This window comes from Triticum aestivum, chromosome 7B, assembly GCF_018294505.1.
Source record: "Triticum aestivum cultivar Chinese Spring chromosome 7B, IWGSC CS RefSeq v2.1, whole genome shotgun sequence".
Classification (NCBI taxonomy): Eukaryota; Viridiplantae; Streptophyta; class Magnoliopsida; order Poales; family Poaceae; genus Triticum; species Triticum aestivum.
The window spans coordinates 5,502,444-5,646,622 of NC_057813.1; the positions used below are offsets into that span (position 1 = coordinate 5,502,444).

The following is a 144,179-nucleotide window of genomic DNA, read 5'->3' on the forward strand; positions in this document are numbered from 1 at the left end:
GTGTTTCCGCCCAGCCCTACGGCGCCCCCGTGGTACGGCGCCCCTGCACCAACCTACGGTGTCGTGCCACCGGCGCCCCCTGCCTGGTCGGCGCCGCCGCACCCGCACCCGCACTCCTACGGCGCTGCCTCACCTTATGAGGCCCAGCTGCCGTACCCGCACTCCTACGGGGCGGCTTACGGTGATGTGTCCGCCGTGCCCTCGGGGGCCCCGATCGGTTCGGCCGATGCTCTGGCTGCCCCTGGCTGCGAGACGTCCTTGGCGCTCGCCCCTCACGCCGATGCAGATCCAATGATGGGGTTTCACGCGCCGCCGACACAGGCTCATGCGGGTTATGCTGCGGCGTGCATCCCCGAGTTTCGCCTCCGCTAATGTCGCGACCCGCGGCAAACCACAGAAGCCGTCGCTACCTCCCAAGCCAGCAGCTTCACCTCGGTAGACTTCGCGGAGCACAGCGCTATCCATCACTGGCGGGTCTCGGCCAGTGGCTTGCTGCCCTTGCTGCGTCGCTCAGCAGGCATGCCAACTGTGTGGCATTGAGCGTCACATAGCCTCCCGTTGTCATCGTCGCTACAAGCAAGACTTCCTTGGCCTAGGCAACAACTGCAAAGGGAATGAAAAGCAGGCGGCTGCTGCGGTGATGAGTCATGAGCATGGACGCACTCCATCCTACTCTATTGATCCTACATGGTACATGGACACGGGAGCTACGAACCACCTCACCAGCGAGATGGGAAAGCTCTCCACTCAGGAGCCATATCACGGCCATGATCAGGTGCACACCACCAATGGAGCAGGTATGCACATCTCCCATGTTGGTCAGGCCTCACTTCTTGCACACAATTTTTGAAAACTGTATCTTTCTAATGTGCTTCGAGTTCCCACTGCTACACGTAGTTTGTTGTCTGTTCCTCAACTTACTCGTGATAATAATGTCTTTGCTGAGTTTCACCCTTTTCGTTTCTTTATCAAGGATAGGGACATGAGGGTCGTTCTGCTTAGTGGCCGTCTTTGCCATGGTTTATATGCACTTGACGCGCCGCCCACATCTCCTTTGCGGTCTTCTCCTCAGGCGTTCAACGGTGTTCGTGTGTCACCTACACATTGGCATGCGCGCCTTGGTCACCCTGCTGCTCCTATAGTTCGTCATGTGCTACATCGTCATGAACTACCAGTTGTGTCCAATAAAACTACATCGTCAGTTTCATTGATGCTTATAGCCGGTTTACTTGGCTTTATCTTATTAAGCAAAAATCTGATGTGTTCGATGTCTTTATTCAGTTTCAAGTACATGTTGAGCGTCTCCTTAAGCAAAAAATTATTCATGTTCAATCCGACTGGGGAGTGAGTATCACAACCTCAACATATTTTTTAACAAGCTTGGGATTTCGCACCATGTGTCTTGTCCTCATACACATCAGCAAAATGAGACCGTTAAGCGTAAGCATCGTCATCTTGTAAAAACTGACCTTACCTTGCTAGCTCATGCCTCCGTGCCGTTTCGGTTTTGGAGTGATGCTTTCTCCACCGTGTGTTTCTTGATAAACAGGCTACCCTCACGACTTCTAAATACGAAAACTCGTCTTGAACTCTTACTCAATGAAATCCCAGATTACACTTTTCTAAAAGTGTTTGAGTGTGCATGTTGGCCCCATTTGCGTCCATACAACAAACGTAAGTTAGAGTTTCGGTCTAAAAGTGTGTTTTCCTTGGGTATAGTTCCCTTCACAAAGGGTACAAATGCCTACACGTTCCCACCAATCGCGTCTACATCTCTCGTGACGTTGTTTTTTATGAGAATGTGTTCCCTTTTCATGCACTTCCGACCAACTCTGCAACTCCTATGCCACATTTCCACTCTACCATACCTTCGCCTGACCAATTTGTGAATGTTGCAAATGCTCCTGTGTTGCTCCCTAATCATGCTGCAGGTATTGGACGTGGTGCTTGACTCAAGCTACTTGATGAACAGGTGCCGGATGTTATTCCAGCTCGGGACGTGGCTCTGGAGCGGGACGTGGATCCACTGCATGGGGCATGCATAACAGGCGCGGCCGCCCCGCGGGTGCCGCCCTCGCCCGGCTCTGTGGTAGCCACCCCACGGGCGACGCCCTCGCTCGCCTCGGTGGAAGCCGCCTCGCGGGCGTCGCTCTCGCCCGGCCTGGTGGCTGGGCCATCTGCCATCTCATCCGGCCCAGCAGACGCCTCGCCTGCGCCGGATGGGCCGGTCTCACCTGGCCCGACGCCACCGCTCTCCCCGCGGGGTGGCTCGCAAGCCGCCTCGCCTCTGAGTTTGGCCTCGCCGGGACAGCCGGCTGCTGATGTTCTCCGTCCTTGCACACGCAGCCAGAACGGTGTTTTCCAGCCAAAGCAACGCACTGACGGGACTATTGCGTGGCTCGCTGCCTGCATGGCTCACATTACTGCGGATCCCACTGCTGAGCCTCGTCATTTTCAGTCTGCACTGGCTATTCCTCATTGGCGTGTAGCGATGGAACAGGAGTTTCAGGCTCTGCTTCAGAATGACACTTGGCGCCTTGTTCTCCCACAGTCTGGTGTTAACATTATTGATTCCAAGTGGGTTTTTAAAGTCAAGAGGCATGCTGATGGTTCTATTGAGCGCTACAAGGCACAACTCGTTGCTAAGGGTTTCAAACAGAGGTATGGTCTTGATTATGAAGACACGTTCAGTCCAGTTATCAAGCCCACTACCATTCGCTTGCTGTTGTCTTTGGTTGTACTCGAGGATGGTTCTTTCGTCAGCTTGATGTGGAGAATGCTTTCTTGCATGGAGTCTTGGAGGAGGAGGTTTATATGCGTCAGCCGCCAGGGTTTGTGGATCCGGCATGTCCTCACCATCTCTGTCGTCTTGTTAAGGCGCTCTATAGGCAAAAGCAGGATCCCCGTGCATGGCATGCACGCCTCGGCTCTGTTCTCCGGGCGCTTGGGTTTATTCCCTCCACTGCTGACACGTCCCTGTTTCTTCTTCAGCGTCCTGAGGTTATGATATATTTGCTGGTTTATGTTGATGATATCATCCTCATCAGTTCCTCAGATGCTGCTGCAGATCGTCTTGTGGCTGCCTTGAGTGGTGATTTTGCTGTCAAGGATCTAGGTGCTATGCACTTCTTCCTTGGTCTGGAGGTTTCACGGTCTTCTGCTGGGTTAACTCTTACTCAAAAGAAGTACTCTCTGGATTTGTTGCGTCGTGCTGGAATGCTGAAGTGTAAACCTGCCAGCACTCCGATGGCGGCCACTGATCGGTTGTCTGCTCTTGATGGAGATCCTCTCTCATCTGATGATGCTACTGAGTACCGCAGTCTTGTTGGTGGTCTCCAGTATCTTACTATCACCAGACGAGACGTCTCTTATGCAGTTAACCATGTCTGTCAGTTTCTCTATGCACCCAGGACATCTCATTGGTCAGCCGTGAAGCGTATCCTTCGTTATGTCTGCCTCACTTCTTCTTGCGGTTTGCTTCTGCAGCTTGCGCCATCTTGTGAGATCTCAGCTTTTTCAGATGCAGACTGGGCTGGTAGTCCTGACGACCGGCGATCCACGGGGGCATATGCAGTGTTCCTTGGGTCTAACTTGATCGCCTGGAATGCTCACAAGCAGGCTACGGTGTCTCACAGTAGTACAAAAGCTGAGTACAAGACAGTTGCTGATGCGACGGCGGAGATCATTTGGGTTCAGTCTTTGTTGAGAGAGTTGAGAGTCTCTTTAGCTCATCCTCCAGTGCTTTGGTGTGATAACATTGGTGCTACATATCTATCATCGAATCCGGTGTTTCATGCTCGAACGAAACATATTGAGGTTGACTATCACTTCGTTCGAGAGCGTGTTGCACAGAAGCTACTTAGCATCAAGTTTATCTCGTCAAAGGATCAACTTGCTGACATCTTCACGAAGTCTCTTCCACAACCACAGTTTGTAGGCTGCAGGCGCAATTTTAACTTAGTTTGTAGTTCAAGCCACAGTTAAGATTGAGGGAGGGTGTTAGAATGTATATGTATACATAGACTTATTTATACGTAGACTTGTGTATATATACCTTGTATTTGTATCCTTTGATACTTATATATAATGAGATAGCCGCACCCTTGGTGTCGAGCAGTTGCCCACAATCAGGAAGTGAACACGCAGAGAATATATATAGCTTTGATTTCTCATCTCTGATTATGTGCTGCATATTTTGGACTTGTATATAGCTACCCAAGACATATGGTTCGTGTGTATATTGCTCATTTCTTCTAATCGTCTTCTTTGCACAATTATTCGCGTGGATTACACCGTCCAAGATGGGGTCGTTCACGGCGGCAACATGTGACGTGAAGACATACGTACATGGGGCATCTCCTCCGCCTTATCCAGCCCGAGACGGAGGCGGACCCTCCACGGACAGGACGTCCATGTGATCCATCCACCCATGCGATGACACAGCATGAAGGGAGAAAACCACAAAGCCGAAACCTCCGGGTCCCGGCCCCGACCAAGAACTGGAGATAGACATAGATATATTGGGTTTCGTCATTCCCCAGTTGCTACCTGCTGCGTGCACAACTTCCGATCATAGGCCAGAAGCACGCACGCACGTTGTGGATAGTATCAACGCGCCGGGCGCTTTCGTGGACGGACACCATCGGCTCGTCCGCGAGTGGTGGTGGCGGGGGTCGATCGGATGGAGGTGCGGCGTCAGGTCTCGCCGTCGCCGCACAGTGCCGAGTCCTTTTCCTTGTCTCTGCGGTGGTTGTAGTTGCCGCGTGGCACTATGGCAGGAAGATGAGGAGCCGACCAGCCTCCAGCTTCCTCTTTTCTTTCTTCCTTTCTCACAGGTGTGTGACCCATACATAGTCAGTCTCGTTGCCTGTGGTTTAAGCAACTAGTGGCATTGGACAGAAAGGGGCTGGGTGGAGCTCAAAAGGTTCACTGTGGCGCTTTTAAAAAACTTTTATTACATTGTATTTCATCTCATGTTATGTAGTTGTGCCATTATAAGTTATTTCGCTAGATCTCGCGAAGTCATGATTTCCATGCAAGTTTGAATTTGTCACCGAAACTTTGCATCCGTCCTAGAATTGCAAATTATCCCAGAATTCGATGGGACTCATGCCTGCAACCTGTCTTTTACCTGCACCTTTTGGGATCTCAAGGGCATTTCCACCTCTTATATTTCCTCTAGACGCCCTGGTACCCAACTCTACATGTGAACTTCACGTGTTAATGACTTCTTCTTACCCTGTTGAGTGCCAGGTCTTCGTGGAAGCCAAGCTGGTGACCTACCTGCAGGGACAAGAAGAAACGTCACGAAGAGTCATTGTCTTGCTGGCAGCCGCACGTTACAGTGCTCTAGTGATTGCACGGTTCCGCCTCCCTTTTGTCGTGCGGTTTATGCCACACGCTACAGGACCTTGTTTGCAAGCCAAAGAAACATGGTGGTCTGGGTGTGCTCAATCGGCTCTTAGGCTTCGGTGGCTCTGGTTTGAATGGAGAGAGCCCACAAAACCATGGATTAGTATGGGTAAGCCCTGTACGGACGAGGACAGAGATTTGTTTGCGGCTGCAATGGGCGTACCGCCAGATTCTAGAACTCCTCTTGGTTGAATGGTTTGCACCCGCGTGATATTGCGCCTGACATCTTTGTTCTATCTAAAAAGAAAAACTGCTCGGTCCAGCAAGCTTTATCTAACAACACTTGGATCTCTCACATTGACATCTCCAATGGCCTACCCCTCGACCACGTCCAACAGTTCGCCCACCTTTAGGAAAAGGTTGCTCAGGTCACACTTGCTAAGGATATGGAGGATTCCATTATTTGGAAGTTCACCAAGGACGGTATGTATTCTTCCTGCTCGGCTTATAAGGCGCAATTCGAGGGCCTTACTACGTCGGACATGGTCCATTCGGTGTGGAAGGTGTGGGCTCCTTCGAGGTGCAAATTTTTCGCTTGGTCAAAATAGGATTTGGACATCAGATTGCCTTCTTCGTTATGGATGGCCCAACTGCGGTCTTTGCCCACTTTGCAAGCAAAGTCAGGAATCAGCGGCCCACCTTCTGTTCCAATGTCGTTTTACCCTTTGCGTGTGGAATGATATCCTCCAGTGGCCTGGCATGCATCACATCAATACCGCTGCTTGGATGACGAGGGGCTCGGTGAAGGAATGGTGGACCGGAAACGTTCATATCCGTAGCGAATCCCCCAAGGCGCTTGCTTCGCTGATGATGCTCATCTCCTGGGAGATTTGGTCGGAGCGCAATGCTAGAATCTTCCGCAACACGGCCTCTCCTTCGGTGGTCCTTATTAACAGGATTAAAGAGGAGTTGTCTCTTTGGGCTTTAGCGGGCGCCAAGCATTGGGGTATTGTAATGACGCGAGAGTAGTTCTTTATTTTCTTGCCGCTATGTGGCATTGTCTAAACCTTCTTCCTTAATCAATGAACCAAACCTCAAAAGCAGCCGCAGATTCCCAATTCTCCATCGGTCGAAACATATTATGCAACTGCCAACTGCAAGTGCCTGCTGAGAAGTGATTCCGAGGTCAGATCGCCGATGGATGGATGCTTGATCGAGCCTGTGTGTGGGATTATCATCAGTGGGTTTTGGACGATGCGGTTCCTGCGAGCAAAAGCGCAAAAGAGCAGAGGATGAGATACGTACGAGGCGGCCGGAGGATTGGTGGTCGTCGCCGCGTGCGGTACGGAGACGGGTAGCGAAGTCAAGCATGCATGTGCAAGCTGTGTATGCATGCATCTTGCTCGGAAAGTGTAGAAAGGGAAAAGCGTTTGCTTTGCTAGGTGGTAGTGCTAGTGCTGCTGCTACCGGTAGCTGCTAGCTTTGGCTGGCTTCATTGGTTTTCTGGAAGTGTTATCCTCAGCCTGATTTGAATTATATAGTTGGTTGGATTGGATCGCTTTTGGGACGCTTCCAAAATATTTTGGACCGTTCACATTTCATTTTGGTCCAAGGTCCAGGATAGACTAGCTTGCCTTTCCTTTAGAATTTTCTTTTACTCGCGTCATATTGTTGATTCCATGAAGGAAAAGAAAATACCGATTATACGCTTAGAGCTCAGGTATTCCTACCCAATTTCTATGTTAATTAAGTACATGGAACATGGCGAACAGAGCGTTGCTCAAATGGTTAGGTCATGTTCATGTCGGCTTCGAGGCACTTGTGTTGATTTTATCAATTTTAAGATGTGATGTCTCGAAGATGCTCATAGAAATACATGAATTTACAGGGACGACTGTATATGTGTGTGTACGAGTGTGTTTATACTTTATGTTGTGTTTCTAGAAAAAAAAAAGTAGAAGTGCATGGAACATGATTTGGAACACGCAGGCATGTTGGAATTTTATTTATTTTTTTTAACTGAAAACCGTTGAACAATCGTTCTACGGTAATTTTCATTCAAAGTATAATAAAGTTATTTACAAACAAGTAAAGAAAATACAACCGGAGCCATCTAACCAATACCAGCTCTAGGAAAGTCCATGATCAATTAATTTAGATTATCTGTAATCCATCCACTAAAAGCTTCCCTGTGTTTCTCTTTGGTTCTCAGAATCAACAACTTCAGATCATCTTTGAGTAGCTTTCTCCATCCTTGAACTGATGGGTTTTGTGCTCTGAAATTTTTGGAGTTTCTCTGCATCCAAACGTGCCAGCAAACCATGGTGATGATGCTCATTGCAAACTGCTTGGGCAGATGGATTGAGAGCAAGTTGATCTCATAAAAAACATTTATACCTCTGACTTTGGAAGGAACAATTGAATCCCAGCATTGCAGAGCAAAAGGACAGTCCCAGATGAGATGGAGACTGGTTTGTTCACAAGAACAGTTACAGAGTTCACAGTTGTAATTTGGCAGATGAAAGTGCTTTCTGGCAAGAAGATTTCTGACATTCACTCTATCATGCAGCAGTAACCAAAGAAATATCTTATATCTTAACATGGCAGCACTTTTCCAGATCTTCTTAAAGAGTGGAGATGCTACTTCTTGGTCTTGCATGTGGTAGTACATTTTGATAGCTGAAAAAACATTCACTCTTGTTCCATGGAAGGCACCAGGTGTCCAGAGTATCATTCAATTGGGTAGCCTGCAAGAGGGCTAATATATTGGAGCTAATCTTGCTCATTACTTTTATGGTTCTTTGGAAGAGCTGGGTACTTTCAATAATCAATCGCCAACGTGATTAGTGATTAGATCAGTCTTTTTGACGTAAAATGTAATATCCAGATGACAAATGTGGATTCTACGTCACCCGATCGTCAACTGTCCTTCCTGATAGTGGAGCACAGCTTACAGTGGCTAGGATCTGACTTCTATTATCATATGGATAAGGGAGGCTAAACATGTCGTGTTTGGTCACTTAGTGGAAAATGACATTCTTCTAGTATTGAGAATGTGATACTCTACAGAAAGGTTCTTGAATCAACTTGTGATTGGATGGTTAAAAGGACAGCGGTGTCTCCTCACCATTCAATGCTAGACGTAAAACATAAAATCAATGCATGCATGCATGGTGGAGGACTTATGTCGACTTAGAGCATCTTCAACAGGCGCACAAAAGTTTTAGTGCGTTACTGTAGCACTTTTAGCGCGCAGAACCCAACATTGATTTACCAAATGCCCAAAAACGGGCGCCCAAAAATACATGCAGTGCAAATTGTGAAGCGCGTGCAATCCGACGCCCCAAATTTGCAACATGTGATAGCGCTTTTTAGCACGTGTCCAACAATTTTTTGTACGTGCACTAGTTTACAGCTTCTGCTGAAGCAGTTTGACGCCCAAAAAATGTGAACTGGCGCCTGTCGGAGATGCTCTTAGTCTTCGTGCGCGTCCCGATAGCCGGTGACGCCACCATACTACGTGCTTGTGCTGGTACCCCTGTGACGGATCGACACAGGCGCATGCATGCAGCCCGGCCCCAGCTGTGGACTGTGGTGTATGCACTGTCCTTGGCTATTCTGCCACGCAGAATTTCCACTCTGCGGATGTCGCCGTTTTTACCCCGTTTTCATCTACAGAAGTAGCTAGGTTCCACCCGGACATCTGCTGATCTGTCGATCGATCCATTGTCTAGCTAGCTCAACCACGGCAAATGCAGCGGCCTGGCCGGACCACCTCATCCACGACGACAGCGACGGTAGCCAGGACTCGGCCGGGGACGGACGTGGCGCGCGAGCCCCACCTCAGTGCCGATAAGATGGTGACCAGCCGGGCTCCCGGCCCCGTACGTCGCCCTCTCTCGCTCCATGCGATGTGGCCTTCTGGAACGTCGAAACCCGTCGGGGCGATCTTTTCCACAGCGCCAAGCCACGAGGATCGATCGGCATCGACCAGCGTCCAGCGCGCGTCGCCGTCGCGGCCAGGATGAGGCCACGGGATCGATCGATGCGAGCAGGAGATCGGCCCCTTGCTCGCTCCAATCACGGCACGCTTCGTTATCCACACACAGGGAAAGGAATAGGCCGGCCAGGGAATCGCGGAGAGCGACGGCGTGCGGATGGCCGGGATGGTTCACGCGCGTTCGAGCAGTCGCTTGCGCCGCCGGCAGGCACGCATGGGTGCGTGGCGCACCTTTCAATTTCAGGGAGCCTTTGCTTTCACCGAAGGTCGGCAAAGGAGAAGGGCTGGGGCAGGGGCCAAGCTAAGCCAATGCAAGATCCCAAAGGTGTAGCTAGTAGCTACTAGTATAGAAAGGAGTATCAACTTAAACAGGAGTGCTATTTCTATCTGCAACTCACGATTCCAGGATCGAACAAAACAAACGAAAAGTTACCGCGGTGTTTGTTCGTAAGTTATCATGTCTGTTGTTTGCACATTACCATGCTATTTGCACTGGAGTTATCAGAGGGTATGTTTTTCAACAACTTCTTTCTTCGGGGCTAAAAAGTTACTGTGATGTTTGTACATAAATTATCACTTCTGCTGTGTGCATATTACCGCTATTTGCACAAAAGTTAATGGGGTGTATGTTTTCCAACAACTTTTCTCCCGGATCAAAAAGTTACCGTCATATTTATACGTAGGTTATCAACTCTGTTGTGAGTGTATTACCATGTTATTTATACAAACGCTATCGGGAGTAGGTTTTGAACAAAAAAATTCTAGCTCAAACTATCACTGTGTTTGTATTTAAAGTTACCAGGTTTTCTTTCTATATATTACTGTGTTATTTGCACAGGACTTACTGGGGTAAATAGTTCAGAGAAAAAAATGCTTTAGAACTAGTGATATCCTAAACAGCGTGCAGCAAAAGAGATGGAAGTTCAAAATAAAATGTCGATGTGTTCTTGTTCTCTATCGGCAGTAGCAAAAAAACCATAATCTAAAACAAATGTAGGCCTACATGGAACATCAAGACGTGCCGGAGTGTCCCATCTTGAGTACCTGCTTCATGTGAGATAGGTTCAAATGAGGTTCAGAAGAATGTTGAGATTCTGATGCAAGAAAAAAAATTAGTTGTAAGCGGGGTAGTAGCTTTTTTTTGCATCAACGGTGAAGTGCATCAGTAGGCAATGCCCAAATTTCACATGAGAGAGAGAAAGAGAGATGGTGATGGAGATAGAGCAGCAACCTGCATTGGTTTGAAGACGACGTCCACATCAACATGCGTCTGTCAGCAAGCAGCACTTGAACTTTTATCCCGATTTTCCTCTGAAACTTCAACCTACTACAATCACCAGCAGTGCATCTTCTTCTCCACCGATGAGGGGCAAGCCTGGTTGATGTCTCTCAGTTGACATGTCGAAAAAAAAAATCTAGTAGCAGGTGTGTGTAGTGTTGGAACGAACCACCCGATGGACCGGAGTGAATGCGGATTGAGTGACCAAATTTAGCTGGTGTGGAACCTACGACCAGGCTTCCAAACCAGTAGTATGCGTGTTGTGATATGAAAACATCCTCCCGGAGATTGAGACAGGCCGAGCTCAAACATGTCAACCGAGAAGAAGTATGTTTCAGTTTATAGGATGAGCTCAACCCTCTCTCAATTAACATGTTAAACACGGGGGAAAATCCAGGGCAACAATGGAGAGGCCGAGCTCCCTGAGGTTGGGGAGGGTGGTGGAGCATGGGACAGTGACTATGCTCGGGAGCGTCCAGGCGCTGAGGAAGAAGTGGGTGAGGCGTGTAGCAGAAGAGCATGACCGACAGCGCACGTTGGAGAGCAGGAGAGGGCGGCGATGGGAGTCCTCGACGAAGAAGCACTGGGGCAGGCTGCGTTGGTGAAGAGTGGAGGCCATGCAAGCCTGCACAGTCGCCGGAGTTGAGGAGCCGGGTGGGACGGTGCTGGAAGCTCTGCCGATGGCGTCAACCCATGGGCATCCACTTCCCAGGAGCAGGCGATGCTGACGCGGGGGTCGGCGAAGCCTGGGAGGGGCGGCGCGAGGCAGGCGGTGGCAGTGTACAGCGGTGTGACGACGGTGGCCGATGGAGAGCCGGCGGCGCGCGTGAGGTAGTGCGGCGGCGGCGCGGAGTATCTAAGGACAGGTCAGGAGGTTGAGGAAGGGCCTCACTTTTCTCAGGTGCGGGGACGGCCCGGTCCTGCGGGGTGAGGATGTGAATGAGCTTCACGGGACGAAGAAAAAAAGGTGCCGTGCGACGCGGACCGAACGTCGAATGAACCGTGTGGCAGTTTTGGAAAAACAATTACGGTTGCCATATAAATATTTCAAAAAGAAAAAACCAAGGACAAACGCATCATCGCCGGCCCATGCACAGGCTACCTAGGAATTGTACATGCTTGGCATATGATGAACCGGGTCGCATCAACCATTTATCCATCTATCCACCTGACTTTCCCTACTACCCCGTCGACCCATCCATGCGACGTACGACAGCATGGAGGTGGAGGGGGTCCCGGCCCCGACCGAGAACTGGAGATGGACATGGATATATACTTTGCGCCTTTGCGTGTGGCATGCACGGTCCATAATCCATCTAGCTGACTTGACCAGCAGGAACAGCCACGTACTACGTGCGTACCTACCTAACAAAAATCCCAATCCGAGTTGTCACCTGCTACTGCGTGCACACTTTCGATCATATCATATGCCAGAAACTGCACGTTGTGGATAGGATCGACATCGACATGGACTAGCTAGCTAGCTTACGTGGATAGACCACCGGGAAAAATAGCACGCTATAGCGTCGCTAATAGCATGCTCTATCGTATGGAAAGTTGTTTCATTAAATATATCGGTATACAATGTCTCGCTAATAGCACGCTATAGCGCGACATAGCAATACTAATTACATATTTTAAGGTCGACGCTATTTTGCTGTATCGTCCTATTTTTTTTATTGGGATGGACATCACACCATGGGCTTGTCCGGGAGAGCTAGTGGAACATGCATGGTGGTGGTGGGTGCGTGCCCATCCCGACTCCGGAGTAGATGAACGTGGATCGGTCAGATGCAAGTGCGGCGCCAGGTCTTGGCGTCGCGGCACAGTGCTGGCCGGGTCCTTTCTCCTTTTCTTTGCGGGTGCATACTGCATAGCAGGACAAGGATGAGTGGAGTGGAGGCCATGCATGAACGAGCTGGATGGCAGCTTCCAGCGGCGAACAAAGGGCCACGTAGAGTGGAGGCCTATTCTTCCCTTTTCGTCGTTGCTAGAACAAACGAACAGCACACGGTTCTGGATGGTCACCCGTCACCCTGACTGACTGGATGGAACTAATTTTGTTCGGGAACGCTGGTGGTTGTGGGGAAACCGTGTGCTCGCACCGTCGCGCGCCCGTTACTCTTCTCGACCATCCTGTTGCCGATTACAAAGGCAACGGTGCTACCTCTAGTGTCAATCCAAACCAAACCAATGGCTGATTGGTTGCCACCCAGCTATTCTGCTTGTGGATAGTACCGACGCGGCTTTCGTCAATGGACGTGACGTGCCCCATCGAGCCGATATTGAGCCCAAATATATAGGGGGTTGTTAATGGGAGGAGGATTTTTGGTCTATGGGGACATATGCAACCTATATGGGAAAAAATTTAGTAATTCAACAAAAAGTGGAAAATTCCTGGAAATATTTTTGAAATAAACTTGACCTTCTATTGTACTCGTGAAAAAAAGAGTCCGCAAAAAAATATATCCCTTTGACTTCTTTTCAAAAAAGACAAATTTTTGGCTAATATAGTGTGAATAGTGACCTATAATAGCAAATAAATTTTGTCTTTTTTACTGTGAGGTCAACTTTTGTTTTTTTTTCGTTGAGATTTATATACTAGTGCAAAAGTAAGTCAAGTGTTTTGTCAAAATAGTTCTTACCTATTTTGACTTTTTATTAAAATATTTTAAAAAAAATTCCCATATAGGGTACATATACAACCAGGAACCGAAGTGTATTTCCCGTTGTTAATGGGCTCGAACTGACGATAAGTTGCAATAGTATCAAATCGTTAACGGGCTTTTGACGGGCCGAATTGGCACATCTCGTATGGGCCGTGGGCTTAAATGGACCTGACACAAGTAGGCCTTATATGGGCCGGCCTGCTTTTTTACCTGGCCACCTTTTTCACCGGAATGGGTCACTGTTGGCCCGTGCCACGTGTCGACCTATCATAGGCGCCTCATGTCCAATGAATGGATGACATCTGACCCAACGGTGAGCCAACACGTGTTTCCTTCGGCCAACACGAGTTAAGTTCAAAGGCCTAGCCCATCAGCTTGGACTTTTGGAACGATCTCAACAAGCTATACCTTAGTTAGGGTTTCTTTTTCCCCCTCACAACTGCGGTGGCTAGGGGAGGGCACTCATCCCCTTTATGTTTTGCCGGCGAGCCCGTGCATCCACATGTCCTCTAGCTGCCGCCCAGGTGGCGATGGAAAGAAGGGGGATCCTAATACCTTGGCTTCGGCCAGTAGTACAGGACATCCTCTCTCTCTCTCTCTCTCTCTCTCTCTCTCTCTCTCTCTCTCTCTCTCTCTCTCTCTCTCTCTCTCTCTCTCTCTCTCTCTCTTAGAGGCGGTATTTTGGCGATTGGCGGAACTTAATCTTCAAGTTGGTTTTAGGGGCTCCAATCCTTGTCGAGTCTGTTCATCGGGACAGAGTCTGTGAAGCTCTGATGTAGATTCCCGCCGTGTCCTTGGGGCAGTGAGAGGTTACGGTTTCTCCTCGTGTGCGATTATGTGGTAGGCTATTCAGATCGATCCAACAGTTCAATGGAGACGACTAATATTCTGGGATGCTAGTCCTTAGGGGCATGTGCACGAAGTTCCTGGTTTTCATCGACCATTTCAAGGTGGCTTCGGTAGGGAAGCGGCGACAAAGGATCGTTCTGATGGTGGCACTGGCTGTTCAATGATGTGGGGGCCTTGATCTAATTTTATTATGTTTGGGCGCTCTGTACTTCTCATGAGCCTTTATAACATATTTGGGTCCTTTTCGTGAGAAAAGGATCATACTTTTGAATGGCCTGGTGAAACAATGAAAGGACGAAATGGGAACATATATATATTTGGCTTTACTAAATTAAATTTGGGAAAACCAAGAAATAACTAAGATTCATAAGTATAAAGACATAAGAAAATATTTACCAAACAACTGTGAATATCGATAGAGAAATACTTGCTTATACGTTGACTAAAATGTTTTTTTAGTCTTGATTGTCCGAATTTAGAAAGCAACATAAATTTATTTGAGATTATGACATGACTTTGTCAAATTCAAATGTTCACCCAACTAGGTGTCTGATGGAGGTTCAACTTTCTGACCAACCCGATGAATTACGCTGGAAGTTGACTAGGTCTGGAGTATTTACAGTTAAATCAATGTATATTGATGTTATTAATACGAGCTCCATTCCAACTTCCAAGAATGTCTGGGATGTCAAAGTTCCTTTGAAAATAAAAGTGTTTATGTGGTTTATCCATAAACAAGTTATTTTAACATAGGACAACTTGATAAAGCGTAATTGGACAGAACCTACTAGGTGTAGTTTCTGTGATCAGGATGAGACGATTAAGCACCTCTTTTTTGATTGCCCGTTGGCCAAAGTCCTTTGGCGGACGGTCCACATTGCTTTTAATATTACTCCACCGACTTCTGTCAACGCATTATTTGGGACTTGGCTTAATGGGATCGAGCCTGACTTAGCAAGACATATTCGGGTTGGAGTTTGCGCTTTGTTGTGGACTATCTGGAATTGCAGAAATGATTTGGTTTTTAATAGAACATCACGGATTCTTTTTTGCAGGTTATTTTCCGAGATACGGCAGTGATCCGTTCGTGGTCGCTACTCACTTCGATGGAGGCCAGGGAGCATTTGGTTATTGGATCTATCCATTGGGAGATGGTAGTTCGGGATATCTTTAACCGGTTTGGATGGCGGTCATGTAATAGGATAGACAATTAGTTTACCTATCTATTTTTAGCCAGCCGGTTGTGGCGTCTTTTCCTGACTAGTTTGTGTATCTAGCCTTTTAGGCTCTGTGTGAGCTGCCTTTTCTTTGTTTCAGTTGGAGACTTTGAAAACTTGTTGGCACATTTTGTTATTTGATTAATAAGATGGCCGTATGCATCACTCTGATGCAGAGGCCGGGGAGCCCCCCTTTTTGAAAAAAAAAACCCAACTAGGTGTTACGCTCAACCAACCCAACCCAAGATATAGTCAGAGAGTAAGATGTGCCAAACGAGTTTTTTTTAGTAGTGTTTCCGCTCACGAGGCCCTTCAATTGGTGATGCTTTTCTTGTTTCTCTTCTTTGGTCTGTCCATCTTACCTTCTGGCGCAACACTCCGATCATCAAACGACTAGAATATGATATGGTCTCGAATTTTTGTACCATTCTGATCGCCTATTAGTTTCTCGCATCTTGGCGGTTGTTTTGGCATTGAACCTAGATTACTAAAAGCTTTGCGTCCAATTTGGCATTGTCATTACAGATGAGGCGGAGACGAGTCGAATGAGGGTTCCTGGTTCCATTTTCATCTGTGCGATGATCCTTTCAACACTGCAGTGGATCTAGTAGTCTTTATGTGTGGCAGATCAAGGTCTCCATACCAAACGAAGACATTCAGATGGTTCTCCCGGTACTTCTGTCTTCTCTATTTTCTTTTCATTGACGCCTTCAGTCTTGATTTTTGGACACATACGGGACATATCCGCTCTCTTTTTTGGTCGGAGATCAGAGCCATGAGCTATGGTGCGCTATTGACCCATCTCGTGCTTAGTGAGGTTTCTACATCAGTGCAAATCGAATCGCCCGTTGCATATTCCTAGAGTGGAGTGGAGCCGGCAATCTCCTTCTTTTGGATGACCGATTACTTCTCCCCATGGAAAGACTTCAAAACAAAAGTGAAGCAAGACGCTGTATGTTCTTTTTAAATGAAACTTTTGCAATTCAACGGTACACATACTTCCCTTTCATTTTTTTCATAGATCAAGTGACATCCGAATGTCCCTGAAATTTGTTTTTTCTGAACTAGGAATGTGCCTGGAATTTATCTTTTCTGAACTAGGAATGTGCCTGGAATACATACAGCATCTCTGAACTAGGAATTTATTTTGTGCTTATGCAGGATTGAACACCACAAAGTTCTTTCGTTTCCACCAAATGTCCACCGGTAGGGGCTGTCCCACATCGCGTGCATCCATGGAAGCATCCAACAGCAAGCAAGGACCAGAACATCTCATTGTCCTCATGTCCTGGTTCATGGTATCATGGCAAGGTGACAACCATACATTCTAGTCCCACCATAGCAGTTCATAAAGTTAGGATGAGCTGCATATCAGAAACACATCAATTCCCCCGCACCTCTTTCTCAAGAGTTTAATTTCATTGTTACTTGCTACATATTTCCTTTTGACCTGGCCTGGATTTTTGGCTTGATTGGTATGAAAATAGAATTCAGAACAACCCCCTTGCTCATTGATGGTAGTGCTATTGCCAGCTGATCTCTTTGGTTTACCTTTTCCTGGATTTTAAAATGCACCCTAACTTTTATATGTGAACTTTGATGAGTAAATTGCAATGCATACATCTGTACTTAACTGTCCAAACTCAAAATACACACCCGTATTTGTAAAAAAAAGGTTAAAGCTTTGAAAAATGCTAAAGGTATATTTATGTTTGACACAGTTTACTCAACAACGCTTTAGTCAAGCTATACTTAGTGGCGTTTTTAATGATGATTTTCCCTTGTTCTTCTTTGAATATAGCCCCAGTGACTGGACATACGGGAAGCAGTGCTGAAAAAGAGGCTAGGTGATAATTTGTTCATCTATGGTATGTGTGTACTTGAACTCTACATTCATATAGTGAACTTCCAAGTCTAATATCACCAACTACTACCTCCTCATCCGTTTTTGGTTCTGAGATATAATGATTTTAGGAACGCAATGTACATAGATGGAATTGGATGGACACACACACACAAAAACACACAAATTGTAGTTAAGAGATGAAATTGGCACCCACTGCATTACTGCAGCATGCAGCTTTGCAGTTGAGAAAAGAAATTGTCAGCCATAAAAGGGCAAACAATTTCTTTGGAGCTAGTTCATCAAACATCTACACGAAAACTTTCGATGGGATCGATGTAGCTGGAAGAAGGTTAGTGAAAGAAGTATGTGGTAGAGACTAATCTCTGTTGTTCACGTATTGACTGCTTAGGAAGCTTCCATAATAATGCCCTATGGAAAGAAGGTCTTGGACGTGGTTCAGAAGATGCCCGGCTTGAAAAAGATTTCCTTCATAGTACATTCTTTGGGTGTTCTGTTTGCTAGATATGCTATTTCTATACTATATTCACTGCAAGCAAAAGAAACTGGAAGCGGTGTTGGTGCCATGCCGACAGTTGGAGGATCTATCATACACTTCAGGATTAGGTGACATTGCTGGGTTGGAGCCACCTAATTTTATTTTTTGAGTTTACCTTACAAAATCCTTAATAGGTTTTGGTACGAACTAGTGATATACCACAATGTGTTTGAGTCTACCTTACACAATCCTTAATATGTTATGAACTTGTCCAACTGCTCCCTTTGCTCGACCTAATGTCCAGTGGTGCATTGACAGGTTCTAATATGTTTTATCCTTTCTATAAGTGGTGCAATGCAATAAGGTACTTATTCAATATTAATATATTACAGTTCACCTATGTCGGAGTACTAATCCAATTTCCATTGTATTATAGAGAAGCAAAACATCAAACAATAGTCATCTAATATATCCCCATAATTCCAACACTAAGGTCATTGTTTATAGTTTATACTAGCACATAGTCCTAGACTAGCAAAGTAGCAAGATGATTCAGGCTAACCAGAAAAAGAAGAAAGGTCGAGAGGCTTTAGTTATTACTCATTAGCTCCCAGAGTACTACTCCCTCCGTCCCATAATATAAAAGCGTTTTTGACACTAGTGTAGTGTAAAAAATGCTCTTATATTATGGGACCAAGGGAGTAATATCTAACTGAAGTATGTATGAGGCCGAGGCAGAAAATAAATGAAACAGGATGTACTCGAGGAATTAGATGAAATGAGATATTAGAGAGAAGAATTTCCATAGCCAAACAATAATCTAATTACATAAGCGAACTTATCCTACAAAGTGGGAATGAGAAGGTTTTACTTTCATATTGAAATAACTAATAAGTGCCTGGCAGTGCTCCTCCGATAAAGCTTGATTTGAGCGAGTAATTTGATGCAGATTCGTGTCCATCAATTCATATGCAATGTAAGCATCATTGAGTGCAGTCCTTTGTGCAGGAGGTATAATATCCCCTATTACAACAATCTGCATAAGAAATGGACTCGTGTAAGAAACATATTATTCGAAAAAGGCAATAACTATGGTAAGCAGCAACAGGGCCACATCCTGTGATAATGTTTAGTTTTCACATCTTGCAGAAAAAACTCGTACACTAAGACATAATGTATATATCATTAAAAATCAATTTGATATATCTATACGTTCTTTCGATGGCTTGAGTCAGCTTTATCTTTCATCTTGAATGATTTGAACAGGTCATGGAAAGCTGAAGATCACATACACTTCATTTAACTTATGTTTGCTATCGTTACAGCTGACATATCTGTACGTTTTTCCGATGGCTCGAGTCAACTTTATGTTTCATCTTGAATGCATTGAAATAATCAACAAGTTGTGGAAAGCTGACAAACACATACACTTAATTTATGTTGGCTGTCGGTTACAGCTGAACTAAGTTGCATCGAAACTTGTATCAAGTGGCATTACCTCAGACTTGTTTTTGGACACTACAAACCTAACATTTGTTAGAGGTGAGATGACACCTAGTGACATTTTGATGAGGTGTTGCCTTGTTATTTTAGGTTAAAACAAAATATAGTCGTTCTACTGAACAACAGCATGAGAGAAATAAATTGGCATGATATTATTAACACAATCATAGCATTATTTTCGCCCAAAAGATAACAGTATTATGATGTCCAAAATATGAGTTAAATGAATAATGATTAATACTGAAAATACCGAAAACGACTTTCGCCCAGCTTTATATATAAAGCAACGATCAACATACAAACTGCAAATCACCCGACACCACACACACACCCAAGGCAGATAAAAGGGGGCTGAACGGACAGCAACACTACTCCAAATGCCCCAAATCAGGCAACTAGTAGACAGATAGAGCATAGCTAAGGATCTAAGGAGCTCTCCTCCGTGAACGAGTCATAGCGAGGAGACGAAGCCAAAACTCGACAAACCAGGGCCTCCAAATCGGTGCTTCTAGGAAAGAAATGACACCGTAGAGCCACCACCACCTGATACACTGAACCAAGGTTTTCACCAGGGGTAACACGAAGGGCCCAGGGCCACTGCCATGTAACCTTCAAGAAGGGAACGACACATGGACGCCGCTGCCATTGGTCTGACCAGAGCCAGACGAGGTTTTCACCCCGGCCACCACCCTCCGCCTCCTCCTGGCGAATGGTCCTACACGAGAGCGCCGGCCGCACCACCATCGTAGATTGTTGAGAGCCCGCCCTCATGCCGCCCACGCGACCATGACAAGAGACAAGGTTTTCACCCCGGACACCACCCTCTGCCTCCTCCTGGCGAACGGTCCTACACGAGAGCGCCGGCCGCACCACCATCATAGGTCTTCGAGAGCCCGCCCTCATGCCGCCCACGTGACCAAGACAGCGAGCCATCCGCACCCGAGCCACGAGCTCCGCCCACGAGCCCGCAGCTCCTGCCATCAAGGCCTCCGCCCTGCATCCAGACACTCCGAAGATCAATGAAGGAACACGTTTTGATTCGACCGGCAGACCCCAAGCACCAACAGTGCTGCCGGTGTCCGGGGTGCCGCCGGTGACGGCCCCTCCCCGGACACCGGCCTGTAGCCAGGAGGCACTTGGCCTGGAAAAGGGGAGGGGGAGCGGAGCTCGTCCGGACCGGCGCACCCCTGCGTCGGTGACAAGTAGTCGGTCTACCTGTCCCTCCAGCAGCCTCCCCCGCGTCACCCCTGACGCCTTAGCATGACCACTGGACAAACCCATGCGAGGCAGATGCAGCCGCCCATCCGCCCGCAAGGGCCACCAGATCGGTCGCACCGGCTGTCGAAGAAGTAGGGGCCATCGTCCTGGCCCGCACCACCGTCGTGGCGCCAGAACGCCTCGTCGCCGGAGCCACCCCTTGTTGCGCTGCCCCCCACTTGTCGTAGGGCATGGTAGGGCGGCCGCCTGCAGCCTATGCCGCCATGGCCCTCTCCACCCATCGCTGGTGCTGGCCGCACCACCGCCACCAATGGAGATGGACAGCCTAACCAGCGGTGAGAACCACCACCTTGACATCCGCCGCACCGCCGCCAAGAGCTCATCGTCGACCACCTTCACAACATGTTGCACCGCCGCACCCGCCAACCAGTCTGGCGCCCAGGCCTGGCGGATGTTGCCCACGCCTGATCACCCGCGCGAGGGATGAAGGAAGCCCCCCCTCCCCGCCGCCTGCGTCGATCGGGCTTCGCCCGCCCGGCCACACCCTCCGGCGGCGGCGAGGGAGGAGTAGGGAGGGGGAGGGGCCGAGCGGAGGAGATTGGGGCGCCCTCCCCGGCCGCCTCGCGGGTGGAGGCATGGGAGGGATAGGGTTCGCGGGCGAGGAGGAAGGGAAGCCTCAGCCTTTCAGCCTCGATTAGAACATCTACAGTCGGACCTCTCAGAGCCACCTCATACACCCAGGCGGGCTGCCCGGTCAGGTTTTTTCGACCTAGACGGATTCCTCAAACGGGCCTCAAACGCCCGGACTGACCGGCACCCCCCATATCTAGCCCAAATATGGGGCAGATATGGGGTGGCCCAGGCACGCCCGGGCGCGTCCGCCTGACAAGCCCGACCCACTACCGACCCCACGGATGTCGCACAAAAAACCCCATCAGCATTGTTAGTCCGAAACCCTAGCTCACTCACTCTCCTCTCTCGCTCTGTCCTTTCCTCTTCCCTTACCGATTCTGATTGAATTTGGCGCAATGTCAAGCCCCGGCAGTCGCTCCGACGACGAGGTGGATCCAGAGTATGAGCTTGCCCTCCGCATGTCCTTGGAGCGGTCCAAGGTGGACACCGGGTGCAGCTCCGGATCTGCAGCCTTGCCACAGCCGCCGGCGCATCTCGGACGCCGGCGCTGGCCCCTCCCGGCCCATGGGCAGCTCCGACAGGCGGCCAGCACAATCGGCGCCTCCTGCACGCTGTGTCATCGCCCCACCGACTGCTGCTTACCCATGTTGTCCCCTTGCCCCACCGGTTGCTGCTCTCCCTTGTGGGCAGCGGTGGGTGCTTGTGTACACCCCGTCGGCCCGGACGCGCACACCGGAGTCGGAGGCGCGCGTCGCCCGCCACGAGAGGCAACGGGCAAGAGAGAAAGAGGTTGTGGAGAGCTCTGTCCGCCGACGGCGTGAGTTACCGGTGGAGCCCGACGAGGACCAACGGCTCCTCGCGTGGGTCTACCGTCGGTCGCTTACGACGGCAGAGATGGACACTCGGCGGCTCTGCCGAAAGAATGCCAAGGCTCTTCGGCTTGCCATCGAGCAGTCCGAGCGGTAGGGCTTGTAGAAGGCGAAGGAGGCGGCTCGGCTGGCCAAGCTCAGGCGCCAGCAGGACTGGGCCGTCCAGCGCCTGAAGGGCCTCATCAGTATCGACGGCTCCTCCTCCGACGAATCGGACAATCCTCCACCAGCCGACGACGGGTACAACTACGCCGGCCACCAGAAGGGGAAAGGGCCGGCCCGGAAGTGGTGAAGTTGATTTTAATTTCAAGTTTTAGATGTAGTGTATAGTAGTCCGTCGATTGTGTGAACTTTGGTGGATCTTTTGGAGAACTATTGTGCAATTTCTATGTCCAGAGCTGATCTACGTAGTTTGATTGATGTTGCATGCTATAGTATAGATATAGGGATTTGGATATGAGAGACACGGATGTGAACGACACGATTTGAGGAGTGTCCAGTCACTGTCAGCGGACGCGTCCGTCCGTGTCCACGGGCGTTTGAGTGCCCGGATTTGCCAAGTTCGGCTGTAGATGCTCTTACTGCTGAGAATCCGTGGCTAGTAGTACTTCGGACAGCACCATATGAAATGTGATTCAAAGATGAAGGTGGATGTAATCTTGCACATTTCCGGCTGTTTTTTGTAGTAGTGCAAATACCATAAATTTTATGCATTCAAAATTTCAAACAGAAGAAGACATAAACTACTTTGTATAAATATTATCCTCAGCATCGCCTGCTTGATTCTTTCTCGCCCTGAGTTCCACCCGTCACGTCCCTCAGCCTTTGCAATTACAATTGACTGTTCCTTCGCTGCTCGTCAATGGTATGTACTATGTAGCACTCCCTCTAATATTTTATAGGATGTTTTTAGACACTGTCATAGACTTTAACAACGCCTTGTAAAAGTTACAGAGGGAGTAGCAGCGACAGGGTTGTTAGTGTCTTTCAATGGTAATGAATCATCGAAGGGGTTTCCTGGCGTAGTGGTTTCACGAAAGCAAATGCATTGGATTCGTCAGACAGAGCATAGCTTACTCTCTCTCTCTCTCTCTCTCTCTCTCTCTCTCTCTCTCTCTCTCTCAAAAAGCCCACTCTCTCTCAAACCTCAAAAGAAACTCAAAAGGCTTTACTCTCTCTCTCTCTCTCAAACCTCAAAAAAACCTCAAAAAGCTCACTCTCTCTCAAAAAACCTCAAAAGAAACTCAAAAGGCTTACTCTCTCTCTCTCGATAAGAACAATGTGTCTCTCTTTTTTATCACATTTCGTACTCCCTCCGGTCCTTTTTAGATTGCGCATACGAACGCTAAGGCCAGATACCAAGGAGGGGCAGCGATGCAAAAACCTGGACACTTTTACCCCTGCGACAACATGCCCAGATTTCCCGCTGTGTGATAACTGCACCCCTTTGATTGGCCGTTCTACTTTGACTCCTCGTGGAGCACGTCCCTGCATGCACTTCCTGCATGCCAATTGGTCATTGATACGGACTAATTAAGTGACCCAAAGGAAAGGCAATGGCATAGATGGAAAGGTTGGCTCTGGAGGCCTAGTACGCAGACTATTCAGGGAAAATTTGGAAAAATTTATACGCAAACTATTGAGGACCGGAGGGAGTACTTGTGTACTCTAATCCGGAGTAGTTTATGCATATGTAATTGCGTTACATAGATCGATGATGCGACCAGATCCCTTCTTACTGCCGACCGTGAGTCGTCAGTGGACTGATTTACAGGTTAACTAATGCCTAGTGACGGGTGATGCATAGTGAATCGGGTTAAAAACTCAAAAGTAGTTCGGACAAGCGCTGCAAGCCCCAATGCCTGCTTGCACGTTACTAGATTCTTGATTCCCATGAACCTTTTGGGAGCAACGCGCGCGATGAAGCCAAGCACGCGCGCGCCTATACACCCAGACGAGTATATAGAGTAAAAATGTACGTATATACTCCTGGCCGGGCACGCCTAACCACGTACGTGCACGTGATGGGCTGTACAACTTTTGACCCGATGCATGCATGGGCGCGTATGGCATCACGTGCATCCATGTACTGTATGTTTGAAATCACCCAGACGAGTAGATCAGTGTGTTGAATGACTGGAAACGGCATGGACACATAGACGAGACGACCACAAATCACTCCGGCCGGTCGTATCCACACTGCTAGTGCTACTTGCTGCTTCTTTCCTTGGTCTCTCGCTCTCTGCGGGCGACTACGGTGGTCTCCTCCCAATCTGCGGCGGCGACGGCGCCAACGGTACTCTTCTACCCGTCTCCTCCTCGTCTGCTGTTCAATACATTTAACTTGCTTCAGCCTCCTGAATTTGTTCTAGTTTTGATGCAGATCCATGATGTGCAAAGTTTAGTCAAGACGCTCTTCTTCAACTTGTGCTAGCTCTCGATTGAGCCAAGCGAGGTGATGCTTTTGCTCCATCTGTTCCTCCCTCCATAATCTCTTGTTGCTATTCCATCCATTTGAATGATGATGCATCCGTGAGCCGTTGCTTTCACGAACTAAAAAATGTCGAGCTTCCTCTTGATATGAAAAAAATTAGTAGATAATCATCAAGAGCTCCTGGTTGAGCCAAGCCAGGTGATGCATTTTGGCTCATCCTGAAAACGGTTGTGTTTCCGTTACAGCCGTGTGAGCGTAGATCGGGAGCAAGGATAGTGCGTAGGTCCACCAGCTTTTGCTCCATCTGTTACCCCTCGATCGATAATATCTTGTTGCTATTCCATTCATTTGAATGATAGTGCATTCATGAGCTGTTGCTTTCACGGACTGAAGATGTCCAGCTTTTGCCCATCCAGTGGTTCTCTGAAAACTAGTATTACTAGTATCTCCTAGCTGTCTCCTCCTCCTCCTCCTCTGTACAACCTTCTTTTTTTGATATTTGCTGGTTCTGATGATGTGAATTTATGATGTGCAGAACTGGATCTATTCTCCACTAGTTCATCTTTGGTAGCCATTGGAAAGGACTCCGCAAATTGGATCTGAAGAGCTGCTATTCAGGGTACCATTCTGCTCCTTCTGCTTTGTCGGATAGCTACAGGACGCACTGCATTTGTGCCTTCTATGTACCGTTACATTCACCAACCAACAAAGTTCAGGTTTTGCTGTGTCCTTCTTCTAAAAACCATTATGTTCGCATTGCAGAGTTTCAACCCAAGGGCAATGCTATAGCGTTGTGTCGATCGAGAGCAAAGACAAATAAAGGTCGAGATATGGAGGTTGCTGCTGGGGCAATGGGCCCTGTCATCCGTAAGCTCGGGGAGCTGCTCGTCCGAGAATGCAGCCTGAAGAAGCGAGTAAAGACAGGTGTTCAATCACTCCTTACCGAGCTGGAGCTGATGCATGCCGTACTTCGTAAGGTTGGCGAGGTGCCACCGGACCAGCTCGAGGAGCCTGTCCGGATTTGGGCCGGCAAGGTGAGAGACCTCTCTTGCGACATGGAAGACGCTGTTGACGACTTCCTGGTCCGTGTGGATGAGGGTTCAAGTAGCAAGCCAACGGACATGAGGAGTCGAGTCAAAAAGTTCCTCAAGAAGACCACCACATTGTTTGGCAAGGGCAAAGCACTTCATCAAATCTGTCATGCCATCAAAGAAGCTCAAGATCTTGCCAAGGATTTGGCAGACCTGCGTAACAAGTACAAGCTTGACATGTGTAGCACTAGCAATGGTGCTACCATTGACCCTCGTGTGTTAGCTCTGCACAAACATGTAGGGGAGCTTGTTGGCATTGAACGCACAAGGGATGAGCTTGTCAAAACAATTATTTGTGAGGACGGGAGTTCCGAGGAGCAACTGAGGACAAGATCTATTGTTGGTGTTGGTGGGCTGGGCAAGACAACCCTGACCAAAGCAGTTTATGAGAAGATCAAAGGACAATTTGATTGTGCAGCTTTTGTCCCCGTGGGTCAGAACCCAGACATGCGGAAAGTTTTCAAGGACGTACTCTATGGCCTTGACGAAGAGAAGTTCAAGGACATACATAATACAACAAGATGTGAAAAGCTACTCATCGAGCAAATAAGTAAATTCCTTGTGGATAAGAGGTATTCCTCACGTAGTGCTTGTCTTTTTGTGTACATTTCCAAAATGTCTGAAGTAGTCAGATAAATACTAAATTTCATATCAAATTCAACTTATTTCTTTTTTGTGCATGCATCTTATTTTAGTTAGTCTTGTAGACTTTTAAGCATTTTTTTGTTGCATTCCTTAATATTTATGCATGCATATCCTAAATGGTTATATAACTCATGTGGTTTGTTTTAGTACTTACAGTTTATCCTTGTTACAAAATTCAGTTGTATGTATATTTGACTTGCCAACTAATGCTACCAAATAATTCGCATAGGTACCTCATTGTAATCGATGATATATGGGAAAAAGACATATGGAAATATATAGATTGTGCTCTGTATAAAAATGAGCTCCAAAGTCGGGTAATCACAACAACCCGTAATGTGAGTGTGTCTGAAGCATGTCTGTCTTCCACTAATGGCACAATTCATAGAATGAAACCTCTTTCTGATGAAGACTCGCAAATACTCTTCCATAGAAGAATATTTCAAAGCAAGGAGAAATGTCCAGAAAATTTGAAGTTAGTATCAAGAGATATATTGAAGAAATGTGGTGGTGTACCATTAGCCATCATTACAATAGCTAGCCTCCTGGTTAGTAATCAGCAGGTAAAGCCAAACCATGAGTGGATGGATGTGTACAATTCGATGGGCCGTGGAGTTACACAAAGTGATATCGCGAAGGACATGAAGAGGATATTATCACTCAGCTATTATGATTTGCCATCGCATCTGAAGCCTTGTTTATTATATCTAAGCATCTTTCCTGAAGACTTTGAGATTCAGAGAGATTTGTTGATATGGAGGTGGCTTGCTGAAGGGTTTATCCAATGTGACAAAGAAGAAACCAGACTGTTTGAGATAGGAGAGAGCTACTTCAACGAGCTTATGAACAGGAGCTTGATCCAGCCAGCAAAAATCAATGAGGAAGGGACGGTAGTAACTTGCCGTATACATGATATGGTGCTTGACCTTATATGCTCACTGTCAAGTGAGGAGAATTTTATCTCCATATTGGATAATGATGAGTGGTATGCACCTAATTTGTATAGGAAATTTCGTAGGTTATCACTTCATAATATCAAGGCAAATGTTCAGAACCATCAATCTGATAGCACTAGCCTGTCAAAAGTGAGGACCTTTGCTTTTTTTTCTCGGGTTACTTGTGATTGGTTGCCATCTCTCTCAAGCTTCCAATTTTTACGTGTGCTGGATCTTGGAAATTGTGGCAGACGTGAACGTTGCTCTGGTATCAACCTCAAGTATGTAGGGAGTTTAATTCACCTAAGGTACCTAGGGCTCAGGAATGCAGATGTTCACGAACTCCCAATTGACATAGGCAAGTTAAAGTTTTTGCAGACACTAGACATACATGGAAGTGGAATAAAAGAATTACCTGCAAGTTTTGTGCAGCTAAGAAATTTGATATGCCTATATGCATATATGCATAGTGGCTTGAGGCTGCCAAAAGGAATGGGGAACTTGACATGCCTCGAAGTGTTGGAGGAAGTAAATGTAATCTCATCTCCTCACATTGTGAAAGAGTTGAGCCATCTGACAGAGCTTAGGACGCTCAGTGTGGGCTTTACTGAACAGGATGAGGATCTTTTCAGTATATTAATCAAATCTTTAGGCAACCTGCAGAAATTGCAAAATCTGTCTATTTGGTCTAATTGCAGATTGATAGATCACATGCGTGAAGGATGGGTGCCCCCTCCACACCTCCGCAGTTTTGAGCCACCGCTCAGCCGATATGGGTTCTTCTTGACACTTCCAAAGTGGGTTAATTCGACGTCCCTTCCCCACCTCTCCAGCCTGTTAATACTTGTGGAAGAACTGCAAGGGGATGATATTCAGATCATTGGGATGTTGCCTTCTCTTCGGTTTCTGCAGTTGTTTGCATATGATGTGATGGGACCATTGGTTGTGAGGGCCGATGCATTCCCATCTGCGAGATGCTGCAAGTTCGACGGGTTTCTGACGGCACCGTGCCTTTTTCCAGCTGGAGCTATGCAAGGGTTCAGTGCCTTGAGTTCGAGGTATGTGTGCAGCCTATCGCGAGTGGTGAGGTTGACTGCAGCATGGGCCACCTCCCTTCTCTCGAGTATGTCAATGTTGAACTGAATCATGAGAATTCCAGCGATGAAGAGATTGAGACAGCCAAGGCTTGGCTGACACGCGCAGCAGAAGCCCATCCAAAACGTCCCACCATTCAAATCACAGTCAGATGTGTATCTTCTTTCCCTTTCCCTGGAGGGATTTGGTGAACCCCATTACCATTTTGTTTGATTTATCCCTCTTGGTTTCCAAATTTCAGGCCTTCAATAAAATCCTGAAGTCAGGCACTAGTAATTCCATCGGTTGTTGCGGATACTGCTCCTAAACTTCGATAGGCAATGGACAACTCGCCGTGCCACTGCATGCACCAGCATTTTGTTTGATTCGTGTACCGCTGCAGCTCCCTGTAATGAACTGCTCTCCCCAGTATGCAGGGATTCTGTCTTTTGCTAGACAGAGGCTTCCGCATGTTGATCATGATGAACTGTTTTCTTTTCCTGCATATGATTTCAGTAATCCAGTGCGGCAGGCTGTTCCTGCCTTCATTTGTTCCCCGTTGCACTGCCTTTTATTCAACCAAGACTCGAACAATAAAAGGTCGTATTCGGTCGGTACTACTGTATTCCTCGGCCCCTCTTCTATTTGTAATGCTACCTCTACGTTTTACTTTCTTCATTTGCTTGTTCACATGCAGCATTATTTTGTTTTACTTACTGGCTAAATGAAGAGTACGTGTTTTGAACTCCTGTTGTAGCTTCAGATTTGCTTCATGTTATGTTTTCTCTTCTTACTGCAACTGGGTTTATCTCTATCTACTGAACTGCTGTTTCGAGCTCGTAAAATTCTCGTGATAGAGCCTCCAAGGAGGTAAGGAATGCTTCTCCACCGGGGCGTCTGAGCAAGAAAATCAATGATGACACGGTTGTGAAGGCAGCGCTCACAAGAGGAGAGTGCAGGGAATTCGAGAGCAACATATATGGCTGTGCTGCTTTCGCATCCAACTGGAACTGGTAGTAAGTATGTTCATTCGGATCGAGTTAGAGCCGGTTGTCGCACAACCCAGGGGGGGAGGATCTGCCCTTGTTTGTTGCAGAGCAGCCCAAGCCCCCATCCCCATGGTCACCCCCTTCTCCAACCAGTTTTACAACAGAGTTGAGGAGCACGTGAGAACTAGTTCTGAATCTGTGCTATCACGTCACTGGGTTCCTTTGGAGTTGATTCAGTTTCAGGTTGCTACTTTACAATAGCAGCTACTCGTGTATAGCTTCTCAACATACTTAACCATTTTGGGTTTCTCAACCATATACTGGAAGAGATGTTCTAGCAGCCAAGGAGTCCTCTTTGTTGGTGGTTGGAGTTCTGTGTGGAGTTCTCTACAAGCTGTCGAAAACAAGCCTTTTCAAGCTGTAGCCGCCTTCAAGCCGAGTGCGTTTCAAGGAGATGGGAATGTTAGGACTGTCTCCTGACCGTTTACACTCTGGCTCTGCATCCCGATCCACTCTCATGCCTCCCAACTACAACGGCCATGTGTTAATCCCTGCGTGATTGAGTGAACCGGGTAGTGGGTTGCTAGCAGGGTTCTCCAAGATGATGACGCCTAATTCACCATCCAGCTCAGGGATTTTACAGAGGAATATATGAACCCCTAAATCCTCATCGAGGTGTGAGATCGACAACTGCTCCAGATCGCTTCATTTTTTTCACTTCCACGTATTTCTTTTTCACAGATGATTGCCTCGACTTGTGTTGGAAGCAAATGTGATTGCGTTCATGGTGATGGTGGATGATTACCACCATTCCTCATCGTGCTGATATTGTTGATGGCGGACGAATTTTATAGTGTGTTGGAAGCCTGTTCATGTTGGTGTCCCGCTTTTCTTGCTAATCCCAACATGAATGAGCATATGGTGGTATTGAGAATGAACATATATGGTGGGTACTAAGAGCATCTCCAGCCGTTCGGCCCCCCCGACGGCGAAAAAAAACCGCATGGGGGCGAACCGGCGCTAGTTTGGCGCTAGCGGGCGACTCAGTTTCCAGTCGTCGTCCACCAGGTCGCCGCGAGTTCGGCGAAATTACGTACAAACTTATACAAACTCGGCGATCTGGTATGAACTCAGCGAAATTTCATTAAAATTCGTAAAAAAAGGAAAAACATATAAACTATGCCAAACTACGCTAGCCACTACGCCGCGTCCACCGCCCGCCATCAACATGCCCAGAAGCCTGTAGAAGTGGGTGTAGTCGCCGCCGCCGCCGTCGTCATCACACGCCCTGCCGGAGCCACCCCGTCCCTGCTGCACCCCTGCCCAGGGTCGCCGACGCGCGGCGGCGCACTGGACGGCCCGGCCTCGCCCTCATCGTCGCTGTCGAGGACAATGACGCCACCCTCTTCGCGGCCGCGTCGCCTGGCCGCGCGCCGGGCCTGGAGCTCTGCGTACGCCTGGCGCTAGAGGCGCACCTGCTCGCGGACGTAGTCCTCCTTCGCCCATTTCAGGGCGGCCTCGTCATCAGGGGCGACCATGTCGACGTGCTCCGGCTTCACGGGGAGCAGGCCCGGCTCGGGCTTCGGCCGGACCAGGCGAAGGGAGCGCGGGGAGGGGCGGGCACCCTCGTTGACGACGAGGGCACCGCTGCGGGTGCGGCGCCGCTGCGGTGTCTCCTCCGGCTCGGGCTTGACGGGACGGAGAGCCGGAGGAGAGCGAGCCAAATCCCGACGACGAGGACGTCGGCTCCATTCGCCGCGGCGTCCTAGAACTGTGGCGGCGCGAGAGAAAGATGGCCGCGTCGGGTACTCGAGGCGCGGCACATTGCCGGTCTCAATGTGGTCGAGGATGGCCTCGAGGGTGCGGCCTGGGACGCCCCACCACTCGCGCCGTCCTTCGGCGTAGAGGCGGCCACGGGGAATGACGCCGTTGACGGAAGCGATCTGCTCTTCACGGCGGCGCTCGAAGTACATCGTCCACAGCGTTTCGCTGTCGGGTGCGTACCTCGGCTCGTTCCGCTGTTCCTCCGTCAGGGACGAGCGGATGCAGGCGATCTCCGCCCGTCGTGCTGCCCCTTCGGGCACCGGTGGCACCGGGACGCCGCCGACGCTCAGCCTCCACGCCCCTGGCACGCGCATGTCAGGGGGCACCGGGTACTCAACCTCGTAGAGGAGGCACGCCTCCGGCTCCTGGAGATGGCGGCGGCCGAAGCCGTTCGCCGCCGCACCATTGCCTGGGAACCTCTCGGCCATCTTAACTCATCGGCGGGAAGTGGGAGGGGAGAGGACTGCTTTTGCGAGGTGGATGCGAGGGAGGGTGTGGCGTTCACCGGCGGGGAGGGGTCGCCTTTTGTAGCCGAGCGGGGCAGTGGGGAGGCTGTTGGGGAACGTAGTAATTTCAAAAAAATTCCTACGCACACGCAAGATCATGGTGATGTATAGCAATGAGAGGGGAGAGTGTCGTCCACGTACCCTCATAGACCGTAAGCGGAAGCATTATGAGAACGTGGTTGATGTAGTCGTACGTCTTCACGATCGACCGATCCAAGTACCGAACGTACGACACCTCCGCGATATGCATACGTTCAGCTCGGTGACGTCCCACGAACTCACGATCCAGTAGAGCTTCGAGGGAGAGTTCCGTCAACACGACGGCATGATGATGGTGTTGATGAAGCTACCGACGCAGGGCTTCGCCTAAGCACTGTTATGATATGACCGAGGTGGATTATGGTGGAGGGGGCACCGCACACGGCTAAAGATCAATGATCAACTTGTGTGTTGGGGTGCCCCCCACCCCCATATATAAAGGAGCTAGGGGGAGGCGGCCGGCCAAGGAGGAGGGCGCGCCAGGGGGGGTCCTACTCCCATCGGGAGTAGGACTCCTCCTTTCCTAGTAGGAGTAGGAGAAGGGGGAAGGAGGAGAGAGGGGGGAAGGAAAGGGGGGCGCCCCCTCCTTGTCCAATTCGGACTAGAGGGGGAGGGGGCGCGCGGCCCAGCCTTGGCCACCCCTCCTCTTCTCCACTAAGGCCCATATGGCCCATTATACTCCCCGGGAGGTTCCGATAACCCTCCGGTACTCCGGTATATGCCCGAACTTGCCTGGAACACTTCCGAAGTCCAAACATAGTCATCCGATATATCGATCTTTATGTCTCGACCATTTAGAGACTCTTCGTCATGTCTGTTATCATATCCGGGACTCCGAACTATCTTTGGTACATCAAAACACATAAACTCATAATACCGATCGTCACCGAACGTTAAGCGTGCGGACCCTACGGGTTCGAGAACTATGTAGACATGACCGAGACACGTCTCCGGTCAATAACCAATAGCGGAACCTGGATGCTCATATTGGCTCCTACATATTCTACAAAGATCTTTATCGGTTAAACGCATAACAACATACGTTGTTCCCTTTGTCATCGGTATGTTACTTACCCGAGATTCGATCGTCAGTATCTCAATACCTAGTTCAATCTCGTTACCGGCAAGTCTCTTTACTCGTTCTGTAATGCATCATCCCGCAACTAACTCATTACTCACATTGCTTGCAAGGCTTATAGTGATGTGCATTACCGAGAGGGCCTAGAGATACCTCTCCGACAATCGGAGTGACAAATTCTAATCTCGATCTATGCCAACTCTACCATCGGAGACACCTGTAGAGCACCTTTATAATCACCCAGTTACGGTGTGACATTTGGTAGCACACAAAGTGTTCCTCCGGTAATCGGGAGTTGCATAATCTCATAGTCATAGGAACATGTATAAGTCATGAAGAAAGCAATAGCAGTAAACTAAAACGATCAAGTGCTAAGCTAACAGAATGGTCAAGTCAATCACATCATTCTCCTAATGATGTGATCCCGTTTATCAAATGACAACTCATGTCTATGGTTAGGAAACCTTAACCATCTTTGATCAACGAGCTAGTCAAGTAGAGGCATACTAGTGACACTTTATTGTCTATGTATTCACACATGTATTATGTTTCCGGTTAATACAATTCTAGCATGAATAATAAACATTTATCATGAAATAAGGAAATAAATAACAACTTTATTATTGCCTCTAGGGCATATTTCCTTCAGTCTCCCACTTGCACTAGGTCAATAATCTAGTTCACAAGACTATGTGATTTAACATCAATATTCACATTTGTATGTGATTAACACCCATAGTTCACATCGTCATGTGATCAACACCCGAAGGGTTTACTAGAGTCACTAATCTAGTTCACATCGCTATGTGATTAACACCCAAAGAGTACTAAGGTGTGATCATGTTTTGCTTGTGAGAGAAGTTTAGTCAACAGATCTGTCGTATTCAGAGCCGTATGTATTTTGCAAATATTCTATGTCTACAATGCTCTGCACGGAGCTACTCTAGCTAATTGCTCCCACTTTCAGTATGTATCCAAATTGAGACTTAGAGTCATCTGGATCGGTGTAAAAGCTTGCACCGATGTAACTCTTTACGACGAACTCTTTTATCACCTCCATATTCGAGAAACATTTCCTTAGTCCTCACTAAGGATATTCTTGACCGCCGTCCAGTGATCTACTCCTAGATCAAAATTATACTCCCTTGCCTAACTCAGAGCAAGGTATACAATAGGTCTAGTGCACAACATAGCATACTTTATAGAACCTATGACTGAGGCATAGGGAATGACTTTTCATTCTCTTTCTATTTTCTGCCATGGTCAGGTTTTGAGTCTTACTCAACTTCACACCTTGCAACACAGGCAAGAACTCCTTCTTTGACCGTTCCATTTTGAACTACTTCAAAATATTATCGAGGTATGTACTCATTGAAAAATCTTATCAAGCGTCTTGCTCTATCTCTATAGATCTTGATGCTCAATGTGTAAGCAGCTTCACCGAGGTCTTTCTTTGAAAAAACTCCTTTCAAACACTCCTTTATGCTTTCTAGAAAATTCTACATTATTTCTGATCAACAATATGTCATTCACATATACTTATCAGAAAGGTTGTAGTGCTCCCACTCACTTTCCTGTAAATACAGGCTTCACCGCAAATCTGTATAAAACTATATGCTTTGATCAACTCATCAAAGCGTATATTCCAACTCTGAGATGCTTGAACCAGTCCATAGATGGATCACTGGAGCTTGCACACTTTGTTAGCACCTTTAAGATTGACAAAACCTTCTGGTTGCATCATATACAACTCTTCTTTAATAAATCCATTAAAAATGCAGATTTGACATCCATTTGTCAGATTTCATAAAATGTGGCAATTGCTAACATGATTCGGACAGACTTAAGCATTGATACGAGTGAGAATATATCATTGTATTCTACACCTTGAACTTGTCGAAAAACTTTTTGCGACAAGTTGAGCTTTGTAGATAGTAACACTACTATCAGCGTCTGTCTTCCTCTTGAAGATCCATTTATTTTCTATGGCTTGTCGATCATCGGGCAAGTCCACCAAAGTCCACACTTTGTTCTCATACATGGATCCCATCTCAGATTTTATGGCCTTCAAGCCATTTCGCGGAATCTGGGCTCGTCATCGCTTCCTCATAGTTCGTAGGTTCATCATGGTCTAGTAACATGACTTTCAGGACAGGATTACCATACCACTCTGGTGCGGACTGTACTTTGGAAGACCTACGAGGTTCTATAGTAACTTAATCTAAAGTTTCATGATCATCATCATTAGCTTCCTCACTAATTGGTGTAGGAATCACTGGAATTGATTTCTGTGATTAACTACTTTCCAATTCGGGAGAAGGTACAATTACCTTATCAAGCTCTACGTTTCTCCCACTCACTTCTTTAGAGAGAAACTCCTTCTCTAGAAAGGATCGATCTTAGCAACAAATAAGTTGCCTTCGGATCTGTGATAGAAGGTGTACCCAATAGTTTCCTTTGGGTATTCTATGAAGACGCACTTCTCCGATTTGGGTTCGAGCTTATCAGGTTGAAACTTTTTCACATAAGCATCGCAGCCCCAAACTTTAAGAAACCACAACTTTGGTTTCTTGCCAAACCACAGTTCATAAGGCGTCGTCTCAACGGATTTTGACGGTGCCCTATTTAAAGTGATTGCAGTTGTCTCTAATGCATAACCCCCAAAATGATAGTGGTAAATCGGTAAGAGACATCATAGATCGCACCATATTCAATAAAGTGCGGTTACAACGTTCGGACACACCATTATGTTGTGGTGTTCCAGGTGGCATGAGTTTGTGAAACTATTCCACATTGTTTTAATTGAAGACCAAACTCGTAACTCAAATATTTGTCTCCGCGATCAGATCGTAGAAACTTGTTTTCTTGTTACGATGATTTTCCACTTCACTCTGAAATTTCTTTGAACTTTTCAAAATGTTTCAGACTTATGTTTCATCAAGTAGATATACCCATATCTGCTCAAATCATCTGTGAAGGTGAGAAAATAACGATACCCACCGCGAATCTCAATATTCATCTGACCACATACATCAATATGTGTGATTTCCAACAAATCTGTTGCTCGCTCCATTATTCCGGAGAACGGAGTTTTAGTCATCTTGCCCATGAGGCATGGTTCGCAAGTACCAAGTGATTCATAATCAAGTGATTCCAAAAGTCCATCAGAATGGAGTTTCTTCATGTGCTTTACACCAATATGACCCAAACGGCAGTGCCACAAATAAGTTGCACTATCATTATTAACTCTGCATCTTTTGGTATCAATATTATGAGTATGTGTATTACTACGATCGAGATCCAACAAACTATTTTCATTGGGCGTATGACCATCAAAAGTTTTATTCATGTAAACAGAACAACAATTATTCTCTGACTTCAAATGAATAACCGTATTGCAATAAACATGATCAAATCATATTCATGCTCCGCCAAATAACATTTATTTAGGTTTAACACTAATCCCGAAAGTATAGGGGGTATGCGATGATGATGATCATATCAATCTTGGAACCACTTCCAACATACATTGTCACTTCACCCTCAACTAGTTTCTGTTTATTGTGTAACTCTTATTTCGAGTTACTAATCTTAGCAACCGAACAAATATCAAATACCTCTGGGCTACTATAAACACTAGTAAGGTACACATCAATAACATGTATATCAAATATACCCTTGTTTACTTTGCCACCCTTCTTATCCACCAAATATTCAGGGCATTTCCGCTTCCAGTGACCATTTCCTTGGCAGTAGAAGCACTCAGTTTCAGGCTTTAGTCTAGCTTTGGGCTTCTTCACGGAAACAACAACTTGCTTGCCATTCTACATGAAGTTCCCTTTATTTCCCTTTGCCCTTTTCTTGAAACTAGTGGTCTTGTTAATCATCAACACTTGATGCTCTTTCTTGATTTCTACCTTCATCGATTTCATCATCATGAAAAGCTCGGGAATCGTTTTCTTCATCCCTTGCATACTATAGTTCATCACGAAGTTCTACTAACTTGGTGATGGTGACTAGAGAACTCTGTCAATCACTATCTTATCTGGAAGATTAACTCCCACTTGATCCAAGCGATTGTAGTACCCAGACAATCTGAGCACATGCTCACTGCTTGAGCTATTCTCCTCCATCTTTTAGCTATAGAACTTGTTGGAGACTTCATATCTCTCAACTCGGGTATTTGCTTGAAACATTAACTTCAACTCCTGGAGCATCTCATATGGTCCATGACGTTCAAAACGTCTTTGAAGTCTCGATTTTAAGCCGTTAAGCATGGTGCACTAAACTATCAAGTAGTCATCATTTTGAGCTAGCCAAACGTTCATAATGTCTGCATCTGCTCCTGCAATAGGTTTGTCACCTAGCGGTGCATCAAGGACATAATTCTTCTGTGTAGCAATGAGGATAATCCTCAGATCACGGATCCAATCCGCAGCATTGCTACTATCATCTTTCAACTTAGTTTTCTCTAGGAACACATATAAAACATAGGGAAGCAACAACACGAGCTATTGATCTACAACAGTATTTGCAAAATACTATCAGGACTAAGTTCATGATAAATTAAAGTTTAATTAATCATATTACTTAAGAACTCCCACTTAGATAGACATCCCTCTAATCATCTAAGTGATCACGTGATCCAAATCAACTAAACTATGTCCGATCATCACGTGAGATGGAGTAGTTTTCAATGGTGAACATCACTATGTTGATCATATCTATTATATGATTCATGCTCGACCTTTCGGTCTCCAGTGTTCCGAGGCCATATCCGCATATGCTAGGCTCGTCAAGTTTAACCCGAGTATTTCTGCGTGTGCAAAACTGGCTTGCACCCGTTGTACGTGAACGTTGAGCTTATCACACCCGATCATCATGTGGTGTCTCGGCACGACGAACTTTGGCAACGGTGCATACTCAGGGAGAACACTTTTACCTTGAAATTTTAGTAAGGGATCATCTTATAAAGCTACTGCCGAATTAAGCAAAATAAGATGTATAAAAGATAAACATCACATGCATTCAAAATATGTGATATGATATGGCCATCATCATCTTGTGCCTTTGATCTCCATCTCCAAAGCATCGTCATGATCTTCATCGTCACCGACATGACACCATGATCTCCATCATCTTGATCTATATCAATGTGTCATCACATGGTCGTCTCGCCAATTATTGCTCTTGTAACTATTGCTATCACATAGCGATAAAGTAAAGCAATTATTTGGCGCTTGCATCTTATGCAATAAAGAGACAACCATAAGGCTATTGCCAGCTGCCAATAATTTTAACAAACCATGATCATCCCATACAACAATTTATATCTCATCACGTCTTGACCATATCACATCACAACATGCCCTGCAAAAACAAGTTAGACGTCCTCTACTTTGTTGTTGCAAGTTTTATGTGGCTGCTACGGGCTGAGCAAGAACCGTTCTTACCTACGCATCAAAACCACAACGATAGTTTGTCAAGTTAGTGTTGTTTTAACCTTCACAAGGACTGGGCATAGCCACACTCGATTCAACTAAAGTTGAAGAAACTGACACCCGTCAGCCACCTGTGTGCAAAGCACGTGGGTAGAACCAGTCTCGTGTAAGCGTATGCGTAATGTCGGTCCGGGCCGCTTCATCCAACAATACCGCTGAACCAAAGTATGACATGTTGGTAAGTAGTATGACTTGTATCGCCCACAACTCACTTGTGTTCTACTCGTGCATATAACATCTACGCACAAACCTGACTCTGATACCACTGTTGGGGAACATAGTAATTTCAAAAAAAATTCTACGCACACGCAAGATCATGGTCATGCATAGCAACGAGAGGGGAGAACGTCGTCCACGTACCCTCGTAGACCGTAAGCGGAAGCATTATGAGAACACGGTTGATGTAGTCGTGCATCTTAATGATCGACCGATCCAAGTACCAAACGTACATCACCTCCGCGATCTGCACACGTTCAGCTCGGTGACACCCCACGAACTCACGATCTAGTAGAGCTTCGAGGGATAGTTCCGTCAGCACGACAGCGTGATGACGGTGTTGATGAAGCTACCAACGCAGGGCTTCGCCTAAGCACCGCTATGATATGAACGAGGTGGATTATGGTGGAGGGGGCACCGCACACGGCTAATAATCAATGATCAACTTGTGTGTTGGGGTGCCCCACCGCCCCCGTATATAAAGGAGCTAGGGGGGAGACGGCCGGCCAAGGCGGAGGGTGTGCCAAGGGGGGAGTCCTACTCCCACCAGGAGTAGGACTCCTCCTTTCCTAGTAGGAGTATGAGAAGGGGGAGGGAGGAGAGAGGGGGGAAGGAAAGGGGGCGCCGCCTCCCTCCTTATCCAATTCGAACTAGAGGGGGAGGGAGCGCGCGACCCAGCCTTGGCCGCCCCTCCGCTTCTCCACTAAGGCACATATGGCCTATTATACTCCCTGGGAGGTTCCGGCAACCCTCTGGTACTCCGGTATATGCCCGAACTTGCCCGGAACACTTCTGAAGTCCAAACATAGTCATCCAATATATCGATATTTATGTCTCGACCATTTCAAGACTCCTTGTCATGTACGTGATCATATCCGGGACTCCTAACTACCTTCAGTACATCAAAACACATAAACTCATAATACCGATCGTCACCGAACGTTAAGCGTGCGGACCCTACGGATTGGAGAACTATGTAGACATGACCGAGACACGTCTCCGGTCAATAACCAATAGCGGAACCTGGATGCTCATATTGGCTCCTACATATTCTATGAAGATCCTTATCGGTCAAACCGCATAATAACATACGTTGTTCCCTTTGTCATCAGTATGTTACTTGCCCGAGATTTGATCGTCGGTATCTCAATACCTAGTTCAATCTCATTACCGTCAAGTCTCTTTACTCGTTCTGTAATGCATCATCCCGCAACTAACTCATTAGTCACATTGCTTGCAAGGCATATAGTGATGTGCATTACCGAGAGGCCCCAGAGATACGTCTCCGACAATCGGAGTGACAAATCCTAATCTCGATCTATGCTAACTCAACAAGTACCATCGGAGACACCTGTAGAGCACATTTATAATCACCTAGTTACATTGTGACGTTTGGTAGCACTGAAAGTGTCCTCCGGTAATCGGGAGTTGCATAATCTCATAGTCATAGGAACATGTATAAGTCATGAAGAAAGCAATAGCAGTAAACTAAAACGATCAGGATGGGTCAAGTCAATCACATCATTCTCCTAATGATGTGATCCTGTTTATCAAATGACAAGTCATGTCTATGGTTAGAAAACCTTAACCATCTTTGATCAACGAGCTAGTCAAGTCGAGGCATACTAGTGACACTTTATTGTCTATGTATTCACACATGTATTATGTTTCCGGTTAATACAATTCTAGCATGAATAATAAACATTTATCATGAAATAAGGAAATAAATAACAACTTTATTATTGCCTCTAGGGCATATTTCCTTCAGAGGCTGCATGCCGGCGACGCATGGCGGGAGCGGGCGGGACGCCCGTCGGCGGTGCCTTCACTGCGCCGCCCGTGAGGCATCAATGGAGGCTGACCGGCGCGGTAGCGCGGCAGCCTTGGGCAGCTTTGCCATTGATTCCTGCGGGAACCGAGGCGATGAGGGCGACGAAGTGGCGTCTCACTGACTCGGCGGGCCCATCCCCGTTCACGCCAAAATCACGTCCCCCGGCGCCCCAGGTGCTCCTCAGCGTGCCGAGTTCGGCCTGGGTCCGCCGGCGCTAATTTCGGCCCAAACCAGCGAAAATCAGGCTCCTGGGGGCGCGACTGGGCCGTTTTTTCAGCGCCGGCGCGAATAAATCGCCTGTGGGGGGGGCATGTTGGGGGCGCGGCTAGAGATGCTCTAAGAGTTGATGGATGCTCAAGCAATCTAATAAGCATTCTTGTTACTAGTCAGGTTGCTGCATTGACCATTCCATACTGAACTTGAAGTTTTGCAGGTTAGGTTTGCCCCTGTACTTGGGTTTGGCTTGGTGGTTTAGTTGTGGTCTTTTCCTTTGTTTCGGGTCGCGTGTCCACGCCTTTTTATGTATATGTTGTATCCTTTTATATACTTATTCTACTTTCTTTCTATCAACACAATGATACGCAAGCTGTGTGCATTCGGGAAAAAAGAAAAAAAAACTTAAACAATTGTGTTAGAGCAGCACCGCAGTAGCAGTGTTCACATGCAGAAGGGGAGTGAGTCCAATCTAAATTAGGAGCTAGCTGGCTGCTCCGAGTCAATGCAATGGTACCGCAAGAAGGACCGCACGTTGTATTACCGAAAAAGGCTTTCACCCATAAATAAAGCCAACCGCCCAAGCCACAAACATGATACAAGAGTTCAGCCACACGCACGCACAAGGCGCGAGAGTTCACACAGACACGCACACACACAATAAAGGTCGCAAGGTTAATGCTGAGGGCACAACTCAACAAGCCCTAGAAAGGAGAAAAACACCGACACACCAGCACACCGGAGAGAGCCTAAGGCCTAGTCAGGCTCTGGAGGAGGCGGTGGAAGCGGGGGCACCACGCGGAAGGCCATCGCCCGGAGGTCGGCGAGGAGGGTGTCGATGGCGTTCCGGTCCTGGAGGCGGCCAAGCCGCTGCCAGAGCGAGATGGATGTACCAAAATTTAAATTAAGGATTTTTTTTGGAAAAATATATGTATGTTAGAAAAATAAGGAGAATTATAAAATGGGAAAAGTAAAAATACAGATTGAAAATAGAATACTCAAGAGAAAACCAGAAATCACAAATGGAATAAATATTGTAGAAATAATAGGGGAAGTAAAGACTTGTAAGAAAATAAACATGGGAATGAATTTTAAGCTTTAAATACAGTTTCGTTAATATTTGCTGAATTGCATACATTATAAATATATGTGTCTATGTGGCGCCATTACCGTTTTGGTGGCGACGTCGAGGTACAACTCCCTCTGCTCTCCCATGTCCTATGTGCCCAGGTGAAAACCCTAGTTCCCAATGAATGGGCGGCGACGGTGCTACGGCATCGTACCTCCTTGGAGGCGTCGTCTTGGGCAGATTGGGAGGGGGCGCAACAACCTCGGTCGGGTCCTGGTGCTGCCCTGGGTGTTCACTCACTCGGCCTGCTCCGAGGAAAACACTAGATCTGGGTCTCCCGAATTAGATGATGATCGGTGTCGTTCTTCCTTCTAGGGGGTCGTTTTGGAGCAGGTGTTGGCCAGAGGGGGCAAGAGATGGAGTGCCATTGCATCTTTAGCATCGATGACAGCGTGTGGCAGTGGGGTCTCGATGCTGGAGGCGTGTTGATGGGCACATGCAGAAGGGTGGCGCTGTCTGGCGTCGATGACATAAGGGTCTGGCAAGGTCAATGCATTGTCGGTCCTGAAAATGAGACAGTGGAAGAAGGCGGCGGCAAATTATTGCGCATATGGTGTGTGTGTGTGTGTGTGTGTGTTGATGGTCTGTTAGACCGGTTGGTGCTCCCGGCTAGCTGGCAGGCGGCTTACTGAGCCCACCGGATTACCTGGTGCGTGTTGACGCGAGGTCAGGGCACATCATCAAGCTTGTAATCATGGCGACAATGTTCGTTAGGAAGGTGGCTTTGGGTTTTTATTGCGGGGGAAGGTGGCTTTGGGTTGATTCATATATTTATTTTATAAGCCTTTTGTTGAATCTCTACTATTTGAAAAGGATGTAAGGTCTTATGTTTCACTTTTCTTGGCACCATCCCTTCGTCCAACTTTCTCATATAATAATCAATCGCATTAATTTACTTACCTTCTAAACCAATTCTATTTTAATACTTATAATCAAATTTCTCATCAAAAAATAAGATAAATCACGGGTATGATTTAACAAATATTTGTTTGCACAATCACATTAATATGGGTAGGTTTTATATCCCGTTGCAACGCACCGGCATTTTTCTAGTAATATAATAAAGATGGTTGCGTGCATCGGTCAATGCAGAGGCAGGGGTTATCATCCATTTGGGAAAAAACAAGTGTCCTTTTCTTATTTTTCCTTTATTTTTTTCACAATGTCTCATCTGCCCCTTCTTCAAATTTTATGAATTATACCAGTTTCTCGACATTATTAAGTTTGGAGTATCTAGTTTTGTCTCCAACTCCAAATCCTACCTTTTTCCACCGAAAAAAAACCACACACACGGACACGTTAGTGGAGGTTGATTGCTGCTAAGGGCATCTCCAGCCGCGCCCCCAAGAAGGCCTCCCCAGGCGATTTTTTCGCGCCGGCGCCGAAAAAACGGCCCAGTCGCGCCCCCAGGACGCCGAAAATCGCCGGTTCGGGCCTTTTTTCCGCCCGGCGGTCACAGGCCGAACCCGGCGCGCTGGGGAGCCGTTGGGGGCTCCGGCGCTAGTGAAAAGCGCGCCTGGCCCACACCGACAGGGGAAAAGTCAAGTTTTTCTTCCCCGACTCGCCTCGCACCCCCCGCGCCCTCGGCCACCACTAGCTGTATCCCGGCGACGGCCGCCGGCCTACTCCGCCTAGATAGCCATTCCTCGCCTGAAAATAGCAGCGCTTCGCCGCGGCAGCCCCTCCCCGCAGCTCTAGGCGGTGCCGGCCGCCGTTTCCGGCCGCGGAGGCGCGGTTTAACGGCGGGTACACGCCCACGAGCGCAAGGTGTTTGGCGTTTTGACTGACTCGGCGATGGACTCCGATGAGGAGGAAGAGCTTGCCGCGCTGCTGGAGGATGAAGCCGCGGCCGACGTCCAGAAAGAAGAGCATCTGATGGTGCTCGCCGCCCTCGCCCAGCTGCTGGCGAGCAGTGAAAAGCCGCGTCGAGGTGGCTCGGCGCCGGGGTGGGTGAAAGCAAAGAACCGACATCGTCTGCCAGGCTACTGCATGCTCTACTCCGACTACTTCGCCGATGCTCCACTTCATGGCGAGAGAACATTTCGGCGCCGTTATCGGATGAGCTGAAAGCTCTTCCTCAGGATTGTGAATTCCATCCGGGAGTTCGACAACTACTTCAAGTGCAAGATGGATTGCACTGGCGCTCTTGGATTCACCTCCATCCAGAAGTGCACGACAGCGATGAGGATGCTTGCATATGGAGCTCCCAGTGATTCACTCGACGACTATGGGCGCATGGCCGAGTCCACCAGCATAGAGTGTTTCTACAAGTTCTGTCGGGCAGTGGTGGCAGTGTTTGGGCCACAATACTTGAGAGCACCCAATGCGGAAGACACTGCTCGGATCCTAGCCCAGAATGCAGCAAGAGGATTTCCTGGGATGCTTGGAAGCATCGACTGCATGCATTGGAAATGGAAGAACTGCCCATTTGGTTGGCAGGGGATGTACAAAGGCGCCAAAGGCGGTTGCAGTGTGGTGCTTGAGGCGGTAGCCACACATGACCTCTGGATTTGGCACTCCTTCTTTGGTATGCCAGGAACTCACAATGACATCAACGTGTTGCAGTGCTCTCCTGTTTTTGCCAAGCTCGTTGAGGGCCATTCTCCTCCGGTGAACTTCGAGATCAATGGGCACCAATACAACAAGGGGTACTATCTAGCTGACGGCATCTATCCGAGATGGTCGACATTTGTGAAGACGATCTCAAACCCTGTGCCAGGAGGCAAGAACGCCTGGTTTGCGAAGGTTCAGGAGGCTTGCAGGAAGGATGTCGAGCGGGCATTTGGTGTGCTCCAATCTCGATTCGCTGTTGTTCGGTACCCCCGCTCAGACATGGTCGAAAGATCAAATGTGGGAGATCATGACTTGCTGTGTCATCTTGCACAACATGATCATCGAGAGCGAGCAAGAAGACCCAGTGTTTGACACTGAACCATACTACAGGCAGGGTCCTCTAGCCGAAGTTGATCACCAGCTACCGGCAACTTGGACTGCCTATCTCAGTATGCGTCAAGAGATCCGAGACCCACAGGTGCATCATCAACTGCAGAAAGATCTGATTGAGCACCTATGGAGGCTCAAGGGGGACGCCGCGTGATGAAATACGAGTTTTTATTTGTTGAACTATATAATTTGTATTGAACTATTTGTTGTTGTACTATTTTGTTGAAGTATTTGATTTTTCTGTGATGAAATATGTGATAAGGAATAATTATGTTGATAAATGAACGCCGAGACAGGGCGAAACCACGCCGAATATGGGCCTATTCTCGCCCATATGGGCCGTTTATTCGCCGAAATTGGGCTGCAAAGTGGGCCAATTTCGGCGCCTGGGGGCGAGCTGGAGCGGCGACTGGGCGAAAAACCGCCCCAGCGCCGAGTGTCTCGTCGGCTCGCCCCCAGGAGGCGATTTTTGTGCGTCCTGAGGGGCCAACGGCTGCAGATGCCCTAACACGCGGACACATGAGACGAGATGAGACGACGCAAGTCGTTCATTCCAGGTCCACGAAATAGTATCCACTACTTTTTTCCTTGGTCTCTCTGGCTGTCTGCGGCGACTGGACTACAGTGGGTCTCCTCCCAATCTACGCCGGCGACAGCGCCGAAGGTACTCCTCCTTCTACTCGTCTCTGGCTCCTCCCCTCCTCCCTCCTCTGTTCGATCTAGTTAGCGCACACCTCTCTTCTTTTTCCCATTCCTTTTGGTTTTGAAGTTGCAGAGTTCGACCTGTTCAGCATTCGCTCAGCAGAGCTCTTCTTCAGCTCCTGCTCTTGATTGACCCAAGCCAGGTGATGCAATTTTTTTTGTGCCGTCCGCCACAAGTTCTGCTTTTTCTCATCCTGAAACCGATCGTTGTTCCTATTACAGCCATGCGTGTAGATCCAGAGCAAGGGGAGGGTCAGATCTTGCTCGATCTGTTTCTCCCCCCCTGATTAATCTCTTGTTTGCTATGCTATTTTTATTTCTGTCACGCACAAACAGCAAAATCTGGTTCCTGGTTATTTTTACTTTTACTCTGTAATTATATTATAGTGAAAATGTTAGATTTGTACATCAGGAAAAGAAAAAGGAATAATAAGTAAGATTAAATAAAGCAAAGAGAATAAATGGTCAGTGGTCAGAGCTTAGTATCTATCCAAGCTCTGAGGGATGCTGCATTTTTTTTTCATTTCACTCTGTCCAGCTTTTCCAAAATAAATAAATTAGTAGTACCGTGAGCTGTTACTTTCACGCACCTGAAATGTCCAGCTTTTGCTCATCCGGTGGTCCTCTAAAAACAACTACAGTAGGATTTTTGGTTATTCTGATGTGAATTTATGATGTGCAGAACTGGATCTTTTCTTCACTAGTTCACCTTGGGTTACTCTGCAAATTGGATTTGAAGGAGCTGTTATTCAAGGTACTCTTCTACTTCTTTGGAGGAAAGCAATGCATAGGCGCATAGTGTACTGCTACTTTCACCGACCAATCAAGTTCAGGTTTTCCTCATTCTGTCTTCTGAAAAACATAATGTTTTCATTGCAGAATTTCACGCCAAGGACAAAGCTGTAGCCGTCTGTAGATCCAGAGCAAAGGCAAAAAAAGGTCGAGATATGGAGGTCGCTGCTGGGGCGATGGGCCCCGTCATCCGTAAGCTCGGCGAGCTGCTCGTCGGAGAATACAACCTAGAGAAACGAGTAAAGAAAGGCGTACAATCGCTCCTAAACGAGCTGGAGATGATGCACGCTGTACTTCGCAAGGTTGACGAGGTGCCGTCGGAACAGCTCGAGGAGCCGGTCCGAATTTGGGCTGGCAAGGTGAGAGACCTCTCTTGCGACATGGAAGACGCTGTTGACGACTTCATGGTGCGTGTGGATGAGGGTCCAAGCAGCAATCCTACGAACATGCGGAATCGAGTCAAGAAGTTCCTCAAGAAGACCACCAAACTGTTTGGCAAGGGCAAAGCACTTCATCAAATCAGTGATGCCATCAAAGAAGCTCAGGATCTTGCCAAGGAGTTGGCGGACCTGCGTAGAAGGTACGAGCTTGACACTCGTAGCACTAGCAATGGTGCTACCATTGACCCTCGTGTGTTAGCTCTGCACAAAGATGTAGGGGAGCTTGTTGGCGTTGACCGCACAAGGGATGAGCTTATCAAAACACTGATTTGTGAGGACGGGAGTTCCAAGGAGCAATTGAAGACCATCTCTATTGTTGGTGTTGGTGGGCTAGGCAAGACAACGCTCACCAAAGCAGTCTATGAGAAGATCAAAGCCCAATTTGATTGCGTGGCTTTTGTCCCCGTGGGTCAGAACCCAGATATCAAGAAAGTTTTCAAGGACTTGCTCTATGACCTTGACAATGAAAAGTTCAGTGACATTCATAATACAACAAGGGATGAAAATCTACTCATCAAGCAAATCAGTGATTTCCTTGTGGATAAGAGGTATGCATCACGTAGTGCTTGTCCTTTTGTATATATTTCGGAAATGTGTGAAGTGCTGAGATGTATACTGAATTTCATATCTTCATTTTCTTATTTGTATATTTCTATATCTGTACTATGCTCTTCTTTAGCAAATTCTACTTCTTTCTTTTTGCGCACGCGCCTTATTTCTGTTAGTCCCTCTATACTGTTAAGCAATTTCTGTTGCATTTCTTAATCTTTTTGCATGCATATCCTTAGTGGTTGTATAAGCCTATGGTTTGCTTTCATCCTTGTTACAAACTTCAGTTGTATATAGATGACTTGCTAACTAATGATGTCAAAATATTTGGCATAGGTACCTGATCATGATCGATGATATATGGGAAGAAGAAATATGGAGATTTATAAATTGTGCTTTGTATAAAAACAAACTCCATAGTCGGGTAATCACAACAACCCGCAATGTGAGTGTGTCTGAAGCATGTCTCTCTTCCAGTGATGACATGATTCACAAAATGGAACCTCTTTCTGATGAAGACTCGCAGATACTCTTCCATAGAAGAATATTTCAAAGCGAGGAGAAATGTCCAGAAGGTTTGCATGAAGTATCAAGAGAGATATTGAAGAAATGTGGTGGTGTACCATTAGCCATCATTACAATAGCTAGCCTTCTAGTCAGTAACCAAAGGATAAAGCAAAAAGAAGAATGGATGCATGTGCACAGTTCGATGGGCCGTGGAGTTACACAAGGTGGTATTGTGAAGGACATGAAGAGGATATTATCACTCAGCTATTATGATTTGCCATCTCACCTGAAGCCTTGTTTGTTATATCTAAGCATCTTTCCTGAAGACTCTGAGATTAAGAGAGATTGGCTGATATGGAGGTGGCTTGCTGAAGGGTTTATCCTAGGTGACACAGAAGAAACTAGGCTGTTTGAGATCGGAGAGAGCTACTTCAACGAGCTCATGAACAGGAGCTTGATCCAGCCAGCAGAAATCAATGAGGAAGGAACAATAGTAAGTTGCCGTATACATGATATGGTGCTTGACCTTATATGCTCGCTCTCAAATGAGGAGAATTTTATGTCCATATTGGATAATGCTGAGTGGCATGCACCTAATCTGCAAAGGAAATTTCGTAGGTTATCACTTCACAATATCAAGGCAAAGTGTCGGAACCATCAGTTTGATAGCACTAGCCTGTCAAAAGTGAGGACCTTTGCTGTCTTTTCTCCCGTTACTTGTGATTGGTTGCCATCTCTCTCAAGCTTCCAATTTTTACGTGTGTTGGATCTTGGAAATTGTGGCAGCCGTAAAAGTAGCTCCGGTATCAGCCTCAAGTATGTAGGAAATTTAATTCACCTAAGGTACCTAGGGCTCAAGAATGCAGATGTTTGCGAACTCCCAATGGACATAGGCAAGTTGCAGCTTTTGCAGACACTGGATATAAGACACAGTAGTATAAAAGAATTACCTTCAAGTGTTGTACAGCTCAGAAATTTGATATGCCTATGTGTCAATTTTACAGTGAGGCTGCCAAAAGGAATGGGTAGCTTGATGTCCCTTGAAGTGCTGGAACGAGTAGGCTTATCCTCATCTCCTCACATTGTGAAAGAGCTGAGGCATCTGACAGAGGTCAGGACGCTCGAAATTGATTGTGCTAACATGGGTGAGGATCTGATTGATGTATTAATCAAGTCTCTAGGCAACCTGCACAAATTGCAAAATGTGTGTATTGATGGTCGTGGCAGATTTAAAGACCGCATGGGTGAAAGCTGGGTGCCCCCTACAAACCTCCGTAGTTTTGATTCTCCTTCGTGGTTCTCGCGACTTCCGAAGTGGGTTAATTCAATGGCGCTTCCCCTCCTCTCCACTCTGGAAATAGATGTGATAGAATTGCAAGGGGATGGCATTCAGATCATTGGGATGTTGCCTGCTCTTCGGTTTCTGCGTCTGCGTGCACATCGCGTGATGGGAACGTTAGCTGTGACGGTCGATGCATTCCCATCTGCGAGATGTTGCAAGTTCTCCGGGTTCCCCATGGTGCCGTGCCTTTTTCCACCTGGAGCTATGCCAAGGGTTCAGCGCCTTCACTTCGAGGTCTCTGCGTGGTCGATCGCGAGTGGTGAGGTTGACTGTGGCATGGGCCACCTCCCTTCTCTAGAGAATGTAGGGGTTGATCTGAAGCGTGAGAATTCCAGCGATGAAGAGATGGAGACAGCCAAGGCTTGGCTGAGACGGGCGGCAGAAGCCCATCCAAAACGTCCCCTCCAAACATCCATTTTTTTGATTCATGGGGCTTCTTGTCTCCTTCGTCGTTCTTGAGACTTCCAAAGCGGGTTAATTCAAGGTCGCTTCCCCACCTCTCCACTCTGGAAATAGATGTGAAAGAATTGCAAGGGGATGACATTCAGATCATTGGGATGCTGCCTGTTCTTTGGTTTCTGCGGCTGCGTGCAGATAGCTTGATGGGAACGTTGGCTGTGACGATCGATGCATTCCCATCTGCGAGATGTTGCAAGTTCTCCGGGTTCCCCATGGCGCCGTGCCTTTTCTCTTCAATTTGTAATGCCATCATTTGCCTGTTCACGTAGAACAGTGTTATGCTTTTATTGGCTTATTAATGAAGAGCACCTGGGTAGTTGGTTCAACTGCTGTCGTAGCTTCAGATTTGCTTCATGTTGTTCGTTGAGTTTTCTCTTCTATTACTGCAACTGGGTCTATCTACTGAACTCTTGTCTTTTGAGCTTGTCGAAATACTTGTGCTAGGGCCTCCAAGGTGGTAAGCAATGCTGCTCCATCTCGATCGGGGTAAGAGAAACAATTCTGTTATGGATGTGCAGGCAGTGTTCGCAAGAGAGAGTGCAATCTGGTGCAGTGGGCAGCAAGGAGTTGAAGAGCGACACATCTCGCTCAATTGGTAGAAAGTATGTCCACTCACTCTGATCCAGTTGGAGGAGTTGAGGAGCATCAGTTTCGGGTTCTGAATCTCTGCACGTCACTGGGGTTTAGATTCAGTTTTTGGTTGGTACGTGTACTTACTTATCATAGAGTTACCCCCGTCCAACCGCCGGTCGTCCGCGGTGAATCCAACAGCCGGCGGTGACAAAAACGATCAAGGGACCCCAGTTTCAGAAATGGACATACGAGTTCTACAAAAACGATTTCCAGGTGCTCTTGCTCTTGCTTGGGGACAAGCAAGTTCTTCAGAGGGAGGCAATGTGAGTGACAAGGGAAGCAGAAACAGAGAATACGCCTTTGACTGACAAGGGAAAGACATTCCTTAGCAATCCTCAGCAATCCTCAGCATTTATAGGGACCCGACCTAATTTCGCGGGTGGTGGTGTGCCAACTTCGATTCACTTTGTTTGAATGAATGAAGTCGATGCTCGGGGTCCATTAATTGGAGTAGTTTTTCGCCAAATATATATGCATCTCGCGTGCTGGTTTAGTGAAAGTGTCCTGAAACTCCTCACTTTTTGTGTTTATGCAGGGTTGAACACCCCAAAGTTCCTTCGTTCCCACCCAATGTCCACCTGCAGGGGCTGTCCTGCATCGCATTCGTCCATGGAAGCATCCAACAGCAAGCAAGGACCAGAACATCTCATTATTCTGGTGCATGGTATCATGGCAAGTTAACAGCCATATATGGATCCCAGTCCAACATAGTATAGTTTGAAAAAATAGGATGAGCTGCATCATGCAGTTATATATCAAATCTATACCTATACTAATTACAGACTCCCAAGAAATTACCAAGTTAATCAGTAATTAGGAACCGTTAATCTGATGGGGCTGAGTTATAGCGGTGTAGATTTACCCGTCATAGACTCCAAAAAAATTACAACGTTAATCAGTAATTAGTAACCGTTCATCTGGTGGGACCGAGTTATAACGGTGGAGATTTAGCCATAAATTCTTGGGAATCTGTAATTAGTATAGGTATAGATTTGGGAGACTGGGAAAAAAAATTCCAACCCCAATCGAGCCGAAAGACACGGTACAAACCAATCCATCCCCTTTTGCTGCCTAGATCTTTGTTTATTTTTTCACAAGAGCTCTACCTATCATATCTTTTGGAAAAAAAACACCTAAACTTATATACACTCCAATCTCATCTAAAAAAAATAAAATCTCATCTCTTTCCCCCCGTCAAATAAAAACTCCTATCTCTTTGCGGTAAAAAAAAAACTCCCATCTCTTCCCTCCCGTAAAAATTATCTCATCTCTTTCCATTACTATTCCACCGTCCCTTCCCATCTCTCCATTATCTCCCCCCCCACCCACGATGGAAACCACTCTCTTCGTCTCTCTCCGTTCTCTCTTTCCCTCGAGAGAAACCTGCCCTTTCCCCCCTCCATTCTCTCTCTCAACAAATAATGTCAATTGCTTTGGCTGGAAGGGAATATGCATATGCCACCTGATAAATAAGTCCAGGTGTAAATCTTATTGACCTCAGCGTAGGTCATGCATGTTCAAAGAGATTGATATCTACCTGCACCGACCAACACTTAAGCTGTAAGTACGATGACCTGGGGTTTTGATTTTTACATGTGTTGGAGTTGTGTCGAATATTGTGTATAAGGTAGCTTACAATTTGACTATGAGTTGTATTGTGTTTACATAGGATGTGGAGTCGTGTCCTAGTAGGACACTTGTATCCTAGGCCTCTCATATATAGCGGGGGTAGACACACTATGTAACTTATGCCAACATAATAGCACCGGAACACAGGAGAAGCCGGCGGCATGTGCCGTTGTCCAGGGTGGCCGGGTGCGGCATTGTGACGGTCTCACGGGGAGGAGCGCCCGTAGTCAAGCCCCGGGGATGTAGCCATATCGGTGAACCTCGTTAACAAATCTCCGTGTCGTGCTTGTGTGATTGCTTGGTCTTCGGATGATTGACGGAGTGCCTCGAATTTGGTCTAACAAGTGGTATCAGAGCTAGGTTATTCGGAGGCTGTGGATTGTTGATCTAGAGGAGAACACATGGAAGTTGTCTATGGGATCTAGCGAGATGCAATGAGCATGATTGGAGACATGGCAGCGGAAGTTGTTGCGTCGGTGGATCAAGGCTGCTCTTTAAAGATTTGGGAATGACGGCGTCATGTTTAAAAGAAGCACAACGCGACGTATGGTATGGCAGTCTCGGCGAACTATTCAGGGCGACGGCGGCACAACAGCAGGATCGGGTGACGCGTTGCAGCACGTGGCGTGGCAGAAAACCCAAGCGCCGCTATGGTGGGCCATGATGGCCTTGCGTGGAGAGGCCCTTGACGAACAGTTGCCTGGCGACATGCGCGTACTGGCGTACAAGCGCGTGGTGCAGTACGAACTAAGCAATTCAATCGGAGATTTGTATTGGAAACAAAAGGTGACCGTGTCTCCACAGTACACGGATATGCAGGCAAATCAGTCAGCGGGAAAGATTCGTCAAGCGTGTCCATCAGAAGTACTACTTGCGTAGGCGTTGGCAAGGCAAAGGCAACTAGCCAGCATTAACAATGTGTGTCAAAGGGAGCTACGTGAGCAGACCAAAAGGTTTTTTTTTGGTTGGAATTGCTAGTAGTACACGGAGGTCTATTCGTGTACTTGGGGCACTGCGTGGAAAGCTCAAATAATATTTCATTGGGTTAGTCGTACGAAGAACCATGGCGTCATTGATACCTGGTTTGAGGTGGAGAAGTTCAACGGAACTGAATACCTTGGATTATGGCAGATATGGGTGAAAGATTTGTTGGCACAACAGGGATGCTTGAAGGAGTTGCAGGAAGTCATGTCAGCTAAGATGAAATTGTCATGTGATGGATGAAAATTCACGGAAGACGGTTTGGGAGCCTTGAGTGTGTCGTACAGTCGAGCAAGTTCGGCTGGGTCGGACTAGGCAGTCTGACGGATCGACGTGAGTCGGTTGATACAGAAGACGGTGGTGAGATCGGCGACGACGACATAGAGCGTGCTACTGATGGTGACCGACTTCTGGGGCGTGGAAACACGTGGCGTAGGCCCGAGGGCTTGTGCGGCTTCGACAAGGCTATGGCGCGGGATTGATTCAAGGTGGTGTATACACGGAGCTTGAAGTCGATGAGGCGCAAGGGTGGATTGATCATCTACCATGGAGTCATGTTAAAGGTGGAGCTGGATTGAGGGGCTACGGTGTAAGGATCCAGAATCGAAGCCTATTCAGCAAGCGGAAAAAAGCGAGTAACACGCAGTTTGGACTGGAGCCCAGTGGTCTGATGGAAGTGTGAAACTCGTCATCGGTCGGTGATGATGGATGGTACTCTGCGGTGGGGGTTGAGTGGTGTGGTTTTGCGACCCTTGAGACTCGACCGGGACAGCAGAGGCTCGGCGCGGTAATAGCGGCGAGGTGTGCACTATGCACAGGGACATGGAGACGGGCCAGGGCTCTGGTGGTCATACATGTTATGAGACAACTGCGAATTTGACTCGGGATGATTACAAGCAATGGTGAAATTCCTTCAAGTTTCAGACAGGCGGTCAAGGAAGAGCGGTGATGTTGAGTTCAGGTAACTCTTGTGTGTGACACACAATATGTGAGTTGTTCACTTTCACGCAAGTCAGTGATCAGTGTGTGATGGCGTTGCACTGATACTCTGGAAGTTGGGAGCACAGACTAGAGTAAAGAGGAACTTAATTTTGCTCGAGCATTGACTATGGTCAATAAAAGAAGGGACTACAAGTTGCGGGTGGAGTCATATGGAGTCTTGGAGTAGCAGCGGTGCTCATGGGATAAGCTCAAGTCCAATGTACATGGAAGTTTGACACATTGACGAATTCAAGGTGGTGGATAATATTCGCCAAGGTGTAGTTTGTTGGAGTTGTGTCGAATATTGTGTATAAGGTAGCTTACAGTTGGACTATGAGTTGTATTGTGTTTACATAGGATGTGGAGTCGTGTCCTAGTAGGACACTTGTATCCTAGGCCTCTCATATATAGCGGGGGTAGACACACTATGTAACCTATGCCAACATAGTAGCACCGGAACACAGGGGAAGCCGGCGGCATGTGCCGTTGTCCAGGGTGGCCGGATGCGGTATTGTGACGGTGTCACGGGGAGGAGCGCCCGTAGTCAAGCCCCGGGGATGTAGCCATATCGGTGAACCTCGTTAACAAATCTCCGTGTCGTGCTTGTGTGATTGTTTGGTCCTCGGATGATCGACGGAGTGCCTCGAATTTAGTCTAACAACATGTCTTACATGTTTTTTCTGTTGTTATAGATCTGGTGAGGATGTGCGTCACAATGATGGAACATACGTGAGGCTACATATATGCTCAACACAGCTGCATATTTGATTCCATCAATAATGTAACTAGATGACGAGGCTCAGTAACCTTTCTGTCTTGTGTATTGTGTTATTTTTCCGTCAGTTCTTCCAATCTTTCTAGAGATGGCAGGTTTAATTGGTTCCCTATTTGACCATATATACAGGAATCTTTTGGAATCTCTACAAACTCAATCTGCTTAATCAAACCGATATTTTGTTGCATATCTATTTTGGATCCATAAGGGCATCAACATCACCTTGCTTTTCCTGAAGAAACCTGCTGGCACAGATTGCATGTCACGTGGCTGCATGCTAGCTAGGCGATCTGCTGTTCCACCGGCCGGATAGGCCTGAAGATTGGATAAAAGCAGTGCTCATCTTTTAGGTTCTCCAAATGACTGATAAGTTCAATCTGGAGCAGCTGCAATGCTGATGCAGGTCTTTGGTGATTTCTTTTCTTTTCCTTAATTGATGATGATAATTATATATGTATCTGAACTATATTTCTCTCCTTAACAGCCCAGTTTGTCTTGAATATTTTTGCTGGTGGCTGGAGATATGGGGATCAAAGGTGGTTCACTGTCCGGAAGTAATACCAGAAAGTCAACAACACAAAAACAACTCCAACAGTAAAAAGTAGTTCTTATAAATAAGTACTAAAAAGTAGTTCATCACGTATAAAAGGATCCTCACAAATTCTTCTACATTTCCTTTTGTATTATTTATTTTTTCATTTGATATATATTGTCATGCAGATCTTAGATCCACATTAAAAAGGAGTATCCAAATCGATGTGAAGGATTGGGGTTGGGTTCTATACTGATCGAATCTAATCTGGGGGCGTACATATGTGTTCAGTAGACCAAGGAAAAGGTCATGTTGTAAAAACCAACACCCTGCCTGAAGGAAATATGCCCTAGAGGCAATAATAAAGTTATTATTTATTTCCTTATATCATGATAAATGTTTATTATTCATGCTAGAATTGTATTAACCGGAAACATAATACATGTGTGAATACATAGACAAACAGAGTGTCACTAGTATGCCTCTACTTGACTAGCTCGTTAATCAAAGATGGTTATGTTTCCTGACCATGAACAATGAGTTGTTATTTGATTAACGAGGTCACATCATTAGTTGAATGATCTGATTGACATGACCCATTCCATTAGCTTAGCACCTGATCGTTTAGTATGTTGCTATTGCTTTCTTCATGACTTATACATGTTCCTATGACTATGAGATTATGCAACTCCCGTTTACCGGAGGAACACTTTGGGTACTACCAAACGTCACAACGTAACTGGGTGATTATAAAGGAGTACTACAGGTGTCTCCAATGGTCGATGTTGGGTTGGCGTATTTCGAGATTAGGATTTGTCACTCAGATTGTCGGAGAGGTATCTCTGGGCCCTCTCGGTAATACACATCACATAAGCCTTGCAAGCATTACAACTAATATGTTAGTTGTGAGATGATGTATTACGGAACGAGTAAAGAGACTTGCCGGTAACGAGATTGAACTAGGTATTGGATACCGACGATCGAATCTCGGGCAAGTAACATACCGATGACAAAGGGAACAACGTATGTTGTTATGCGGTCTGACCGATAAAGATCTTCGTAGAATATGTAGGAGCCAATATGGGCATCCAGGTCCCGCTATTGGTTATTGACCGGAGACGTGTCTCGGTCATGTCTACATTGTTCTCGAACCCGTAGGGTCCGCACGCTTAAGGTTACGATGACAGTTATATTATGAGTTTACATGTTTTGATGAACCGAAGGAGTTTGGAGTCCCGGATGAGATCGGGGACATGACGAGGAGTCTCGAAATGGTCGAGACGTAAAGATTCATATATTGGATGATATGGTTAGGCCAAGGGGTCAAGCCCATGAGGCTTTAGATCGGTGCAAAAAGGAGTTTTGCGGAGGCCAGGGGGCCAAACGCCGGAGACCCTGGCGTCTGGCCCTGGGCCAGACGCCGAGGCCCATGGCGTCTGGGCCAGACGCCAAGGATTGTGGCGTTTGGTCCTGGAGTCCGAGTGGGACTCTTGCCTTTCGGGCAAAACCGACTTTGAGGAGGCTTTTGCTCCAAGTTTCGACCCCGGGGCTCAACATATAAATAGAGGGGCAGGGCTAGCACCAAACACACAACAAGTTGATCCACATGATCTATTCCTTAGCCGTGTGCGGTGCCCCCTGCCACCATATACCTCGATAATACTGTAGCGGAGTTTAGGCGAAGCCCTGCTGCTGTAGTTCATCAAGATCGTCACCATGCCGTCGTGCTGACGAAACTCTTCCCCGACACTTTGCTGGATCGGAGTCCGGGGATCGTCATCGAGCTGAACGTGTGCTCGAACTCGGAGGTGCCGTAGTTTCGGTACTTGATCGGTTGGATCGTGAAGACGTACGACTACTTCCTCTACGTCGTGTCATCGCTTCCGCAGTCGGTCTGCGTTGGGTACGTAGACAATACTCTCCCCTCGTTGCTATGCATCACATGATCCTGTGTGTGCGTAGGAAATTTTTTGAAATTACTACGAAACCCAACAGTGGTATCAGAGCCTAGGTTATTTATGTTGATGTTATATGCACGAGTAGAACACAAGTGAGTTGTGGACGATACAAGTCATACTGCCTACCAGCATGTCATACTTTGGTTCGACGGTATTGTTGGACGAGACGACCCGGACCAACCTTACGCGTACGCTTACGCGAGACCGGTTCCCTCGACGTGCTTTGCACATAGATGGCTTGCGGGCGACTGTCTCTCCAACCTTAGTTGAACCGAGTATGGCTACGCCCGGTCCTTGAGAAGGTTAAAACGGAGTCTATTTGACAAACTATCCTTGTGGTTTTGATGCATAGGTGAGATTGGTTCTTACTTAAGCCCGTAGCAGCCACGTAAAACATGCAACAACAAAGTAGAGGACGTCTAACTTGTTTTTGCAGGGCATGTTGTGATGTGATATGGTCAAGGCATGATGCTGAATTTTATTGTATGAGATGATCATGTTTTGTAACCGAGTTATCGGCAACTGGCAGGAGCCATATGGTTGTTGCTTTATTGTATGCAATGCAATCGCGATGTAATGCTTTACTTTATTACTAAACGGTAGTGATAGTCGTGGAAGCATAAGATTGGCGAGACGACAACGATGCTACGATGGAGATCAAGGTGTCGCGCCGATGACGATGGTGATCATGACGGTGCTTCGGAGATGGAGATCACAAGCACAAGATGATGATGACCATATCATATCACTTATATTGATTGCATGTGATGTTTATCTTTTTATGCATCTTATCTTGCTTTGATTGACGGTAGCATTATAAGATGATCTCTCACTAAATTATCAAGAAGTGTTCTCCCTGAGTATGCACCGTTGCCAAAGTTCGTCGTGCCCAGACACCACGTGATGATCGGGTGTGATAAGCTCTACGTCCATCTACAACGGGTACAAGCCAGTTTTGCACACGCAGAATACTTAGGTTAAACTTGACGAGCCTAGCATATGCAGATATGGCCTCGGAACACGGAGACCGAAAGGTCGAGCGTGAATCATATAGTAGATATGATCAACATAATGATGTTCACCGATGAAACTACTCCATCTCACGTGATGATCGGACATGGTTTAGTTGATTTGGATCACGTGATCACTTAGAGGATTAGAGGGATGTCTTTCTAAGTGGGAGTTCTTAAGTAATATGATTAAATTGAACTTAAATTTATCATGAACTTAGTCCTGGTAGTATTTTGCAAATCATGTTGTAGATCAATAGCTCGCGTTGTTGCTTCCCTGTGTTTATTTTGATATGTTCCTAGAGAAAATTGTGTTGAAAAATGTTAGTAGCAATGTTGCGGATTTGATCTGTGATCTGAGGTTAAATCCTCATTGCTGCACAGAAGAATTATGTCCTTAATGCACCGCTAGGTGACGGACCTATTGCAGGAGAAAATGCAGACGTTATGAACGTTTGGCTAGCTCAATATGATGACTACTTAATAGTTTAAGTGCACCATGCTTAACGGCTTAGAATCGGGACTTCAAAGACGTTTTGAATGTCATGGACCATATGAGATGTTCCAGGAGTTGAAGCTAATATTTCAAGCAAATACCCGAGTTGAGAGATATGAAGTCTCCAACAAGTTCTATAGCTAAAAGATGGAGGAGAATCGCTCAACTAGTGAGCATGTGCTCAGATTGTCTGAGTACTACAATCGCTTGAATCAAGTGGGAGTTAATCTTCCAGATAAGATAGTGATTGACAGAATTCTCTAGTCACCATCACCAAGTTAGTAGAACTTTGTGATGAACTATGACATGCAAGGGATAACGGAAACGATTCCCAAGCTCTTCGTAATGCGGAAATTGACGAAGGTAGAAATCGAGAAAAACATCAAGTGTTGATGGTAGACAAGACCACTAGTTTCAAGAAAAGGGGCAGAAGGAAGAAGGGGAACTTCAAGAAGAACAGCAAGCAAGTTGCTGCTCAAGTGAATTAGCCCAAGTCTGATCCTAAGCCTGAGACTAAGTGCTTCTACTGCAAAGGGACTGGTCACTGGAGGCGGATCTACCCCAAGTGATTGGCGGATAAGAAGGATGGCAAAGTGAACATAAGTATATTTGATATACATGTTATTGATGTGTACTCTATTAGTGTTTATCGCAAACCCTCAGTATTTGATACTAGTTCAGTTGCTAAGATTAGTAACTCGAAACGGGAGTTGCAGAATAAACAGAGACTAGTTAAGGGTGAAGTGACGATGTGTGTTGGAAGTGGTTCCAAGATTTATATGATCATCGTCACACACTCCCTATACTTTCGGGATTAGTGTTGAACCTAAATAAGTGTTATTTGGTGTTTGCGTTGAGCATGAATATGATTTGATCATGTTTATTGTAATATGATTATTCATTTAAGTAAGAGAATAAATTGTTGTTCTGTTTACATGAATAGAACCTTATATGGTTACACACCCAATAAAAATAGTTTGTTGGATCTCGATCGTAGTGATACACATAATCATAATATTGAAACCAAAAGATGCAAAGTTAATAATGATAAGTGCAACTTGTTTGTAGCACTGCCGTTTAGGTCATATTGGTGTAAAGCGCATGAAGAAACTCCATACTGATGGAAATTTGGAATCACTTGATTATGAATCACTTGATGCTTGCGAACTGTGCCTTTTGGGCAAGATGACTAAAACTCCGTTCTCCGGAACAATGGAACGAGCTACTGACTTATTGGAAATAATACATACCGATGTATGCGATCCAATGAGTGCTGATGCTCGTGGCAAGCATCGTTGTTTTCTGACCTTCACAAGATGATTTGAGCAGATATGGGTATATCTACTTGATGAAACATAAGTCTGAAATAGTTGAAAGGTTCAAAGAATTCAGAGTGAAGTGGAAAAATCATCGTAACAAGAAAATAAAGTTTCTGCGATCTGATCGCGGAGACAAATATTTGAGTTACGAGTTTGGTCTTCAATTAAAACAATGTGGAATAGTTTCACAGCTCATGCCACCTGGAACACCACATCGTTATGGTGTGTCCGAACGTCGTAACCGCACTTTATTTGATATGGTGCGATCTATGATATCTCTTTACCACTATCGTTTTGGGGTTATGCATTAGAGACAGCTGCATTCACGTTTTAAAATAGGGCACCATCTAAATCCGTTGAGACGACACTGTATGAACTATGGTTTAGCAGTAAACCTAAGCTGTTGTTTCTTAAAGTTTGGGGCTGCGATGCTTATGTGAAAAAGTTTCATCCTGATAAGCTCGAAGCCAAATCGGAGAAGTGCATCTTCATAGAATACCCAAAGGAAATTGTTGGGTACACCTTCTATCACAGATCCGAAGGCAAGACATTCGTTGCTAAAATGGATCCTTTCCAGAGAAGGAGTTTCTCTCGAAAGAAGTGAGTGGGAGGAGAGTAGAACTTGATGAGGTAATTATACCTTCTCCCTTATTGGAAAGTAGTTCATCACAGAAATCAGTTCCAGTGATTCCTACACCAATAAGTGAGGAAGTTAATGATGATGATCATCAAACTTCAGATCAAGTTACTACCAAACCTCGTAGGTCTTCCAGAGTAAGATCCGCACCAGAGTGGTACGGTAATCATGTTCTGGAAGTCATGTTACTAGACCATGATGAACGTACGAACTATGAGGAAGCAATGATGAGCCCAGATTCCACGAAATGGCTTGAGGCCATGAAATCTGAGATATGATCCATGTATGAGAACAAAGTGTAGACTTTGATTGACTTGCCCGATGATCGGTGAGTCATTAAGAATAAATGGATCTTCAAGAGGAAGACGGACGTTGATAGTAGTGTTACTATCTACAAAGCTAGACTTGTCGAAAAAGGTTTTTGACAAAGTTCAAGGTGTTGAATACGATGAGATTTTCTTACTCGTATCGATGCTTAAAAATCTGTCCGAATCATGTTAGCAATTGCCGCATTTTATGATTATGAAATTTGGCAGATGGATGTCAAAACTGCATTCCTGAATGGATTTCTGGAAGAAGAGTTGTATATGATGCAACCGGAAGGTTTTGTCGATCCAAAGGGAGCTAACAAAGTGTGCAAGCTCCAGCGATCCATTTATGGACTAGTGCAAGAATCTCGGAGTTGGAATATACGCTTTGATAAGTTGATCAAAGCATATAGTCTTTGTATAGACTTACGGTGAAGCCTGTATTTACAAGAAAGTGAGTGGGAGCACTACAACATTTCTGATAAGTATATGTGAATGACATATTGTTGATCAGAAATAATGTAGAATTATTCTGCAAAGCATGAAAGGATACTTGAATGGTACTCTGCGGTGGGGGTTGAGTGGTGTGGTTTTGCGACCCTTGAGACTCGACCGGGACAGCAGAGGCTCGGCGCGGTAATAGCGGCGAGGTGTGCACTATGCACAGGGACATGGAGACGGGCCAGGGCTCTGGTGGTCATACATGTTATGAGACAACTGCGAATTTGACTCGGGATGATTACAAGCAATGGTGAAATTCCTTCAAGTTTCAGACAGGCGGTCAAGGAAGAGCGGTGATGTTGAGTTCAGGTAACTCTTGTGTGTGACACACAATATGTGAGTTGTTCACTTTCATGCAAGTCAGTGATCAGTGTGTGATGGCGTTGCACTGATACTCTGGAAGTTGGGAGCACAGACTAGAGTAAAGAGGAACTTAATTTTGCTCGAGCATTGACTATGGTCAATAAAAGAAGGGACTACAAGTTGCGGGTGGAGTCATATGGAGTCTTGGAGTAGCAGCGGTGCTCATGGGATAAGCTCAAGTCCAATGTACATGGAAGTTTGACGCATTGACGAATTCAAGGTGGTGGATAATATTCGCCAAGGTGTAGTTTGTTGGAGTTGTGTCGAATATTGTGTATAAGGTAGCTTACAGTTGGACTATGAGTTGTATTGTGTTTACATAGGATGTGGAGTCGTGTCCTAGTAGGACACTTGTATCCTAAGCCTCTCATATATAGCGGGGGTAGACACACTATGTAACCTATGCCAACATAGTAGCACCGGAACACAGGGGAAGCCGGCGGCATGTGCCGTTGTCCAGGGTGGCCGGATGCGGTATTGTGACGGTGTCACGGGGAGGAGCGCCCGTAGTCAATCCCCGGGGATGTAGCCATATCGGTGAACCTCGTTAACAAATCTCCGTGTCGTGCTTGTGTGATTGTTTGGTCCTCGGATGATCGACGGAGTGCCTCGAATTTAGTCTAACAACATGTCTTACATGTTTTTTCTGTTGTTATAGATCTGGTGAGGATGTGCGTCACAATGATGGAACATACGTGAGGCTACATATATGCTCAACACAGCTGCATATTTGATTCCATCAATAATGTAACTAGATGACGAGGCTCAGTAACCTTTCTGTCTTGTGTATTGTGTTATTTTTCCGTCAGTTCTTCCAATCTTTCTAGAGATGGCAGGTTTAATTGGTTCCCTATTTGACCATATATACAGGAATCTTTTGGAATCTCTACAAACTCAATCTGCTTAATCAAACCGATATTTTGTTGCATATCTATTTTGGATCCATAAGGGCATCAACATCACCTTGCTTTTCCTGAAGAAACCTGCTGGCACAGATTGCATGTCACGTGGCTGCATGCTAGCTAGGCGATCTGCTGTTCCACCGGCCGGATAGGCCTGAAGATTGGATAAAAGCAGTGCTCATCTTTTAGGTTCTCCAAATGACTGATAAGTTCAATCTGGAGCAGCTGCAATGCTGATGCAGGTCTTTGGTGATTTCTTTTCTTTTCCTTAATTGATGATGATAATTATATATGTATCTGAACTATATTTCTCTCCTTAACAGCCCAGTTTGTCTTGAATATTTTTTGCTGGTGGCTGGAGATATGGGGATCAAAGGTGGTTCACTGTCCGGAAGTAATACCAGAAAGTCAACAACACAAAAACAACTCCAACAGTAAAAAGTAGTTCTTATAAATAAGTACTAAAAAGTAGTTCATCACGTATAAAAGGATCCTCACAAATTCTTCTACATTTCCTTTTGTATTATTTATTTTTTCATTTGATATATATTGTCATGCAGATCTTAGATCCACATTAAAAAGGAGTATCCAAATCGATGTGAAGGATTGGGGTTGGGTTCTATACTGATCGAATCTAATCTGGGGGCGTACATATGTGTTCAGTAGACCAAGGAAAAGGTCATGTTGTAAAAACCAACACCCTGCCTGAAGGAAATATGCCCTAGAGGCAATAATAAAGTTATTATTTATTTCCTTATATCATGATAAATGTTTATTATTCATGCTAGAATTGTATTAACCGGAAACATAATACATGTGTGAATACATAGACAAACAGAGTGTCACTAGTATGCCTCTACTTGACTAGCTCGTTAATCAAAGATGGTTATGTTTCCTGACCATGAACAATGAGTTGTTATTTGATTAACGAGGTCACATCATTAGTTGAATGATCTGATTGACATGACCCATTCCATTAGCTTAGCACCTGATCGTTTAGTATGTTGCTATTGCTTTCTTCATGACTTATACATGTTCCTATGACTATGAGATTATGCAACTCCCGTTTACCGGAGGAACACTTTGGGTACTACCAAACGTCACAACGTAACTGGGTGATTATAAAGGAGTACTACAGGTGTCTCCAATGGTCGATGTTGGGTTGGCGTATTTCGAGATTAGGATTTGTCACTCAGATTGTCGGAGAGGTATCTCTGGGCCCTCTCGGTAATACACATCACATAAGCCTTGCAAGCATTACAACTAATATGTTAGTTGTGAGATGATGTATTACGGAACGAGTAAAGAGACTTGCCGGTAACGAGATTGAACTAGGTATTGGATACCGACGATCGAATCTCGGGCAAGTAACATACCGATGACAAAGGGAACAACGTATGTTGTTATGCGGTCTGACCGATAAAGATCTTCGTAGAATATGTAGGAGCCAATATGGGCATCCAGGTCCCGCTATTGGTTATTGACCGGAGACGTGTCTCGGTCATGTCTACATTGTTCTCGAACCCGTAGGGTCCGCACGCTTAAGGTTACGATGACAGTTATATTATGAGTTTACATGTTTTGATGAACCGAAGGAGTTCGGAGTCCCGGATGAGATCGGGGACATGACGAGGAGTCTCGAAATGGTCGAGACGTAAAGATTCATATATTGGATGATATGGTTAGGCCAAGGGGTCAAGCCCATGAGGCTTTAGATCGGTGCAAAAAGGAGTTTTGCGGAGGCCAGGGGGCCAAACGCCGGAGACCCTGGCGTCTGGCCCTGGTCCAGACGCCGAGGCCCATGGCGTCTGGGCCAGACGCCAAGGATTGTGTCGTTTGGTCCTGGAGTCCGAGTGGGACTCTTGCCTTTCGGGCAAAACCGACTTTGAGGAGGCTTTTGCTCCAAGTTTCGACCCCGGGGCTCAACATATAAATAGAGGGGCAGGGCTAGCACCAAAGACACAACAAGTTGATCCACGTGATCTATTCCTTAGCCGTGTGCGGTGCCCCCTGCCACCATATACCTCGATAATACTGTAGCGGAGTTTAGGCGAAGCCCTGCTGCTGTAGTTCATCAAGATCGTCACCACGCCGTCGTGCTGACGAAACTCTTCCCCGACACTTTGCTGGATCGGAGTCCGGGGATCGTCATCGAGCTGAACGTGTGCTCGAACTCGGAGGTGCCGTAGTTTCGGTACTTGATCGGTTGGATCGTGAAGACGTACGACTACTTCCTCTACGTCGTGTCATCGCTTCCGCAGTCGGTCTGCGTTGGGTACGTAGACAATACTCTCCCCTCGTTGCTATGCATCACATGATCCTGTGTGTGCGTAGGAAATTTTTTGAAATTACTACGAAACCCAACACTGCCCACAAGAGGGCAATTGTGAACACAACAATCAACTAGGCTGATTGGTGAGACAATATCTAAAAGAAAAAGACCTACTAATTGGGATTAAGATTGTATTCAATGGGCAACGGCATGGACTGGCACAATGATGAAGATATCCCTAATGAGGTTAAGTTGCTTCTATCACCCTCCTCTATATGGCTGCATTCGAGAAATTCAAATCGAATAGTGAACAACAGATAGCCGATAATAAGCTGTTCGCCCTGTTATAGGTGTTTGACTGCACACTTTGTATGCATGTGTGGTTTTTGCTCCGTAAGATGGAATATAAAAGAGATGTAGAAGATGGAATATCAAAAGAAGATGATGTCTGGAAGATGAGCATCAGGTATTTTTGGGTTTGCGGTTGTTGTCTACCGTGATCAGTAGGTTTCACTTTCATATATGTGGGTCGGAAGTAAACTCATTGTCCCATCTAATTTCCTATGCAAACTTTTCTGTTCACTGAGATTTCTCATCCGTCTTACATGAATTTTATACGCGGAAGACATGAACTCTGGGATTTAACAATTTACATATTTATCTTTCATCTTCAGCATAGAGAAGTGCATGCAGTACATCACTGGTATAAAGAATCGTTGTGTTAGAATTGCATCATGCCGCGATATAGTGATGATTAGGAGTGCTTAAATAATAAAAATAGTGATGCGCGGCAAGTGGGAATTAACCTGCTTTCAAAAGTGGCCATGTATCCTGTGTAAGTATAACGTATGGCATGAAGAACTGTGTTGATATATAGGAAGTTGAATTACAGTGATAACGCAACAATACTGTGTTAGACAGGATACAGATAAAATAAGAAAGTTTGTATGTTATTCTTAAATACATGCAATGAAACTTAAGTTAGTATTTTTAAGTTTAGCAAGAGACTGATTCGAGGGAATATATGTCTCAGTATCCACTGATATAAGAAGTTAGAAGTTTGCCATTACCAGTGTACAACTGTACATCACTACTTTTAAGCGTGTTTTTGTTCAGATGATTTATGAACTGATCAAACAGTTCATATCAAAGAGCCTGGTGGTTCCATGATTTATTCTATAATAATCAAGAAAGCTCGATGGTTAGTGTACATTAGATTTATGCTCGCCACATTTTTGTCATGATGCCTATCAAAAGGCGAAGTGTTCTGTCAATAATATTATGATTAGATCGTGCAATATACTTTATATGCAGTGACATCACTCAGGAGATTCCCACATTATTAAGATTCTGATAAGATTTACTGTTTGTTAATAAGTACTGCAACAATAACTTTGTAAGAGCTAACATTTTTAAAATCTGAGCCAACAGCAGAAAGAAAATTATTTATAGTAGCTGATATCTTCAAATTGTAAGTGAAATGACTATCGTTGGGTGTTTACGTTATGTAGAACACATCGATCATTCTTGGTACTACTACGGTATTATTTTAAGGCGTAGTGTTATAACATTATCATTTTTTTTCGACAAGATTTTAATTGATATTATTAATTTAAACAAGTCAATTTATATAAAAGATATTATATACTAGCCCGTGCGAATGCACGGGTTGACGACTAGTAACATTAATTGCCCTGTTCCTCTCTCTCTCGGACTCGGTTCCATTGTTACAGTTTACATATTTCCGTTCTACGTGGCCTAAATTTTGGTTTGATAGAAATTACAAAATTACAATTCAGAACATGATGCGGAGCATCGCACGTTCATCTCCATGTACACTCCGACTACTCTCCAAGCCCCAAGAGGACATATGACGAGACCTCGAACATACGCCATTGGACAGAAGGTGAACTCACTCCGCTTCGAACTGTCACTTTCCGCATGTGAGACATGGTTACTACCTCATGCATGGACATTGCATACACTTAGGTACAACCAAGATGACCATGGAGATTCAAAGGACCAAGGCCAAGCATAGAAGAGAAGACGGAAGAAAGGAGAAGAAGATGGAGCAGCTGCTGGCGTCAGCCCGGACGTTCGGACCTCCCCCCGGATCATCCGGACTCAGCCGGATCATCCGGATGCCCTCCCGGATCATCCGAGTAATCCCGCAACCACAACACCCGAAGCTTGCAGAATCCTCCCAGCGAAGCCGGATCATCCGGACGAGGACCCGGATCATCCGGACGATGCCCGGATCATCCGGACCCCCATCCGGATCATCCGGCCTTTGCTTGCGTGCATGACTTGGGTCGAGGCCCATGTACCCCTTCGCCCCTCACTTACCCTTTCGTGGCTTAGCACTATATGTAGACCCCCTCCTCCTCCATTTGAGGGTTAGCGTTGATTTAGCTCATTTGTGAGATAGAGCCTCGCTCATCCATACGGATCTCCTCCTTGTGAGAGACCGCGGCCTCTTCGGAGAAGATCCACCTGGATTCAAGACCCCTTTACGGGAAGATCCCTCGTGGATTCAGGACCTCCTCTCGTAGATGAACTATCGCTACTTGTATCGTCCTTTGTTGGATTTGGACCGTGTATCTCTTTGTGTTTCGAGGATCTAGCACATGTGTGATTGATCTTGTTGGTTGAGTGATTTCTCTCGTGTTTCCCCTCGTTTTCCCCTCGTGTTCTTCGTGTTCTTCATGGGATCCGCTCCAATCGTGAAAGATCGGGCCACTAGGGTTCTACCCTACATCATCTTGGATCAGGGCCAGCTTGCTCTTGATCATCTTGGATCAGAGCAAGGTTTATCACGAATTTGGAGTCCCTCCCACCGTTTTCTAGCCTTCTTTTGCTTGATTTCGTCATAAAATCCGAAAATCCCCACCAAAAATAGCCCCAATTTTTTTGTGTGATTTGTTGGTTTGATGATGTTTTGTTGATTTTGATTCATTGATTTGCTTGGTTTCGAGTGGATCTAGCATCTCCCCAAATTTCCCCACCTTCAATCCACGAAATCTCATCAATTTTGATCCCGAAATCATCCATTTCCGCCCAAAAATTCGTCCCCGAGTGGAAATAATGAGTAATTTGACTTGCCCGGATCATCCGGACCTTCTCCCGGATCATCTGGACATCCCCCGGATCAGCTGGACGCCTCCAGACGTCCGGATAACCCACGCGCCCGAACAACAGAACCGGAGCTGACGAACCCGGATCATCCGGAAGTACACCCGGATCATCCGGACCAAGCCCGGATCATCCAGACCTCCTCCCGGATGTCCGGTTAACCCTGAAACCGACATGGCTGAAATTTTGTTTTGGCCATATCTAATTCATCCGAACTCCGTTTTTGACGTTCTTTAGCTCGTTTTGAAGCTCTTGACATCCCCCACCCCAAAAAATACCACCAACATCATTGGACTCCATCAAATTTTTGGAACTTTGGCACCTTTGCCTAGGGCCACCACTATATCATCCGCATTACCACCACCGACTTCCGCAACCTAACCCATTTTGAACCCCATTGCATTTGAGGTTGTTTGAGTAGTGATTCGAGTCTCCTAAGGTGTTTCGGCTACTTAGGGACGGTTGCTTCTTCTTCAACCACCACCACCACTTCCGCATAACCTTGCCCACCATACACTTCCGACAACCAAACTTAACCCAATTTTGTTTGAGCTTGTTTGAGTTGTGGCTTGTGTCTCCTAAGGTGTTTCGGCTATTTAGGGACGGCAACTTCAACTCCGACACGTGTATAGCCCACCATTTCACTTCCGCATTGGAAAGTGCAAACCACCACCGCTTTCCGCTACCACCATTTGACATTTGCCTTTGGAGATTTTGAGTTGGTTTTTCTGTTTCCTAGGGTGTTTCGGCTAACTAGGAACGGGTTGACATCGGCAACACCGCCTCTCATCATCGCCAAGGACGGTAACCTCGACGACACCATTGTATATTCCCATTGCAATTGCATTGTTAACCCCTAGCCCATTTTGCGTTACTTGCCTATCGAGACTAGCCATTTGAGTATTGCCGGCAATGTTACTTGTGCACATTAGTGATCATTGATCGACACCTTCCATTGCATACCTACCATACCATATTGGTATCATATCATCTCTTGTGTCACAAAATTGTTCCCGCATACACAATTGCTATCTTGGTTTGTGCATTGTGCAAAAGTGGCCATACAAAAAAAAGAGAATAAGCTTTTAAGCAAAAGAGAAAGAGCAAAGAGCTTGTAAGCAAGTGCCATAGCATCATACCACATTGCATATAAGATTGTCATATCCGATCATCTTGGATCAAACACCGGGAACCATACATATATAGCATACTTGGGATAGAAATTTTATCCATTTTGCATCTTATAGGTTGTGCACAAGTGTCGTATCCGCCTATAGAGCAATCGTGCTAGCGTCTCTCTTGAGTTGTGCAACACGAGTGTTTTCCGTGGATTCCACATTTTGTGCTCATTCCTTGGTTGCACGACCCCATTTATCTATCCGTGTGTGTGTTTCCGTGTGCCATCTATATTGCTATTGGTCTACTTGTTTCACTTGCGAATTTGTGAATCTCTTTCAACATTATTGACTCTTGCTAACATTTTGCATCAAATTTTTTGTGCCACTATCCTCACTGAGCTCCACCATAAGCATACCTGTGTAGGTGTGAGAACCGACAAGAATTGGTACCAATTGTGCTATTTCCTTGTTACACATTTGAGTGATCATTGATCCATATTCAACATCGGTCAAGGTACATTTGGTCTAGTTCTTCTCTTTCTCCCACTCATATTTGCTCGAGTCTTGTGATGGATAGGCAAGGCATTTCCTCTCCGGTCTACGGCAACAACAACGGCGTGAACAACTACATCACCAAAGCGTCCATCTTCAATCTACAACGACAAATGCAAGGCGCACAATCAAGATTGCGAGAGCGCATCGAGAACATCTCCATCGACATTCGTCACTCCGAAGCAAGGAAAAGGGACTACATCGATAAGAAGCTTTCCGCACAAAAAGAGGAGTAAGATGCAAGGATGGAGGAGAATAGAGCCTTGATCAAGTCTTCTTCCCCTTCGTCATCTTCAAGGCGGCGACGTTCAAGCCACAAGTCTTCGGAGCACGAGAAAGATGCAAGTGCAAATCGTCCTCGTCCACATCTACATGGCGACCACCATCACGTTCGTGATCCACATCGTCATGAAGGGCAAGTCACCTCCAAGCAACATGTGCATGATGACGACGAACGACATCTACTACGAGGTCAAGCACGACAACGACATCATCATCATGAAGATGCCCCACAAGCGCAAATTCACAAGTCCCAACAAGACCTACTTCATGCCAAGTCCAAGCTTCATGAGCAAAAGAGAAGACCGCGAGACGAGCACCACCAAGACGGAGCTACGGCTACACCAACCACTTCGGCATCTTCGCCAAGTGTTCTCAAGGCATCTTCGCCTTTGGACGTACGGCATCTTTGCCTACTTCCCACGAGTTCGCCTACATCGACATCTTCAACAACGAGGCGACCAACTACGAGCGAGGGCGACACTTCCATCTTCGAAAGCCCCTCAAGGAAGATGGCCGAGCATGGGAAATTCCCTTCGGTCATGGAGACGAGCTATGAGGTGCCACATCATATGGGCCTCCAACAACAAGACGGCGACAAGAATGTCGAGAAAGGGCCATCCCCTTCGACCACGGCGACGAGCGTGAACCTCTTCAACAACATGAAGACGACGCCCACATTGGACTCATACTCCGAGTCAAGCTACACGACCGCGCATGGAGACATTTGCACCTACATCTCTCTGACACCCACATATGTCGAGATGCCCCATTTGTCATGTGAGGAGAGCCACCACCCCATGAGTGAGATGAGTGACTCCACCATATATGACATTGAGAGCATTTCCTATGAGAGGATGAGTGTGACCACCACTAGCTCCACACATGAGAGAATGCCACACATCCTATGTGAAGTTGAGCACCATTTGAGTGACTCCACCAGCCATATGAGTGAGAGCATCCTTGAGGGAGTGAGTGAGCCACAACACTTAGTGAGTGAGGTAGTTGACACTTTACGTGAGGCCACTATGATTTCTAACGACTTAACCTCTACTTCTAGTGTGTTTTCTTCTTTGGTGCTAGGTCTCCTACATGACGACATGCCTACCCTCGACGAGTCCATCCCTCCAATGGGAAAACCGATGGCCATGGTGGACGATCATGCACCCCCACATGGTTCCATCAAGATGAAGATGACAACGAGTGGATTTTCAACACCCCACCTACAACACATGAGAGACGCTCCAAAGGTAACATAGGTGATGGTGCTTCTCTTGTCCCACTAGTGGACCATCTTGACAATGATTGCTTGCATGATGTTGACACACCTATTTCCATGCTTCATGCTAGTACGACTTCTTCATGCCTTTACTTACCTATTTATGATGAATATGATGATGAGCATGTTGAGTTGCCTAGTTGTGATGCTATGCTTCATAGGATATCATGTGAAAATTCTATTGGTCACTTCATGCTTGATAATCCTTTAAACTTGTCATATGCTATGAGTGAGATCTCCCATATTGCATCATTACAATCTCAACATAGTAACTATGCATGCCCCATTAAAATACCTATTTGCACCTATGGCATAGATGACGAGATGATGGTCATTGGCTTTTGTTTTTCATGTGATGATATTGCCATGCTTCCTTTACATGATTTGCGCAATTCTTCTACTATGCCATGCCATGATCACATTGTTCCAAATATGCATTGTTTTGGATGTTGTCAATATTCTCCATGTGATGTTTCCACTAATGCTCATGAGGAGACCCCCATAGTTTCCTCATACATATTAGGAGATTTTGATACATTCCATACTTTGCATGATTCCCATAATTGTGTGCACCATATGCATTCCATGAATAACAATACTCTACATATTTCTCGTGATGCATTACACAATTTGAGTCTCCATTATGCTATACATAATAACAAACCTATCATGATGGATGGCATGTTTCTATGTCACGCATCTCATTTATTTGAGCATTGGCTATTTAGTGCTAACCAACACAAGCACGTGCGCATCATGATGGATGATGTGTACATATACCACGCACACACAATTTTCCCGTCTTTGTTTTGTGTAGGTACTCATGTATACTCGTCAACCTCTCAATACCAAGAGTTGGCGAAACGAGCTCTTGAGAGCAAGGATGCTTTGGGATCCCGTGGACTATCATTACCACCGTTCCCTTCGCGCAAGGACTACGCGCATCTCTTTTACTTGGCTCTCACAAGGCTTTGGGCTATATATATCATTTGTTACTTTATGCCCATTGTATCTTGTTCACTTTGCATGTTATGCCTCTTTACTTGATTTTGCCATGCAATTGTGACCCTTGCTGGCATCTACCCATGATTCACCATTATGATACTCCTATGTGTATGTGCATGCTTAGTGGAGATCCTTGTTGCTATTGTCATGTTAATCATGTGCCTCATACCATTGATGCTTGTTGTGTTGGGAGAGTCATGATGATCCATTGCTATTTACATAGGACTTCTTGCCAACACCATGAACCTACTTTACTCATATCTTGTTTTCATGCTTGTGATATGTCTTGTGCATTATTCATGACTACCGTTTGCACACATGACATGCTTGCCATGATTCCTTCTAGTACGTTGCATCTTCGCACTACTAGCTCACACCACTTGATCGCTATGATTGTTTGCTCTGTGGCATCACCCATGTTCCATAATTACTCGCTTTCTTGGGTTGATGACATATATGTGCATGCCTCTCACATGATATATCATGATCAGTGTCTCTTGTCTCTATTAGTTGCATCTCTCATATCACCTTGTATTGAGTGCCAACTTGCTATGCTTATTGATCGTGGAGACTTGGACATATTACTTGTGAAGCATGTTTGTTTGATTGAGCCTATTGTATTTGGTTGTTCTCGCATCATATGCTTCCATACTATGAAATGCTCCCTTGTCCTTTCTTATGATGAGCATGATGCATACACTTGTTGGGTATCTTACCACACGAATGATAGGTGTTGCATTTGCACTGACCTCATTTGTTTTTCCTGAAGGAAATATGCCCTAGAGGCAATAATAAAGTTATTATTTATTTCCTTATTTTATGATAAATGTTTATTATTCATGCTAGAATTGTATTAACCGGAAACATAATACATGTGTGAATACATAAACAAATAGAGTGTCACTAGTATGCCTCTACTTGACTAGCTCGTTAATCAAAGATGGTTATGTTTCCTAACCATGAACAATGAGTTGTTATTTGATTAACGAGGTCACATCATTAGTAGAATGATCTGATTGACATGACCCATTCCATTAGCTTAGCACCCGATCGTTTAGTATGTTGCTATTGCTTTCTTCATGACTTATACATGTTCCTATGACTATGAGATTATGCAACTCCCGTTTACCGGAGGAACACTTTGGGTACTACCAAACGTCACAACGTAACTGGGTGATTATAAAGGAGTACCACAGGTGTCTCCAATGGTCGATGTTGGGTTGGCATATTTCGAGATTAGGATTTGTCACTCCGATTGTCGGAGAGGTATCTCTGGGCCCTCTCGGTAATACACATCACATAAGCCTTGCAAGCATTACAACTAATATGTTAGTTGTGAGATGATGTATTACGGAACGAGTAAAGAGACTTGCCGGTAACGAGATTGAACTAGGTATTGGATACCGACGATCGAATCTCGGGCAAGTAACATACCGATGACAAAGGGAACAACGTATGTTGTTATGCGGTCTGACCGATAAAGATCTTCGTAGAATATGTAGGAGCCAATATGGGCATCCAGGTCCCGCTGTTGGTTATTGACCAGAGACGTGTCTCGGTCATGTCTACATTGTTCTCGAACCCGTAGGGTCTGCACGCTTAAGGTTACGATGACAGTTATATTATGAGTTTATGCATTTTGATGTACCGAAGGTTGTTCGGAGTCCCGGATGTGATCACGGACATGACGAGGAGTCTCGAAATGGTCGAGACATAAAGATTGATATATTGGAAGCCTATGTTTGGACATTGGAAGTGTTCCGGGTGAAATCGAGATTTTACCGGGTTACTCGGAGGTTACCGGAACTCCCCGGGAGCCATATGGGCCTTCATGGGCCTTAGTGGAAAGGAGAAAGGGGCAGCCCAAGGGGGCTGCGCGCCTCCCCCCTTCCCCTAGTCCTATTAGGACTAGGAGAGGTGGTCGGCCACCCCTCACCCTCTTTCCCCCTTGGGAATCCTAGTTGGAATAGGATTGGGGGGGGAGTCCTACTCCCGGTAGGAGTAGGACTCCTCCTGCGCCTCTCTCTCTTGGCCGGCGCACCCTCCCCCCTTGGCTCCTTTATATACTGAGGTAGAGGCACCCCAAAGACACACAAGTTGACACAAGTTGATCCACGTGATCTGTTCCTTAGCCGTGTGCGGTGCCCCCTGCCACCATATTCCTCGATAATACTGTAGCGGAGTTTAGGCGAAGCCCTGCTGCTGTAGTTCATCAAGATCGTCACCACGCCGTCGTGCTGACGGAACTCTTCCCCGACACTTTGCTGGATCGGAGTCCGGGGATCGTCATCGAGCTGAACGTGTGCTCGAACTCGGAGGTGTCGTAGTTTCGGTGCTTGATCGGTTGGATTGTGAAGACGTACGACTACTTCCTCTACGTCGTGTCATCGCTTCCGCAGTCGGTCTGCGTAGGGTACGTAGACAATACTCTCCCCCTCGTTGCTATGCATCACATGATCTTGCGTGTGCGTAGGAAAATTTTTGAAATTACTACGAAACCCAACAGTGGCATCCGAGCCTAGGTTATTGATGTTGATGTTATATGCACGAGTAGAACACAAGTAAGTTGTGGACGATACAAGTCATACTGCCTACCAGCATGTCATACTTTGGTTCGGCGGTATTGTTGGACGAGACGACCCGGACCAACCTTACGCGTACGCTTACGCGAGACCGGTTCCCTCGACGTGCTTTGCACAGAGATGGCTTGCGGGCGACTGCCTCTCCAACTTTAGTTGAACCAAGTATGGCTACGCCCGGTCCTTGCGAAGGTTAAAACGGAGTCTATTTGACAAACTATCGTTGTGGTTTTGATGCGTAGGTGAGATTGGTTCTTACTTAAGCCCGTAGCAGCCACGTAAAAACATGCAACAACAAAGTAGAGGACGTCTAACTTGTTTTTGCAGGGCATGTTGTGATGTGATATGGTCAAGGCATGATGCTGAATTTTATTGTATGAGATGATCATGTTTTGTAACCAAGTTATCGGCAACTGGCAGGAGCCATATGGTTGTCGCTTTATTGTATGCAATGCAATCGCGATGTAATGCTTTACTTTATTACTAAACGGTAGTGATAGTCGTGGAAGCATAAGATTGGCGAGACGACAAGGATGCTACGATGGAGATCAAGGTGTCGCGCCGGTGACGATGGTGATCATGACGGTGCTTCGGAGATGGAGATCACAAGCACAAGATGATGATGGCCATATCATATCACTTATATTGATTGCATGTGATGTTTATCTTTTTATGCATCTTATCTTGCTTTGATTGACGGTAGCATTATAAGATGATCTCTCACTAAATTATCAAGAAGTGTTCTCCCTGAGTATGCACCGTTGCCAAAGTTCGTCGTGCCCAGACACCACGTGATGATCGGGTGTGATAAGCTCTACGTCCATCTACAACGGGTGCAAGCCAGTTTTGCACACGCAGAATACTCAGGTTAAACTTGACGAGCCTAGCATATGCAGATATGGCCTCGGAACACGGAGACCGAAAGGTCGAGCGTGAATCATATAGTAGATATGATCAACATAACGATGTTCACCATTGAAAACTACTCCATCTCACGTGATGATCGGACATGGTTTAGTTGATTTGGATCACGTGATCACTTAGATGACTAGAGAGATGTCTGTCTAAGTGGGAGTTCTAAAATAATATGATTAATTGAACTTAAATTTATCATGAACTTAGTCCTGGTAGTATTTTGCAAATTATGTTGTAGATCAATAGCTCGCGTTGTTGCTTTCATATGTTTATTTTGATATGTTCCTAGAGAAAACTGTGTTTAAAAATGTTAGTAGCAATGTCGCGGATTTGATCCGTGATCTGAGGTTAATCCTCATTGCTGCACAGAAGAATTATGTCCTTGATGCACCGCTAGGTGACAGACCTATTGCAGGAGCAGATGCAGACGTTATGAACGTTTGGCTAGCTCAATATGATGACTACTTGATAGTTTAGTGCACCATGCTTAACGGCTTAGAATCGGGACTTCAAAGACGTTTTGAACGTCATGGACCATATGAGATGTTCCAGGAATTGAAGTTAATATTTCAAGCAAATACCCGAGTTGAGAGATATGAAGTCTTCATCAAGTTCTATAGCTTAAAAATGGAGGAGAATCGCTCAACTAGTGAGCAAGTGCTCAGATTGTCTGGGTACTACAATCGCGTGAATCAAGTGGGAGTTAATCTTCCAGATAAGATAGTGATTGACAGAGTTCTCTAGTCACCATCACCAAGTTAGTAGAACTTCGTGATGAACTATAGTATGCAAGGGATGACGAAAATGATTCCCGAGCTCTTCGTGATGTTGAAATCGACGAAGGTAGAAATCAAGAAAGAGCATCAAGTGTTGATGGTTAACAAGACCACTAGTTTCAAGAAAAGGGCAAAGGGATAGAAGGGAACTTCAAGAAGAACGGCAAGCAAGTTGCTACTCAAGTGAAGAAGCCCAAGTCTGGTCCTAAGCCTGAGACTAAGTGCTTCTACTGCAAAGGGACTGGTCACTGGAAGCGGAACTACCCCAAGTAATTGGCGGATAAGAAGGATGGCAAAGTGAACATAAGTATATTTGATATACATGTTAATTATGTGTACTTTACTAGTGTTTATAGCAACCCCTAAGTATTTGATACTAGTTCAGTTGCTAAGATTAGTAACTTGAAACGGGAGTTGCAGAATAAACAGAGACTAGTTAAGGGTGTAGTGACGATGTGTGTTGGAAGTGGTTCCAAGATTGATATGATCATCATCGCACACTCCCTATAATTTTGGGATTAGTGTTGAACCTAAATAAGTGTTATTTTGTGTTTGCGTTGAGCATGAATATGATTTGATCATATTTATTGTAATACAGTTATTCATTTAAGTAAGAGAATAAATTGTTGTTCTGTTTACGTGAATAAAACCTTACATGGTCATACACCCAATGAAAATAGTTCGTTGGATCTCGATCGTAGTGATACACATAATCATAATATTGAAACCAAAAGATGCAAAGTTAATAATGATAGTGCAACTTATTTGTGGCACTGCCGTTTAGGTCATATTGGTGTAAAGCGCATGAAGAAACTCCATGCTGATGGGATTTTGGAATCACTTGATTATGAATCACTTGATGCTTGCGAACCATGCCTCATGGGCAAGATGACTAAGACTCCGTTCTCAGGAGCGAGCAACTGACTTATTGGAAATAATACATACTGATGTATGCGGTCCGATGAGTGTTAAGGCTCACGGCAAGTATCGTTATTTTCTGAACTTCACAGATGATTTGAGCAGATATGGGTATATCTACTTGATGAAACATAAGTCTGAAACATTTGAAAAGTTCAAAGAATTTCAGAGTGAAGTAGAAAATCATCGTGACAAGAAAATAAAAAGTTTCTACGATATGATCGCAGAGGTAAAATATTTGAGTTACGAGTTTGGCCTTCAATTAAAACAATGTGAAATAGTTTCACTACTCACGCCACCTGGAACACCATAGTGTAATGGTGTGACCAAATGTCATAACCGTACTTTATTAGATATAGTGCGATCTATGATGTCTCTTACCGATCTACCACTATCGTTTTGGGATTATGCATTGGAGACAGCTGCATTCACGTTAAATAGGGCACCATCTAAATCCGTTGAGACGACACCGTATGAACTATGGTTTGGCAAGAAACCTAAGCTGTCGTTTCTTAAAGTTTGAGGTTGCAATGCTTATGTGAAAAAGTTTCAACCTGATAAGCTCAAACTCAAATCGGAGAAGTGCGTCTTCATAGGATACCCAAAGGAAACTGTTGGGTGCACCTTCTATCACAGATCCGAAGGCAAATTCGTCGCCAAGAATGGATCCTTTCCAGAGAAGGAGTTTCTCCCGAAAGAAGTGAGTCAGAGGAAAGTAGAAAACTTGATAAGATCAAGTTACTACCGAATCTCGTAGGTAAACCAGAGTGAGATCCGCACCAGAGTGGTACGGTAATCCTGTTCTGGAGGTCATGTTACTTGACTATGACGAACCTACGAACTATGAGAAAGCAATGATGAGCCCACATTCCGCGAAATGGTTTGAGGCCATGAAATCTGAGATATGATCCATGTATGAGAACAAAGTATGGACTTTGGTTGACTTGCCCGATGATCGGCAAGCAATTGAGAATAAATGGATCTTTAAGAAGAAGACTGACGCTGATGGTAATGTTACTGTCTACAAAGCTCGACTTGTCGCAAAAGGTTTTCGGCAAGTTCAAGGGATTGACTACGATGAGACCTTCTCACCCGTAGCGATGCTTAAGTCCGTCCGAATCATGTTAGCAATTGCCGCATTTTATGATTACGAAATTTGGCAAATGGATGTCAAAACTGCATTCCTGAATGGATTTCTGGAAGAAGAGTTGTATATGATGCAACCGGAAGGTTTTGTCGATCCAAAGGGAGCTAACAAAATGTGCAAACTCCAGCGATCCATCTGTGGACTGGTGCAAGCATCTCAGAGTTGGAATATACACTTTGATGAGTTGATCAAAGCATATAGTTTTATACAGACTTGCGGTGAAGCCTGTATTTACGAGAAAGTGAGTGGGAGCACTACAACATTTCTGACAAGTATATGTGAATGACATATTGTTGATCGGAAATAATGTAGAACTATTCTGTAAAGCATAAAGGAGTGTTTGAAAGGAGTTTTTCAAAGAAAGGCTTCAGTGAAGCTGCTTACATATTGAGCTTCAAGATCTATAGAGATAGATCAAGACGCTTGATAAGTTTTTTCAATGAGTACATACCTTGACAAGATTTTGAAGTAGTTCAAAATGGAGCAGTCAAAGAAAGAGTTCTTGCCTGTATTACAAGGTGTGAAGTTGAGTAAGACTCAAAGCCCGACCACGGCAGAAGATAGAAAGAGAATAGAAGTCATTCCCTATGCCTTGGCCATAGGTTCTATAAAGTATGTCATGCTGTGTACCAGATCTATTGTACACCCTGCACTGATTTGGCAAGGGAGTACAATAGTGATCTAGGAGTAGATCACTGGACAGCGGTCAGAATTATCCTTAGTGAAATAAGGATATGTTTCTCGATTATGGACGTGACAAAAGGTTCGTCGTAAAAGGATTACGTCGATGCAAGTTTTTGACACTGATCCAGATGATTCTAAGTCTCAATCTGGATACATATTGAAAGTGGGAGCAATTAGCTAGAGTAGCTCCGTACAGAGCATTGCAGACATAGAATTTTGGAAAATACATACAGATCTGAATTTGGCAGGCCCGTTGACTAAATTTTTCTCACAAGCAAAACATGATCACTCTTTGAGTGTCAATCACATAGTGATGTGAACTAGATTACTGAATCTAGTAAACCCTTTTGGGTGTTGGTCACATGATGATGTGAACTATCGATGTTAATCACATGGTGATGTGATCTAGATTATTGACTCTAGTGCAAGTGGGAGACTGAAGGAAATATGCCCTAGAGGCAATAATAAAGTTATTATTTATTTCCTTATTTTATGATAAATGTTTATTATTCATGCTAGAATTGTATTAACCGGAAACATAATACATGTGTGAATACATAAACAAATAGAGTGTCACTAGTATGCCTCTACTTGACTAGCTCGTTAATGAAAGATGGTTATGTTTCCTAACCATGAACAATGAGTTGTTATTTGATTAACGAAGTCACATCATTAGTAGAATGATCTGATTGACATGACCCATTCCATTAGCTTAGCACCCGATCGTTTAGTATGTTGCTATTGCTTTCTTCATGACTTATACATGTTCCTATGACTATGAGATTATGCAACTCCCGTTTACCGGAGGAACACTTTGGGTACTACCAAACGTCACAACGTAACTGGGTGATTATAAAGGAGTACCACAGGTGTCTCCAATGGTCGATGTTGGGTTGGCGTATTTCGAGATTAGGATTTGTCACTCCGATTGTCGGAGAGGTATCTCTGGGCCCTCTCGGTAATACACATCACATAAGCCTTGCAAGCATTACAACTAATATGTTAGTTGTGAGATGATGTATTACGGAACGAGTAAAGAGACTTGCCGGTAACGAGATTGAAGTAGGTATTGGATACCGACGATCGAATCTCGGGCAAGTAACATACCGATGACAAAGGGAACAACGTATGTTGTTATGCGGTCTGACCGATAAAGATCTTCGTAGAATATGTAGGAGCCAATATGGGCATCCAGGTCCCGCTGTTGGTTATTGACCAGAGACGTGTCTCGGTCATGTCTACATTGTTCTCGAACCCGTAGGGTCCGCACGCTTAAGGTTACGATGACAGTTATATTATGAGTTTATGCATTTTGATGTACCGAAGGTTGTTCGGAGTCCCGGATGTGATCACGGACATGACAAGGAGTCTCGAAATGGTCGAGACATAAAGATTGATATATTGGAAGCCTATGTTTGGACATCGGAAGTGTTCCGGGTGAAACCGGGATTTTACCGGGTTACCGGGAGGTTACCGGAACCCCCCGGGAGCCATATGGGCCTTCATGGGCCTTAGTGGAAAGGAGAAAGGGGCAGCCCAAGGGGGCTGCGCACCTCCCCCCTTCCCCTAGTCCTATTAGGACTAGGAGAGGTGGCCGGCCACCCCTCACCCTCTTTCCCCCTTGGGAATCCTAGTTGGAATAGGATTGGGGGGGGGGGGGGGGAGTCCTACTCCCGGTAGGAGTAGGACTCCTCCTGCGCCTCTCTCTCTTGGCCGGCGCACCCTCCCCCCTTGGCTCCTTTATATACTGAGGTAGAGGCACCCCAAAGACACACAAGTTGACACAAGTTGATCCACGTGATCTGTTCCTTAGCCGTGTGCGGTGCCCCCTGCCACCATATTCCTCGATAATACTGTAGCGGAGTTTAGGCGAAGCCCTGCTGCTGTAGTTCATCAAGATCGTCACCACACCGTCGTGCTGACGGAACTCTTCCCCGACACTTTGCTGGATCGGAGTCCGGGGATCGTCATCGAGCTGAACGTGTGCTCGAACTCGGAGGTGCCGTAGTTTCGGTGCTTGATCGGTTGGATCGTGAAGACGTACGACTACTTCCTCTACGTCGTGTCATCGCTTCCGCAGTCGGTCTGCGTAGGGTACGTAGACAATACTCTCCCCCTCGTTGCTATGCATCACATGATCTTGCGTGTGCGTAGGAAAAATTTTGAAATTAGTACGAAACCCCACATTTCCGAGTGTTTGTCATGTTCTTTCATTTTGAAGGATTTACAAGGCGGTACCATAACGAGACATATTGATCATGTGAAGGCATACAAGATGCGCAACTCCATCATCCTTGAGAAACTCCTAAAGGTGAACTCCTTCCCTTTGAGCCATCTTCAAATATGCATATTGGATGGGCCATGCTTTCATTGTTGTCTCCTTCTTCTTGTCTACATGATACATATATTGGATGGAGGACCAACATTTGAGATGGACCCTATGGACCATCAAGTTGAGGAGTGCCACAACATCCGGCATTGGTACATAACCACTCCTTTGACACATTGCACCAACACATACATATTTGTTGATTGTGTTCCCATATGTCATGCTCGGTGGACATATCATACCCATAGCAAATTTGCATCTTATGCATGGATTGACTCACCTTATGATTGCCTTGTTGCATCTTGTATTTCTATGTCATCCATGATATATGAGCTTGTGCATTTCCTTAGCAAATTTGTTGTGATCTTTCTTGATGGCATATTCGTACATAATGATCACATTGCCTACCATCAATTGCATGATAACATAATCATATTTAGCATACATTGCCATCTTCATGCTCTTGATAAACCGTCTCACTGTGACATCATTTTGCACCGTGGTTGCATTGATCATATTCACAACACATTTGTGTGCACAATGAATGATTTTGCTCCCATGAATGCTTTGCATACCTTCCTAGAACATCTTGATAAGCTTCATGCGCTTTGTCACGCACTATCTTGCCGCACGGACTCATTCTTCCATGATGGACACTTTGTGTGCGCTAACCATTGTATTTCCAAGTGTACTTTGTGTTTGCTCATTTTGCATGTACCACATACCGGAGACACCTTGGACTACTTGGATTGCGCCATGTCTTCAACTTCGTCCAACTACAAGTCCGTCCACAACAACCGTTTCCATGGTGATGAGGATCACGATCCGAGGTCGGATCTTTCCCAAGGGGGGGGGGAGATGATGCGGAGCATCCCACGTTCATCCCCATGTACACTCCGACTACTCTCCAAGCCCCAAGAGGACATATGACGAGACCTCGAACATACGCCATTGGACACAAGGTGAATTCACTCCGCTTCGAACCGCCACTTTCCGCATGTGATACATGGTTACTACCTCATGCATGGACCTTGCATACACTCAGGTACAACCAAGATGACCATGGAGATTCAAAGGACCAAGGCCAAGCATGGAAGAGAAGACGGAAGAAAGGAGAAGAAGATGGAGCAGCTGTTGGCGTTAGCCCGGACGTCCGGACCTCCCTCCGGATCATCCGGACTCAGCCGGATCATCCGGATGCCCTCCCGGATCATCCGGGTAATCCCGCAGCCACGACACCCGAAGCTTGCAAAATCCTCCCAGCGAAGTCGGATCATCCGGACGAGGACCCGGATCATCCGGACCCCCATCCGGATCATTCGGCCTTTGCCTGCGTGCATGACTTGGGCCGAGGCCCGTGTACCCCTTCGCCCCTCACTTACCCTTTCATGGCTTAGCACTATATATAGACCCCCTCCTCCTCCATTTGAGGGTTAGCGTTGATTTAGCTCTTTTGTAAGATAGAGCCTTGCTCATCCATACGGATTTCCTCCTCATGAGAGACCGCGGCCTCTTCGGAGAAGATCCACCTGGATTCAAGACCCCTTTACGGGAAGATCCCTCGTGGATTCAAGACCTCCTCTCGAAGATGAACTACCGCTACTTGTATCGTCCTTTGTTGGATTTGGACCGCGTATCTCTTTGTGTTTCGAGGATCTAGCACATGTGTGATTGATCTTGTTGGTTGAGTGATTTCTCTCGTGTTTCTCCTCGTTTTCCCCTCGTGTTCTTCGTGTTCTTCATGGGATCCACTCCAATCGTGAAAGATCGGGCCACTAGGGTTCTACCCTACATCAGAACACCACCTTGCTCATTGATGGTACTGCTACATTATAATGTACGGATATGGGTGCTTGTAGCTATTGCTGTCTGCTTCCTTTGTTTTTTCTTCCGGATTTTAAGCTGCACCATAATTTTTCAAGTGTAAATGTGAACTTTGATGAGTAAGTTACATCTGTACTTAACTGTCAAAACTAAAAATACACAACTGTGTTCGTAAAAATAATAGGCAACCGTAAAAGCTTTGCAAAAAGCTAAAGGTGTATGTACGTTCGACACACTTTACTCAATTTTTTTTATTCAAGCTGTACATATTCACATTTTTACTGATAGCATTTGTTCTCCTTTGGATATAGCCCCAGTGACTGGACATATGGGTAAGCAGTGTTGAAGAGATTTCTTCCTGTTCGCACATATGAAAAACAGTTCTTTGTTCCAAAACAGACGAGATGATTCTTGGGTTGCAGAGAGTGGGTTGGAAGAAAGTAGATGTCAACTTCCATGCGTCAATGTGGCGTTACTCTGGTCACAACAACATGCATGTATGTAGATGTGCACCCCCAAGAGTCCCCTGAGGACATACATTTTTTATTTGCTTCCAACAAGTTAAGACGGAGTGGCTTCGCAATGCTGGTGCCGGCGTTATCACGGACAGCATGAAACAAACATGCCTGCCTTCCAACCTGTAAGATTTACACTGGGGATGCTGACATTCACCACGGTTACTACTCTATGAGTGAACTCTTAAGCCTGCCAGTTTTCTCCCTAAGCAACATACTTTATCCGTTACTAAATATAAGTCCTTTAAAAATTTTAAATGGACTACAACATATGGATGTATGTAGACATAATTTTAGAGTGTAGATTCACTCATTTTGCTTCGTATGTAGTCATTTGTCAAAATCCCTAAAATGACTTATATTTGGGAACGGATGGAGTAGATGTTTTACCAGTATTCAACTATACTGTAAGCCATAAATTGATGAGATTGCTAAAGGTAAATTGCTTGTCAGCTTGTTGCTTCCATATATGTTATTCATCTCTCACGAAGTTGTATGTTGGTGTGGAAGTGGAACGGCTATTTATGGGGTGATCTAGCCCCTTCTGGTTCGCCGAGGGGAATGTACAAAGCGCAAAGAGCAGGTCTAGTAGAAAGCGCAAAGATCTTTACCCAGGTTTGGGCCACCTTGGAGGTGTAATAATACTCTACTCCTGCTTTTGTGTATTGAGAGTGTAGATGCACAAGTACAAGGAGCGCTTTTCGCCCCGGCAATGTGCAAGGAGAAGGCAGATACACATGCAAGAGTGCCTAGAGTTAGAATGTGTTCGAGCCCTCGTAAAGGTCGCCATGGCCATTCTTTTATAGCTTAAGGGGTTACCACCGTGGCAAAAAGGTAATTACACGATGATTAGATAGCATACAGTGCTATCATACGTAACTCTGCTAGTTAGGACAAATTACATTAAATGCACCGCTAGGTGTCGCGAGGAGGAGTAGCCCCGGCAAAAACGCAACACCGCTTGCCTAGCTAACTCCTATTATCTTGACATACCATTTGGACGGGTGTCGATAAAGGTAATCTTCCTCCCAGTGTGCTGACACGTGCTGGCAAACTCCACCTAACTGCTTGCGGGCTCGACACCTCACCGACTAGCGACCAGCTGGCTAGTGAGGTGAAGCGCTAGTAGTTGGCAGGGGTTTGCTAGCCACGGGCTTGCCGGGCCTTCGCCTTGCCGGCCGGGGTTGCTTCTAATGCTTATTCTCGCTCTTCTCTTCAAGTCACTTCATCCTTGAATCTTGATCTTCTTGATGCGCTCCTTGATCTCTCAAAGAGTTGCTTCCTTTGGTTTGAGTATCTGTTTGTATTTTGACAATCCATCATAGGTTTCCCTACTGTCACAGGAGCTGCTACTTGTCTGTGCATAGGTCAGGGGTGTAAAACCCCGTGTTTCATACACCGACAGGAGCCCCCGGGCCTGGTATATACGTGTTGTTGAGTGTCGTTTGGGTAGGCCCAAACAATGCACAGACATGCGGCAAGGATTGATGTAGAACTTGCTGTGATGATATCCGCACTTTGAGATCTTCTTTGCTTCTTCATGAACCTGAATTCGAGCTAGGCCCAGCTTTCCTCTGATATTGTTGTCGTCTAGGCAGCATTCACTATCTGCTTTAGAAACCAGGGCGCGTAAGACTAGTCACAGTGGGAGTAACTTCAGCAGTAACATCGAGTCCAACTCAGCAAATTTGCTTATGTGGCAATGAGTTAATGAGGAGAGAGGTAGTTACAGTAACTTAGCTAGTTACTGTAACATCACATGTCCCAATGCAATATGAGTCTATAACCTAATAAATGAGGCTTTGCATGTTACCACACTTATGTTACTACCCACTATGAAGGTAATAACATAGTGTAGGGATTTGTGTATGTTACTAGTGTATGTTATGCATTGTGGCTAGTCTAAACACGTGGGTTGCCACCAGGCTCGGCTTGGGTAGGCCCACGATCACGCGTGTCTTAAGGTAACTGCCATCTTTGTCATCACTTCCCCACCTTTATTGCGACCCCCTCCCTCCCCCCACGATGTGGATTAGGCGCGAGACGTGGGATTGGCGCAGAGGGGCGGTCGTGGAGGCAGTGCCTTGAGTAGGGGAGCCAGGACGTCGGATTGGTGGGTCTGAACAGTTGATGGAGTAATGCGCTAACCAGGAATGCAGAGTGTGGAATTGGTAGAGCGAGGCGGTTGCCCTAGGACAGCTGAGAGCCATCCCTCGCGCCTCTCCCTATAGAAGGGGGGCTGCGGGAGACGATTCTCATCCATCTCTTCCTCCTCCATTCTTCCAGCATCTGCTCCCATCATGGCGAGAGGGAGAGGCTGAGCTCGCGCTTCCGTTGTTCCGGCGAGAGCTTCTCCTCGGGAGCATGCTTCTGCCGCGGTCGCGGAGGCTAGTTCCAGTGCCCGATGTGGGACTGCAGGTCGGGGTCGTGGACAACTCGACGCTCGTGGTCGGGGCGTCCAGAGCAGGGCACTCGTCATCTCGCCCCAAGCTGCTCCTCCCCGGCGGAAGGCCACACGGAGGACATGACGCTCGAGTTCATCATAGAGCTGTGCAACCCACATCGAAGCTGGCTGCGGCTCCCTCGTCCCTTTGCCAGGGTAATGGAGGTCTCGACCAGCCGCTCGGCCTATGGTTGCGTGTGAACGGTTGCTGCAATGGCACTGTGTGGGTGAACGCTGAGTTCCCCACAAACGACATCATGTATCTCACGCGTGGGTTGAAGTCCTTTGCTCGTGCCCGCTATCTGGCAGAGGAGCACCTCCTCCACTTCAAGTTGGTGGAGTCCAATACGCTCTCTATGAGGTTCTTCAGGGCTTCATGCGCTCGCACGGAGTGCTGAGCGGAGAGCTCGAGCAACAGCAAAAGCTCCTCCTCGAGCGATAGTGACGATGAGGACGATGGTGAAGACGACGACAGCGGTGATCTGGGCATTAAGATCGAGGACGACGGCTCCGACTCTAGTTGAGCGCCGGCAGCACCATCATCTGGCCTGCCGGGCGCGCTCCGCCTAGGCGCCCCTTTTGCCCTGGGTTGCACTTGATGAAACCATGGAAGAAAGGGCAGTGAAAGACATTATCGAGCACTTTTCATTTTCAATAAATATATGATATTTATCGTGCTCAAATGAATGTGCTCAAATGAACTCTCAACTTGTAGCAGAGAAAGTAGGAGGGGAAAAAAGGAGGCGGCAGTAGCCGAAGTTGCAAACCACTATGGATATGGCATGGACTCGCTGGCATGGGAGCCACCACGGCTCAAGATTCGTTCCCCCACCGCTTTGCCCTCATCAGGGACTCGGGTTCAAGGAACTAGGAAAAGAGAAGACGACAGATTTGGATCCAAGCTCATTTTTACTGGCAGAGAGAAGAAAACGAGGAAGATACCTATAACTATTACTAGCCATACCCGCGCGGCGGCACGCCGCGCCCCACCAATACGTTATGTATTGATACATTACCCTTGAGAAACATCTTTTTTTCTAACGTGGTAGTAGTGTCTGCTTATAGATGATAGTTTATGTTATTCTATATTGTATATATAGAGATATTTCTCTATTGATGTAGTGTATTTGTTTATGTCTTAGACGATTCAGAAGGGGTTGGTTGGATGTATGGCATCGCACCTGCTAATGCTGCGCCTGACCATGGTGCCATGCTCCTTGGACTAAACAATTCAAATGGGTAAAAAAAAATTTCAAGAAAATTTGCTAATTTCTAAATTTTGTCGCTGAAATCGTGCAAAACAATCTTGGCCACTATAATCTGCCAAACTGTTCACTTATGCTGTTCATTTCAGTTAGAAGCAAATTTCTGAAAATAAAAACTTCGCTAGTTGTATATCTTTTAAAGCATGAGCATTAATAATAATACCGTGTTCATTCAAAATATTCAAATAAAAATTTGACAATAAAACATTGCAAAACAGAAGGAATTTTCCAAGGAAAACTCATTGTCAATAAGACAAACAAAATACAGAACAATCATGAGATCTGAAGTCATAAAAGTAGCAAAGGCAAAAACAAGGAATATGTAGAGAACATACTCATTGATCCATGTTGAAAATGAAGACATGGGACCTTCGAGCTTCATGAAGAAATTGCAGATCATAAGATTGTGGATCAGTGAGCACTAACCATCAGTTCTTGTACAAAAAGGGCACTATCCCTGTAGCAAAAACAACTCAAAAAAAAAAGATCATATCAAAAGCAGAGGAGGACATCTTCTGAACGATGCAGCAAATGGAGAGGAGGATATTGAGGAGGTGCCCATGCCCGAATAAGCACTACTGCATATAAAAAAATAGCATCTAATATACATTTTGCATACCATTTCATAACAGTCAAATCGCCAAGCCGATTTAATTTAGAGTATAATTTTCAAATTTACTATGGAATTTCAAAGAACATGTGGCAATCTGGAAACCAAAACCTGCATTATGACTCGTATGTATCGCTTCTGGCTTCACACAGTGTCTTATTTCACAAAAAGGTGTGTTCTGAAATACAATAAAATGACTTCACCATGCACACGAAATGGACATAAAAAGATATAAAAAATGACTTCACTTGAACTTGCATCCCAATCAGAGAAGACATGAGTATCACACCAACCTCCAATCCACATCTAAAAAATGTATCTAAATCCACAATAGTATTTCGCCTACTATGATCTAGAAACAACCTTGGCTTATCTAATCTGAAAATAGTGAAACCGCCTCTGGGAGCAAGCAGTCCCTTGCACCTTAACTATCTTCTTCACTTTTTTTGCTAAAACCTTCTGCTTTTAGCTGATCATTAACGGGTGGAATATTAAGCATCTTCTTCACTTTTTGTCTGCTAAAACGAATAGTTTCTAGCTGATCATTAACTGATGTGAAGATGTTTAGTTCTTCTATACATATTAACAAACAGATAGCGCCACCGCGTTCAATTTGAACTTCTGGATAACGGCTGCTGTGAGTTTACGACCGTCTTCGTCTGCACGTAGACCATCTCCTTCCCGAAGCATGCACGCGGCCTTGCGTGGCACACCGGGTACCGCGCCACAAACTTGCCGCCGTTACCGAGCGAGTGCTCCGGGCCGATATTCTCCATCCGCTTGTACGCCGAATAATTGGCGACCCTCCCGTTGAAGGTAACCGACGGGCACAGGCACATCACCTCGATGATAGCGGCGTGCAGGTACTGCATACTTTACACGTTGCCGTTCGGCGAACGCGAGACGTCGTAGTGGACACGCTGCTCGCGGCGCTGGTTCACGGTGAGGATCCAGAAGAACCATGTCAGGGCCAAGGTCGTCGTATACTCACCGACCAGAATGAAGCTGACAACCACATCCCGCGGGAACCGGCGCTTTGCCTCCGGCATGGGGAACACGGCGGGGAGCTTGTCGCGGCCATCATCCTCGCCCATGACCATCATGAATTGTGAGAGCAAGTCCGGGTCCCCCTCGACGGGGTTGTTTCTCTGGCTCACCTCCTTGGCTTCGATGAAGTTGTCGACGGATGGTTTGGCCGGTGTATGTTGGGAAAGAAACGGGAGAGAGGAGGAAGAGGAAAGGAGAGCCGTGTGCGAGGTTGTCTCACTTGGTCGTAAACGGGAACAAAGCTTACTCCTATTTATACACGTATGATTCGTCTAGAAAGTAAACACATGCAGTGATCGAGAAACTACGGATTAAGCGGCAACATGGTAAAGCACACACGTAATACCATGATGTGTCAATGCCAACAATTACCAACCCATGCACGCACTAAAAAAGAAAAGAAAATGAAATCGCCTAGCTTAAGTGGCCGGAGAGAATCCTAGAAGATACATGTGGTCATGACATCCCTCGAAAACTGCGCCTTGCATGCACACATCAACGGCAAAAGCAAAACAGCCAATCCCTGCTGCCCGACAGACAGTTGGTTGATAAAAAACAAACCAAATGTAGAAGCGGCAAAGCAAACAGCGGCAAAAGCAGCACCGCTGTCCCTGAAAATAGGACGACAGCGCCGAGACAAACGACGCCGATTAGTCCAATGGAAACTCAAGAAACACCGTTCGGCAGATAAACTCCTGTACTATGAATTCACACATCGTTGCTGGCCCACACACCGCATAAAACGCTAGAGGAACCAAACAAGTACGCACACACGTTCAAAAAAAATTTGAATACAAACTTAGAGTCACCACGGGTTTGCACACGGCCACATCCCAAGTTATTACATGTGCCATGAACCGGTTAATACCTCATATATGAATTTTGCATGTGCCAATGCAGCCGACATGTAGTTGCACCAATAGTTTTCCTTTTTTCTGTACTATATGAATATTAACAAGGCAGTGCTCCATGATATATGGACCCCTATGAAAATTATATGTGTTAATAATGAACTCGCTTTGGTGAGATCATGATGTTTGAGTGAGAAAACCAAATACAAGAAAAAGTCCAGACCCGGTTCCCGTTAGGAGACCCCTTCACATGACGTGCGGGTCCCACGTATTGCAAAATATTCATAAGAGAAAATATATTCAATATTGGACTCTATTTGTAGTGTTCACCGTGTAGAATACAGTGGTGCAAATAGATTAAAGTTTGACACATTGATCTAAGAGAAATAATTACCAGAAGAGAGAAATACGTGCATGCAAAGCTAGCAAGATTTGTAATTGGCGTGCACCACGTTACATGGCTGCGTGCAGTACTTCAATACTTATGCTAATTCGCATTGTAATGTCATTTTCAACCAAGTGGCAAAACATAGAAGCAAACAAGAAAAATAAGCACACCACCCTGCCCCACATTGAATGAAAAAAACGCTAAACGAACCAAACCAAACGGCACACTAGTTCAAAAAATTTGAAACGAAACCTTAAATCTACAAGGCATTTGTACACCACCAGGTACCAAACTAATAGCACGTGTCACATGCGGTATTCACCATACATCATTTTCACACAAGTGGCTAAATCTTAGAGCAAAATCTTTGCCTGGAATAGAGGTTTGGGTATGTTTGACGCTTTGGTATCTCATGAATATGAACTGTTCTTTTCCCGTCAAAAAAATAATATAAATTGTTCGTTTGATAGGAAGCGATGTTTCCAACCATAACGAGGCGTTCATGATGACTATCAATCCTCGAGCTCTGCAACTTCGACCCGCTGCGTGAGTGCGGTGACGTGAGCGTCGGCGTTTCTGAAGAAAAAAAAATCGGTTTTGGAGAAAAGGAAAAACACAAAACACGAGCTCACCCAGTGCTACCGACCGATGCAGAGCCGTTTGAACCGTCCGCTGCGAATCTAACGGCCGGCGGCGACGCCGTATCCCACCAGCACGCCCAAATCACTGCATCGTCCGCACGCGCGTCAGTCTCTCGTCGGTCGCCGCAGCCGCACTCCCTCGATTCGCGCCGGCGGCGATGACTTAATAGCCGCCGGTAGGGGCTGTCCCGCATCGTGTGCATCCATGGAAGCATCCGACAGCAACCAAGGACCAGAACATCTCATTGTCCTGGTTCATGGTATCATGGCAAGGTAACAGCCATACATCCTAGTCACACTATAGCAGTTCATAAAAACAGGATGAGCTCCATATAAAAAAACACATTAATTCCTCCGCGCCTCTTTTTTGAGAGCTTAATTTCATTGTTACTGGCTACATATTTCCTTTCGGCTTGGCCTGGATTTTGGCTTGATTGGTATGAATTTACAATTCAGAACAACCCCTTTGCTCATTGATGGTAGTGCTATTGCCGTCTGATCTCTTTGATTAACCTTTTTTTCCTCAAACATCTACACGAAAACTTTCGATGGGATTGATGTAGCTGGAAGAAGGTTTACCGAAAGAAGTATGTGGTAGAGACTAATCTCTGCTGTTCATGTATTGACAGCTTAGGAAGCTTCCATAATAATGCCCTATGAAAGAAGGTCTTGGACGTGGTTCAGAAGATGCCCAGCTTGAAAAATATTTCCTTCATAGTACATTCTTTGGGTGGTCTGTTTGCCGGATATGCTATTTCTATACTATATTCACTGCAAGCAAAAGAAACTGGAAGCGGTGTTGGTGTCATGCCGACAGTTGGAGGATCTGAAATATCACACACTTCAGGATTAGCTGACATTGCTGGGTTGGAGCCACTTAATTTTATTACATTGGCAACCCCACATCTTGGTATTAGAGGGAAAAATCAGGTGGGTGTCAAACATGCATTAAAGTATATTTGTCCCCTTTTGAACTTCCCATCTAATCTTGGTTGACTTGGAAGCAAAAGCTCTTGTTTTTGTATTTGTGGGTTTTTTGCGACCTATTAAGAATTTTGTAAGGTAGACTCAAACACATTGTGGTATATCACTAGTTCGTGCCAAAGCAAATAAACCATATAGTAGTAAAGATTCTGGTAAAACATACAAGCGATCGCTCAGGGAGAAAATAGTAATATTACTGTGACTTTATAATATCTAGAAGTGTGTTAATTCCATGCGAATTTACTGGCTTTGGTAATTACCAGTTTCCATTTCTTCAAGGGCAGTCTATTCTACTCCCTCCGTCCCAAAATAAGTGTCTTGAGCTTAGTACAAATTTGTACTAGAGCTAGTACAAAGTTGAGACACTTATTTTGGGACGGAGGGAGTACATAAACTTGCAGTACCTTTAGCTCCCTTCATTGTCGGACGCTGTGGTGCCCAACTCTTTCTCACTGATGGAGAACCTAGCAAGCCACCTCTTCTTCTACTAATGACATCTGATCATGAGGACAAAAAGTTTATGTTAGTGAGGAGGGCAGATTATTAAGATGTTTATGTAAGTTTGTTCTATTAGAAAATTAATGTTTCTTCATCATTTAACAGATCTGCACTAGCAGCTTTTAGGAACCGCATTTTGCATGCTAATGTTTCATATGACCCTATCCTCCATGCCAAATTATTTCTCGAGCTTCATCTGCAACATATGTGCGAATGAAATATAGCTCACTTTTTCATTTGAGGCCATCTTAATTCTGTTTTCCGCCGTGCCAAAATCTAGTGTCAACAGCCACGAAGGATCTGATAAAGGAAATGCTGCACAAAAAGGAACAATTACACAAAAACATCCACGTCGGATCAAGTCTAATTTCTCAGAACAAGACGGAAGTTTGCTAATAGAAAAGAAACTAGAAAGAACAAGATCAACCGAAGAGAAATAGGTGATCATTCCAGAAATCCACTGATATCTCAAGTGTGATCTAGCGTTAACATTTTTCTACTATAGAAACCCAAGTATGCACTGACAGTACAGGCATATTATAGCAAACAGTTTTTCCATGAAACTTTTCCACCAAGGATTATCCAATGGTATTTGCGGAAGTAGAACATGATTCAGTATTAGCAAGACATGGTATTGTTAACAAAAGCGACCACTCTGATATCAAGAAAGTACTTCTATTTAGGTGACCACCCCCTAGCAATGACGATCAGAATTATGATATTATTATTTATTAACACAATCATAGCAATATTTTGACCCAAAAGATAACAGAATTATGATGTCCAAAAAATGATTCAAATGAATAATGATTACTGAGAATCTGCAACTAGTAGTACTTCTGACAGCACCATATGAAATCTACCATTCTTAAAAAGTTACTCCCCACTATAGCAATTCTTTCTACATGCGCCCTGTCCACATCAGCATGATGCCACTCTTAACATGCAACCTCCACGTCACCGGTCCACTCAGATCAGCAATTCAGAACATCCATAACGCATGCCACGTCCTCACCTCGGTGCGTTCCATTACCAGCGACAATGAACATATACCGAACAAAAGGATTCAACCGCAGAGCAGCGTTCCTGTCTTCACGTATGGCATTATTCTTTTTTTCCTCGAGGATTCTCCATACAAATGAAACTTAATTTTCCTCTCCCTCTTCGCCTTCTTTACTCGCCATTAAATCCCACTACTGTTCAACTATGCAACTTTTTGTTACTTCTTTCCATTGAATATATTATACTTTCACCCCATGTTGTATGTGTGTACATTAATTTTCGGTGTGAAACTATCAGATCTCTTTAATCTTTTTTGTTGCATAATTTGTAAGAAATTATTAGAGCCAAAATGCTGTAATTGTATTTTGCGAGCCCCCAATTTTCTATGTGTAAAATTTAGTTATACTTTTTAAATGCTAAAAGTTTAAATTCATCATAGAACTTTATTCGAGCAATGCCTTGCCTGGTTTCATGCCTTTTTTTCAAGTTCCATCATTGCCATCTTTCATTGTTATGTACATGCCTCCAAAAGACAGAGCGAATATCCCGCAGCAATGCATGGGGTATCATCTAGTATGATTAAAAGATGAAGGTGGTGGTGATGACAACCTAATTTGTTTGTTTATTTTGCTTGTTTCATGAGTGAAGGATGTAACCTTGCGCATTTCCAACTGCTTTTTGTAGTAGTGCAAATACCACAAATTTTACGCATTCAAAAATTTCAGACAGCAGGAGGCATAAATACTTTGTACAAATATTATCCTCAGCATCGCCTGCTCGATTCTTTCACGCCCTGAGTTCCACCCTGTTATGTCCCTTAGTCTTCGCAATTACAATTGACCGTTCCTTCGCTGCTCGTCAGCTGACCGTGCCGTCCCTATGTAGTACTCCCTCTATAACTTTTTATATAGTGGTTTCACAAAAGCAAATGCATTGGATTCATCAGACAGAGAATAGCTTGCTCTAGAATAGAATTTGTGTCATTGATATAACATGGCATGTTGATAAGAACAATGCATTCGGAAATCCAACTCGGTGCCCAGGCTCATCTGCTCCTGGCCAGAAAACAAATCAAAACAAATACTAGAAAAATTAAAAAAAAATGTGTGTGGTAGATAACTTGATGCGTAAGGTCCGCTCCAAATTTCAAATCATTTGGACACCTGAGCAGCTCACGGCAAAAAAAAAGGGTTAGAACGGTGCGTGAACAGTAAACTTTTTTACATATCCTGATTTTGTCTTTTTTGCCGAGAGCTGCTCAAATGTCCAAATGAGTTGAATTTTGGAGCGGACCTCACGCATCAAATTATCTACAACTGAAAATAAGTTGGATTTTTTTGAATTTTTCTAGTATTTGTTTCGGTTTTTTCGTCAACGCGGGTGCAGCTGAGCCCGGGAGCAGAAACTCCGTGTCCCCAATGCATCTCCCTTTTCCTGTATTGTATCACATTTCATACTTGTGTATGCTAATCCGGAGTAGTTTATGCATATGTAATCGCGTTAGGTAGATCGATGATGCGACCAGATCCGTTCTTACCGCCGACCAACCGAGTCGCTAGCGGACTAATTTTACAGGTTAACTAATGCCTAATGATGGGTGATGCATAGTGAATCGGGTTAAAAACTCAAAAGTAGTGCTCTAATCCATCGGTTAAGGCGCTGCAAGCCCCAATGCCTGCTTGCACGTTACTGGATTCTTGATTCCCGTTCACCTTTTGGGAGCAACACAGCACACACGATGAAGCCAAGCACGCGCGCATTGGGTGAACGGCGTCACATGCCGTACACGCATAACCCTGTATGGCATCACGTGCATCCATGTGTGTTTGAAATCAACCAGACGAGAGTAGAGTGTGTTGAGACGACCACAAATCACTCCGGCCGTATCCACACTAGTGCTACTTGCTGCTTCTTTCCTTGGTCTCCCGCTCTCTGCGGCGACTACGGTGGTCTCCTCCCAATCTACGACGACGACAGCGCCAAAGGTACCCTTCAACCTATTTCTCCTCCTCGTCTTCTGTCCAATACATTTGCTTCAGCCTCATTAATTTGTTCTTGTTTTGATGCAGATCCATGATGTGCAGAGTTCAGTCAGGACGCTCTTCTTCAACTTGTGCTAGCTCTTGATTGAGCCAATCTAGGTGATGATGCTTTTGCTCCATCTGTTTCCCCCTCGACCGATTATCTATTGTTGCTATTCCATTTCAGTTGAATGGTAATGCATTCGTGAGCTGTTGCTTTCACCAACTAAAAATCTTCAGCTTTTTGCTCATCCCGTGGTTCTCTGAAAACCATTTGTATCTTCTAGCTGTCTCCTCATCCTCCTGTGTACAAACTTTTTTGTTTAATATTTGCTGGTTCTGATGATGTGCAGAACTGGATCTATTCTCCACTAGTTCATCTTTGGTAGCCATCACAAGGAGTCGGTTTGCAAATTGGATCTGAGAGCTGCTATTCAGGGTAGGTACCCTTCTACTACTTCTGCTTTGTCCTTCTGTCTTCTGAAAACCATTATGTTTGCATGTGTGCCTTCTGTGTACTGCTACATTCACCAACCAATAAGGTTCAGGTTTTGCTTCTTCCGTCCTCTGAAAACAATTATGTTTGTATTGCAGAGTTTCAACCCAAGGGGCAATGCTATAATGATCAAGAGCAAAAACAAATAAAGCTCGAGTTATGGAGGTTGCTGCTGGGGCCATGGGCCCCGTCATCCGTAAGCTTGGTGAGCTCCTCGTTGGAGAATACAACCTGGAGAAGCGAGTGAAGAAAGGCGTAACATCGCTCCTTACAGAGCTGGAGATGATGCATGCCGTACTTCGTAAGGTTGGTGAGGTGCCGTCAGACCAGCTTGAGGAGCCGGTCCGGATTTGGGCTGGCAAGGTGAGAGACCTCTCTTGCGACATGGAAGATGTTGTTGATGACTTCCTTGTGCGTGTGGATGAGGGTTCTAGCAACAAGCCAACAGACATGAGGAATCGAGTCAAGAAGTTTCTCAAGAAGACCACCAAATTGTTTGGTAAGGGCAAAGCACTTCATCAAATCTGTGATGCCATTGACGAAGCTCAGGATCTTGCCAAGGAGTTGACGGACCTGCGTAAAAGGTATGAGCTTGACATGTGTAGCACTAGCAATGGTGCTACCATTGACCCTCGTGTATTAGCTCTGCACAAACATGTAGGGGAGCTTGTTGGCATTGAACGCACAAGGGATGAGCTTATCAAAACACTGATTTGTGAGGACAGGAGTTCCGAGGAGCAACTGAAGACGATCTCTATTGTTGGTGTTGGTGGGTTGGGTAAGACAACCCTCACCAAAGCAGTTTATGAGAATATCAAAGCTCAATTTGATTGTGCGGCTTTTGTCCCTGTGGGTCAGAAACCAGATATCCGGAAAGTTTTCAAGGACATACTTTATGGCCTTGACAAAGTAAAGTTCAGGGACATTCATAATACAACAAAGGGTGAAAATCTACTCATCGAGGAAATCAGTGAATTCCTTGTGGATAAAAGGTATTCCTCATGTAGTGCTTATCTTTTTGTGTACATTTCCGGAATGTGTGAAGTAGTCAGATGCATACTGAATTTCATATGAAATTCTACTTATTTCATTTTTGTGCACTCGTCTTATTTTAGTTTGTCCTGCAGAATTTTAAGCATTTTTTGTTGCATTCCTTAATAGTTATGCATGCATATCCTCACTGGTTATATAACTCATGTGGTTTGCTATAGTACTTACAGTCTATCCTTGTTACAGTATATATGAGTTGCCAACTAATGCTATCAAAATAATTCGCATAGGTACCTCATCGTAATCGATGATATATGGGAAAAAGACATATGGAAATATATAGATTGTGCTCTCTATAAAAATAAACTCCAGAGTCGGGTAATCACAACAACCCGCAATGTGAGTGTGTCTGAAGCATGTCTCTCTTCCACTAATGGCACAATTCACAGAATGAAACCTCTTTCTGATGAAGACTCGCAAATACTCTTCCATAGAAGAATATTTCAAAGTGAGGAGAAATGTCCAGAAGATTTGCGGATAGTATCAAGAGATATATTGAAGAAATGTGGTGGTGTACCATTAGCTATCATTACAATAGCTAGCCTCCTGGTAAGTAATCAGCAGATAAAGCCAAACCATGAGTGGATGGATGTGTACAATTCGATGGGTCATGGAGTTACACAAAATGGTATTGCTAAGGACATGAAGAGGATATTATCACTCAGCTATTATGATTTGCCTCCTCATTTGAAGACTTGTTTATTATATCTAAGCATCTTTCCTGAAGACTTTGAGGTTGAGAGAGTTTGGTTGATATGGAGGTGGCTTGCTGAAGGATTTATCCAGCGTGACAAAAAAGAAAGCAGTTTATTTGAGATCGGAGAGAGCTACTTCAACGAACTCATGAATAGAAGTTTGCTCCAGCCAGCATATATCAATGAGAAAGGAACAGTTGTAACTTTCCGTATACATGATATGGTTCTTGATCTTATCTGCTCACTGTCAAGTGAAGAGAATTTTATCTCCATATTGGATAATGAAGAGTGGCATGCACCTAATATGCATAGGAAATTTCGCAGGTTATCACTTCATAATATCAAGGCAAAGGTTCAGAACCATCAGTTTGATAGCACTAGTCTGTCAAAAGTGAGGACATTTGTTGTTTTTGTTAGGAAAGCAACTTATCTTTATTGAAGGCCCAAAGGGCATATATATATATTACACATGACTTGAGGTGCAAGGAAACTAAACATAGACTAATAAGGACTCCTAGACCAATACTAATACTCCTCAACACCCCCCTCAAATGCAAAGCGTATGCAATAGCATTGCATTTGAAGAAGTGTAATACTAAAAAAAATGATAATCCAAATCCGCGTCTTGAGAGTGTCGTCGTAGCATGAAGAGTCTCCAAAACCTGTCGAGTCGCCAAAGGGGATAACGAAGAGATGGCACATCATAGGAAGACACCATATCACTTGAAGATACAAGATAAGTATCAAGAGAAGATGGGTTGTCAAAAGAAGATGGCACATCAGAGAATAAAGCATTGCTTAAAGAATCATGGCCCATGAAAACCGACGGCGAAAGAAGCTCGGTGGCAAGAGAATAGGCTTAGATCAACAATGCAAAGAGAGGCCACATAAATCCTATAGAGAGGACAATGACCAGAAAAAGGCTGACGGACAAAAGTTTGATGGACTTGCATGACATGAGAAACACAAAATATCGACGGATTTGTGGACGCAGCGGAAATTATACTAGAAAACACATACTAGAAGGGAAATCTAGCAGTGGCGGCAAAACTTGATCCATGGGTGACTAACAGCAACACGTAGTAGCAGGTAGTAGTACCACGTAGTAGCATCACCACGTAGCAGCATCACGTAGCTGGTAGCAGCACCCCAATCCAGCAGTTGTAGGCAGAGGATATGCACGAGCAGTTGCACAAGGAGGAACCTGTGAGCAACAACAGAAGGCTGAAGCAGCCCAGGACGCCTCTGGTAAAGAAGCAGCCGGGCAGGACGGGATCGGTGGATTGACTGGGAATTGACCAGCGGATCGGCCACCTTGGACAGGATCCACGAGCAGCCAGCGGCCCGATCTGGCCGAAGCATTGCCAACGCCAAATAGATCGACATGTGCAGCCGCTCCTTGCTGAATCAGCGGATGGCCTTGTCCATCGCGTGCAGCAGCTCCCGTCCTTGTCCAGCGGAGGCGGGCAGACGCACCTGCAGCGGGGGCCAGGTCGGGGCGTTGACCAGCAGGCCGGGGTGACGTGCACGTGCAGATCAGGAGAGGAGCACATAGTGCAGCACGTTGATGTAGATTGAGGCATGCTGTAACAAGAGGGGGCAGCGTCGACCATCAGAGGAGAAGGGCAGCAGCACGAGCAAGATTGGATCGGGAGATCGAGAGGAAGAACTCGATCCGGAGGGCGAGTTGCGGTGCCCGAAAAAAATAACCTAAGCTCTAATACCATGTTAGGAAAGCAACTTATCTTTATTGAAGGCTCAAAGGGCATATATATATATTACACATGACTTGAGGTGCAAGGAAACTAAACATAGACTAATAAGAACTCCTAGACCAATACTAATACTCCTTAACAGTTTTCTCTCCCATTACCTCCTGTGATTGGTTGCCATCTCTCTCAAGCTTCCAATTTTTACGTGTGCTGGATCTTGGAAATTGTGGTAGCCATCAAAGTAGCTCTGGTATCAGCCTCAAGTATGTAGGGGATTTAATTCATCTGAGATACCTAGGGCTAAGCAATGCAGATGTCCGCGAACTCCCAGAGGACATAAGCAAGTTGCAGCTTCTTCAGACACTGGACATACAAGATACTAGAATACAAGAGTTACCTGCAAGTGTTGTTCAGCTAAGAAATTTGTTATGCCTATGTTTCGACGTGTTCAAGCGAGTGTCGTTTAGTTTAGGGAGCCTGACTTCCCTCGAAGTGCTGAAAACTGTTAGGTTACCCTCATGTCCTCACATCTTTAAAGAGTTGGGCCATCTGACAGAGCTTAGGACGCTCTATATTATCTGTGATTTGTTGGACAAGGATCTGAGCAATATATTAGCCGAGTCTCTAGGCAACCTGCAGAAACTGCAAAATCTGAATATTGGCGGTGGTTTTGAGAGTTGGGTGCCTTCTCCGCACCTCCGTAGTTTTGAGACATGGCACGTGTTGTTCTTGAGACTTCCGAAGTGGGTCAATTCAACGTCACTTCCTCACCTCTCCACCCTGAAAATAGAGGTGGAAGAACTGCAAGCGGATGACATTCAGATCATTGGGATGCTGCCCGCTCTTCGGTGTCTGGAGCTCGATGCGCACCGCGTGATGGAAACGTTGGTTGTGAGCGCCGACGCATTCCCATATGCAACATGCTGCAAGTTCAAAAGGTTTCTGTCACCACCGAGCCTTTTTCCACCCGGAGCTATGCCAAGGGTTGAGCACCTTGAGTTCAAGGTCTCTGCGCCGTCGATTGCAAGTGGTGAGCTTGACTACGGCCTGGGGCACCTCCCTTCTCTCGAGCATGTCAAGGTTGGTCTGCTGTGTGATAATCCCAGAGATGAAGAGACAGAGACAGCCCAGGCTTGGCTTAGCGTGCAGCAGAAGCCCATCCAAACTGTCCCACCATTAAATTCGAGTTTTTAGCAGCGATAGTTGGTTAGCGCCTGTGAATGTCATCGCTTAAGGTTCGGTCTACTCATCTAAGCAACAATGAATTCTCTTTTCCTGAATATGCTCGTTACCATGTTGTCTGATTTTCCCTCTTACTTTCCCAGTTTCAGGCCTTCGGTGATTTCATTAGTTGCTGCGGATGCTGTTCCAACATTTCAATAGGCAACTGCAGGTAGCAGCATCTCGTTTGGTTGGTGTACCGCCGCAGCTCCCAATAACCAAGGCTCAGTTCTGTCCAATGTATGTTCGATTTCTGTGTTTTGCTACACGGAGGCTTCTGCACGTTGTTCATGACGAACTATTTATTTTTTCTGCATATGCTTTAAGAATGCAGTACCTCATTTCCTTTATTCAGTCAAGACTCGATACATTATAAGGTTGAATTCAGTTGGCATTATTTGTAACACTACTATTTCCTGGTTGCGGTGTTTTGCTTTTATTGGCTTATTAGTGAAGAGTTGACCGAAACCCTGTTGGCTTGTTTTGTTTTGCTTGGCACTGGCTTATTCAGCCAAGACTCGTACAATGAAAAGATTCAGAGCCGTAGCTCCAGATTTGCTTCATGTTGTTCCTCAAGTTTTCTTTTCTCACTGTGACTCTTGTCCGGAGCTCATGCTTGTCCGGAGCTTGTGATAGATAGAACCACGAACGCTCATGCTTGTTCTTGGATGTTTACGTGTGCAAGTGTTACGCCACAGATAAAACAATTGGATTATCTAGCTAGAAATGCACATGTGTCTCACCCGTCCTGTTTCGCATAACTCCCTCTATTTCGGTTCGTCTGGGTTCTGGAACATATTTTCTAGATTTTCAATTGACTTGGTACTGTACTTAATAATAGCACTAACCCAGTCTAGCTTCTCAAGATACTTGGCCCAGGTTGGATTTGTCAACCGTTGGATGAGATTTGCTAGCACTAGCTGCCAAGTAGTGATCTTGGTTGGTGGTCGGAATTCAGTGGATGGGAAGCCGAGTTTATTTCAAGGAGAGGGGAATGTTATTATTGTTAGGAATCTCTCCTGACCGTAACACACTCTGGCTCTGCTCGTTCATGCTGCCGAGTTACATCGACCTTGTAATCCCTGCGTGGTTGAGCGAGCTGTGTAGAGGATTGGTAACAGGATTCATTCAGCTCTGATGGCTAATTTACAAACGAATAAACCCACCAAATAAAAAAAAATGTTACAAGATGATTGCCTCTTCTGTCGGAAGCAAATGCGATTAGGCAGGCTCGTGGCGATGGTTGATAACACTACTGATCGACAACTAGGGAATTACAGTAGATCTCTCGGACCCCCCCCCCCCCCCCGGCGCCGGCCGCGCGCCCCCCTCCGGGTCCCGCCCCTGCGCAATGCGGCTCCCCTTCCCGGGGCAGGGGCCGGCAGCGGTGCTGCTCGGCTAGGCGGCAGCCCGGCAGAGGGCGAGGTGGAGGTGCTGCCCCTTGGCGGCGGGGCGGCGTGGTGACGTGCTGTGGTCGGCAGTGTGCCCCCGGCCCAGATCTGGCCCCTCCCGGCCCCATCCGGGTCCTAGCGGGCCGGCCATTGGCGTGGCTTCGACGTCCTCTGCGTGGCGCGGAGGAGGAGCAGCTCGGACTCGTGGTGGTGGCGCCGACGGCGTGCCTTCTGCAGTGTGACGGCGGGAGCTTTACAGGCATTTGCGGACCCGACCGGGCCTGGTATGCTCCTGCTGTCGCATCCGGTCGTTGACAGTGAAAGGTTGGGCCCTCCCGCGTGACGGCGATGTTGTTGTCCCGAGTCCCGGCTCCTCTTCTTCATTGAGCAGGCCCCTTTCATGTTGCCGTGGTGAGACGGCGCGGAAGCATCAAGACCGTTTTGGCGCAGAGTGGTGGTTTGTTTGGTGGCGTGCTCCGGAGCGTCCGAGGTGAAGGTTGGGATCGGGAGAAATCCCTGTCGGCCGAGCCGACACCGACGCGGTGGTGCCTGAGGGTGCCGCCGGACCTTCCTAGAGGGCGTCGGGGGTACCCTTCCTCTCTCCTCGCCGCGTATCGGGGGAAATCCTTGGCAACAGCGTCATCATCGTCGCGTCCCTTCTTGTAGGTTTTGATTGGTACCGGCGCTTCGAAGTATAGGAGCTTAGTGGAGGATCCCCGGTGGGCGCGGCGGTCGCGAAGCTTCTTCGTTTTTTGTTGATCCGCCGGTGTCGTATTTGTTTCTTTTCTTTTTCTTTTTCGTTTCTTTTGGGCGTGCATGTGCTGCTTCAGCACCTATCTGGTTGTATCGGTGATGATTGCTTTGTAATACAAAGCAGGGGGAAATCCTATTTCGCCTATAACACTACTGATCTTCATGCAAATATTGTTGAGAGGTCCTGCTGAAAATAAATGTACCGCGCACATATGACCTCAAAGGTTACTTGGGCAGGCAAGTGACTAAAACAAGAGAAATCTCGAGCAATTTTATGTTGCAAAAACCTTAGCGGCCCCCCTCACAAAAAAAAAACCTAGCGGCCACAACAGCCAAACCATTTCTCTTTTGAATGTTACTTCCCCACTTTATTTAAAATAGATTCGGTAGTTCATCTGATACAATACTAAGAATACAATCTGGGGAAGCTGAGTCCCACGAAACCGAGACACCATTACATAAACCGAAATGAGCTAACTCATGAGCCGCTTTATTAGCACTCCTCCTGACCCATGTAACCATGAAATCACCCAAGTTCCTTGCCAACGTCTTGATCTCTTCCACGACGATGCCCACCACTGACAAGTTCTTTTCCTTCTCATTTAGCATCTTAGCAACACCAAGGCAATCAGTCTACACCTGCAGTTTTGGGATATCTAGCTGTAGCGCCATCTGCACCGCCCTTCTATATGCCAGCAGCTCTGTAGTCTCTGCCTGCGCGATCCCTGGAAGGAAGACCGAAACCGCTCCCCTAAACGCTCCTGTTGCGTCTCTGATGAAGACACCCGCACCTCCGTCGTTGCCCGCCCTAGAGGTAGCACCGCCAACATTAGCTTTGAGCCAGCCATCCTCTGGTGGTTCCCATATCGCATGTGGGACTGTTCTTGCTGTAGTAACCTCCCTGCCCCGCACTCTCTTCCATTCGTCCATCAGCTCAGCGACACGCCTTGCCACTGAGTCCGCATCTTCAATACGTCTTCCGTCTCTTGTGTCATTCCGTGCTAGCCAAAGGGCGTAAAGACCCTGGACCATCGCTGCCTTTTCATCATCGGATGCTTCGGACATCCATTGCAGCGGCCACGATGCAACCGAGCTCTGGGTGCTAACCTGCCGAGGTGGGATCGCCACCTTCACACCCAATATCGAGCTCAGCTTGTTCCAGAAGCACGCGGAATGAAAGCAGCCCCAAAATTTGTGGAAGACCCTTTCTTCTCGCCCGCACGCCGGACAGAATACACCTGCTTTTATCTTCCGCCGGAGTAGCTCTGAGCCCACCGCAAGGCCATTCCTAATCAGCCGCCAAGCATGAATGAGAGCCTTCCCTGGCGCATTTGTACTCCAAAGTGCCATCCAGCCTCTATGCGTTGACACCGAAGATGACAATCCGGGCTGTCCCGATCTCGCCTGCTTCTTCTCCATGCCCAGATGGTACGCCGATCTGACCGAGAAGTGACCGCTCTTTGTATAGTTCCAAGCAAGAGTATCATCTGTTCCTGCTCCCCCAACACAGATTTGCAGAATATCGTGCATGTCTCCTTCTGAGAACATAGCCTCTAGCTTGGTGCGATCCCATCCCGACGCATCTGCAGTGAGAAGATCGCACACTCGTGAGATTCCGGGTATGAATAGTTGGCCCAGTGGCCTAAGACTACCCATACTAGGTATCCAATTATCATGATGGACGCGAATATTTGTGTCGTCTCCCACTCTTCAGATAAGTCCCTCCAACAACAGGTCCCGGCCGAACAAGATGCTTTTGAAGGTGTATGAAGCACCACTCGGACATGTAGCATTGAGAATAGAATCATCCTCAAAATACCGAGCCTTGAGGACTCGTGCACACAATGAGGAAGGAACAAGCATAAGCCTCCACGCTTGCTTTGCCAGTAGGGCTTGATTAAAAACCTCCATGTCACGAAAACCCATACCGCCCTCACGTTTGCTCGCACACATTTTCTGTCAAGCAATCCAGTGTACCTTTTTCTCACCATTAGCTTCACCCCACCAAAAGTTCGAAGAAATAGATGTCAGGTTCCCGCACAATTTCTTGGTAAGTTGGAAGCAACTCATGGTGAAGGTTGGGGTAGACTGGAGCCCTGATTTTACCAGCACCTCACGAGCCTTCTTGGATAGTCCTTGCCCTTTCCATCCCGTGACTTTTCCTTTTGCACTCTCCCGCACATATTTGAATGTGCCATCTTTGGACTTGCCCACCGCAGTAGGTAAACCCAAATATTTCTCGCTCAAAGCTTCTGAATTGATTCCGATTATCGCCTTCAGCTGCTCTTTGCTCTCATCTGAACTCCCCCTCTCAAAGAAGATGGCCGACCTTTGCATGTTTACTTTCTGTCCCGACGCCATCTCATAATCCCCCAAGATCGCTTTGAGAGCAAGGAGATTTTCCTCTGAACCTTCAAGAAAGACAATACTGTCGTCCGCAAAGAGGAGATGGGTAACCATGGGGCCAGTGCTCCCACAAGAAACCCCTCGCAAATCACCCACAGCTTGAGCATTTTTGAGTAACGCTGAAAATCCTTCAACACAAAACAAGAAAAGGTAGGGAGACAACGGATCACCTTGGCGCAGACCCCTCGAAGGTAGGAAGGACTCCGAGAGCCCACCATTGAGCTTCACCCTGAATCGTGCCGAAGTCACACATCTCATTATCATCTGAATCCAAATTGCATTAACGCCAAGTCTCTCCATCACCTTTTCCACGAAGTTCCACTCCACTCGATCGTACGCCTTCATCATATCCAACTTTACCGCACAAAGAGGTTTCCTCCTCTTCCTCTTCCTTATCGCATGGATGCATTCATATGCCACCAAGACATTATCCGTGATGAGCCTTCCCGGTACAAAAGCACTTTGCTCCTCCGAGATTAACAAGGGGAGAATTTCTTTCAGTCTGTTCGCAAGTACCTTTGTAGCAATTTTGTAGAGCACATTACATAGGCTTATCGGTCTGAATTGGGCCAGCAACTCCGGTGAGTTGACTTTTGGAATCATCACAATAATAGTATCATTAAAGCCTGCATGTGTATCAACCCCATATAAGAAATCCTTTACTGCTTTGCACACATCATCTTTCACCACCGACCAGTGTCGTTGGTAGAACAACGCCGGGAAACCATCCGGTCCCGGGGCCTTAGTCGGACCCATCTAGGAGAGAGCTGTCTCTATCTCCATGTCTGAGATCATGGTCGTGAGTTTTCCATTCATCTCCTCTGAGACTAACATGTCGAAATGTTGCAAGACTCTCTCAGCCCCGTTCGAGCCCTCGGATTGGAACAAGGAAGCATAGAAGCTCGCAGCCAGCTCACGCATCTCGTCGTCAGAAGTACATCGCGTACCATCCTCTCTGCACAGGGCCTTCACCTTATTTTTCCTCTTCCTATGAGAAGCTCGGTTTTGAAAGTATTTAGTATTTTGGTCTCCCCATTGCAGCCAGTCTAACCGTGATCGCTGTTTATAGTAAATTTCCTCTCGTTCATAGAGATCATGGAGCTGACTTTCAATGTCCTTCACCTCTTGAAAAAATCCAGTCACCAGCGATCTCTCTTTAGCGTCCTTGAGCTGCGTCTTAAGCTTGGAAATCTGCCGGCGCAGGGAGCCAAAAACCTCTCTACACCACGTTTGCATGGCCTTGGAAATCGCGAGCAGTTTGGTTCCCATCCTGGCCGACGCCCCCTGCTGCTGATTGGTTTGCTCCCACACCCCATCAAACATCTGTTCATAGTCATCATGCCTTGTCCAAGCCTCCTCGAATCTAAACCATTTCTCGCACGTACGTTGTAGATCATCAAATTGGACTAATGAAAAAACCGGATCAGCCCCACCGTCGCTCCCTTCCCAGGGGTGACACGGCGGCCCCAACCTCCGGCGGCGCCGGGAACCACCACCCCCTCCCTCCTTCACCGTTGCCGGTGCCTCCCGCAGGCGATGAAGCAGGCGGCGGCGGGGTCTCGCCGCACGGTGGTGGACGCTGCAAGTTGGGGAACTCGCTCATCACCAGGTGGCGGCGGGCGGCCTTCTCTCCGACGCGGTGCTCGCTGCTGACAGCAGAGGCATGGCGGCTTAGTGGGGTACTGGGGTGGCGGGCCCGATCTTGGCGCCACGAGCGTGGGTGCGGAAGTACGTGTGGCTACAGCTCGGCAACCGCGGGCATCGCGTGGACGCAGCCGTTGCTAGCTGCAGCGACGCTCGGGCGGCCGATGGATCTGAGATTAGTGCGTGTGCGCGGTGCTCATGCGTTGTCCCGGTTAAGATCCGCGACGACCCGAAACAGCGACGGAGAGCGGGGTGGCGAATCTGGTGGTGGCCTGCTCGTCAGCGCAACGACAGGTCGCGCGCGGCTGGCCATGGGGCAACGCGCAAGGGGTTCTGGACCTAGTGCCCGGATCTAACGGTTGCGGTGGCGGTTGTCGTTGTATGGGTGACGACAATGGTGGCTGCTCGTTGTATCACCCGGAATCAGGGCGGCGGACCCTCTTCTTCGACAACGGCAGACTCCGGGGTCATGTGGGCGACCCGGAGTTTGGATCTCGAAGTGGTGACGACCTTTCTGAGGCCGGTGGATCTACGGGATGTCCCCTCCATCGATAGATCAGGTTCGAGTTTCGACGCGGCTCAGCAGGTGACACATGCATCTCTTTCGGAGTAGTCGGGGAGTGCCTGTCGCCGGCAGGTGAAGCCCTCCGGCGGATGCTATGCACGATGTCCTGGCAGAGGTCTTGTGCCTAGTCTGATGCCACTAGATCGAAGGTGGTGTGACAATGATAGGAGGTAGGCGACATGGGACGTTGGTCTTATGGTGTCTTCTCCAGAGGTATCAGATTACCGACGCGTCAGTAGCCAGATAAAGGATGATGGGAATGATTCTTAAGCTTTCAATACAGTTTAGTTAATTTGCTTAAGTTCGCAAAATAATGTTGAATTTCCGTATAAAATATGTGTCTTTTTATTCTTAAAACAGGTGCATTTTCTTGTTTTTTCCTTTCTTTGTTTCACAATGTTTCTCATCTGCCCCTTCTCCAAATTTTATGGATTATACCAGTTTTGGATATTATTAAGTTTGGAGTATCTGGTTTTGTCTCCAACTCCAAGTCTCACGGCTGCTTGATTCCCCTCTCCACATCGGCCGGAAGGAGGGCCAGAGCGGCACACAGCACCAGCCAGGTGACGGCGCTGCGTCCTCCTTGACTACTTCACCTGGTAGAGGACTGCGCCGCTAGATCTGAAGGGGCCGACCTCCATGGTAGCCATCTCCGGCGGCAACAAACCCAAGGCGGACGCATCTGGATGCGGGAGCCGGGAGGAGGCACTAGGAGGACGGGAGCACAGAAAGGCTGAGAGAGTGGGAGGAGGTGGGCATAAAGTCAGGCAGGTGAGGAGAAGATGGGGCGGCCATGGGGCGGAGAACAAGAGAATGGCGGCGCCGTCGCCGGAAAGAACGCGTGGATAGGGATAGGGTTACTATGTGGTGGCTGGTATGGGAAAGGGAGAAAAGCTAGTGGAGGATTTTTCAGGCCGGTTGGCGCGAAGCTTTTTTTCGGCCCGCACACGAGCTCAATTTCGCTGGCCCAAACGATTGGCGCGGGCTATTTGCTGGCCCAACGAACGGTCGGTCGGTATTGTTTCCCGACCGATGGTTGGCTGGGTGTAAGCATATTGCCGTCCAACAATGAGACACTAAATGTCTGATTATTGCCGACCGACAGTCAGTTGCCTAAATAAGCATTACTGACCAACAGTTCGATAGAAACATTGCCAACAAACTGTGTGTTGACGTATGCTGACCTTTCCCAACCAACGTCAGTAGGGAATGTGGTGTCGTGGTGTAGTGATCCCCTCGCTACAATACAGAGAGGCGACAAGGGGAGGTGATCACTTTCCCTCTCCGTTCATGCGGCTCCGGCGTGTAGGTAGTAGGGTAGTTTTTTTTTGGCGGCGCCGTCGATGTGGAGGACGCGTTGTCGTGGCAGAACAAAGGTGTTGGTGCCTTGTCTCATGCTCGACGAGGCTCTTGCTGTGGAGCCGGCAAGTGTCCGGCGGTGTGATCCGGCGAGGTGGCGTGCTTGGGGTAAGGTCGTTTGCGGCGGAGGCGGTGACCTTTCTTTGGACCATTTTGTCCTCCTGCTCCATCTCCATCCCAATGAGGTATTGCTCTGGCCTTGCCATGGGGTTCGCGGAGGAGGTTCAACAGCCATCCGGCGGTCTTCGTTGGGAGCGGTGGGTGCATGTTTCTAGATCGATGTCAAGCTTCACCGGCCTTAGATCGAGACTTCCCGACTGCATGTGCATGTATCACCGCAGGATTCAAGGTCTTGCCAGCTCAGGTGGAGCGGCGCGTCTTCGTCTCGTGTCGATGGTGGTTTTCGTCGTTTGCTGGTCAAATGACCTGGTCGTAATTTCTTTTACTGATGAGGTGCTTTGTACTGCACATGAAACTTTAATATAATCCTGGGACCTTTTAGCCAAAAAAATCTCCAAGTCTCACATTTTTTGAGAAAAAAAAACACGTTAGTGGAGTCTGCTTTTTGTTTTTTGTTTTTTGTTTTTTGTTTTTGAGGGGGTTAGTGGAGCTGCTGCTGCTGCTAATGCGCGTACACATGCGACGAGACGACCGCAAATCGTCCATTCGAGGTCCACAAAGTCTCCACTACTTCCTGTCTGCTTCATTCCTTCTGTCTCTGGCTCTCTGTGGCGACTACGGTGGTCTCCTCCCAATCTGCAACGGCGAAGGTACTCTTCCTTCTACTCGTCTCCTCCCGCTACTCCTCTGTTCCTTGGATCTAGTTAGCGCACAGCTCTCTCCTTTTTTCCTTTCTTTGTGGTTTTGATGTTTCAGAGTTCGATCCGTTCCGTTGCTCTTCTTCAGCTCCTGCTCTCGGTTGACCCAATCCAGGTGATGCCTTTTTTTGTGCCGTCCGCCACAGGTTCAACTTTTGCCCATCCCGAAACCGATTGTGCTCCCACCACGGCCGTGTGTGTAGATCCAGAGCAAGGGGAGGGTCAGCTCTTGCTCCATCTGTTTCTCCCCTCCTTAATCTCTTGTTGCTATTTTTTACTGTATAAATATATTGCAGTAAATTAAGGTGTTAAAAAATGTACATTTGGAAAAGAAAAAAGGAATAAGTAAGATAAAATAATGCAAAGAGGAAAAATGGTCAGTGGTCAGAGCTTGGTATCTGAAAACAAATAATCAGATCATGCTTTTCCAAACAAATTAGTGGAGTATCTGAAAACAACTAGTATGCCCGGTTTTTCCAAACAAAACCAGATCATGCTTTTCCAAACAAATTAGTACTACCGCGAGCTGTTACTTTCACGAAACACAAATTTCCAGCTTTTGCTCGTCCGGTGGTTCTCTGTAAACAGTTAGTCTGGTTTTTGCTGAATCGGATATGAATTTATTATGTGCAGAATTGGATCTGTTCTCCACTAGTTCATCTTGGGTTGCTGTTGCAAATTGGATTTGAAGGAGCTGCTATTCAAGGTACCCTTCTTCTGCTTCTGCTTCTGCTTTGGAAAGAAGCAATGCATATGCGCTATGTTTACGGTCACTTTCACCAACCAATCAGGTTCAGGTTTTGCTCATTCTGTCTTTTGAAAACCATTACGTTTGCATTACAGAATTTCGACCCAAGGACAATGCTATAGTGGTGTGTATCAAGTGCAAAGAAAAATAAAAAAAATCGAGATATGGAGGCCGCCGCTGGGGCATTGAGCCCTGTCCTCCGTAAGCTCGGTGAGCTGCTCGTAAGAGAATACAACCTGGAGAAACGAGTAAAGAAAGGCGTACAATCCCTCCTTACGGAGCTGGAGATGATGCATGCTGTACTCCGTAAGGTTGGCGAGGTGCAGTCGGACCAGCTCGACGAGCCGGTCCGGATTTAGGCTGGCAAGGTGAGAGACCTCTCTTGCGACATGGAAGACGCTGTTGACGACTTCTTGGTGCGCGTGGATGAGGGTTCAAGCAGCAAACCAACGAGCATGAAGAATCGAGTCAAGAAGTTTCTCAAAAAGACCACCAAACTGTTTGGTAAGGGCAAAGCACTTCATCAAATCTGTGATGCCATTGAAGAAGTTCAAGATCTTGCCAAGGAGTTGGCTGAGCTGCGTAAAAGGTACGAGCTTGACATGTTTAGCTCTACCAACGTTGCTACCATTGACCCTCGTGTGTTAGCTCTGCAAAAAGATGTAGGGGAGCTTGTTGGACTTGACCACACAAGGGATGAGCTTATCAAAACACTTATTTCTGAGGATGGGACTTCTAAGAAGCAATTGAAGAAAATCTCTATTGTTGGTGTTGGTGGGCTGGGCAAGACAACCCTCACCAAAGCAGTTTTTGAGAAGATCAAAGCCCAATTTGATTGTGCAGCTTTTGTCCCAGTGGGTCAAAATCCAGATATCAGGAAAAATTTCAAAGACCTACTCTATGGCCTCGACAAACAGAAGTTCAAAGACATTCATAATACAACAAGGGATGAGAAACTACTCATGGAGGAAATCAGTGAATTCCTTGTGGATAAGAGGTATGCATCACATAGCGCTTGTCTTTGTTTTTATATTTCAAATATGTGTGACGTAGCCAGATATATACTGAATTTCATATCTTCAATTCCATTTTCTTATATTTTTATACTTATAGTCGTTTGTTTCTCCGTAAGCAAATTATATTTCTTTCTTTCTTGTGCATGCATCTTATTTTCGTTAGTACTTTAGACTTATAACTTACTTCTGCTGCATTTCTTAACATTTTTGCATGCATATAGTTAGTGACTGAATAATTCCTGTGGTTTGCTTAGTACCTTAGAATTATCTTTGTTGCAAGATTCAGTTGTATATAATTTGACTTGCCAACTTATGATACTAAATAACTGACATAGGTACCTCATTGTAATTGATGACATATGGGAAGAAGAAATATGGAGATTTATAAATTGCGCTTTGTGGAAAAACAAACTCCATAGTCGGGTAATCACAACAACTCGCAATGTGAGTGTGTCTGAAGCATGTCTCTCTTCCAGTGATGACATGATTCACAAAATGAAACCTCTTTCTGATGAAGACTCGCGGATACTCTTCCATAGAAGAATATTTCAAAGCGAGGAGAAATGTTCGGAAGATTTGCGGGTAGTATCGACAAATATATTGAAGAAATGTGGTGGTGTACCATTAGCCATCATTACAATAGCTAGTCTCCTGGTTAGTGGCCAAAGGATAAAGCAAAAAGATGAATGGATGCATGTGCACAATTTGATGGGCCGTGGAGTTACACAGGGTGGTATTGTGAAGGACATGAAGAGGATATTATCACTCAGCTATTATGACTTGCCATCACATTTGAAGACATGTTTGTTATATCTAAGCATCTTTCCTGAAGACTTTGAGATTGTGAAAGATTGGTTGATATGGAGGTGGCTTGCCGAAGGTTTTATCCATTGTGACAAAAAAGAAACCAGCCTATTTGAAATCGGAGAGAGCTACTTCAACGAGCTTATGAACAGGAGCTTGATTCAGCCAGCAAATATCAACGAGGAAGGAACGGTAACAACTTGCCGTATACATGATATGGTGCTTGACCTTATATGCTCGTTGGCAAGCGAGGAGAATTTTATCTCTATATTGGATAATGCTGAGTGGCATGCACCTAATCTGCAAAGGAAACTTCGCAGGCTATCACTTCATAATATCAAGGCAAAGGTTCAGAACCATCAGTTTGATAGCACTAGCCTATCAAAAGTGAGGACCTTTGCTGTTTTTTCTCCCGTTACCTGTGATTGGTTGCCATCTCTCTCAAGCTTCCAATTTTTACGTGTGCTGGATCTTGGAAATTGTGACAGCCGTAAAAGTAGCTCTGGTATCACCCTCAAATATGTAGGAAATTTAATTCACCTAAGGTACCTAGGGCTCAAGGATGCAGATGTTTGCGAACTCCCAATGGACATAGGCAAGTTGCAGCTTTTACAGACACTGGACATAGAAGGAACTCGTATAGAAGAATTACCTTCAACTGTTGTACAGCTCAGAAATTTGATATGTCTATGTGTCAATTATACGGTGAGGCTGCCAAAAGGAATGGGGAGCTTGATGTCCCTTGAAGTGCTGCAACAAGTAGGCTTATCCTCATCTCCTCACATTGTGGAAGAGCTGAGTCATCTAACAGAGGTTAGGACACTCAGTGTTGACTGTGCTAACATGGACGAGGATCTGATTGATATATTAATCAAGTCTCTAGGCAACCTGCACAAATTGCAAAATCTGTGTATTGTTGATGGTGGCAGATTGAATGACCGCATGGGTGAGAGCTGGGTGCCCCCTCCAAACCTCCGTAGTTTTGATTCATGGTACCCCGCTTCTTCTTTGTGGTTCTCACGACTTCCAAAGTGGGTTAATTCAATGTCGCTTCCCCACCTCTCCACCCTGGTAATATATGTGGAAGAACTCCAAGGGGATGACATTCAGATCATTGGGATGTTGCCTGCTCTTCGGTTTCTGCGGCTGCGTGCAAGTCGCGTGATGGGAACGTTGGTTGTGAGGGCCGATGCATTCCCATCTGCGAAGTGCTGCATGTTCAGAGGGTTTCCGACGGCGCCATGCCTTTTTCCACCTGGAGCTATGCAAAGGGTCCAGCGCCTTAAGTTCGTGGTCTCTGCATCATCGATCGAAAGTGGTGACGTTGACTGCGCCCTGGGGCACCTCCCTTCTCTCGAGCACCTTCAGGTTTGTCTGCAGCGTGAGAATTCCAGCGATGAAGAGATTGAGACAGCCAAGGCTTGGCTAAGGCGCGCAGCAGAAGCCCATCCAAAACGTCCCACCATTGAAATCAAGCATAACTATTGGGAGCTGACCTTGTAGTGACATACCTCTGCGGCCTTGCCACTGGTAAGGTCTAATCATCTGAGCAACCATGAATCCCCTATTCCTGAAAATGCTCGTTACCATATTGTCTGATTTATCTCTCTTAGTTTCCCGGTTTCAGGCCTTCAATGAAATCCTGGAGTCAGGTACTGTTCCAACACTACGGTATATAGGCAACAAACAATTCACTGCACCACTGCAGGTAGCAGGCTAGCAGCAACTCATGTGATTCGTGTACGGCTATAGCTCCAAATAACGAGGGCTCATTCTCTCCACCTATGTTCGGATTCTGTCCTTTGCTAGATAGAGGCTTCCGCGTGTACGTAGTTCATGATGTACTAGTTATTTTTCCGCATATGCTTTCAGCAATGCAGTACCGCAGGCTGTTCCTGCCTTGTTATATAGTTCCTTACTTATTGTCACTGCTTAATTTCCTTGGGTCGGCTATAATTGGGACTCCTTTTTCTTTATCCAGTCAAGACTCGTAAAATAATAGGTTACATTCCGATGTCCCTCTTCAATTTGTAATGCTACCTCCTCTACATTTTAATTTCTTCATTTGCTTGTTCACATAGAACAGTGTTATGTTTTTATTGGCTTATTAATGAAGAGCACCTGGGTAGTTGGTTCAACTGCTGTTGTAGCTTCTACTATGATTTACCAGACGGAGGCTTCTGCATGTTGTTCATGATGAACTGGATTAGTTGTGTTCTCTGCGTATTCTTTCAGCAATGCAGTGCCTTACTTAGTTCCTAATTGTACTGCTTGATTTCCTTGTGTCGGCTTTAACTAGGACCCCATTTCCTTTTATTCAACCAAGAGCAAGATTCGTAGTACAATGAAATGTTGCATTGCGTTGTGTACGGTATTCCGAGGCCCCTCTTCATTTTGTAACGTTGCCTCTACGTTATAATCTCTTCAGTTGCTTGCTCACATACAACATTGTTTTGTTTTGATTGGCTTAGCGAAGAGCACCTGAGTAGTTGATTGGACTCCTGTCCACAGTCGTAGCTTCAGATTTGCTTCATGCATGTTGTTCGTTCAGTGCTGAAACCAAGAACTGTTCCACGCGGCTTCACCTTGTCTGTAACTTAGCAGAAGAAAATAGAAATCGACAGTTGCATCTCTCAAAGTTCGCTTCCTCAGCCTGCTGCCCACGTTCTGATTCTGACGAGCTGCACATCCACACCAAGAATGAATACTACATCTGCCGTCCATGGAGATGGGTCGCCGCCGACTCTGATGGGGATTCCGCCGGCTTGCTGCAGCCTCATATTGCAGTTAGACCTGTAGCCGAACAGAACAGGTAAGGTGAACTAGTCTTGAGAGGCACACCATCAGCATCAGGGCTCAAGCCAGATGGTGCACTAGCATTCAGAATGAGCACTACATCGGCACCAAACAGGTCTTCAGAGAACTGTGGCCGTCTCTACCGCAGGTGCCGGCCCAAACTGAAAATGAATCGACTTCTGTTGGATGCAAATGCTGCTAGTGTTAGATACCATTACGGCCTCAAGGTTACACGTGTAGACAAGTGCAGAACTGGTGACTACAAGTCTGGTACATAAGAAATTTACAGCATGCATGCTGTATGCAAAAACCCACAGCAGCAAACCATCACACCGGCAGCACAGGTTTCGCATTACATGAACAATTGCAAGTACTCCGTCTCTTTTGGTTTTCCATTCGGCAACTACTTTGTAGATCATCAATTGGACTAATGAAATACAATATGAGTTACATATATCACAAAAAAGTAAATAACTGAAAACTTCTTCTGAATATGAATTCCATGGTACACTTCTTGTCATTACGGCAGTAGCAAACAACTAGCTAGTCACCACTGTTGTCTCTGAACCTGAAGCTCTATCTATGGCGAAGAAACTACAGGAGACTGAATTTTTGTGCGCGCACTGAACTGCTGCGTTTTCTGTTCTCTTTATTCTCTGACGAACGGGGAAAACGGATCGAGGGCGACCCCCTCTACTGGATCGTGCCATCCCACGATCAAGGGCGTGCACTCGCCGTGAACTACGGCCTCGGGATCGCATAGACTGCGTCCTCGGGCTCTATCTGTAACTGAACCAAATAACCAGCTAACTGAAAAAAAAACTACGCTGCCGTAGCAGCTCTGACTACTTGTCACGCTAGATTATTAGCTGACAATCTCCCCCTAAGCTAGTCGTGACACAAAGCTAAACCTCGACCATACCAATGCGCGCACGAAGCTGCTGAAACCGCGTGCGCCCTAGTGACTTTGTGAACATATCTGCGAGTTGATCACCCGTGGCGATGTGCTCCACCCTGTTCTTCCCTTCTTCCACACACTTGCGGATGAAATGGAATCGGACGTCGATGTGCTTGCTGCGATCATGGAACACCGGGTTCTTGCACAACTGGATTGCTGACTTGTTGTTGATGAAGATAGTGGTGGCGCCGGCCTCCTCTTTTAGCAAGTCCCTCATGAGCCTGCTCAACCAGATCGCCCACTAGTGCAGAACCGGGCAATAGCACCGGTTCGTAAGGCCCTGTAGTGCCGGTTCCATAAATGGCACTAAATTGTGGTCACTAAAGCCCCCCCCCCCCCCTTAGTACCGGTTCAGCACGAACCGGTGCTAAAGGGCAACCACGTGGCACGAGCTAGCTCCGGGGGCCTGGAGCCCTTTAGTACCGGTTGGTAAGACCAACCGGTACTATAAGGTTTGGTGTTTTTTTAGTTTTATGATTTCTTTTTCATTTAATTTTGTGTTTCCATTTTAATTCTTTTTCGTTTGCTGGTATTTTACGATACTACACATTGTACATGTTATGCATATATATATATATATATAATGACCAATTGGAAGAAGGGAATATATATATCATCAATGGAAGTGGTTTATAGTAGAACCAATTGGAAGTGGTTTTCATGGGGGCGGTAGCGGGTAATAGAATTCTCCCTTCGGATTTATGACCTGGTCGAGCAAAAATCCTGCTATTTCCTCTTAAAGTGCTTCTACGTGCTCCATTTCTAGGAGCTTCTCCCGCACCTCTTTGAACTGTTAAGAAGGAGATCAATATGCATGTGTATTAGTTGTGTGACTAGATATCGATAATGGTGTAAAAATTGTGAATAGTGTTCTGACAAGCGTACCCATTCCTGTCTTTGAGATCTGCTTCTTTCGGACGCCATCATGCGAATGTTCTCGCAAACGCAGAATGCACACATATCAGTCCCCTGCGCCTGCTTCAGGGCCTTTACGAGAATGGAATTTAATTAGATAATAATTAATCAAGCATGATAATTAAAGAGATGGCAGCTAGCTAGCTAGCTAGTACTACTTAATTACTTACCTTGGGTCGAAACCATTTAAGCTTTTGTTTCCATTCGCCGGGCGTGACGCTGATGAACCTTGCCCAAGCCCTGCCCGCCGACAAAGAAAATGAATAAAGGGGTTATTAAATAGTTCATATCATGAAATGACGAACTAAATAGGCCGAGATATACAGTTAATAATGATTGAAATTACCTGTTGACTATCCCAAACAAGATATTATAGTCAGTTTTTTCTGAGATTAGTGAGTCCAGTACTTCAACTGTTCCGGCGTCAACTTTAATGATACACAAGACCCAGTGAAATCTGCATACACACACGTTTGCATGTCTTAATTAAGCGGGCATATGTAAGCAAAAACATGTAGCTAGCTAGTAGGCAAAAACAGAGAATTTGTAGTACAAGACAGTGTGACTCACTGGAAGTTGTAAGGAAGTAGTATATCTTCATTGTATTTGAGGCGCCTCAAGAACTCTAGCATGCTGTCCTCTACGTTTTTTTGCTGACGTTGATTTATCTTCCATGTGTATTCATTAACGGTGTTTGGGTCAATGAACCCAATGCCAAAGCGTCCACCTTTTCTCATTTCATACATCTTCATCCTGCATAATACCACAAAAAAGAATATAGTGCGGATAATTACAGGTAATGATTGATCAAAAGGATCACTACAGCTAGCTTGAGACTTTAATTATAGAAAGAAATCACTTACAGACAATAGCAACTGACGATAGATTTGTCGAGTGCGTCTTGATTGTATAACTGAAATAGTTCTAAATACTCAACGGACATAGCTTTCTCATGGAAGTAATGCTCCTCCTTGACATTCACCATGAGGGACAATCGATCTGAAATCTTGGTATTGTTCATGTACCATTGATGCAATTCATACATTCTCGTTGGGAGGTTTTTGACCTTGTCTAGCTCGACCAAAGGTTGGCCCCGGACATATTTCCGTTTTATTTCATCCTCTCTAAGCAAAGGCATGGGCTCGATCTCGAGGAGTTGTCCAACAGTGACGTTGAGAACTTCAGCCTGCATTATATGCTCCTCCGTTATTACCACATTGCCCACCTCGGGAATGTGCACTGTTTGCCCACAATAATATTGGGTGCGCGTACTGTCACCTGTTGTTGGCACAACAAGCGAGGGGATCGATTGCGCCGCCTGTTCTCCCAGCTGGGGAATGGTTTTCCCGCATTTTTTGGCAGCTGCTTCTTGTTTGCTCGATCCCGATGTAGACGTGCTCGCCTCCCTTTGTAGACGTGCTCGATTTAACTTCCTGATGTGGCGCTCATAGTCTGTGTCAACAGGCTTGGGAGCTGGTGGTTGAGCCATACGGATGAAGTGGTCAATCGTTTCCTCAGGCACTTTCTCCCTTGGCGGCGGTGGTGGTTTCGGTGCAAAATGGGCTTCCACATCGGCCTTCGATATGGCTGTGATTTCCTCCTCGGACCTGTCATAAGACCTCTGCGGAAGAGGCGTGAGGCTTGGACCATATTTATATCGCTTGCCTCCGCCTGTACTTCCTGTACTACCTCGACTCGTACCGCTACGCACCATAGCTGCAGGGTGTCTCTTCTGCGATTGCTGAGGCGGCGGAGATGGCTGACGGGGCTGAGTTGGACGAGGAGGAGTGGCCTGAGGTTGTGCTGGACTTGGAGGAGGAGTGGACGTCTGACGCTGTGGCGGACTTGGAGGAGGAGGATTGTCCTGACACTTTGCCGGACTTGGAGGAGGAGGAGTGGCCTGACACTTTGCCGGACTTGGTGGACTTGCAGGAGCGGGAGTCTGCTGACTCGGTGGCGGACTTCGAGGAGGACTCGGCTAACGCGGTGTCGGTGGCCTTCGAAAGATGATGCAATCCTTTTTCCATAGGATGATACGATGTTTGGCCTCTCCGAGAAAGCGCTCGCCGTCACCTCCAGCAATGTCAAGCTGTAGCTCCGAATATGGTGGGTCCACCACCTCATGAACCAAGACACGAGCATAGCCCGCTGGAATCGGGTTGCAATGGAAGGTTGCCTCGGGGGGATTTGTAAAAGCAAAGCCGTCCGCCACCTTCATGGATATGTTCTTCATTTTGACGTGTAGCTCGCAGTTAGTGTTCTTTGTGATGTCATCCACGGGGTATCTACCCAGCATTACATCGTCCGGGATGGAACCCACGCTGCTTCTCGGCATGGATGGGCCGGTGCTATCCAATGCTGGATCATCCGCTAGCTGCTGCAGCTGCTGAGACCCCCTTTGCTGGGTAAGTGAGTCGATCTGCTCCTGCTGCCGCTGGAATTTGACTGCCAATTCCGCTTGACTTGCTTCTAGGCCTTGAAGGCGTTCATAGTCCCGCTTCCTCTGCTCCTCCTTCATCTTCCTCTTCTTCTCCTCCGCAATCTTCTTTCTCGCACGGGTTCTGTAGTCGGTGTTCCATTCTGAAAACCCCTCATACCACGGAATAGCACCCTTGCCTCGTGTTCTTCCCGGGTGTTCAGGATTTCCCAGGGCACGCGTAAGCTCGTCATTCTCTCTGTTGGGCTGGAACACCCCCGATCGTGCCTATTCTATTGCAACAAGTATCGCATCGTCGGCTCCCTTCAGACTTGCCCTCGTCGAAACATTGCCTGTAACCGGGTCCAACTCCCCCCCATGCGCATAGAACCAAGTCCTGAACCTGGGGGGCCAGCTCTTAGTAACCGGAGTGACACCTGCATCCTCCATCTCTTTCTCAGACTTATCCCACTTAGGCATTGCCACCGCATAGCCACCTGGCCCCAGCTTATGGAACTTATCCTTTTTTTCGGCATTCTTCTTGTTTATCTCGACCGTTCCTTAGCTAATTCCGAATCCTTGAATTTCACGAATTCGTCCCAATGAGCACGTTGGTTCTCTAGTGTTCCCTTGAATACTGGAGTCTTCCTTCCTCCCTTGACGTACTTGTTCCATTCACGATTCTTGTGGTTCTTGAATGCAATCGCCATCATCCTAAGAGCAGCCTCCTTGACTTTCTGCACATCTGCTTCTGTGAAATGATCTGGTAGGGTGAAATGTTCCATGAGAGTATCCCAAAGCAGATCTTTTTGATTCTTGTCGACAAAAGTAACATCTGGACGTGGCTTTCCCGGCTCTCTCCATTCTTGAAGTTTGATCGGGAGTTGGTCCTTCACAAGAACTCCACACTGACGAACGAACTTGTCCGCAATCTTCTTAGGCGCTAATGGTTTGCCAGTAGGGCTGCATGCCTCGATATTGTACTTTACGCCCTGCTTCAACTTTTTGTTCGGGCCTCGTTTCATCATTTTGCCTGAAGATTTGCTCGATCCGGATGGCTGAAAGAACAAGGATCGATTCGTTAATATATCTTCAAGTCATTTAAAACATGTGATGATCACCAGATGCCTGCTTATATAAATATATATACCTCGCCGGTCTTTGTTGTTTCAGGATCAACATGTTCTTTGTCATCGTCATAATCGTAGTTCATGACTTCATCAATTTGGTCGTCGCGATCGAATATCATATCACCCTCTCCGGTGTTGTTTAGAAATTCGGAGCCGTCATAATCTTCTTCATTCTGATCATCATCTGGCCCGTGTATCATATCGAACATGGTCTGTTCTCCCTCTCTGTCGGTATTGTCTGCCATAGCTTTTATTTAACTAATCCAAAAGAAATATCAAACAATTTAGTATTCAAATTACATCGTCTCGAATAATAGATATAATCTCGAATACATCGTCTAGAATAATAGATATAATCTCGAATACATCATCTCGAATAATATATAATATTGAATAGTACATCACTGGCTATTAGCTAATAAAGATCGGATACTACATAAGAATCTAGGACACTCGCGGTTCCTCCGGCGTGGGCGGTCGACACCCAAAGAGAAGGAACCCTCACAGGATCATAGCTGAAGTGAGATCCCCGAAGAAACTGTCAGGTATTGGAGAACCTGCCGCCTTCTAACGCAACCATGTAGCGATGGACGTGCTCGTCCTCCTCCCTGACACGAAGACGTACCACCTCCGGCGGGGCCGGGTCCCTCAGCACTGAAACTGGCCCACGCGAACGCCACCAAACGAGATCAGGGTCGACTACGGGACCCGGGGCCAGATTCCTCATCAAGTGGCGCGCCCCTCCAGGCAGCACCTCCCAGTGCCAGCCCGACGGAGCCCAGTCCTGGACATTGGTCGGCTGGACGTCGTCGCGGACGGGTCGACGACGAGGATGCGGGCCGGGCATCGTCGAGAACAAATACTAGCTATATGCCCGCAAAAAGTAACATTTTTTTAATGATTGGATTTTGATAACTAAAATTTCTAACATTTCTATATAACACTAATTATGCTAATCTAAATAATCTAAATAACACTAAAATTTCTAACATTTCTAACATTTCTATATAACACTAATTTCTAACATTTCTATATAACACTAATTTCTAACTGATTAAACACTAATTATATCCATCTAACATACATTCATACATATATAATAGTGAAAAAATAATAATCTAAACTAATTAAACATACAAAATACGTGTGTGTGTGTGTGTGCTAATTAAACACTAATTAAACATACAAAATAATAATGTAAATAATCTAAACTAATTAAAGACTAATTATATCCATCTAACATGCATGCTTGTGTGTGTGTGTACGGGCTCGGGGAGGGGCGGCGCCCATGGTGGCCGCCGGGGGCGAGGGAGAGGGGTTTGAGGGGGAGAGCTCACAGCGGGCGACGGCGACGGCGAGGCGACGGCGAGGCGACGGCCGGGGCGGCGACGGCGGGAACGGCGCGATGGGGACGGGGACGGCACGATGGGGACTGGGACGGCGCGACGGGGACGGGCCCGGGGCAGCGACGGAGACGAGGGCGGCGACGGGGACGGGGGGCGGTGACGGAGACGAGCGGTGACGGAGACGATCGAGGGCAGCGGCGACGGCGACAGAGACGGAAACAGAGGAACGAACAGAGAGGGAAAACGAAATTTTCGCACTCTAGTATATATAGAGGGCACCTTTAGTACCGGTTGGAGCCACCAACCGGTACTAAAGGCCTGTTTTGGCTAGGCCAAGCGGCGGGAAGCGACCCCCTTTAGTACCGGGTGGTGGCACAAACCGGTACTAAAGGCCCCCCCTTTAGTACCGGTTTGTGCCACCACCCGGTACTAAAGGGGGTGCGCTGGCGCAGGTGCGGTGCGGCAAGTTTAGTCCCACCTCGCTAGTCGAGGGGCTACCGCACTGGTTTATAAGCCCCAGTGCGGTAGCTCTCTTGAGCTCCTCTCCTAACCAGGCCTACTGGGCCTACCTATCCTCTTCGCCTAGTGGGCCTACTGGGCCTTCGCGGGCCTACATCCTGGCCCAACGAAAGGTTGTGTCACTAGTCGTATGCAGGCCGCTTTGGCCCAGTATGCGGGCTTTTTTTTCCTAATTTTTTTTGCTTTATTTATTTTTGTTTTATTTAGTTTTGAGTTGTTTTTTTCTGTATTTAGAGTTTCTTTGTGAATATTTTTGCTTTAGGTACAAAAAATTACAAACTTTCTATTAGTGCCGGTAGATTTCAAATTTGAATAGTTTAAATTTTGAATTATTTGAAATTTGTGTGAATCACTAGTTTGTGAATAACTTAACTTTGAAAAAAGTTTTTTCAGTGATTCTTTTTTCTTATGTTTAATATTAGTGTGTTTTATCATTATATTCAATTTAGTAATGCTTAGGTTATTTAAAAAATGAAATGCCTTTGTAACAGTTCAGTTTTCGTCGGAAACGCTGATACTTCGAAAGAGATTGTCCATTTTGTACACGAAGTGTATCCAGTTTTTGCCGTAACCCTCTCTACTTTCTTGCACATGCTATTTGTATGAAATTATGATACCATGCCAACTTTCAACCTTTTCTGAGTTCATTTGAATTGCTTTTCAATTTCAGGGTCATTTAGCTGGAAAAAAAATCAGTAAATGCATGAAAAGAATTTGTTTGCACATAAAATTTCTTCGCGTTTCAAATGCCAAAACACATAACTACCCTAACTATTACAGACATTCCCTCCTGGGTGTGAAACACAGAAGAAAGTGATGATAGTGAAGCCGATCACATCCCAGATCTTTGGGTGTGAAACTTTTTCTTTGGGTGTGTCCCTTTGCGCCGTAACCATGGAAAATCTTCATCATTTAACGGGATGCTCGGGTCAATATTCACTGTGAATGGAGCAATTTCATCAAACTTTTCATAATCTTCTGACTTGTCTGTCTTGTCATCCACTCCCACGATGTTTCTCTTCCCAGAAAGAACTATGTGCCGCTTTGGCTCATCGTACGATGCATTCGCTTCCTTATCTTTTCTTTTTCTTGGCTTGGTAGACATGTCCTTCACATAGAAAACCTGTGCCACATCATTGGCTAGGACGAATGGTTCGTCTGCATACGCAAGATTGTTGAGATCCACTGTTGTCATTCCGTACTGCGGGTCTTCCGTTACCCCGCCTCATGTCATATTGACCCATTTGCACCGAAACAAAGGGACCTTTAAACCACGTCGATAGTCAAGTTCCCATATGTCCTGTATATAACCATAATATGTTTCATTTCCCGTCTTGGTTTCTGCATCAAAGCGGACACCACTGTTTTGGTTGGTGCTCTTCTTATCTTGGGCGATCGTGTAAAATGTATTACCATTTATCTCGTACCCTTTGAAAGTCATTATATTCGAAGATGGTAACTGGGACAGCAAGTACAGGTCATCTTCAATAGAGGTGTCATGTATGGTACGTGTCTGCAACCAGCTGGCGAAACTCCTGGTTTGTTCACGTGTAATCCAGTCATCAGACCGCTCCGGGTGTTTGGAGCGTAGCAAATTCTTGTGTTCATCCATATACGGAGCCACCAAGGTGGAATTCTGTAGAACTGTGTAGTGTGCTTCAGTGAGAGAATGTCCGTCCATACATATTATTTGTTCCCCTCCTAGCGTGCCTTTTCCATCCAGTCTGCCCTTATGCCGCGATTCAGGAACACCAATCGGCTTAAGGTCAGGAATAAAGTCAATACAAAACTCAATGACCTCCTCATTTTGATGGCCCTTGGAGATGCTTCCTTCTGGCCTAGCACGGTTATGAACATATTTCTTTAAGACTCCCATGAACCTCTCAAAGGGGAACATATTGTGTAGAAATACAAGACCCAAAACGTTAATCTCTTCGCATAGGTGAACTAGGACGTGCGTCATGATGTTGAAGAAGGATGGTGGGAACACCAACTCGAAACTGACAAGACATTGCACCAAATCATTCTGTAACCTTGGTATGATTTCTGGATCGATTACCTTCTGAGAGATTGCATTGAGAAATGCACATAGCTTCACAATGGCTAATCGAACGTTTTCCGGTAGAAGCCCCCTCAATGCAACCAGAAGCAGTTGCGTCATAATCACGTGGCAGTCATGAGACTTTAGGTTCTGGAACTTTTTCTCTGCCATGTTTATTATTCCCTTTATATTCGACGAGAAGCCAGACGGTACCTTAATACTGAGCAGGCATTCAAAGAAGATTTCCTTCTCTTCTTTGGTAAGGGTGTAGCTTGCATGACCCTGATGTATGCCGTCTTCTCCGTGCATACGTTGCTGGTCCTCCCGTGCCTCAGGTGTATCTTTTGTCTTCCCATACACGCCCAAGAAGCCAAGCAGGGTCACTCAAAGATTCTTCATCACGTGCATCACGTCGATTGCGGAACGGACCTCTAGGTCTTTCCAATATGGCAGGTCCCAAAATATAGATTTCTTCTTCCACATGGGTGCGTGTCCGTCAGCGTCCTTCGGAACAGGTTGTCCGCCAGGACCCTTTCCAAATATCACCTTCAAATCCTTGACCATATCATGTACATCAGCACCAGTACGGTGGCGAGGCTTCGTCCAGTGATCCGCCTCACCTTTGAAATGCTTGCCTTTCTTTCTTACGGGATGCCTGCTCGGAAGAAATCGACGATGTCCCAGGTACACATTCTTCTTACAAATATTCAAATATATACTGTCGGTATCATCCAAACAGTGCGTGCATCCGCGGTATCCCTTGTTTGCCTGTCCTGAAAGGTTACTGAGAGCAGGCCAATCATTGATGGTCACGAACAGCAACGCCTTTAGGTCAAATTCTTCCCCCATGTGCTCATCCCACGCACGTACACCTGTTCCATTCCACAGTTGTAAGAGTTCTTCAACTAATGGCCTTAGGTACACATCAATGTCATTGCCGGGTTGCTTAGGGCCTTGGATGAGCACTGGCATCATAATGAACTTCCGCTTCATGCACAACCAAGGAGGAAGGTTATACAAACATAGAGTCACAGGCCAGGTGCTATGGTTGCTGCTCTGCTCCCCAAAAGGATTAATGCCATCTGCGCTTAGACCAAACCATACGCTCCTTGCGTCATCTGCAAACTCCTTCCCGTACTTTCTTTCGATTTTTCTCCACTGTGACCCGTCAGAGGTACTCTCAACTTTCCGTCTTTCTTACGGTCTTCTCTGTGCCATCGCATCGCCTTGGCATGCTCTTTGTTTTGGAACAAACGTTTCAACCGTGGTATTATAGGAGAATACCACATCACCTTGGCAGGAATCTTCTTTCTGGGGCGCTCGCCCTCGACATCACCAGGCTCATCGCGGTTGATCTTATAGCGCAATGCACCACATACCGGGCAAGCGTTCAAATCCTCGTACTCACCGCGGTACAGGATGCAATCATTAGGGCATGCATGTATCTTCTGCACCTCTAACCCTAGAGGGCAGATAGCCTTCTTTGCTTCGTACGTACTCTCGGGCAATTCGTTGTCCTTTGGAAGCATATCCTTTATCATTACCAGCAACTTTCCAAATCCCTTGTCAGATACACCATTCTCTGCCTTCCATTGCAGCAATTCCAGTGTGGTGCCCAGCTTTTTCTTGTCACCTATGCAATTCGGGTACAACAATTTTTTGTGATCCTCTAACATGCGCTGCAACTTCTTCTTCTCCAAATCACTTGCGCAGTTTCTCTTTGCATCGGCAATGGCCCGACCTAGATCATCAACGAGCTCATCTGATGCCTCTTCTTCAGCTTCTTCCCACATTGCCGGCTCAACTTCTTCCCGCATTACCGGCTCAGCTTCTTCCCCCATTGTTGTATCATCGTATTCAGGGAACCCATGGCCAGGATAGCTGTCGTCGTCCTCTTCTTCTTCATTGTCTTCCATCATAACCCCTCTTTCTCCGTGCTTGGTCCAAACATTATAGTGGGGCATGAAACCGGACTCAAATAGGTGGACGTGAATGGTTCTTGACGTAGAGTAATTGTGACCATTCTTACAGCCAGCACATGGACAAGGCATAAAACCATCCGCCCGCTTGTTTACCTCAGCCGCAAGCAGAAAAGTATGCACGCCCTCAATGAACTGGGGAGAGCATCGGTCATCGTACATCCATTGCCGGCTCATCTTCATTACACAACACCGAATAGACCAAATTAATACAAGTTCATACATAAAGTTCATACAACACTTAAATGCAACAAACAAATAACTCTCTAGCTAAAGCATTTAAATGCAACAACAAATGCGATCAAGATAACAACTAAGGTAACAATTTGTCATAAACATGAAATGCAACAAATAGTTTTAAAAGAGAATATACCACATCTGAATCATAACAAGGACGAGGGCCGACGGGGACGGATATCAAAACCATGGCACTATGTATAACAAACAACGTACGGGTAAGATAATTATTACACGATTAACTATATATCCAAATCACACAAACATCAACTTTTTTATATAAAATTTCATGAACAAGAGGCTCACCACAAGGTGGTGCCGGCGACGGGACGGTGCGGGCGATCGACGGTGGTTACGACGGAGATTTAGAAGGCACTAAGTAAACCACACCTACATATGCAAACTAAGTGTTATTTTTGACCTCAAATTGCATATAAATCAAATACTAGCACATATATATATATATTTCCTCCCAAATTACTAAACTCACAAATTAATAACTATATAAAGCATTGCAAGAGCTAATCTAGCAATGAGAGATGAAAGGACAAAGTTGCTAACCTTTGTGATCACTTGAATGGATGGGGGCCTTCAAATCTTGACAAATTTTGGGCAAAATGTGTGATGAGCTCGAGGGGAGAAGAGGAAGAACAGAGAGGAGAGGAGAGGGGAAAGCGGGAAGAACAGAGCGAGCTGGACGAAGGGTTTATATGCAGGAGGACCTATAGTACCGGTTCGTGGCACGAACCGGTACTAAAGGTGCTGGAGGGGGCCCAGACTGACAACATCCTGCCACCACCCTCATTAGTACCGGTTCGTGGCACGAACCGGTGCTAAAGGTTAGCCACGAACCGGTACTAATGAGAGCGGCCCGGCTAGCCGTTGGAACCGGCACTAATGTATACATTTGTGCCGGCTCTAATACAAACCGGCACTAATGTGCTTCACGTTTGACCCTTTTTCTACTAGTGGCCTGACACGCCGCCGTTGTTGCTGCCACATACGCTGCCTCACACGAAGACAAGGCGACGATCTTCTGTTTTTGTGATTGCCAGGTGATCGGTGCTCCTCCCAGGAAGAAGAGGTTGCCTGATGTGCTCTTGCGATCGTCGACGTCGCCGGCCAAGTCCGAGTCACTATACCCAATGAGCTTGCCGTCGCCTCTCTTGACATACCTGCAGCCATACTTGTGTGTGCCTGCAATGTAGCGCAGCAGGTGCTTGACGGCGGTGAGGTGCGCCGTGGTCGGCGCCTCCATGAAGGGGCTCACATACCCCACCGCAAAAGTGATGTCCGGCCGTGTGTGGGTGAGGTAGCGAAGCCTTCTGATGATGCTGCGGTAGTGAGTGGCGTCCACCCGCGGCTCTGGTCCCTCCTTGCTTAACTTGAGGCGCGGCTCCATGGGGACATGCAGTGGATTGCAGTCCGCCATGCCCGCCCGCTCCAAGAGCTCGCCGGTGTACGCCGCCTGCGACAGAGTGATCTCCCCGGCCCCCTGCTTCACCTCTATGCCTAGGTAGAAGCTGAGTAGGCCGAGGTCGCTCATGCGGAACCTGCCCATCATCTCCATCTTGAAGCCGTGGATCGCCTTGGCGTCGGCTCCGGTGATGATGAGATCGTCGACATACACGCCAACCAGGAGCCGAGCTTGCCCTTCGCCTCGCGTGTACATGGCATGCTCTGACGGGCAGCTCGTGAACCCAAGTTGCTGCATAGTGCAATCGAGCTTGGCGTTCCAAGCCCGCGGTGCCTGCCGCAGCCCGTAGAGCGCCTCGTGGAGACGATAAACCTTGTGCTCCTCGCCGCTCCACGCGAAGCCAGGAGGTTGCTTGATGTAGACCACCTCCTTGAGCTCGCCATTAAGGAAGGCCGACTTGACGTTGAGGTGATGCAGCTCCCAGCCACGCTGAGCCGCCATGCCCACCATGACGTGCACTGAGTCCAGTCTGGCCATGGGGGCGAACGTGTCCTCGTAGTCCATGCCCTCCTTCTGCACGAAGCCCCTCGCCACAAGCCTCGCCTTGTGCTTGAACACAACACCGGCTGCGTCTTTCTTCACTTTGAAGACCCACTTGAGTCCGATCGCCTGGTGACCTGCCGGCAAGTTAGTCAGTGTCCAAGTATCGTTCTCCTCGATCGAGGCCAGCTCATCTAGCATGGCACACCGCCAACACTCGTGCGGCTCAGCGTCGGCAAAGCTGAGTGGCTCCGCCTCTGCAAGCAGTAGCTGCTCGGCCATCTGCACTGGCTCGTTCGCCCTGTGAAGGACGGCCGAGACGCGGCGAAAACGGTGCCCAACAACTGGATCAGCGTCGGCGTCGAAGAGGTCTGGCTGCATCGTCGGTGGCGTGAAGAAGCCCACTCCCTCTGGAGTGTCTATAGGAGGCACACTGCCGCCAGGCGAGTCCGGCGTGGCTGCGCCCGCAGCAGTCTGCGGCTCTTCTGGTGTCCCTGGCGACCTGACAACGGTCTTGGACGCGGCCGGAGTCGCTCCCGCGTCACCATCGTCTTCTTCGCTCGGGTTGCCTGCCGTGTTGTGCACACTCTATGCTTTGGCGACAGGAGGGAGCTCGCGGTGGACGACAAGCGGCTCGACGGTGGGCTCGCCGCCAGCGCCCCAATCCCAGCTTGCTTCCTTGTCGAACACCACATCGCGTGATGCATACACACGCTTGGTTAGGGGGGTCGTACACGCGGTACGCCTTCGAGCCCTCCTCGTAGCCAATGAAGATCATCTTCGTGCTGCGATCGTCGAGCTTCTTCAGCCCGGGCCGTGTGTTTCTGACATAGGCAATGCAGCCGAAGAGGCGCAGATAGTACACGGCAGGCTTCTTGCCATGCCATACCTCGTACGGGGTCTTGCCATCGACGCTGCGGGTGTATGGTCTGTCGAGGATGAACACTGTAGTGGCCACGGCCTCCCCCAAAACCAACTCGGCATGTTCTTCGCCTTGAGCATGCTCCTGGCCATGCCGACGACGGTCTAGTTGCGCCGTTCCATGACGTCGTTCTGATGCGGCGAGTAGTGCGCCGGCAGATGCCGCTGGACACCTTGGTCCGTGAAGTACTCACCGAGTGCTGTCGACGTGAACTCGCCGCCCCGGTCCGTCCGGAACGTGCGCAGCTTCGCTCCCCGCTCTGCCTCTGCCGCGGCGATGAAGTGTCTGATACTGGCCGCGGTGGCGTCCTTCGCCGGCAAGATCATGGCCCACATGTAGCGGCTGTGGTCGTCGACGATGAGCATGAAGTAGCGCTTGCCTCCCGGAGTGCTCGGGGTGATCGGCCCGCACAAGTCCGCGTGCACCAGCTCGAGCGGGTGCTTCGTGAAGGAAATATGCCCTAGAGGCAATAATAAAGTTATTATTTATTTCCTCATATCATGATAAATGTTTATTATTCATGCTAGAATTGTATTAACCGGAAACATGATACATGTGTGAATACATAGACAAAACTAAAGTCACTAGTATGCCTCTACTTGACTAGCTCATTAATCAAAGATGGTTATGTTTCCTGACCATAGACATGTGTTGTCATTTGATTAGTGGGATCACATCATAAGGAGAATGATGTGATTGACATGACCCATTCTGTTAGCCTAGCACTTGATCGTTTAGTATACTGCTATTGCTTTCTTCATGACTTGTACAAAGTTCCTGCAACTATGAGATCGTGCAACTCCCATTTACCGGAAGAACACTTTGTGTGCTACCAAACGTCACAACGTAACTGGGTGATTATAAAGGTGCTCTACAGGTGTTTCCGAAGGTACATGTTGAGTTGGCATAATTCGAGATTAGGATTTGTCACTCCGATTGTCGGAGAGGTATCTCTGGGCCCTCTCGGTAATACTCATCACCTAAGCCTTGCAAGCATGTAACTAATGAGTTAGTTATGAGATGACGTGTTACGGAACGAGTAAAGAGACTTGCCGGTAACAAGATTGAACTAGGTATTGGATACCGACGATCAAATCTCGGGCAAGTAACATACCGATGACAAAGGGAACAAAGTATGTTGTTATGCGGTTTGACCGATAAAGATCTTCGTAGAATATGTAGGAACCAATATGGGCATCCAGGTCCCTCTATTGGTTATTGACCGAGAATGGTTCTAGGTCATGTCTACATAGTTCTCGAACCCGTAGGGTCCGCACGCTTAACGTTTCGATGACAGTTTTATTATGAGTTTATAAGTTTTGATGTACCGAAGTTTGTTCGGAGTCCCGGATGTGATCACGGACATGACGAGGAGTCTCGGAATGGTCGAGACATAAAGATTGATATATTGAAAGCCTATATTTGGACATCGGAATGGTTCAGGGTTAAATCGGCATTTTACCGGAGTACCGGGAGGTTACCGGAACCCCCCCGGGAGGTTAATGGGCCTACATGGGCCAAGAGGGAGAAGAGGAAGGAGCAAGGAGGGGGCCGCGCGCCCCTCCCTCTCCTAGTCCGAATAGGACAAGGGAGGGGGGGCGGCGCCCCCCCTTTCCTTCCCCTCCTCCCCTCTTTCCTCCTTCTCTCCTACTCCAACTTGGAAAAGGGGAGTCCTACTCCCGGTGGGAGTAGGACTCCCCCCTTGGCGCGCCCCCTTAGGCCGGCGGCCTCCTCTCCCCTGGCTCCTTTATATACGGGGGCGGGGGGCACCCCATAGACACACAAGTTGATCTACGGATCGTTCCTTAGCCGTGTGCGGTGCCCCCCTCCACCATATTCCACCTCGGTCATATTGTCGCGAAGCTTAGGCGAAGCCCTGCGCCGGTAGAGCATCAACATCGTCACCACGCCGTCGTGCTGACGAAACTCATCTCCGGAGCTCGGCTGGATCGGAGGCCGGAGATCGTCATCGAGCTGAACGTGTGCTGAACTGGGAGGCCCCGTACGTTCGGTGCTTGGATCGGTCGGATCGTGAAGACGTATGACTACATCAACCGCGTTGTGATAACGCTTCCGCTTACGGTCTACGAGGGTACGTGGACATACACTCTCCCCTCTCGTTGCTATGCCATCACCATGATCTTGCGTGTGCGTAGGAAATTTTTTGAAATTACTACGTTCCCCAATAGTGGCATCCGAGCCTAGGTTTTATGCGTTTATGTTATATGCACGAGTAGAACACAAGTGAGTTGTGGACGATATAAGTCATACTGCCTACCAGCATGTCATACTTTGGTTCAGCGGTATTGTGAGATGAAGCGGCCCGGACCGACATTACGCGTACGCTTACGCGAGACTGGTTTCACCATTACGAGCACTCGTGCTTAAAGGTGGCTGGCGGGTGTCTGTCTCTCTCACTTTAGTTGAACCGAGTGTGGCTATGCCCGGTCCTTGTGAAGGTTAAAACGGAGTCTATTTGACAAACTATCGTTGTGGTTTTGATGCGTAGGTAAGAACGGTTCTTGCTAAGCCCGTAGCAGCCACGTAAAATTTGCAACAACAAAGTAGAGGACGTCTAACTTGTTTTTGCAGGGCATGTTGTGATGTGATATGGTCAAGACGTGATGCTATATTTTATTGTATGAGATGATCATGTTTTGTAACCGAAGTTATCGGCAACTGGCAGGAGCCATATGGTTGTCGCTTTATTGTATGAAATGCAAACGCCCTATAATTGCTTTACTTTATCACTAAGCGGTAGCGATAGTCGTAGAAGCAATAGATGGCGTAAACGACAACGATGCTACGATGGAGATCAAGGTGTCGCGCCGGTGACGATGGTGATCACGATGGTGCTTCGGAGATGGAGATCACAAGCACAAGATGATGATGGCCATATCATATCACTTATATTGATTGCATGTGATGTTTATCCTTTATGCATCTTATCTTGCTTTGATTGACGGTAGCATTTTAAGATGATCTCTCACTAAAATTATCAAGAAGTGTTCTCCCTGAGTATGCACCGTTGCCAAAGTTCGTCGTGCCGAGACACCACGTGATGATCGGGTGTGATAAGCTCTACGTCCATCTACAACGGGTGCAAGCCAGTTTTGCACACGCAGAATACTCAGGTTAAACTTGACGAGCCTAGCATATGCAGATATGACCTCGGAACACGGAGACCGAAAGGTCGAGCGTGAATCATATAGTAGATATGATCAACATAAAGATGTTCACCATTGAAAACTACTCCATCTCACGTGATGATCGGTTATGGTTTAGTTGATTTGGATCACGTGATCACTTAGATGACTAGAGAGATGTCTGTCTAAGTGGGAGTTCTTAAGTAATATGATTAATTGAACTTAAATTTATCATGAACTTAGTACCTGATAGTATCTTGCTTGTCTATGTTTGTTTGTAGATAGATGGCTCGTGCTGTTGTTCCGTTGAATTTTAATGCGTTCCATGAGAAAGCAAAGTTGAAAGATGATGGTAGCAATTACACGGACTGGGTCCGTAACTTGAGGATTATCCTCATTGCTGCTCAGAAGAGTTACGTCCTGGAAGCACCGCTGGGTGCCAGGCCTGCTGCTGATGCAACTGACGACGTTAAGAACGTCTGGCAGAGCAAAGTTGATGACTACTCTATAGTTCAGTGTGCCATGCTTTATGGCTTAGAACCGGGTCTTCAACGATGTTTTGAACATCATGGAGCATATGAGATGTTCCAGGAGTTGAAGTTAATATTTCAAGCAAATGCCCGGATTGAGAGATATGAAGTCTCCAATAAGTTCTATAGCTGCAAAATGGAGGAGAATAGTTCTGTCAGTGAACATATACTCAGAATGTCTGGGTATAACAATCACTTGATTCAACTGGGAGTTAATCTTCCTGATGATAGTGTCATTGACAGAATTCTTCAATCACTGCCACCAAGCTACAAGAGCTTCGTGATGAACTATAATATGCAAGGGATGAACAAGACTATTCCCGAGCTCTTCGCGATGCTGAAAGCCGCGGAGGTAGAAATCAAGAAGGAGCATCAAGTGTTGATGGTCAACAAGACCACTAGTTTCAAGAAGAAGGGCAAAGGAAAGAAGAAGGGGAACTTCAAAAAGAACGGCAAGCAAGTTGCTGCTCAAGAGAAGAAACCCAAGTCTGGACCTAAGCCTGAAACTGAGTGCTTCTACTGCAAGCAGACTGGTCACTGGAAGCGGAACTGCCCCAAGTATTTGGCGGATAAGAAGGATGGCAAAGTGAACAAAGGTATATGTGATATACATGTTATTGATGTGTACCTAACTAGAGCTCGTAGTAGCACCTGGGTATTTGATACTGGTTCTGTTGCTAATATTTGCAACTCGAAACAGGGACTACGGAATAAGCGAGCACTGGCCAAGGACGAGGTGACGATGCGCGTGGGAAACGGTTCCAAAGTCGATGTGATCGCGGTCGGCACGCTACCTCTACATCTACCATCGGGATTAGTTTTAGACCTGAATAATTGTTATTTGGTGCCTGCGTTGAGCATGAACATTATATCTGGATCTTGTTTGATGCGAGACGGTTATTCATTTAAATCAGAGAATAATGGTTGTTCTATTTATATGAGTAATATCTTTTATGGTCATGCGCCCTTGAAGAGTGGTCTATTTTTATTGAATCTCGATAGTAGTGATACACATATTCATAATGTTGAAGCCAAAAGATGCAGAGTTGATAATGATAGTGCAACTTATTTGTGGCACTGCCGTTTAGGTCATATCGGTGTAAAACGCATGAAGAAACTCCATACTGATGGACTTCTGGAATCACTTGATTATGAATCACTTGGTACTTACGAACCGTGCCTCATGGGCAAGATGACTAAAACACCGTTCTCCGGAAATATGGAGAGAGCAACAGATTTGTTGGAAATCATACATACAGATGTATGTGGTCCGATGAATGTTGAGGCTCGTGGAGGATATCGTTATTTTCTCACCTTCACAGATGATTTGAGCAGATATGGGTATATCTACTTAATGAAACACAAGTCTGAAACATTTGAAAAGTTCAAAGAATTTCAGAGTGAAGTAGAAAATCATCGTAACAAGAAAATAAAGTTTCTACGATCTGATTGTGGAGGAGAATATTTGAGTTACGAGTTTGGTTTACATTTGAAACAATGCAGAATAGTTTCGCAACTCACGCCACCTGGAACACCACAACAAAATGGTGTGTCCGAACGTCGTAATCGTACTTTACTCGATATGGTGCGATCTATGATGTCTCTTACCGATTTACCGCTATCGTTTTGGGGTTATGCTTTAGAGACGGCCGCATTCACGTTAAATAGGGCACCATCAAAATCTGTTGAGACGACGCCTTATGAACTATGGTTTGGCAAGAAACCAAAGTTGTCGTTTCTTAAAGTTTGGGGCTGCGATGCTTATGTGAAGAAACTTCAACCAGATAAGCTCGAACCCAAATCAGAGAAATGTGTCTTCATAGGATACCCAAAAGAGACTGTTGGGTACACCTTCTATCACAGATCCGAAGGCAAGACATTCGTTGCTAAGAATGGATCCTTTCTAGAGAAGGAATTTCTCTCCAAAGAAGTGAGTGGGAGGAAAGTAGAACTTGATGAGATAACTATATCTACTCCCTTATTGAAGGTAGTTCATCACGAGAACCGGTTCCCGTGACAACTACACCAATTAGTGAGGAAGCTAATAATGTTGATCATGAAACTTCAGATCAAGATTCTGCTGAACCTCGTAGGTCTACCAGAGTAAGATCCGCACCAGAGTGGTACGGTAATCCTATTCTGGAAGTCATGTTACTTGACCATGATGAACCTACGAACTATGAGGAAGCGATGATGAGCCCAGATTCCGCAAAATGGCTAGAGGCCATGAAATCTGAGATGGGATCCATGTATGAAAACAAAGTATGGACTTTGGTTGACTTGCCCGATGATCGGCAAGCCATTGAGAATAAATGGATCTTTAAGAAGAAGACTGACGCTGATGGTAATGTTACTGTCTATAAAGCTCGACTTGTTGCGAAAGGTTTTCGACAAGTTCAAGGAGTTGACTACGATGAGACTTTCTCACCCGTAGCGATGCTTAAGTCTGTCCGAATCATGTTGGCTATTGCTGCATTTCATGATTATGAAATTTGGCAAATGGATGTCAAGACTGCATTCTTGAATGGATTTCTAGAAGAAGAGTTGTATATGATGCAGCCAGAAGGTTTTGTTGATCCAAAAGGTGCTGACAAAGTGTGCAAGCTCCAGCGTTTCATTTATGGACTGGTGCAAGCATCTCGGAGTTGGAATAAACGCTTTGATAGTGTGATCAAAGCATATGGTTTTATACAGACTTTTGGAGAAGCCTGTATTTACAAGAAAGTGAGTGGGAGCTCTGTAGCATTTCTAGTTTTATATGTTGATGACATATTATTAATTGGAAATGATATAGAATTTCTGGATAGCATAAAGGGATACTTGAATAAAAGTTTTTCAATGAAAGACCTCGGTGAAGCTGCTTACATATTGGGCATCAAGATCTATAGAGATAGATCAAGACGCTTAATAGGACTTTCACAAAGCACATACCTTGACAAGATTTTGAAAAAGTTCAAAATGGATCAGGCAAAGAAAGGATTCTTGCCTGTGCTACAAGGTGTGAAGTTGAGTCAAACTCAATGCCCGACCACAGCAGAAGATAGAGAGAAAATGAAAAATGTTCCCTATGCTTCAGCCATAGGCTCTATCATGTATGCAATGCTGTGTACCAGACTTGACGTATGCTTAGCAATAAGCTTGGCAGGAAGGTACCAAAGTAATCCAGGAGTGGATCACTGGACAGCGGTCAAGAACATCCTGAAATACCTGAAAAGGACTAAGGATATGTTTCTCGTATATGGAGGTGACAAAGAGCTAGTCGTAAATGGTTACGTCGATGCAAGCTTTGACACTGATCCGGACGATTCTAAATCGCAAACTGGATACGTGTTTATATTAAACGGTGGAGCTGTAAGTTGGTGCAGTTCTAAACAAAGCGTCGTGGCGGGATCTACATGTGAAGCGGAATACATAGCTGCTTCTGAAGCAGCAAATGAAGGAGTCTGGACGAAGGAGTTCATTTCCGATCTAGGTGTCATACCTAGTGCATCGGGACCAATGAAGATCTTCTGTGACAATACTGGTGCAATTGCTTTGGCAAAGGAATCCAGATTTCACAAGAGGACCAAGCACATCAAGAGACGCTTCAATTCCATTCGGGGCCAAGTCCAAGTGGGAGACATAGAGATTTGCAAGATACATACGGATCTAAATGTTGCAAACCCGTTGACTAAGCCTCTCTCACGAGCAAAACATGATCAGCACCAAGACTCCATGGGTGTTAGAATCATTACTATGTAATCTAGATTATTGACTCTAGTGCAAGTGGGAGACTGAAGGAAATATGCCCTAGAGGCAATAATAAAGTTATTATTTATTTCCTCATATCATGATAAATGTTTATTATTCATGCTAGAATTGTATTAACCGGAAACATGATACATGTGTGAATACATAGACAAAACTAAAGTCACTAGTATGCCTCTACTTGACTAGCTCATTAATCAAAGATGGTTATGTTTCCTGACCATAGACATGTGTTGTCATTTGATTAGTGGGATCACATCATAAGGAGAATGATGTGATTGACATGACCCATTCTGTTAGCCTAGCACTTGATCGTTTAGTATACTGCTATTGCTTTCTTCATGACTTGTACAAAGTTCCTGCAACTATGAGATCGTGCAACTCCCATTTACCGGAAGAACACTTTGTGTGCTACCAAACGTCACAACGTAACTGGGTGATTATAAAGGTGCTCTACAGATGTTGCCGAAGGTACATGTTGAGTTGGCATAATTCGAGATTAGAATTTGTCACTCCGATTGTCGGAGAGGTATCTCTGGGCCCTCTCGGTAATACTCATCACCTAAGCCTTGCAAGCATGTAACTAATGAGTTAGTTATGAGATGACGTGTTACGGAACGAGTAAAGAGACTTGCCGGTAACAAGATTGAACTAGGTATTGGATACCGACGATCAAATCTCGGGCAAGTAACATACCGATGACAAAGGGAACAAAGTATGTTGTTATGCGGTTTGACCGATAAAGATCTTCGTAGAATATGTAGGAACCAATATGGGCATCCAGGTCCCTCTATTGGTTATTGACCGAGAATGGTTCTAGGTCATGTCTACATAGTTCTCGAACCCGTAGGGTCCGCACGCTTAACGTTTCGATGACAGTTTTATTATGAGTTTATAAGTTTTGATGTACCGAAGTTTGTTCGGAGTCCCGGATGTGATCACGGACATGACGAGGAGTCTCGGAATGGTCGAGACATAAAGATTGATATATTGGAAGCCTATATTTGGACATCGGAATGGTTCCGGGTGAAATCGGCATTTTACCGGAGTACCAGGAGGTTACCGGAACCCCCCCGGGAGGTTAATGGGCCTACATGGGCCAAGAGGGAGAAGAGGAAGGATCAAGGAGGGGGCCGCGCGCCCCTCCCCCTCCTAGTCCGAATAGGACAAGGGAGGGGGGGCGGCGCCCCCCCTTTCCTTCCCCTCCACCCCTCTTTCCTCCTTCTCTCCTACTCCAACTTGGAAAAGAGGAGTCCTACTCCCGGTGGGAGTAGGACTCCCCCCTTGGCGCGCCCCCTTAGGCCGGCGGCCTCCTCCCCCTGGCTCCTTTATATACGGGGGCGGGGGGCACCCCATAGACACACAAGTTGATCTACGGATCGTTCCTTAGCCGTGTGCGGTGCCCCCCTCCACCATATTCCACCTCGGTCATATCATCGCGAAGCTTAGGCGAAGCCCTGCGCCGGTAGAGCATCAACATCGTCACCACACCGTCGTGCTGACGGAACTCATCTCCGGAGCTCGGCTGGATCGGAGGCCGGAGATCGTCATCGAGCTGAACGTGTGCTGAACTCGGAGGCCCCGTACGTTCGGTGCTTGGATCGGTCGGATCGTGAAGACGTACGACTACATCAACCGCGTTGTGATAACGCTTCCGCTTACGGTCTACGAGGGTAAGTGGACATACACTCTCCCCTCTCGTTGCTATGCCATCACCATGATCTTGCGTGTGCGTAGGAAATTTTTTGAAATTACTATGTTCCCCAACACTTCGCTCGGTAGTGCGCCTGTGAGGGGAACGGCGCACGCCGCTGCTTCCGCACCAAGCACTCGTCGCACAACTCCTCGGTGTGCTCCACGAGAGGCATCCCGCGCACCATGTCTGCGCGCCCCATGCGCCGGAGGGCGTCAAAGTGTTGGTGGCCGAACCTTGCGTGCCACCTCCACGCCTTGCCGCCAGACAAACAGGGTGTGAGATGTCTAGGCGAACCACATAAAGGCGCTTGCCGTTCTGGCGTACCTGGGCCAGCTCGTGTTGATGGCGATCGTGCAGAGTCGGGAGGCCACCTTGCATCTTGACGGTGCAGCCGTGCTCATCCAGTTGCCCGAGGCTGATGATGCTGGATTTCAGACACGGGATGAAGTAGACGTCCGTCAGAGCGCGCTGATCGTCGCTGCGCACGGTGAACGTGATCGTGTCGCGACCGCGGATGGCCATGCCTGATCCATCTACGAACCTGACGCTCCCAGTGACGGCCTCGTCTAGCTCCGCGAATGCCGTGCGGTCGCCGGCCATGTGGTTGGACGTGCCGATGTCCAGGAACCACCGGCCGTCGCACAGTTCCTCGTCTGCGCCTAGGTTCACCTCTGCGCACTCCTCGTTGAGCATGAAGTGCTCCCCCACAGTTTGTGGTGGATCCGTGGCGATCACAGCCATCAGGAGCGTCGGGTCATCGTCGTGCCCGTCCGCGGCGTGCCCACCCTGCTCGACGAGGTTCGCCTCCTCGCGGATGCGCGTTCAGCACTCGCGCGCCCAGTGCCCATACTTTCTGCAGTGGCGGCACTGATCAGTGGGCTTCGCGTGGCTGCCGGTGCAGCACCCACCGCCGCGTCCGCGGCCTCGTCCTCGGCGTCCACCCCCGCGTCCTGACCCAGAGCCACTGCCTCCGGATCCGTCGTTCTCGTGGCGCTTAAGGCGTGCGTTCCACTACTCCGTCATGAGGAGTTGGCCGCCGCTGGTGTTCACGGAGTCCAGGCCGTAGCGCTCCTCCGCCGCCTTGAGCCGCCCGACGAGCTCCTCCATCGAGAGCATGTCGAGATCGACAAGCGTCTCAATAGAGAGCGTGATCTGGGAGAACTGCCGAGGCATGACAGAGAGAAACTTGCGGACGACCTTCTTCTCCAGAATCGTCTCTCCAAGAAGACTGAGCTGGTTCACCATACCTGTCAGTCGCATGGCGAAGTCGCCGATGCACTCGCCATCGTTGAACGTCATGACGATGTACTGCTTGCTGAGAGTCGCCGCCTTGGCCTCTCGCACACGCGCCACGCCAAGGTGCATGGTCTTGAGGGCCTCCCGGGCCTCCTTTGCCGTGCTCTTGGCCGCAAGAGTCGCCACCATCTTAGGCGGCACCCCGCACGGAATCTCCTCCATGGCGAGCCTGTCGTCGCTGCGCACTGCCGTGCCGGTCATGATCGCCTCCCACAGGTGCCGCCCCTCGAGCTTCACCTGCATCAGGAGGGCCCAGCCCCGTAGTTGGTACGGGTGAGCATCGGCCACGGTGACCCACCGCCACCCTCGCGCACTACCCGAGTCTGCACGATCGACCCCGACTGCTCATCGCCGTTGGTGATCTGCGCTCGTGGTGTGCCGCCCGAGGTCTGCGGCGACTTGGACTTGTCGTCGTTCACCATCTCTCAACCTGTCTCTGGTGCCAATTGTTGTCTCTGAAACCTGAAGCTCTGTCTATGGCGAAGAAACTACAGGAGACTGAATTTTTGTGCAGCACACTGAACTGCTGCGTTTTCTGTTCTCTTTATTCTCTGATGAACGAGGAAAACATATCGAGGGCGACCCCCTCTACTGGATCATGCCATCCCACGATCAGGGGCGTGCGCTCCCCGTGAACTACGGCCTCAGGATCGCACAGACTGCGTCCTCGGGCTCTATCTCTAACTGAACCAAATAACCAGCTAACTGGAAAAAAAACTACATTGCCGTAGCAACTCTGACTACTTGTCACGCTAGATTATTAGCTAACAACCACGCACCACCTCCTTCTCTCCTCCTCCGCCGCAGCCGGAGGAGGACGCCGCTAGGCTAAGCCCGGCGGCTGACAACGGTGGTGGGGGTTCTCACATAGGAGGGGGTGGGGCGGGACCTCCTCGCGTGTGACGGCACGGCCACGATCTGATCCATGGCAGCGTGACGGCATGCTCCGGCCAGCGGCATGGCTGCCTGGTGGCGGGCCGGCGACGGCGGCGTGGAGAGGGTGCCGTGCAGGTCCGGGTTGGCCAGATCCTGCGGTGATGGCCCTGGAAAGTGGCGGCGGGTGAAGCTCAGGGGACCCGTGGTGTCCTGGCGTGGTGATGTCCCTAGCCAAGGCGGAACTCTGCCTGCGATCTGTTGGCTTTGGCTCCGGATTAGATCGGATTAGTGACGGTGACAAGAATGTGCAAGATCCTTCCCGGCGGCTCTCACGGTTTGGCGAGGTGGGTGGCAGCCCTCCCTCCAACTCCAATGTTGGCACACGCATGCAGTGGCCGGTGTGCCAGGGCTCCCATGGTGGCAATGATGCTACTGGTGGCCGCCAGATCTGGGAGGCCAGCTTCTGGGCTTTGAAGGTGGTCTAGCCGATGTGCATGATGTCGGATGGATGCTCGTGGGACAAGATCCAGGTGAAAACCTTATCTACGGCCGATGGCCGGAGCCGGTGATGGTGACACCCTTGGTGGTTTCTTCTTGGAAGCATCATCGAGGTGAAGTTCCCGTCTCCTTTCGCTACCTCCGGGGGAAACCCTTGATCAGTCGATCAGATGATAGCGGCACTCAGACGCCGTTCCCTCTTGTGGGGGCGTCATTCTTGAAGGTGTGCATTGGCTTGAGGTACCAGTGGACGGTTTCACCGGTGGAGTGGCGTTCCATGTGACGCATCGACGATGTGGAGTCTCTGCATCTGGACGATGCATGCATCCATTTTATTAATTATTCACAAAGACCATACAAGGTGATACATCAATAAGCCTGAAGCCACCATCTTGGCAACGCCTGTTGCTACTCCTATCCCCTTGATGAAGGTGTGCCGAATGTCCGGGCCTAATACCAAACAGACATCGCATCAAAACCTAACATCTAAAGCCGGATGCCCCATCCAAGCCACTACCTAGACTAGGTCACACACCGGTCCGACACACTCCCAGTGAGCACCGCACGTTGCAAGGGCGGTCACCTCCATCTTCCATCTATCCATCCTCAGAGCAGAACTGATGCACCAACCTTGCCAGGCCACTTTGCCATCGACGCCACCACGAAGCCAGACAGCGTCGTCCTCCTGCGCGAGTCCACCAACCCGCATCGGACGCCGGGACTCCACTGCGCCACGCTGCCGAGATCCGTCGGCGTCGATGCGTATGGTGAAAGACCACTCCACCTCCTAATCCAGATCGCCGCCAACGCCCACCCAACGGTGTCCATAGTCACACAGCTCCCAAAGCGGCGCCTTCAAGAAGGTAACAACGCCGAAGGCGCCGTCGCCACCCACCGCAGTTAGGGCTTTGACCCGGGAGACAAATGACGCGGTGGAAGTAGAAGAAGATCTGACGAGCGTCTCCATGGAGAAGAAAGCGGCGCCCTCGAGCGTCGTCGCCGCCGCCGAAAGGTCGACTAGGGATTTCTCCCGATCTGAATCCTCACCTCCAGCTCCGTCCGCATCGAGGATCGGCAAGTCTTGCGACCCAGATTCGTACGGAGAAGCACACCTAGAAGGGGACGAAGGCTACAAGGCGTCCCGATCCAGATCAGGCATCTCCGGGCGAGCCCAACCGCCGATGTCCCGAACAGCCGGAAGGATCAGACAGAACAGCCAGGTCCAATCCATGGGCTTACCCCGGATCGCCGCACGGGCGGATCCGATCCAGGCGCCTGCCTGAGCGCGAGAAGCTCCCCGCCGCCACCTTCCTTGGCTGCGTCCAAGGCCTGCCCGATACCAGCCTCTGGCAGCGGCAAGGAATGGAGGGGACGCGGGGAAGCCTAGCGGCGGCGGCGCGAGATCCCCCCGTGTCGCCCTTAATGGGGCGGCGCGGGGGAAGGGTCTAGCGGGATGAGCCTCCACTCTAATAAACCCAGCAATCACTGAATCACGGTCAGTCTACATTGATTAACTAGGTCAACATTACATGAACACGATAATAAGCTAATCACAGTCAGTCAGAGTTCATTAAGCAGGACAACATTACATAATCCATAGTCGATCAACAATGTAAAAATAATAGATTTTGTGATTTAGCGAATGCGTGGTCTCACACAGTCACACCAAGCCGCCTGTACACGAGATAGAGAGTAGAGGGGCGCGGAGGAAATCGAACGGCTTCAACCGGCGCGGCCCTCCTCGTGCGGCACCTGCCTACAGGCCGCCGACTGGCCGACGCTATCCACGCTCGCCGGGCGTCGCCACCAGCTGCGCGTCTTCATCAAAAGCTTGTGTACGGCAGCTGTTCCAGCAAATAGCGAAAAGGGAATCGGTTGAGAACGAAGAAAAGAGGAGGAATAATTTGCAAAGTATACTCGTCGGAATTTTGGACCATAAACTCGCTTAGAAAAAAAGCTATTGTCTCGTTTTATATATAAAGCAACGACCACCATACAAACGATCCATATAACACGAAGCCACATATACACGAGACAAGATACAAAGGTGTTTCAGTTGAGACACACCACTTCATACAACTCCAAGGGGAAAAAAGGACAATAAGCATGACTATGAAAATGATTAAGCTCTCAGCCGTGGACAAGCACCGTGAAGAGACGAGTCTAAGCACCAACGTACCATGAGCTCTACGCCGGTGCCTTCATGAAGGGCACGACGCCCTAATCTATCATTCACTTTTCTTTTTGAGAAATCAAATAAACCGAACCGGCTACAACAAATAAATCGAATCCCACCCCTAACTACCATTCGTTTTTTTTACTTTCATTCAAATTTTAGCATTTTTACAAGGATTTGAACGACATTTGAATATAAACATACTACTCCCTAATCTACTCATCGTCAGACCAGTCGAAGTCGTCGTTGGGGGCCATTGACTCGCCTATGGCACCTTTGAGCCCCAGCAGTTCCTCCAGGCACAGCGAAACCCAGCCTGATGTCGTCGTTGATTCGCGTATGGCCTGCAGGAACCCCAGTGAGCCACCGGGTTCTTTGGGACATTGTACGCCGCCAACATGGACGGTACCTCAGGCTCAGGCTCAGGCTTGGGGGTGCGGAGGCAACCAAGCGGCCCGGAGCTTCAATACGACTCCGATTTGATGTGGAGAATGCCTCATGTCAAGGGGTGCAGCACTGGGAGTACCTCACGGCCTACTCTCGGTGCGCATCGAGCACCTGTTGGAAGTTGCCCCCATCCCAGAAGGCGTGCAACCCATCCGCGTTGTCACGTCACGGCTTGTATGGTCGTCCGTCAAACTATCGAAGCCGGTCCACACGATCTTGGGTCGAGCATTGACGCATGGTAGTGGGGACACGCGCCACCGGAAGACCATTGACGCTAAGGTTCCAGCACCATGACAGACACGTGTCTGACGGCGACGGCGCCGAAACGGGTGACCTCCTACGCCTGCTAGATGGTGACGTTGAGCGGCCATCCTCCAGACGAGGTTGCGCTGCGTTGCCAGCTGCTACCGGCCCCGCCGTCGTTGCGCCACATGGCCGTGGAGGTGGAGGCCTAGGGCTAGGATTCGGTGGTGGCGGGTGCGTCTGTGGAAGCGAAATCGACGTCCACCCGCCTTCCTTCCATCCCTCTTCACCGTCGCAGTGGCGGCAGGGCCTACCGCCGCGCCTCGCCTCCTTCCACCCGCCTTCCTTCCACCACCGAATT

At 46.7% G+C, this 144,179-nt stretch overlaps 1 protein-coding gene, 1 non-coding gene and 5 pseudogenes across 2 annotated transcripts; all 7 read left to right on the forward strand.

Moving 5' to 3' along the window:
• Nucleotides 1-16,601: 16,601 nt before the first annotated feature.
• Nucleotides 16,602-19,049, forward strand: LOC123160560 (uncharacterized; annotated as a pseudogene).
• A 6,083-nt stretch (nucleotides 19,050-25,132) lies between these two features.
• LOC123160559 (disease resistance protein PIK6-NP-like) lies at nucleotides 25,133-28,800 on the forward strand (annotated as a pseudogene).
• Nucleotides 28,801-44,914: 16,114 nt separating this feature from the next.
• LOC123160558 (disease resistance protein RGA5-like) lies at nucleotides 44,915-49,507 on the forward strand (annotated as a pseudogene).
• Nucleotides 49,508-50,412: 905 nt separating this feature from the next.
• Nucleotides 50,413-91,760, forward strand: LOC123156325 (uncharacterized; annotated as a pseudogene).
• LOC123163448 (small nucleolar RNA snoR99) lies at nucleotides 88,231-88,331 on the forward strand. Its single transcript, XR_006481902.1, has one exon. It is a non-coding gene; the product is annotated as a small nucleolar RNA snoR99 (small nucleolar RNA).
• Nucleotides 91,761-95,110: 3,350 nt separating the features above from the next.
• LOC123161848 (disease resistance protein RGA5-like) lies at nucleotides 95,111-100,402 on the forward strand (annotated as a pseudogene).
• Nucleotides 100,403-109,030: 8,628 nt separating this feature from the next.
• On the forward strand, nucleotides 109,031-114,089 carry LOC123159702 (disease resistance protein RGA5). The gene is made up of 5 exons (XM_044577519.1): nucleotides 109,031-109,331; nucleotides 110,013-110,085; nucleotides 110,223-111,124; nucleotides 111,479-113,477; nucleotides 113,561-114,089. Exons 3-4 carry the CDS (start codon nucleotides 110,517-110,519, stop codon nucleotides 113,448-113,450), a joined length of 2,580 nt encoding a protein of 859 aa, XP_044433454.1. The 5' UTR covers nucleotides 109,031-109,331; nucleotides 110,013-110,085; nucleotides 110,223-110,516; the 3' UTR covers nucleotides 113,451-113,477; nucleotides 113,561-114,089.
• The last annotated feature ends 30,090 nt before the right edge of the window (nucleotides 114,090-144,179 follow it).

Bases quoted from the DNA above. Each gene is read 5' to 3' on its own strand.
- LOC123159702 (XM_044577519.1), top strand. From the start codon at position 110,517: ATGGAAGACGCTGTTGACGACTTCTTGGTGCGCGTGGATGAGGGTTCA. The intron at 111,125-111,478 runs GTATGCATCACA...TAACTGACATAG, and splicing joins GAATTCCTTGTGGATAAGAG to GTACCTCATTGTAATTGATG.